Below are 134,613 nucleotides of genomic sequence, written 5' to 3'. Positions count from 1 at the left end.
CCAGCTAGCAGCCTGACTTAAACAAAGCCTTGAGCAGTTTCTAGTAAGACAGCCGTGTCCAGCTTCAAAACGACCAGCCCAGCAGGCCCCCGAGGGCGGAAGGGGCCAAGGAGACTGTGCGCCTAGCAAGGGTGAGGCAGACGGACAAGCGGTGGTGTGTGCTGACTCTCCCCGGGAACAGATCCCTGGCTCGAAGAGCATGATCCAAAGAAGCTGCTGTATTCGCTCCGTAACCTGTAGCCAAGTCACAAACCGTGAGCAGGCGCCTTGCCACTAGAGGGGGATGCTCCGTAGGAGTCAGTGCGTGTGAAACGTTAGCACGGTGTAGGCATGTCCCAGACCTGTTGATAAGTCAGGGAATTTTCAATGAGACTTTTCCCATCCAAAAAATTTGATTAATCGAAAACCAGAACTGTTTGCAGGGCCGGGTCGATTCTGGGGAATTTCTTGACTTGAAAAGGTGGAAAAAAGTTTATAAAATTGTCAAAATGTCCCATCTTGCTGTCGTCTGAGCGGCACATTGCAGTTTCCTGGCTTGAAAGGCCTTTTCCGGCAGCGATTGAGGCTAATTGTCGTTTCAACCGAAATGAAGAAAGTTCAAAAACGAAACGTTTCCAGCGACCTGAACCCAAACCAACGTTGACTGTTCATGTCCCGAAGGTTTTCGAGATTTGGACTCTCCATCTCCGTTCGAGATGGGGAAATTTCCCAGAACCTTGACTATTTTCCTGGGACGGGAACACCATCACCGGTCCCTAGTCCATCGCGGGAGGGGGTGTACATTCACACTGGAGCTGGGAGGAGCAGACATACACAAGCTCTGCTTGAGTTAGGGCGCTAAAAATAGCAGGTTGGCCACTGCGGCGGGAGTGGGAGCTGCTGGAGTACACAGCTAGCATCTCGGCCAGGATTGTACTTGCCTATCCCACCACCCGGGAAGCCACGACAACACCATGGGGTTTTTTAGCAGGCCAGCTTGCTCAGTACGCCTCCTCCAGCCAGAAATTACACCTGCGACTCACAGACATGCCCTGTGAACCTTTCAGGGCATGGAACCGTGTTTTCATTCTGGGCCTATGCAGCGCCCAGCGCGACAGGGCCCGATGCGACCCTGGTCTGGGGCCCACTGATCTCCCCTAGCTCACGTCAATAACAACCCGGGGGCCACTGACACCACCTGAAACCGATTTCATAGCCAGGCAAACCCTGCAGCTCCCCACACTTCCATCCCCTCGCGTCCCGGTGGATCCAAATCTTTCCTGTGTCTTGGACCTGACAGAGTTTGCTCATGAATCTGACGTGTGTGTGGTGAGGGGGAATCCACTAGTGGGTCCCATGGGTGAGTAGAAAGGACAAGGCTCAGGATCCTGGTCTTTATTCATCAGCTGGGCACTCACCCTGCAGTCTGTATGGCCCAGAGTGCCGCGAGCAGCATCTCAGCGCCAGCATACACAGCTGAGGCAGTCCCGTCGGCCAGCGTTCCAGGGCCCGCTGTAAAGACGCCTGGATTGTCAGCCTGATCCAGGAACCGAGTCCGAAAAGCTGGCGACAAATGGGCAGATCCGGGTTGGATCGTTGAAGTTAAAAGATGTGTGGCTAAGGGGGCTGCAGGGCCCCTGGGAATGTCAGGGGTCGGCATGGCAACGGGCTGAAAGAGTCTAGAAATGGGAGGAAATGTCTGAAGTCACCAGGATGCGCGTCAGTTGGCCAGAGAGATTTGCCAACCTGGCGCAGAGCGTGTTTATATCACAGCTGCCACCTCCACCATGTCCTGGGCACCACTGGGCCTTTCTTACCTTGGTCCTGGCAGGCCTCCTGAACAGACCTGGCCAGAGAGAGGACCCCGGATGATTTTGCCATTTTGCGGATGATGGTTGTCTGTCCTGCTGCGGCTCCAGTTGGGAGACTGCCCCAGACCCTCCCTCCTCTCCTGAGAAAAACCAGCCTGAGCTGATCAGTTTCTCCCCATTTGGTGCCAACATTCTCCTTAGTTTCACTAGCTTTTCTCCCTCCCCAGGGACACCCCGCCCTGGCAATCGGACCCCCCCCCCCGCAACCTGGGGTTTAGACGAAACAAGCCCCGCTCTGTCAGACTCCTCTGATGAGATCAGCACTTTGAGCCATGATGATCAGCCTAGCAGCCTTTCTCTGCACCTGCTCCAGTGTGAATTCATCATTCTCCAGCTGCTTTGGCCAAACCCGGCACACCAGGGGCGGGAGACTTGCTCCCTGCTGCCCCCCACCACCACCCATGTGTCAGTTTCCTTGCCCTCTTTCCTCCTCCCTCCTTTTGCCAGCTGTCTAATCAGCATCCGGCTCCACCACCCAATGCAACTCCAGCTTTTGCAAGCCTGCGACCAAAGAGGCCACTGAAAGCAGGGCCCTAAACAGCCCCAACGCTGCTACAAAGTTGCCAGGTCTCGGAGCAGCTGATCAGCCCATGGGCTGGGCCTGTGTTTCTCCAGCAAGGAAGCTGCAGGAGAGAGATGGCACCAGCGACAGACTTTGCGTTTCCTATCTTGGTTGTTCTTTTCCCTCCCCTTTAATGTGTGTTTGTCTCAAAGGAGGCAGAATCGGACTCCCCCAGCGGCTTCAGACCATCAGAAATCCCTTGTATTTCCCGCCCCCCAAATAAGAATAGTTCATCCCACTTTTCATGCTATTTAATAGACTGTCAAACAGAGGAAATTACCCATAACAACCTTCTATTGCTACAGGCGCTGACACCTCGTTAAAAGAGAAGCCTCCTTTAGGACTTGGACTGTTTTCCCGTCTTTTTCAGGGTCCTTGTAAGAAAAGGTTTAAAGGATGTTCATCAGTGGTTGTTGCAGTGAAAGTCACCTACAAAACTTGATGTCCAGCCCCAGACCACACTTTAGTGTTGGGACAGTGAACGAGGGATTGTTACCCATTTATCCCTTGCTGGGGGGAGATGCCCTCTTCTCAACATCATGGGCCCCTCAATTTAAGCCCCCGATGAGATGGGCTCCATCCCCGGCAGAGAGGATACCCCAGCCTAGCTGTTAGGGAATCATATCCTCCTGTACCCGCCCTGTCTTTATTGCCCCTCGTTGCTCCTGCTAAATAATCCTTTGCCCTCTTTGGAGCACCTCCTGTCCTGTACCCTGTTCTCGGCAGAGTTCTCAGTTCTTCGCTCCCCACAAACCCCACGCAGTGCCTGGGATCCCAGCGACAGAGCGACCCCTCGGCCGCTGAGCGCAAGCTCCCAGGCAGGGCTGTCCCCTTCCCACAATGCCCCCGTCTATGCAGCCTCATTGGCAAGCTACCTAATCCACCCCCTTAGCCATTGCTGGGCCCCAGACCCCACCCCTCCAGTCTTTGGCATCCGCCCATGGATCCAGCTGCGTCTCTTGGTGCCATCGGGCATGGCGCTGCAGGCTTTCTCCCATGGGCGAGGCCGATGTTCCTAAGCACGTCGCTCCCCCTTCTGGTGCCATCGGACATCCCCGATCCAGTTTCCCTCGGTCGGTGCCATGCCAGCTCCGGTCACAAGGCCAGAGAGGTGATTGTTCCGGGTGCCGGGGCACGCGCCACGCAGCCGAACACCTTCCGTAGGTCCCCCTTGATGCTGTCGCTCACCAGGGCGTAGAGGACGGGGTCCAGGGCGCTGTTGAGGCTGGACAGGGCCAGGGCCAGGGAGAAGGGCAGGTGGAGCTGCTGCTCGAAGGAGCAGAGGGAGCAGCCATCTAGCACTGCGGAGGCTACTGTCCGCACCAGCAGCAGCAGGTGGTAGGGGGCAAAGCAGAGCAGGAAGATGGCAATGACGCCCATCGAGAGACGCTTCACCTTGGCCTTCTGCCAGTCCAGCAGGGTGTTGCTGGCCCGCACCCCCTGGAAGATCTTGAGGTAGGAGACCCCCAGGACCAGCAAGGGCAGCGCGAAGCCGCCAGCCACCCGGAAGTAGTTGAACCTGGCCACGCCGGGCTGCAGTGGGTAGCTGTCGTAGCAGGAGGCGTTGGCCGGCTCCGGGGAGCGCAGGGCGATGCCCATGTGGAAGGTGAAAACCAGCAGGGCCACCACGGCGCTGGCGACGGCGGCCGAGCGGCGGCTCCGCAGCCCCAGGGAGCGGAGCGGGTGCGCCACGGCCAGGTAGCGCTCCAGGGAGATGAGGCAGAGGAGCAGGACGCTGACGTACATGTTGGAGTAGAAGACGAAGCCGGCGGCGTGGCAGGCCAGGCTGCTCAGGGTCCACCGGTGCCCGCGCCACACGTAAAGCATCCACAGCGGCAGGGTGAGCAGGTAGAGCACGTCGGAGGCGGCCAGGCCCAGCAGGTAGACGGCCAGCACGTTGCCCAGCCGCACCTGCTGCACGATGGGCCACAGGGTCAGCGCGTTGGTGGCCAGGCCCAGCAGGAAGACGGCACCGTAGAGAGAGACCACCAGCTCCTGGCCAGCCTGGAAATCCACCCCGCAGCGCGAGGCGTTGGACGGGCAGGGGGCGCTGGCATTCAGCATGGTGCTGCGGGGGGCGCTGCGAAGAGAGAGCGGGGCTGAGTAGCAGTGAGGAACTTCCCCAACCCCCCGCATCAACTGTGTCTTCAGAGCACACGCGCCCCCTACACACGGAGCAGGGCTCGTCCCCCCAGCAGGGGGCAGCACACACACACACGCACACACACACACACGGAGCAGGGCTCGTCCTCGCCAGCAGGGGGGCAGCACACACACACACGCACACACACACGGAGCAGGGCTCGTCCCCGCCAGCAGGGGGCAGCACACACACACACACACACACACACACACACGGAGCAGGGCTCGTCCCCGCCAGCAGGGGGCAGCACACACACACACATGCACACACACGCACAGAGCAGGACTTGTCCCCGCAGCACACGTGCACACACACACACACACACACACACACACACACGGAGCAGGGCTCGTCCCCCCAGCAGGGGGCAGCACACACACACACACACACACACACGCACACACACACAGAGCAGGGCTCGTCCCCCCAGCAGGGGGCAGCACACACACACACACACACACACACACGGAGCAGGGCTTGTCCCTGCAGCACACGCGCGCGCACACACACACACACGGAGCAGGGCTCGTCCCCCCAGCAGGGGGCAGCACACACACACACACACAGAGCAGGGCTTGTCCCTGCAGCACACGCGCGCGCACACACACACACACACACACACGGAGCAGGGCTCGTCCCCCCAGCAGGGGGCAGCACACACACACACACACACGCACGCACGCACGCACAGAGCAGGGCTTGTCCCTGCAGCACACGCGTACGCACGCACGCACACACACACGGAGCAGGGCTCGTCCCCCCAGCAGGGGGCAGCACACACACACACACACACACACACACACACAGAGCAGGGCTTGTCCCTGCAGCACACGCGCACACACACACACACACACACAGCAGGGCTCGTCCCTGCCAGCAGGGGGCAGCACACACACACACACACACGCACACGGAGCAGAGCTCGTCTCCGCCAGCAGGGGGCAGCACACACACACACACACGCACACACGGAGCAGGGCTCGTCCCCCCAGCAGGGGGCAGCACACACACACACACACACACGCACACGGAGCAGAGCTCATCCCCGCCAGCAGGGGGCAGCACACACACACACACACACACACACACGCACACGGAGCAGGGCTCGTCCCCGCCAGCAGGGGGCAGCACACACACACACACAGAGCAGGGCTCGTCCCTGCAGCACACACGCACACACACACACACGCACACGGAGCAGGGCTCGTCCCCCCAGCAGGGGGCAGCACACACACACACACACACACACACAGAGCAGGGCTCGTCCCTGCAGCACACACGCACACACACACACACACACGCACACGGAGCAGGGCTCGTCCCGCCAGCAGGGGGCAGCACACACACACACACACGCACGCACAGAGCAGGGCTTGTCCCTGCAGCACACGCGTACGCACGCACGCACGCACACACACACGGAGCAGGGCTCGTCCCCCCAGCAGGGGGCAGCACACACGCACACACACACACGGAGCAGGGCTTGTCCCTGCAGCACACGCGCACACACACACACACACACACACACACAGCAGGGCTCGTCCCCGCCAGCAGGGGGCAGCACACACACACACACACGGAGCAGGGCTTGTCCCTGCAGCACACGCGCACACACACACACACACACAGCAGGGCTCGTCCCCGCCAGCAGGGGGCAGCACACACACACACACACGGAGCAGGGCTCGTCCCCCCAGCAGGGGGCAGCACACACACAAGCTGACTGGCTGTCCTTTCCCACTTGCTTCACCTCCTTGGGGGGAGAGCAGCCAATCAGAGTTGCAGAAGGCCGGCAGAGGCTCCTCCCCTCCCCCCCTCCCCCCGGCACATAGCCTACGGGATTTTGGGGGGAGGGGAGGGAGGAGAGGAGTCTGTGGGTGGCCCCGCTCCCTCCTTCCCCTGCCATCTCTGCAGTAAGGTGGCCCTGCTGGAGCTGCCCTTCCCCACAGGCCCGGGGCGGGGAAGAGCATCCGCAGTTGTAGAAGGAGCAGAGGTGCGGCTGGGTACAGATGTGGGGCTGGAGGGGCAGAACTGACATGGGTCTGGGGGGCAGAATTGAGGTGGGTCTTGGGGCAAGGGGAAGATGTGGGGCTAGGGGGCAGAGTTGACATGGGCCTGGGGACAAGGGGCAGAAGTGGGGTTGGGGACAGAATTGACATGGGTCTGAGGGGCAAGGGGCAGAAGTGGGGTTGGGGACAGAATTGACATGGGTCTGAGGGGCGAGGGGCAGATGTGGGGCGAGGGGGCAGAATTGACATGGGTCTGGGGGACAAGGGACAGATGTGGGGCTGGGAGGAAGAACTGAGGTGGGCTGGGGCAGAAGTAAGGGCTGGGAACAGAAAATTAACTGATGTGGGGCAGGCGGGTACAGAAGCGACGCCACCTCCCTAGGGAACCCATTCCAGTGCTTCACCACCCTCCTAGTGAAATAGTGTTTCCTAATATCCAACCTAGACCTCCCCCCCTGCAACTTGAGACCATTACTCCTTGTTCTGTCGTCTGCCACCACTGAGAACAGCTGAGCTCCATCCTCTTTGGAGCCCCCCTTCAGGTAGTTGAAAGCAGCTATCAAATCCCCCCTCACTCTTCTCTTCTGCAGACTAAATAACCCCAGTTCCCTCAGCCTCTCCTCATAAGTCATGTGGTCCAGTCCCCTAATCATTTTTGCTGCCCTCCGCTGGACTCTTTCCAATTTTTCCACATCCTTCTTGTAGTGTGGGGCCCAAAACTGGACACAGTACTCCAGATGAGGCCTCACCAATGTCGAATAGAGGGGAACAATCATGTCCCTCGATCTGCTGGCAATGCCTCTACTTATACATCCCAAAATGCCATTAGCCTTCTTGGCAACAAGGGCACACTGGTGACTCATATCCAGCTTCTCGTCCACTGTAACCCCTAGATCGGGGCGGGCAAACTTTTTGGCCTGAGGGCCACCTCGGGTTTCCAAAATTGTATGGAGGGACCATTAGGGAAGGCTGCGTCTCCCCAAACAGTCAGGCGTGGCCTGGCCCCCACCTCCTATACAACCCCCTCACTTCTTGCCCCCTGACAGCTCCCCCGGGACTTCTGCACCATCCAACCCCCCTGTTCCCTGCCCCGCAAGACTCCTACCCTATCCACCACTCCCTGCTCCCTGTCCCTGGACCTCCCACCCCTGACTGCCCCCTGCCGCCCCATCCAACCCCCCCCTCTCATTCCTGACTGCCCCCCAGGGACCCCTGCCCCATCCACCCTGTTCCCTGCCCTCTGACCACCCTGACCCCATCCACACCCCTGACCACACCCCCGAACTCCCCTGCCCTCTATCCAACCCTCCCGCCCCCTTACCGCGCTGCCTGGCGCACCGATGGCTGGCGGCGGTACATCCGCGCCACCCAGAGCACCGGGTCAGGCCGCGGCTCTGCAACTGCCCTGCCCGGCCGCCCAGAGCATTGGGCCAGCGGTGCAGTGCATTGAGGCCGTGCGGGAGGGGGAACACCGGGGAGGGGCTGGGGGCTAGCCTCCCGGGCCAGGAGCTCAGGGGCCGGGCAGGAGGGTCCCGCGGGCCGGATGTGGCCCACGGGCCGTAGTTTGCCCACCTCTGCTCTTGGTCCTTTTCTGCAGAACTGCTGCCTAGCCATTTGGTCCCTAGTCTGTAGCGGTGCATGGGATTCTTCCCTCCTAAGTGCAGGACTCTGCAGTTGTCCTTGTTGAATCTCATCAGATTTCTTTTGGCCCAATCCTCTCATTTGTCTAGGTCCCTCTGTATCCTATCCCTACCCTCCAGCGTATCTACCACTCCTGGCAGGACATATGCGGGATGCACACGCACATGCACTGAGTCCGCGTTCTTCACGATTCATGAGAGGGAGCTGGCCTCACAGTCATTCTCACACATGGTGGGGGGAACCAACGAGCAGACAGGTGAGAAAACACAAGATCATTGTTCTCTGCTTGTACAGCGCCTGGCACACTGCAGCCCCTGGGCGCTACTGTAATACACCTAAGAGCAGTACAAATTACGGCACCTAGTGACATGGGGGGGGGGCCTAGCGCATGACCAGGGCATCTACGCGCTACCGTAATGCACCTAATAGCAATACGAATGTACAGCTCCCAGTGCCATGGGGTGGGGGGGCCTAGCGGATGACTGGGGCTTCTAAGCACTACTGTCATATACCTAATAGCAATACAAATGTACAGCTCCTAGTGCCATGGGGGCCTGGGCCATGACTGGGGTGTCTAAGCGCTACCGTAATACACCTAATAGCAATACAAATGTACAGCTCCTAGCGCCATGGAGGCCTGGGCCGTGACTGGGGCTTGTAGGTGCTACTGTGATACAAATACGTAACTATCTTTTTTTAAAAGCTCTCCCAGGGTTTCGCCCATTGGCTGTCGTGGGACGAGCCCATCGGCCGACACTGAACACAACAAAGCCTGGCCCAGGACCTCAACAGCCCACGTTCCCAAGGCCTCCCACTTCAGCATGCCCGTGCATGTCACCAACGGGCCACTGCACAACCTCGCCCCCACCCCGCACACACCCGGCTTCCAGCACGCAGGCCCTGGCTCTTTAAGGGTGGCCGAGGCAGGCTGCGGTGCAACCATTTCCTTTCCCAGCCCATGACACTTCCCTGGGGCCCGGCTTTCTGCCTGGCAGCCCGAGCACGGAACACGTGCCCCACGCGGTGAACGGCGCACGTGGCAGCTGGCCGTGCGGCTGTGGGGGAGGGAGCCCCATCCTGCCGCACAGCGAGTGGGGAATCACCCTCAGCGGGAGCAGAACTGTGGCTGGTGGCCTCTGGGGGGCGCTGTGTGCACTAGGGGGCACTGTCCCCAATGGGGGGCCAGGGTGGCACATGCAGCTGGCAGGTTTTATGGGGACCGGGGGGTATCTGTGTGAAGCAGGGCGGTCCAGTAGACAATGCACTGGCCTGGGAGCCAGGTATCCTGGATTCTAGCCTCAGCTCTGGGAGGGGAGTGGGGTCTAGGGGTTAGAGCAGGGGGGCTGGGGAATCAGGACTCCTGGGTTCTGTTCCTGGCTCAGGGAGGGGACTAGGGTTGGGGGAGGAATTGTGAATCAGGATTCCTGGGTTCTGTCCTCAGCTCCTGGAGGGAATTGGGGTCTAGAGGTCAGAGCGGGGGTGGTGGTGGGAGCTGGGTTCTGTTCCTGGGAAGGGTAAATGTTTGCCGTGGGGGGGTTATGAGTCAGATTGCCTGGGTTCCATTCCTGGCTTTGCCGCTGCCCTTAGCCAAGTCACTTCCCCTCTCGGTGCCTCAGTTTCCCCATCCGTAGCACAGGGGATAATGGTACCAACCTACCCTTGTCCAGTGGTTGGGGATCTCTGGCTGAGCAGCCTCCCCAGTGCGTGTGGCAGGGTTGCGTGGCTGTGGGTGTTTGAGCTGCACGGGAACTGGGTGTGAAACGTGGTGTGTCTGTCACAGGGGATGGCGTGTGACAATGATGTGGGGGAGGGAGCCTGTGTACTGTGGGGGACGCATGTGCTGTGAGGGTTGTGCGTGTAAAGGGCATGTTGGCGTGTGGAAAGGGGCTGGGGATGGAACCCTGGGCCCTGCACATTGGCAGGGCCCTGGGAGGAGGATGGGGTGGGCTTGGTGCCGGCTCTGGGAGAAGTTGGGGGGCAAACAGCTGCCTCGGCTCAGCCTCTCCCCCCTATGTCCGTGTGAGTTGGGGAACCACCTCTGTGGCCCCAAGACAGCTGGGGGGGGGGGGTGAATGTAGCAACCCCTACCTCTATTTACCCTCCCATCCCCCACCCCCGGTATAACACATGTGCCCTCATCTCCCACTCAGACCCCCCCTCCCCAATTTGCACCCCCTGCAGTTTATTTACTTGTGGGGCCCTGGGGGAGGGGGCATTTGGCAGGGAGGGGTTCACTGTTCACCGCCCCCCCCACTCCCTCCCCTGCTCCACCAGGCAGTCCCCCATGTCTGCCCCACCCAGACCCCTGCCCCTTAGGCAGCATGCACGGTTTGGGGCGGCGGGAAGGGGTCCTGTACAGCCACCTGCCCCAGCCTTTCCCTTCCCCTCCCCGGGAACTGATCTCAAGAGCAGGGGGAAGTGGGGGACAGCAACATACCAAGCCGCCAGGGAAGGTCTCTGGAGAGCTGAGTGGAAGCCCCCAGCCTGGGGGGATGATGGCACCGGCGCAGCTCAGGGGCACAGATGCATCCTCAGATCTTGGCTCCTTTGCATCTTCAAAGGCTTCCCCCACGCCCGCCGCCCCCGCTACCTCAGCTGGCGTATGAATGGCTGGCAGCTCTGCCTGCTGCACTGCCATTCGCCAGCCAGCGCCCTTGCCCGCCCCGACCCCTGCACTACCCATTTCTAAGAAGCACGGGCCGGGATTTCGCACACACACTGGAAAGGGGGTTTCCAAGGGCTGGCTGGGGGGTGGCCCAGCCCTGGGCCCGTCTGCCCCTGGGGCAGGCGGAAGTCTGAGGTCCCTGCGGGGGGCGATCAGGGCTGACAGGCAAGCACTGCCCAGCCCACCTGTTCTTGGCAAGAGGGAAACATTGCTGACGTTCCCAGACGCAGCACACGGGGCTGGCGCTGCCATCGCCAACGGCTCAGTGCCCCCGTTCCCACACTATGCCAGCACGGGCCGTGCACACACACACACACACACACACACACACACAACTGCCGCTCGCACTCGCCTATCGTCACACAGAGCCGCTGTGCCCACTCGCCCAATGCCACGCACGGCCACCTCGCACCGTGCACGGCCATTGGGCCCAGGCACTCAACACCATGCACGACCACCGCACAGCTGCCTTGCACGGCTGCTGCACACAGTCCCCTAATGCCACGCACCCATGGGGGATTTGGCCACTTCACCTTCTCTTCTGGGTGTAAATGAGGGCCCTGTCACAGTGCGGTGAAATGGTGTCCCAGTTGCAGGATGGACGGATGGGTGGGGGTGGCTAAATGGATAGGGGCATGGCTGAATGAGTGGCAGGGGGTAGATGGCTGGCTGGATCCATCAATGGGAGATACGTGGGTGGGTGGAAAGATGTTGGGTAGATGGACAGTGGGTGGTAGGTGGATGGATGGTGGATGGATGGACGGGGTGGTAGGTGGATGGACAGTGGCTGGTAGGTGGATGGATGGTGGATGGATGGATGGGGTGGTAGGTGGATGGACAATGGCTGGTAGGTGGATGGATGGTGGGTAGCTGGACAGTGGGTGGTAGGTGGATGGATGGTAGGTGGGTGGATGGACAGGGTGGTAGGTGAATGGATGGTGGGGAATGGACAGTGGATGGACGGTGGGTGGATGGACGGGGTGGTAGGTGTATGGACAGTGGATGGTAGGTGAATGGATGGTGGGTGGATAGACAGTGGGTGGTAGGTGGGTGGATGGTGGGTGGATAGACAGTGGGTGGTAGGTGGGTGGATGGTGGGTGGATGGAGAGTGGGTGGTAGGTGGATTGATGGACAGTGGGTGGTAGGTGGGTGGATGGTGAGTGGATGGACAGTGGGTGGTAGGTGGATGGATGGTGGATGGGTGGTAGGTGGTTGTGCAGGGGGGGTCATAATTCAAAGGCCCAAAACATCTTTCCCCTGCCCAGGGACAAGCAGGGGCATTGCCTGGGGTTGGGATCTCTAATTCTTGTATATCAGAAAGGCGGCCAGGGGGGGTGGGGGAGGAGGGCAGGGGAAGAAGGGGCCAGGCCATGGAGCATTGTGGAGGGTGGGGGGAGAACTGGGGAGGGGAGGGCAGGGCCAGGCTGTGGAGAGCCCAGACCAAGCTGCCAAAAATGTGAAGGCAAATAAAGCAAAAGCACTTGAAGGCCGTGAGTGGCTCGGGGCCCGGGAAGTACCTGGCCTGGTTCCCTACACCTGGGAGCGGACGCTGAGCACAGCCCCCTCGGGAGCAATCGGTGCCCCCCAAGTCAGAGTGGTGGAGGGCATGGGGGGGGCAGGCGGTATTGCGGGAGTTGGGCCAGGGTTCGGCCTGATACCCCCAGGAAAAGGGCCCGGGTGGGGACCTATGCTAGGACAGCACTTCCTGTAGCACGGCACCCCCTGCCGAGCCCCCTGCCCGACCCCTGCAGCACGGCACCCCCTACCAAGCCCCCCACCCCACTCCCGGCAGCACTGAGGGCGCCCTGTAGCACCACACTGGGGTATGGGGTCAGTACTGCCTCCGAGAGAATAAGGTCCCCCCCAGCACTCAGACCAGACTGAAGCAAATGGAGGGGGATGGGAGCTGGGTGGGGGAGGAGCTACAGGGAAAAGCGAGGGGCTGTTGGTGAGCGGAGTTTTGGGAGGGGAGGGGATGGGAGGGGAGGATTTGTGGTCCTTGGGTTGGGGCAGGAGAGACAGCGCCCCAAATGGCTGCGTTTGCCGTCCGCGCCCCATCCCAGCCCAGAAGTGGCTGCAATTCAGCCATGGCTGCAGCCCCTCCATGGATCGCCTGCACCGGGCGCTGGGCTCCTGCCGGCTGAGAGGTGCTGGATAAATACAAGCCCAGGGTTAGTACCCCTGTACCATTCATGTACTAAACTAGCCGCCCTCAGCAGCCCCAGACGGACAGGCCAGATAGTGCGTGGAGGGGCGGCCGGAGGATGCCCTGAAAGCCATGAGCTGCTAGAAACCCCCCAAACTGACGGTTCACCAAGGGCAAGTCATGCCTGACTAACCTAATTGCCTTCTATGACGAGATAACGGGCTCTGTGGATGAGAGGAAAGCAGTAGATTTGTTATTGCTTGACTTTAGCAAAGCTTTTGACATGGTCTCCCACAGGATTCTTGACAGCAAGTTAAAAAAGTATGGGCTGGATGAATGGACTATAAGGTGGATAGAAAGCTGGCTAGATTGTCGGGCTCAACGGGTAGTGATCAATGGCTCCATGTCTAGCTGGCAGCCGGTATCAAGCAGAGTGCCCCAAGGGCCGGTTTTGTTCAATATCTTCATTAATGATCTGGAGGATGGCGTGGATTGCACCCTCAGCAAGTTTGCAGATGACACTAAACGGGGAGCAGTGGTAGATACGCTGGAGGGTAGGGATAGGATACAGAGGGACCTAGACAAATTAGAGCAGGGGTCCGCAACGCGGTGCCCGTGGGCGCAATTGTCGCTTCTCGGCAGTGAAATGTCTGGCGCCCGCCACAGTCTTCTGGGAATAGGAATATGCTATTCCCACAGAAAGGTTGTGGGCCACTGAATTAGAGGATTGGGCCGAAAGAAATCTGATGAGGTTCAACAAGGACAAGTGCAGAGTCCTGCACTTAGGACGGAAGAATCCCATGCACCGCTACAGACTAGGGACCGAATGGCTCGGCAGCAGTTCTGCAGAAAAGGACCTAGGGGTTACAGTGGACGAGAAGCTGGATATGAATCAACAGTGTGCCCTTGTTGCCAAGAAGGCCAATGGCATTTTGGGGTGTATAAGTAGGGGCATTGCCAGCAGATTGAGGGACGTGATCGTTCCCCTCTATTCAACATTGGTGAGGCTGCATCTGGAGTACTGTGTCCAGTTTTGGGCCCCACACTACAAGAAGGATGTGGAAACATTGGAGGGCCTGGAGCACATGACTTATGAGGAGAGGCTGAGGGAACTGGGATTATTTAGTCTGCAGAAGAGAAGAATGAGGGGGGATTTGATAGCTGCTTTCAGCTATCTGAAAGAGGGTTCCAAAGTGGATGAGTCTAGACTGTTCTCAGTGGTGGCAGATGACAGAACGAGGAGCAATAGTCTCAAGTTGCAGTGGGGGAGGTTTAGGTTGGATATTAGGAAAAAACTATTTCACGAGGAGGGTGGTGATGCACTGGAATGGGTTACCTAGGGAGGTGGTGGAATCTCCTTCCTTAGAGGTTTTTAAGGTCAGGCTTGACAAAGCCCTGGCTGGGATGATTTAATTGGGGTTGGCCCTGCTTTGAGGAGGAGGTTGGACTAGATACCTCCTGAGGTCTTTTCTAACCCTGACATGCTATGATTCTATGATTCACATGTCAGCCAGGAGTGAGTCATACCGGGCATGCAGCCAGGAACCAGCCCAGTCTGTGCACCCCCAGTGACCGTCTGCCACCCACTGGTCACAACTGCAGGCCTGGGAACGCCGTGCTCCCCTGCACTGATCTCTGGCAGGGTCCCTGGGGGCTACGCTGGCCTGGTGCCAGGGCGCGCTGGCTCCCGGGTGTACCAAAGCCCCCACCCAGACAGTTGCTCTCAGTGGTTTCCTGTTTACGTTGGCAGCCACTGGGGATTCACAGCAGCAGAGAACTGAGAAATGGCTCCAGGTGCAGGGGACGGCCCACGGCCCCCAACGCTGTCTCCTGGCATCATGCAGACAGGCCCGGCAATTCCAGTGCGGCTCCTGGCATGACGCAGAGTCATTTGGTCCCCTGCACTGCCGAGAGCCGGAGTTTCTCAGAACCAACCGATGGCTCAGAACCAGGAGTGACGGTTATTTAGCACTGGGTTTTCACCGGGTGACCATTTGTCCCCCCAGCACACCATGCTCAGGTTCAGGGGTGGGTTTGGCCTTTGTGGAAAAGATTTCCCAACCAACTCTGTAGCTGCCAGATGCAGGGGTGTCTCACTCTCTCGCCTCAGATTCTATGGATGGGGAAACTGAGGCACGGGGCAGGGATGAAATTTGCTTCAGCTCACACAATGAGTTGGTGGAGGAGCTGGGGAATAGAAGCCTCCCTACCTCTCCTTTGCTTAACCACATGAACCTATTCCCCACCCAGTGCTCTGAATAGAACCCAGGAGTCCTGGCTCCCCCTTGCTCTAACCCACTAGATCCCCTACTCCCCACCCAGATGCAGGGGTGGGGGCAAGTGGGAGTCAAGACACCTTCTGGCGTTGTGGAGGGTCACATATTTCACCTCGTCTCCCTAAACCTGAAGCCTAGTGGCCGGGGGACGGGATGGCCCTTTAAGGGAGATGGGCTTAAAGCTACCTTTGACTAGTTGCCTCCTGGTCCTTAGATACAAGGTCAACCAACACCTCAACTGGGAAAGCCACCAGCTTGGGACTGGGACCAGCACATCTCTGACCTCAGAGCGACCCTCACCCCCCCGCCCCCTAGCTCCAACCCATGGGAGCGTTAGAGCTGCACAAAGAAAGGGGGGCCAGAAGTTTTCACCCAGGGCAAGTGACAAGTCATTCTCCCGCACCTCAATCTCACAGTTGGCTCAGACGTCTTGGGTGCAATTCCCCACCCCCCACCCAAAAGGACTGAACCTACAGCAGACGCCCAGCGTGAGCCGTTCCAGGCCAAACCAGCTAGCGCCTGGGAAAGGCCAAGGGACTGCCAACGGGGGGCTTGTAATGGGTGGGCACCCTTCAGGCCAGGCCGTGCTCCCAGCTCCACCTGGAAGGAAGAACTTGCATGGGCACAGCGGGGTCCGTCTAACCGCAGCTCCTAACTAGCCGGGCCCTGCTACCTAGCCACACGGCTACTCGGGGAAAACCTGGAACACAGTGAGCACTTCTAGAGGGCTCACCAACTATTTAAAGGGTTACCACTATTTCACTACATAGTATCCTAAGAGACGGGACCTGGCGTTCAGGTTAGGGAAACCAGAGCTCTGGAGACAGCAAAGTTAGGCTCTGTCTAGGGACAGCAGAAGTGCCTGGGGACAAACCCACAGATTGATTTTTTGGAGCCAGGCACCACCCTCAGCTGACAGCCTGGGGATTGAACCGGGGCCCTCCTGAGCTAAAAGCGGGATCCGGTGCAGCTTGAGCTAAAGAGCCAACCCACCTCTGGGCGGGCTGTAACTGACTCAGATCCTCTGCAGAGCGGCCTAGCGGGGCTCACGCGGCATTTGCTTTGCCTTCCTGTCACTGCGCTTGTTTAGCTTTGGACCAGGGTCAATCCAGGGCCCTCCAGCAAAGCAGCTCTGCGTGGTGCTTTCACGCGGCTTTTTCGTGTGGCTGAGCAGATTGGGCAGCGCTGGGGTCTGCCACAGGCACGACCCGTCCCCTCACACTGCCTCAGTTGTCGCAGCCATAAAATGGGACTAAGACCCCCCTCCTTTCAAAAGCGCCAGGGATTATTACTATTTGAGAGCCCCAGTAGCCTGCCCTCCATGGTCACAAACTCTACCTCTTCTCTGGCTGTAACACGGAGAGATCCGAATAGGGGAAAAAATCGACACCTGTGGGCTAATCCCAGCCATGCTTCCCAAAACAGCCACCGGCCCCGGCTTCACGGGCACGACCCTGGGCTCCAAGCGCTTCCAAACGGACCTCCCTTCGCCTCAGCTACCCGGGCAGCCGAGCACCAACAACTCCTGCGTGGGGCATGTTTAATGCCCCGGAGCCCCAGTCGCCCCAAAGGCGGGACTGGATACCCACTGAGACTGGCTCTACACACCGATTTTCTCCTGGCCCAAGTGCCTGTGTCAGGGGTGCGAACGGGAGACCCTTGGCGGACACGAGGCTGTGCTCACTCTTCCACCTGGATGCCTTAAAAGCACTTTAAACCTGGTATCTATCAACTGAGCTGCAGCCGGTCAATTTACAGGTGCAAGCCAACTTTCAAGTGATGCAACGAGCATCCACGCTAGAGAGCGGCTCAGGTCTGGTTTTAGGCCACAAGCAAACACTACGCAAGTGTGCCCGGAGCAGGGCATGGAGCTGCCACCACGCCAGCCCCCCGGGCGGGAGCAGAGCTGACCCAACCCGCAAGGATCCAGTTGTTTTCCCGCCCGACCCGTGTAGTCGGGTTGTAGAGCTTCAGTGCCCACCCCAAACTGGCACTGCTTTAAAAAAAACCCCACACGAGATAACAAACCACCACCCGTAACTCGGATCAAGGCCTTTCCCGCTGGAGCACTCAGAGCACTTTGCCAAGCTGGGTCCGTGCCATTATCCCCATTGTACAGCTGGGGAAACCGAGGCACAGAGCAGGGAAGGGGCTTGCCCGCAGCCAGCGGTAGAAGCAGGATTAGAACCATGGCTCCTGAGCACAACTTCGGAGCGTGGCTAAATCTGAAACTTTCGGAGGTGCTTCCTCAGCAAGAATGACCCCCAGCCCTGCACCAGGCAGCACCTTGTGCCCTACAGTGGGGCAGGGTCACCCCAAGCAATACCTGGGGCTTTTAGCTCTAGTGCGGAGCAATCACCCCCACCCCGTCCGTTCCAGCTGGGGGGGGGGAGCGTGACTCAACTTCACCCCGCACAGGGGGGTCGCGTACATTTCAGTTCAAAGGCAGGCTGGGTGGGTTCTGTTCATGATTTATTTATACACACACGTCCTCAAATGAGCATCGACCGGAGGGCAGCGTAGATCAGCCCCATCTCGATCGGCCTCGTCAGTTACTCGCCCTTCCCCTGGCCCCGCCGTGAACACGTGTGTGCCCAGGCCAGGATGCACATGGCCATGCCGGCCACATGTGGAGCAGGGCACCAAGATCCATCAGGGCTCGGCCTAGGGTGGCTTCAGTCTGGCCAAGACGACTTGGAGCCAGCAGGGGTTGGGGGCGGGGGGAGGTTTGAGGACAGACGCTTCTCCCCTCTACCCCGCTGAAGACTGGAGGGGGAGCTCAGCTCCCTCTGTGCTCCCCAAAATGGAGACATCGCCTTTTGCCCCCAGAGTCATGCACCAGGGAAAGTGGGTGCAGGGAGGGGCCCCTATTCCCCCCAAAACCTTCATAGCTCAGGCCCCTAACACCAACCCCACACCCTTGGGACCCCCCCCACTTCATAACCATGGGAGCCTAGCACATCCTGCACCCTCCCCCAACCCCCTAACTACCTCGCTGGGACCCCTCAGCCACCCCTAGGCCCCCGACATGCACCTGGAACTCCACCCCCTCATGCCCTCAGCCCCTGATCACGGCGCCAGGCCCCCACCCACATCCCCAGGAGCCTGGGCCCACCTGCCAGGCCCCCTCCCTGAGGCTGCTGACCTCTTCTATTCCATTCTTCCACTGGCCTGGGCACCATGGGATCCGAGGGCCGTCCAGACGGGCACCAAGCGACCTCAGCGGCTGTGCCGGGCGTCACTCCCTGCCAAGGCCCCTCACCATGTCCTGGGGCCCCCAGCCCATCTCCGGGCCCCCACCTGCCTCGCCTCAGCCCTGGGGCCGCCTGCCCACGGCCCCCAGGGTGGCCCCCGTGGGCAGGGGAGGGCGCAGGTAGGCAGGCGGGGGTGTTCTTCACAATGCACCAGCCGGGGCAAGGGAGCCGTCCTGTCTGCTCTGGCGCCAGCAGGGGGAGCCGCGTCCCCACAGCACAAAGCGGGGGCAGGGGTGTCCTTCACCCCCATCCCCAGGGGTCCGACTTGTCCCTCCACCGGAGCAGGGGGAGGGGTCTTCTCTCTGCCACGGGGTGGGGGGCCAGGCTCACAGAATGCTGACCCGCTCTGTCAGCCCCTGCAGCTCCCCTTCCCCCTCCTCCTCCTCGGGGGGCGGCCCCCGGGGGGCCCGCAGGTGGGCGGGGTAGGGCAGGGTGTGGTCGGCGGCGAACTGCTCCCAGCGGGCGTCGTCGCTCTCGTGGGTGATGTAGCGCTCGGCCATCTTGGTCTCTAGCTCCCGCAGGTCCAGCCACGTCTGGTAATCCTGCAGGGGCAGTAAGGGGTTAACAGGGACCAGGTACGTCACTGCTGCCCCCTGCTGGACAGCACCAGAACTGCCTTTCACTGGGCCAGCTGGGATGTGTTGGTACCGCCCCCCAGTGGACAGCACCAGAACTGCCTTTCACTGGGCCAGCTGGGATGTGTTGGTACCGCCCCCCAGTGGACAGCACCAGAACTGCCTTTCACTGGGCCAGCTGGGGCATGTGCCCGTGCTGCCCCCCAGTGGACAACACCAGAACTGCACTGGGCCAGCTGGGGCATTTGCCAGTGCTGTCCCCCGGTGGACAACACCAGAACCACCACCTCCAGCTTGCTCCGTCATCCCTTCTGCTGCTGCAACCAAGGGCAGGGGCTGCAGGACCATACTGGGCACAGGGGCAACAGCAGCAGGCTTGTGAGCTGTGTAAGAGGGCAGTGGGGTCTAGTGGTTAGAGCAGGGGGGGCTGGGCGCCAGGACTCCTGGGTTCCATTCCCAAGTTTTGGGCAAGTCCCAGCCCCTCTCTGTGCCTCAGTTTCCCCACCTCTCCACAGCGATAGCGACACTCCTCCTGAGCGTTCCCCTAGGTGATGGCTCGGGACACGGGCAGGGCTGGGGGATGCTGCCGGGTCTGGGGGCAGGCTGCTGGGCCGTGGCTGGGCCACCCCTACATACCTGGAGCCAGGGGTGGCTCAGGGACTTGTCCACGCTGTAGCGCTTCCTCATCTTCACCTGGAGCAAGTTATTGATCAGGTCGATGGCTGGAGGGGGAGAGAGCGTGGGGGAGTCATGGAGCAGCCTGCGGGGGCAGGGAGGGCCCGAGTCTGCCCTGGGGAAAGCCACGGGGCGTGGGGATAGCGGGTACGGCGCCCCGGCAACACAGGCCTGCCTGCTGGCGGTGCTGTGCTGCAGGGATGGGGGGTGTCAGTTGGGGGTTTTGCCCCCTCACAGGGGGTCTGGGCCCCCCCCGCTATTAGAGCTTGAGGTGCAAACCCCATAGCTGGGAGTCCTCAGCCAGCTGTTGTGGTGGCTGGGTCCTGCCACTAGGAGGCAACAGACACCCCCCACACAACTAGAACACACACTGGGGGCAGGTCATAGAAATCATCGAATATCAGGGTCGGAAGGGACCTCAGGAGGTATCTAGTCCAACCCCCTGCTCGAAGCAGGACCAAGCCCCCAATTTTGCCCCAGATCCCTAAAGGCCCCCTCAAGGATTGAACTCACAACCCTGGGTTTAGCAGGCCAAAGCTCAAACCACTGAGCTATCCCTCCCCTCAGCAAGAGCCCCCCTCCACCTCCCAGGGCAGGTCCCTCCGGCTGAATTCCCCCCTCCCCCCAAGGCAGGTACCTCCGGCGGAGATCTGGCGCCAGGGGTGGGGCGGGTACATGAAGGCAGCGTTCTGGATCTGGTCGTTGATGTCCTCGTCCTCGTTGAAGGGGAAGGTGCCGCTCAGGCTGACGTACATGATGACGCCCACCGACCACATGTCCAGCGAGCGATTGTAGCCCTGGTTCAGCAGCACCTCGGGGGCCAGGTAGGCCGGGGTGCCCACCACCGAGCGCCGGAACGACTTCTCGCCGATGATGCGGGCAAAGCCGAAGTCACACAGCTTAACCTGGGCGGGGGGGAATGGGGGAGCCGGGGGAGGGTTCTCAGCAGGGGGCGCTCTTCCCTGGTGGGCAGGGCTGGCCCCAATGCCCCAGTGAGGTGCTAGGGGGCGCTGTGCTGCAGGGAGCGGCGTGAGGGGCTCTCTCCCCAATGCCCCAGGAGTGGTGGGGGATAAGGGGTCTCCACAGTGTGAGATGGGGGTGTCACAAACAGCAGAGGGGAAGAGGGAGTGTGGGAAGGGGTCCCTATAGAGGGTGGTGGGGGGGGTCTCACATGTGGGAAGGGAGTCCTTGAGGGGGGCTCTCATCTGGGGGAAGGGGGTCCCTGTGGAGGGATGTGGGGGAGGGGGGTCTCACCTACGGGAGGGGATCCTCGAGGGGGGGTGGGAGGGGCCTCATCTGGGGAAAGGGGTCTCCGAGGGAGGGGTCTCATCTGGGGGAGGGGGGGTCCCGGCACACAGGGGTGGGACAGTCACACCTGGTCCCTGTGGAGGGTGGTAGGGCAATCCAACCTGGGGGAGGGGTCTACCTGGGGGAGGGGTCTCACCTGGGGGAAGGGCTCCGCGGAGGCCAGAAGCACGTTCTCGGGTTTCAGGTCACAGTGGACGATGTTCTTGAAGTGGAGGTGCCGCAGGGCCACCAGGATCTGCCGGGATGGGGCAAGTCAGACATCGCGCACGGGGGGCCAGGGCTGCCCCAAGAGCTTACAGGGGCCCTTTCCCCTCGTCCGCCCAGCAGAGGGGTCTCCCCCAGGGGCTGGCGGGGGTGTAGGGGGGAGAGAGCAGCCTGGGGGGGGAGGTCTGCCCCTGCCAGCTGGAGGGGAGGGAGGGGGCGCTGCCTGTTCCCCCTGTACCCCACCCCAGGGAGGAGCTGAGGGACCAGGCTGGGCTGGGCCACCCCAGAGGGCAACAGGGACATACCCCGAGCAGAGCTCAGCCCCGCCAGCCAGATGGACACGCAGCGCAGGGCCGGTCCCTGCCAGCCAGACGGACACGCAGCGCAGGGCCGGTCCCCTCCAGACAGACGGACACGCAGCGCAGGGCCGGTCCCCGCCAGCCAGACGGACACGCAGCGCAGGGCCGGTCCCCTCCAGACAGACGGACACGCAGCGCAGGGCCGGTCCCCTCCAGACAGACGGACACGCAGCGCAGGGCCGGTCCCCTCCAGACAGACGGACACGCAGCGCAGGGCCGGTCCCCGCCAGCCAGACGGACACGCAGCGTAGGGCCGGTCCCCGCCAGCCAGACGGACACGCAGCGTAGGGCCGGTCCCCGCCAGCCAGACGGACACGCAGCGCAGGGCCGGTCCCCTCCAGCCAGGACAGACAGCCACATGCCCCCGGCCTGTCCTGGTGAACTCCCCCATCCAGCGGCCCCAGGGACAAGCCGCGGTGCTGGGGCAGCTCGGGGTGGGGGCGTGGGGGGGAGGGTCTCACCTGGGTGATGAGGAATTTGGTGAGCCTCTCGGGCAGCCGGCCCTTCTCCGAGGACAGGATCATCTCCAGCATGTCCCCGTGGAGCTTCTCCATCACCACAAACACCTTTTCGGGCGTCTCGAACATGCACTCCAGGTTCACTATGCCTGCGTGGCGGAGGCTCTGGGGGCCGGGGAGAGGAGAGATAAAAGCGGGGCTGGAGGCAGGGAATCCACCTGCCCGCCAGCCCCACCCCCCTTTGGATCTGGTGACCCCCATGAGCCACCCAGCTCCAGGCAAACCCCAGCCCCATGTGCTGCCTCGGTTGGCTCAACCGGTGTTTCCCTGCCCTGCTGGGACCTGAGCTGAGACCTATGCAACTCGCTGCAGCGAGCAGCAACCTCAGGACCAGCTCTCAAAAGTGCCCCTAAGCCAGCCAAGCCCGGGGCCCCTGAGGCAGGCCCCACGGGGGGGAGGGTGTGCTCTCTCCAGGGCGGGGGAGCGAGGAGCCGAGCGGCGTCGCTGTCTGTTTGTCCGTCCCCCTCTCACCTGCAGGATGGCCACCTCGTTGCGCAGCTGGCTCTCCTGCTTCGTGGGGAAACGTAGCTTGTCGATCACCTTCACTGCCACGTCCCGGCCCGATTTACGGTGCTTCCCTGGCGGGGGCCAGAACACAGGCATTAGGGTCCTCGTCCCAGGGGAGCCAACACCCCCTGGAGGGGAGAGGCCCTGTGTCCCATTGCCCACCCCCTGACCCTGCCAGTCCCCCACCCTGGGGGTAGACTGGACCCAGCGCCCCCTAGAGGTGAAAGGTCCCATGTCCCATTCCCCATCCCCGAAGCCAGCTAGTCTCCCCTACCCAAAATAGGGTTGGACACGGGATTTTTCTTCCATTTTCCTTCTGAACTGGTCTGCAGCATCCCTGTGCAGCCATTAATCAGCCCCCGCCCGCGCTCCACCCCAGAAGCAGCTGCATCTCAGTGCACTGCCGGGTGAGCAATCCCTGTACAAACACCCACCGCACTCCACCCCAGAGGTTCTCAGTGGCAGGCCCTGCATCCCGCCCTCCCCCCGAACCCACCTCCATAGACAACTCCAAACTGCCCTGTACAAACACCCACCGCACCCCACCCCAGAGGTTCTCAGTGGCAGGCCCTGCATCCCGCCCTCCCCCTGAACCCACCTCCATAGACAACTCCAAACTGCCCTGAGCCCAGGACTTCGTCCGGGAAGATCTGGTAAACTGTGGCTATGTCCTGCAAAGGCACAAGGAAAAGGGTCATGTCGGCCCATCCGGGGTGGGGGGGGGCAGGGTGTCCATCACATGCAGGGGGGAGCATAGAGACAGGCGAGGTCCCAGATTGAGGTGTCAATAGATTTGGTTTCAGAACAAACTGATACATTAAACAGTAATAAGTCACCAGGACCAAGAGTTTTGAAGGGACTCAAATATGAAACTGAAGAACTATGGTAGGTAACCTATCGCTTAAATCAGCCTCTCCAGATGACTGGCAGAGAGCTAATGGGACGCCGATCTTTTAAGAAGGCTGCAGAGGAAATTACAAGCCAGTTAAGTCTAACTTCAGGACCAGGCAAATTGGTTGAAACTAGAGTAAAAAGCAGAATTATCAGACATACAGATGAACACGATATGTTGGGGAAGAGTCAACATGGCTTTTGTAAAGGGAAATCACGCCTCACCAATCTATTAGAATTTTTTGAGGGGGTCAACAAGCATGTGGACAAGAATGATTCGGTGGATATAGTGTACTTGGACTTTCACAAAGCCTTTGACGTGCTCCAGGAGTTCTCGAAGATAATTGTCAACAGTTCCGAGATTTTGCTTCAGCTAGCTCCTTAAGTACTCTCAGGTGAGTTTCATCTGATGGCTCGAATAGATCTACCTTATTTAACCTGTTTTTTTCCCCTATTTTGGCTTGCACTCCTTCCCTTTTGTCATTACCATTAATTGTGTTACATACCGGGTCACAAATTAACCCTTTTCAGAGGCCACTGAAGCAGAAGAGGCATAAGCACCTCCACCTTCCTGAGGTCGCCCGTTATTAGCTCTCCTTCCCTGCTAAGCAGAGGACCTCCACTTTCCTTCACCTTTCTCTTGCTCCTGAGCTAACCATACAACCTCTTCTTATTGCCTTTTATGTCGCTTGCTAAATGTAGCTCATTTTGTGCCTTAGCCTTTCTGGTTTTGTCCCTACATGCTCATGCTATTCCTTTGTGCTCCTCCTTAGCCGTTGGTTCATGTTTCCACTCTTTATATACAGACAGAGAGCTGAGGGGCGAGGGTTGTGGAACCCCTACTCACCACGTTCTCTTGGGTCTGGACAAACACAGAGAAGGGGCAGGGCAGAAAGAGAGGGGCGGGGCCTCTACTCACCACATTCTCCTGGATCTGGCTGTTGGACACAGAGATCCGGAGCGACGCCTGCCCTGGGAAGGGAAAAGGGGCCTTTGATTAGGAGCTGGCACCAGACAGGCCTGGCCTGAGCCAAATTAGGATTCCCCTCCCCACCGCATATTGTGTCCAGGGCACGAAATCCTACATGGGGAAAGGCGTGTCAAGTCCCCGCCCCCGTCCCTAACCCTAGCTGCAGCATCTGAGGACTGAGCTCCTCCCAGCCATGCGGACGCTAAGCTCCATCCCCAGGACCATCTGGGTGTCCCCCCGGTGAGATCGGCCTCACCCCCTGCAGGACAATCACCTCCCCCACTTGGGATGCTGCCTGGCTAGGCCCAGCAGGGTCTGACAGGATGCTGGTGGTTTGGGCTGGACTCCCGGCCGATCCAAACAGGGACCAGCGTGCGCTCGGATGGCAGACACCTAGAGCGCTGCAGGGAGAGGGTTAGGCACTAGGAAGCGCTGTGCTGCAGGATCAGGGTGTGGGCTCGGTAGGGGGCGCTCTCCCCTCACAGTCAGCGCTGGCCCCAGTGACCCACCCCGGTGCTAGGGGGTGCTGTGCTGCAGGGAGCGGGGTAGAGGGCACTCTCCCCGCTGCCCCAGAGCCCATTCCAGGCCCCGGGGCTCTCACTCACTGTGGGGAGCCTGTCCCTGAGGATTGGGAGCATCCTGCAGGATGACAGGCATGAGGGCCTGGCGGATGGCACTCTCCCAGGCCATGGCCACTTCCAGCCCGACCCCGCTCTGCTGCTGGCTGGCGGTGGATGGGGTGGGGGCGCAGTCCTCCCCCACGCAGTACGTGGCGTTGGCCGTGACGATCTCGAAGCAGTGCGGGTTGCCGCCCGGCGGCACCAGGGCGGAGGTCTGGGCTGGCTCCACCGCCAGGATCTCAGACAGCGGGATTTCCTGCAAGGGGAACCCACTCACAGGCTCAGGGGCAAAATGCAGAGTAGCTCGGCCCAGCCTGGCTTCTGAGCCCTTTGATTTCCCTCCAAACTTTCAGGGTTCCCCCCCATTTATTTCCCTCATTTTCTCTCTCTCTCTCTCTCTCACACACACACACACACACGCTATTTTTTTAAAACAAAAAACAGAGTTCTTTCCTTTTTTTTCCCCCACAGTGGGAAATAAGGGAAATATTTTCTTCAAAAGTTTAAAAAATTGAGAGAAATTCAGACTTTTGAAATATTTTCCCCAAAAACTTTTCAAGTGGAAAGCAGGAAAAGAGTGGACTCCCCCCTCCCACCCCCAGCCTCCCCATCCCCCGCCCCCAGCACACACTTTCACGTCCGACCAACTTTTCCCAAGAGGAAGAAAACGAAGGGGCAGGGGAACTCAAGAGGCAGCGGGAATTCGACCTCACTCCAACAACAGAAGAAAGCGGGTGTCTTTTTGCAGAGAATTTCCAATAAAAAAAAAAAAATCCTCAATAATTAAACTTTTTTTTTTTTTGGTGCCAAAAATGTCTTTTGATGGAAAAAGGGCTTTTTTGTCCAAAGATTTTTGAGCAGCCTGAGTCATCAGTGTGGGGCCTCTGACACAAAGGGTGTGGTGGCAACACACACGGACGGTTCGCCGGGATTGACAGCGTGAAACTCTCAGTGGAGGAGCCGGAGAACCTGATCAGCCAGGCTGAGGAAACATCTCCCCAAGGGAAGGGCTGGGGACACTGAAACCTACAAACCCTGGGGTACAGTCCGACAGGGACAATTCCCTCACCTCTCTAGGAGGAACAGACAGTAGGGGATGACTCTGCCTTGGGTGGGGTTGGCTCAGTGGGCCCTGAGGGGGGGTGGGGGGGAACAGGCTGTAGGGGACGGGCTAGGTAGGCTCTGATGGGTTGCTCTTCCCCTGTGACTCCCATACCAGGCAGGTCCCGCAGAGGCCAAGCCCCATGCAGGGCAAAGAGCGCTTACCTTGTAGTAACGGCTGGAGGTGTTGTTCTGGAAGAGCGTGATGCACTTGCAGTCCAGCCGCCAGTAATGACGCTTCCTCTGGGGAGGGGAAAGAAACGAACTTAGTTCCCACGGGGGTGTCTACTGCATGGGGCTGGCAGCTCTGCCCTGGGCAGATGGTCACAGCCCAGCTCGGGGGGAGGGGGAGGAGTTGGGCCCCCCTCAGTCCACCTCTACCCCAGGCCGGCATCATGGTCCTGAACCAGCCAAGATTCGCTTAACTACAGTACGTTACACACAGCTGGTTGCTCAACAGTCTAATATGGTTTAACACCCCATTCCAACTCCCTTCCTACCACGTACACTATTCACACCGTCACCCTGTCTGTGCCGTCCACGGCAGCTCAGTCTGTCACATCTCTCTGAACCCTGCTGGTTTTCTAGTTACACGACCCGAACGCGGAACGACTCGGCCACCTGCCTGGCCGGCCGTCGCAATGACGGACCGTGGTCGATTTGGAAACCTCGAGGAGTCGTCTTCTTGTCCTGCAGCCGCCATCGGCAGAGTTTGCTCTTGCTGAGGAACAAACTATCGATGTCGATGGTTTCTGCTGACGCCTCCACTGTCGGTCTCGATCACGTATGACCTGGGCGCTGAATTCTTTTTCTTTATGGCAGCTGGAGACGTCCATCCTTCTTCTCTACCCAACTGGACATGAACACGCTCACCAGGTTCTAGAGCGGGCAGTTCTCTAACTCAGTGACGTCTGTTATAAAAGTGTTTGTGAGCTCTTTTAGCCTTTTTATGCGATTTGGCTACTCTCCTCATGACGGGGCACTTCGGAGATTGTGCGTATGTGCGTATTTTCCAAAGTCGGAACAGTAGCTCTGAGTTGTCTTCCCATCAGGAGTTGTGCTGGACTGGATCCAGTAGCCGCTGTTGGTGTTGATCTGTAACGCAGAAGAGCGAGGAATGGATCGTCCTGCAGTAGGATTTCCTTGGCTGTCTGTCCAGCTCTCTCAGCCTCTCCATCGCTTGTGGGTAATGCGGGCTGCTGGGAATATGATCAAAACCATATTTTGTGCGGAATAACTTAAATTCTGCTGGGGTGCTTTGTGGTTCGTTGTCCATCGCTGGTTGTTCTGAACGCCAAAGGGAGCGAACGGGCACGTCGGTTTCTTGATAACAATGCAACATGTTCCGTCTTTCAAGTACGTTATCTCTCTATACCTGGAAAAACAGCCCACAACAACCACAAAATGCTATCCTCTGAATTTACATAAATCTGCAGCTAATCTCTTCCCTGCTCTGTCTGGTAGAGGTGTCTATACGCTGTATGGCTCAGCATTGTCTCTTACATTGATTTGTACTGGATCGCCTTTCAAAAGGCCAGTACAGTAACTCCTCGCTTAACGTTGTAGTTATGTTCCTGAAAAACGTGACTTTAAGCAAAATGATGTTAAGCAAATCCAATTTCCCCAAAAGAATTAATGTAAATAGGGGGGTTTAGGTTCCAGGGAAATTTTGTTCACCAGACAAAAGACTACATTATATAAACACACACACGCATACAAACACAGCATAAGTTTTAAACAAACAATTTAATACTGTACACAGCAATGATGATTGTGAAGCTTGGTTGAGGTGGTGAAGCCAGAGGGTGGAAGAGGGTGGGATATTTCCCAGGGAATGCCTTACTCCTAAATGATGAACTAGCACTCGGCTGAGCCCTCCAGGGTTAACACATTGTTTTTAATGTAGCCTCACACTCTACAAGGCAGCACAAACGGAGGGAGGGGAGACAGCACGGCAGACAGAGACAGAGACACACCCTGTGTGAGAGAGAGAGAGAGAGAGAGAGAGATGCGCATTGCCCCTTTAAGTACACTGACCCCACCCTAAGTGCATTGCATTTTTAAGTAGATCAGCAAGTTGAGACAGCAGCTGCTGCCAGCAAGCTCCCTCCGTCCTGAGCCCTGTCGTGTCCCCCCCGCCCCCAGCTCTATGGAGATGGGGAAAGTGGGGGACAGGAGCAGGGGGGAGGGGACACCCGGACATTAGGCCCCTCTTATCCCCCCACACCTGCACAGCAACAGAAGGCTCGGGAAGCAGCTCCAAGGCAGAGGGCAGGAGCAGCACATGGCAGTCGGGGGAGTGACAGCTGAACTGCAGGCAATTGATAGCACGGGGAACTTAGGGGAGCGGTGAGCTGATGGGGGGCTGCCGGCCCACCCTGGTTCCAAGCCCCCACCAGCTCGCTGCAACGGGCTGCTCTTCCTGCAAGCAGTGGACAAAGCAGGCGGCTGCCAAACAACGTTATAAGGGAGCACTGCACAACTTTAAACGAGCCTGTTCCCTAATTGATCAGCCACGTAACAACAAAACAACATTAACCAGGACGACTTTAAGTGTATCATCAAATCCTCTGTTGAGTTCTTCCACCCTCCTCGCTAGGCCCATCATGGCTGCCACGCTGCGACTGGGTCTTTGATCCCACTCTGAAGGCAAAGCTTTTGTCTCTGTAAGTTGTTTCTGTGGTGAACTGGCCCCTGCAGTTCAGATCCCTCCAGGGCTAGTCAGAGCTGCGTCAGGTGACTTCAGCTCTTGGAGAAGTCGAAGGTGATTGTAAGTCCCTTCTGAGATGACTGTGACGTCAGATCCTGAGTCAATTTAAAGTTAATAGTCTTGCCATGAGTATTTAATTTCACTCTCCAGGCAGGCTCTACGTCATCAACAGTGATAGATCCCAGAAGCCACGTTTCTTGATTGTCTGTAATACAAGTCAACTCCCTGACTGCTTTGGTGCAGCAAACAGCTGCAAAATGTCCATATTTGGTGCAATTATTACACCATGCACCTCTAGCTGGATATGACTTTTTCCACATGTTGGGCACGGCAGCTGGAATTTGTCCCTCTTAGCCTAGTTCTCTCTCCTTGCCTCAGGGGTTTATGATAATGACATTTAACTCTCAAGTGTCTGTTTATAGCTTCGAAGGGCAGGTCTATTCTTAAAACGCTGCAGTGTAGCACTTCAGTGAACCCACTACTACACTACGTCAGTGTAGTTAATCCATGTTCACGAGGGCCATAGCTATGTCGACGGGAGAAGCCCTCTTGTCAACATAGCGCTGTCTATACCAGGGGTTAGTTGGTATAACTGCGTCGGGCGGGGTGTGGATTTTCCACACCCCTGAGCAACACAGATTTACTGACATATGTTGGTAGTGTAAACCAAGCCAAAGCTACTTTTAGGTTTTTCAAGTTGCTCCTGCCTTTTGTTCTGATGTGTGACTAATTCTGACTGTTCTGCTCTCTGGATATCTGTGGCTAGGGTTAAATCTCTCCTCAATCGTAGCTGCTGTGAAAGATTATTATCTGTTAACCCAACAACAAGCCTGTCTTTGATATTTTCATGTTTTGCATTCCCAGAAACACAGTTTTCAGCCAATGCATGCAGAGTTCTTAAACTTTCAACATTTCCCCCTGGTTCTTGAATTCTCCGGTGGAAACATGCTCTTTCTTTGCGGTATAAAGTATGCATCAAACACAGCCAGAACCTTTTCATCGTCATCTCTCTGACTGGCAGCAATGCGAGATCTTGCAAAAATCTTGTTTCCAGTCTGTCCAGTGTGAAGGTTTGTCAAAAATAAAGTTCTGTGGGGCGCTGAAGAGGGGCATGTTGATGAGATCCTGCAACTTTTGTTCTTTCTGTCTGCAACCGTGGCTGCTGTTTCTTCTGTTTCTGTTCTTAGTCCCACTCCTGGCACCTCCTCACGCTCCTGTTCCAGAACTGGCCTGGCGCTGGAGCTCACTCACCCACCCTGGCTGCGTCCATCAGGTACCGCCGAGGTTAGCTTAAATAGGGTATTTTACACACAGCACCACCTACTGACGGTGCCGTATAATACAATTTTGTGTCCCATTACAGCCAGCTCTTGAGCCTGGCTTCCCCAGAGGAACCGGCCCCCGCTCACCAGGGTGTCTTTGCTGCTATAGTGAACCACCCAGCCTTCCTTCAGCGCTGTGCTGGATCTTCGGGTTGTGTGCCGCACCGACTGCACCACCCGCATCAGCGGGATGTAGCCCATGGAGCTGAGGGGACAGCAACCGGACAAGTGAGCTGCGGGGGGTGGGGGAGTGGGGGCAGGGAACCTCAGGGCTGAGATAACGGGGATGGGGAGGGCTGCGGGTCAGCACAGAGGGGCATCACCAGATCTGTGGGTGGGGGAACCCGGAACTGGGATAGCTGGGAGGGGGCTGCGGGCTGAGACTGAGGAGCATCGGTAGAGCTGTGGGAACCAGGGGGAGGCCAGGGCTGGGGTAGGTGGGGGCTGTGGGTCAGGACTGAGGGTCATCAGAGCTGGAGGGGGGACAGGAAATCCCAGGGAAGGTCCCCCAGACCCAGAGGTGAAGCAGTCGGGGGATATTTGCTCCCCGTACCGGGAAACGCAGCTGCTAGCTGGTGGTAGCCTGAAGCCAGGGGGCTGGGGAGGGAGGGGCAGGGCAGGGGAGATTTTGGGGGCAGGGCTGTACCCCTGGGATTTGCTGGCGTCGTCATCGGGGTCGTCCCCTCCGTGGAGCTCATTCTCCGAGTGGGAGCCGGGGATGATGCCCGAGTCGTCCGATTCGTCCATCAGCGAGTTCTTGTCAGCATCGCTGAGGTCGCTGGCATCTTCCATGGGCACATCTGGGGGACAGCACCAGAGCCCGTGGGATCAGCACCAGGGAGGGGGGCCCTGCCAGTGCCAGGGTGTGAAACCGGGGTGCCCAGAACTGACCCACAGGACCCTGCCATTCTGGGAGCTCAGGCGGGCCAGCCCACCTGCCCCATCCTCTCTGCACCCGCACCCAGCCCCTGAGCGGGCAGGGGCCGAGGGAGACTCATCGTCCAGACCACAGGCTGTATGAGCCAGGGCTAGGGCTGGATCCCCAGTCCCGTCCCCCTCGCCACCCCCCTGGGCAGTAGTGCCAAGACAGCGTCCCACCATCCCCTCCACCCGCGCACGGCTGCCACTCACCCCCGCCGTTGAAGAGCGTCTCGCCCAGACAGTCATTGGGCACCCGGGTGGCGCAGCGTTTGTGGCAGTTAAACTTGCAGTCTGAAAGAGGGGAGAGCGTCAGGGGGGTGCCAGCTTGGGGGTCTCCAGCCCCGTCTCTCAACCATCCTGACCCCCTTCCCAAAGTGCAGACACCCCACCCCCCGCTGACACCCTGCACCAGCCAGGCTGCGAGCCCCAGGGCCCCAGCCAAACGCCACCAGCCGTATCCATTCCTGCCCCTCCTGCAGCTGAGGGCTTCTCCTCCACTTCCCATCCCCGCACTGTTGTATGCTGTTGCTGTTCTCTGTCAGACAGCTGCCACGTCCCACCCCAGAAGTAGCTGCCTGTACAGTGCCTGTCGCAAGGGGGTCCTGGTCTATGACGGGAGCCCCTTGGCACTACCGTAATACACCTAATAAATAAGAATAATTTCAGAGCTGGGTGAAGCCATTTCTGTTATATAGCCCAGTATCCCGCCCCCTCCCTGTCACCCCAGATCAGACCCAGGGGCCCATCTAGCCTGGTGCCCCACCTCTCAGCAGCAGCCAATTAAGAAAGCTTCAAAGGAAAGCGCATTCACTCCTCCCTTTTAGGGGTGGGTGTGGAGCAGGTGGGGAGAATCTCTTTCCTGTCCCCTCTGACACTCATCCCAGGCCCTGAAGTGTGAGAGTGGAAGCCCTTTCCCATAGAAATACCCAGCCCCTTCTTACATCCAGCTGGACCCTCCAGTGGCAGGGAGTTCCACCGGCCATGTGCACCCAGTGCTCCCCTCTCATTTCCCTACCTTGGCCCTTCTTGGAGAATGAGTCCCACCTGACCCCCCCCACCTCTCTCCCTCCCCCGGTCACCTTTGCACTGCAGGCCCTGGCGGAAGAGCCCCTTGAGCAACTTCTTGCAGAACTGGCAGACGGTGGGGCGGGTGTACGAGTGGATGAGGAAGGTGTGGGGCACCTTGACCTTGGACAGGAACAGCTTGTCCAGCTCGATGGGGCGCCCGATGTAGGAGGTGCTGGTGAGCCGGCGGGGCAAGGTCTCCATGGAGCTCCGGCTCTGCAGGGGAGGGGGGTACGGGACATGGCGGGAATGAGGTGGGGGAGGGGGGGTCACGTTCCATGGCCAACCCAGTGCTGCAGCAGCCACAGAGGGGGCCAGTTAGCGCTGCCATGGGGCGGGGGTGGGGCAGTTAGCTCCCTCAGGGATGGGGGGGTGGGACTTCCAGCTGGGGACCCAGTACATTGAGAGCTGGGTCGAAACCTGAACTTGTGACACCCAGGGGCTGCCCATCCACCCCCACCCCCACTCTTCTGGGGCACGATCCTTGGTCACGGCTAGCCAGAGCTCTAAACTACCCAGCAGTAGGGAGGATGGACGCCAGACCGCTCCCTTCCCCAGCACCCAGACCCTGCCCCTCCAGCCTGAGAAGAATCTCCCTGAGCCGGGCAGTATAGGGGGCAAGACACACAGCTCAGGTGGCCACGACGCACGGCCAGCGCCATATCAGGGGTTGGCCCGCGATGCAGGGCCGGGCGGTCCTCGCCCCTACCCAGCGGGGGCCCTTACCAGCTCGTCGGGGGCGCAGGGCAGCGACTCGGAGGTGGCGAGACGCAGGGACTGCGAGGTGGCCAGCGAGGTGGCCGAGAGGCGGCGCTTGCGGGCCCCGCTGCAGTTGTTGGGGATGTTGAAGGCGCAGCGTTTGTGGTAATTCAGGCCACAACCTGCAACACGGAGGAGCCGCCTGCGTCACATTTCCGACCGGACGGGCGGCAGGAGGGCCCGGGGGCAGGGGAGGCCCAGTATGGGATCAGGGCCCCACGGCGGGATCGGGGCCCCATGGCGCTGTCCGAAGACCAAGGCAGTCCTCCCCCACAGAGCCTATGATCTAAGTGTAAGACAGACAGACGGACGGGAGGCGGCGGCAGGGGGGCACGGCTCTGGGCAGCGGTCCCAGCCCAAGGAGTGGGGCAGGCCCCAGCGCGGATCCGTCTGGGACGCTGGTTTAACAGGACAGCTCAGAGCCTGAGTTAAGCATTAAATCGGTTAATTTCCTACACGCTAAGTGACTCCGTCTCTGGCTGTGTCCTAGGGCTCGGACAGGGCACGTGGCAAGGGGGTCACAGCCACGCGCCGGAGCCACCAAGGTCAAAAGCAGAATGTCCCCAGCACCAGGCACCCCGACCCCAACCCCCCAGGCCAGGCAGAGGAGACCTGGGGGGGTGGAAGAGCGATGCCAGCCCCCATCCTAGAGAGATCTCCCCCCGGGGGCATCTGTGGGGCTTTGTGGGTTGTTTCTCACCGGCTGGTTTGTGCAGTGGGACCCCCTTCAAACTGGGCTGAGACCCCCCCTCAACTCATTACACACAAGGGTCACCGAACAGCCACTCCCAACCCCCCCCCACGCCAGCCAGTCCCCAGTCCTGAGGCCAGATCAGAGCCGGCATCGCCTACAGGGGAAAGGCCCCGTGTCTCATTCCCCACCCCTCCACTCCTGAGTCGCCAGCCCCCTGGGCTCAGATGGGGAGACACCCCCACACCCTCCCCCTGGGCTCCATACCGTCACACTTGAGGCCCTGGCGCACCAGGCCAAAGAGCATTTCCCCGCAGTGGTCGCAGAAGGCTGGGGCGCGGTACGAATGCACGTTCAGGGCGTGCGGACGTATCCGGAAATCCTCAAAGGTGGCCGAGGCTGGTGGACAAGAGGGAGGGAGCTCAGGGCACGGCACGGCCCAGTCCAGACCTGCTGGCTGCCCCTGGGAGAGTGAGGGCCTGGCTGGACCCACCTCCCTGCACCCACATCCCCGTAACGATCCATAGCCAACACCCCACTTTCGGCAGTGGCCAGACCCCCCGTTGGTGCCAGGGGCGCCCCCTGCTGGTGAGACCCCCGACACCGGGGATTCTCTAGCACAGGGGCCTCTGGCACAGATTGGGCGGACGCGGGGCAGGATTTCCTGCGGGTTGAGGGGGGGGAACGTCACTGCCGTGGGCCCCGGAGCTGCAGCGCCCCTGCCCTTCCCCCCACCAGGTCTCGTGCCAGGGAGCCGGCCCCCAAACCACTTCCTGCCGGGGCGCGCGCAGGCAGCCCTGACTCAAAACAGCACCTGGGCACCGGCGGGAGTGAAAGCAGCCGTGGGCGGGCAGCAGCGGAGGAGAGCGATGGCGCCAGGGAGCCAGGGGCCCGGGCGCAGCCCACAGCCATGCGTGGGGAAGCTCCCCACCCACCCACAGCCCCGGAGTGACTACACCATCATCAGTACCCAGGCACCAGGCGCTATATCCCAGCCTCTGCCCAGGGACCCCTGGCACCGAGACACGTCCTGTCCCCCCGCCATCGCCCAGCCCCGAGCCCCCCCGTGGCACTGTGTCCCGTCCTCTCCTGCACCCCGAACCAGGCCCTGCCAGTCGTGTGGCAATGTGCCAAGGGGCAGCGTCGTGCCGGTGTAGCACCTGCTTCACCAGCCCTGTGGGCGGCCCCATTCTGCCCTGCCCAGCCCTCAGCGCCCCATCGGTCCGCCCAGCCTTCTGCCGACACAAGGCAAGCAAAGCAGCCACCGCCACCGAGCCGGGATCGGCTGCCACGGGCTGGGGAACACGCTGGCAATGCCCTCACAGCGCCACCCGGCCGGGATCAGCAGCTGGACAGCCTAGGGCGCGGGCAGGTGCAAGCCAGTGCGGAGCGGGTCGCGTGGGAAGAGCTCGGATGGGCTAGCGAGCGTCTGGGAAAGGAGGGCAAGTGTGTTGTGGTGTCACACACACAGAGCAGGGCCCATCCCCTCCAGCAGGGGGCAGCAAGGTGTCACACACACACACACACACACACACACACAGAGCAGGGCCCATCCCCTCCAGCAGGGGGCAGCAGGGACACACACACGCATGCAGACGCACCACACACACACAGCAGGGCTCATCCCCTCCAGCAGGGACACACACACACACACACACGCACACAGCAGGGCTCATTCCCTCCAGCAGGGACACACACACACGCACACAGCAGGGCTCATTCCCTCCAGCAGGGACACACACACACGCACACACAGAGCAGGACCCATCCCCTCCAGCAGGGGGCAGAAGGCATGTAGACACCCACACAGCCCTTTTTCTCTCTCTCCCCCTCATCCACACACACGCGTGTGTTACCTGAGAGCACCACCTCCACCAAGTCCCCCTCCTGGATGTCTCCGGCCACGCGCACCAGCTGCAGGATGTTGGCGGACGACAGGTCATGTTTGAAGAGCAGGATCTTGTCATAGAGCCCGTAGAAGCCGCACTCTGGGAACTGTGAGGACAGACAGACAGACAGACATGGGACGGGGAGGCCATGGCTGAGTGCTGGGGGACACAGCCGAGCCATGCAGTAAATACCCTGCTGAGGCAATTCTTAATTTAGCCCTACGTGGTGCACAGGATCCGGTCCAAGAGGCACATACAGCTCAACCACATGGCAATTAAATTTAACATCAGTGTAGGGAGGGAAACACCTAAGAAACCCACCACAGCAGTATTTAACTACAAAAAGGGGGAACTACACTAAAATGACGAGGCTAATTAAATGGACATTAAAAGGAACAGTCACAAGGGTGAAATGCCTGCAAGCTGCATGGAAACTTTTTGAAAACACCAGAATAGAGGCTCAAACTAAATTTATACACACACACACACAACAGTAAAAGGACCAAAAAAATGCTATCATGGCTAAACAGCAGAATAAAGTAGGCAGCCCAGAGACAAAAAGACATCTTTTAAAAACTGGAAGTCAAATCCAACTGAGGAAACAGAAAGGAGCATAAACTCTGGCAAGTCAAGTGTAAAAGTCTAATTAGGCCGGCCAAGACAGAATTTGAAGAGCAACTATCAAAAGACACAAAAACTAGCGCAAAACTGTTTATAAGTACATCAGAAGCAGGAAGTGGGCCGAATAATCAGTGGGGCCACTGGATAATCGAGGTGCTAAAGGAGCACTCAAGGAAGACAAAGGCATTGCAGAGAAGAAGCTAGGTGAATTCTTTGCATCTGTCTTCACTACAGAGGATATGAGGGAGATTCCCACATGTGAGCCATTCTTCTTCAGTGACAATTCTGAGGAGCGGTCCCAGATGGAGATGTCAGTAGAGGAGGTTTCAGAACAAACTGATAAATTAAACAGTAATAAGTCACCAAGACCAAGAGTTTTGAAGGGACTCAAATATGAAATTGCAGAACTACTAACTAGGGTAGGTAACCTACCGCTTAAAGCAGCCTCTGAACCAGACGACTGGCAGAGAGCTAATGTGACATCCAGTTTTTAAGAAGGCTGCAGAGGCAATGACAGGCCGGTTAAGTCTAACTTCAGGACCAGGCAAATTGGTTGACCCTATAGTAAAGAACAGAATTATCAGACACACAGATGAACAGGATATGTTGGGAAGAGTCAACACGGCCTTTGTAACGGGAAATCACGCCTCACCAATCTGTTAGAATTTTTTGAGGGTGTCAGCAAACATGTGGACAAGAATGATTCGGTGGATATAATCTACTTAGACTTTCACAAAGCCTTTGACTAGGTCCCCTCACCAAAGGCTCTTAAGCAGTCATGGGATAAGCGGGAAGAGCCACTCATGAATCAGTAACTGGCTAAAAGACAGGAAATAAAGGGTAGGAATAAACAGTCAGTTCTCACAATGGAGAGAGGTAAATAGCAGGGTCCCGCTAGGATCTGTACTGGGCTGTGCTGTTCAACATATTCCTAAATGATCTGGTAAAAGGGGTGATCAGTGAGGTGGCAAAGTTTCCAGACAGTACAAAATTACTCAAGATAGCTAAGTCCATAGCAGACCGCAAAGAGGTACAGAGGGATCTCACCAAACTGGGTGACCGGGCAAGAAAATGGCAGATGAAATTCAATGTTGATAAATGCAAATTAATGCATATAATGCACATAATCCCAACTTTACATACAAAATGAGGGGGTCTAAATCAGCTGTTACCACTCAAGAAAGAGATCTTGGAGTCATCATGGATAGTTCTCTGAAAAGACCAGCTTAACAAGCAGGACAGTCCAAGAAAGCGAACAGAATGTTAGGAACCATTAGGAAAGGGATGGATAATAAGGCAGAGAACATTATAACTGCCCGATAGAAAGCCATGGTACGCCCACTCCTTGAATACTACATGCGGTTCTGGTCGTCCCATCTCAAAAAAGAGAGATGATTGGAAAAGGTACAGAGATGGGCAACAAAAATGATTAAGTGTATGGAGCAGTTTCCACATGAGGAGAGATTAATAAGGCTGGGACTGGTCAGCTTGGGAAAGAGACGACTAAGGGGGATATGACCGAAGTCTATAAAATAATGAATGGCGTGAAGAAAATGACTAGGGACGTGTTATTTACCACTTCAGGGAACAAGAACCAGGGAGGGGTCACCCGATGAAATCAATAGGCAGCAGGTTTCAAACAAAGAAAAGGAAGTGCTTCGTCACACAACGCACCGTCAACCTGTGGAACTCCTTGCAGGGGATGTTGTGAAGGCCAAAAGTATAACAGGGTTCAAAAAGAATTAGATCAGTTCCTGAAGGACAGGTCCCTCCATGGCTATTAGCCAAGAGGGTCCAGGATGCAACTCCATGCTCTGGGTGTCCCTAAATCTAATAGAAGCTGGAACTGGATGACAAGGGACGGATCACTTGATGATGACCTGTTCTGTTCGTTCCCTCTGAGACACCTGGCATTGGCCACTGTCGGAAGACAGGATACCAGGCTAGATGGACCTTTGGTCTGACCCAGGATGGCCATTCTTATGTACTTCTGATCCCCTCCCACAGCTTACCAGACCTAATATCCAGCAGAAGACGGCTCCCTGTTGGCTGGCAGGGAACACCCCGAGCAGGTGCGCCTCTGCATGGGGGCATATACAGCCCACCCCATCCCACCCACTACTGAGCCAGAGAGGGGCAGGGCCAGGGAGCAGCCAGGCCTGCATTCAACAGCCAAAGCACAGAGGTGGCAAGTGACTCACTCAAGACCAAACAGTGAATCAATGACAGAGCTCAGAATAGAACCCAGCCCTGACTCCCAGCCCTGCCCCCCATCCAACCCTTGGACCCCACTCCCCTCCCAGAGCTGGGACAGAACCCAGGAGTCCTGGTTCCCACTCCCCTCCCAGAGCTGGGGACAGAACCCAGGAGTCCTGGCTCCCAGTCCCCCTGCTCTAACCACTAGATCCCACTCCCCTCCCAGAGCTGGGGACAGAACCTAGGAGTCCTGGTTCCCAGCGCTGCCCCCCATCCCCTCACTCTAAGCCCAATCTCACAGAAGTTGCGGTGGCTGGTGGGGAGCAGTGGTTGCATTGTTGCGAACTTCTAGCTGCCCTCAGTACCTTCCATGGCTGCTGAGCCCAGCCTGGACTTTGGGGGCCCCACCCATGGGGAGGAGCTGGGGAGGAAAGACAGGGCCCGGTGACCCATTAGTGCATCCCCTCCTCTGCTCTGAGAGCTCCCCACCAGATCCATCCCCAAGGCAGTGCTGGTGCCAGGAGACGGGGCTGGCACATGGGGTGTTTAAGGCTCTCTGGCAGCTCGGGCTCCCTGGGGGAGACAGAAAAGATCCCGGGCCAAAGGGCCCACAGCTGCCCCGATGGCTTCCTCCAGCCAGGAGGGGATGAGGGTCTGATGCATGGGTGCCTGGGGCCGCCTACTAGGTGGGGGCGTGTTATCCCATCAGTGGCCAGCAGGGCCCTGCTCTGCTGCAGACAGACTCCCTGGGCAACTCTCTTCAGTTCCCCCGTGCCTCAGTTTCCCCACCAGTACAGTGGAACTGGGTGCTCTGGCTCCCCCACTGTCAGCTGGAAGGGCGCCCCCCCCTCACATCTGATGGCAGAGCCCACAAAGGGCAGCCTGGACACAGGGGCTGCCGCGCTCTCCCTCCAGCTGCTTATGCAAATCCGTGGGGTTATTTTTGGCTCTGAGCTGGCCCCAGCGAGGAGCGATCTGGTTCCAGTTGATCTCCGGCCTCTTCCTTCCTTCCTCCTGCCCAAGCAGGGCCCAGCCTGTTCCACTCCACCAGCGCCAGGAGGAGGAGTCACCTCACACACCCACAGATGCACCCTGATCAGCCAGCTTGCAAGCTCAGCTCAGGGGAGCCATCTCCCCCCCCCCCCCCGCCACAACCGCCCATCTTGTTCTCAGGAAGAGCCAAGGGACAATAAAACCCCTCACTCAGGGCCTAGAGAGCGGCTAGCAGGGGAGCTGTCCGGAGAGCTCAGCACACATCCCCAAGGCTGGCACGGTCAGAACCGGGCCTGCTGCAGCGACAAGCAAGTCAGGAAAGCGGGTTCCTCTCTTTGAGACCAGGAGGCTGAGAGACAGACCGATCTGGGCTGAGATAGCCAGCCCCAGCGTGGGTGGATGGGCAGAGAGGGAGATTGAAGGGCAGAGAGGAGGATAAAATGGAGAGACAGACAGCGGATGGGTGGAAGGATGGATTGAAGAACAGATGGACAGACAGACACAGTGGATGGAAGGAGGAATAGAAGGACAGCTAGGATATTGCGGGCAGCTGGATGGATGGGCAGACAGTAGCTGGAAGGATGGATAGAACAACAGATGGTTAGATAAGAGAGTGAATGGATCAAAGGACAGATGGAGGCTGGATGGGAGGACAGATGGACAGAGACAGTGGACGGAAGGATGGAGAGGAGGACAAATGGACAGACAAGCAGTGGACAGAAGGAGGGACAGGAGGACAGATGGACAGAAGGATGGACACGGGGACAGCCACAGTACTGCGGATGGAAGGAGGGAAGGGAGACAGACAACCCTTCCCTCAACGTCTTACCCTCCCAGACAACCTCAGGATGAGGCCAGGTGCCCAGGTGTGGGCAAGTGGGGGCAGGGTATTGTCGAGCAGGACACGGGGACTCTTGGGACGTGAAGGAGGGGCCACAGGGCTGGGATGGGGCGGGGGTAACCGTGATGTGCCCTGGGCTTGGGGGGTGGCATGACTAAAGACACAAAGGGCCAGGTGGGGATGGAGCTGGGCAGCGACTCAAGAGACCAGGGTTCAGTTCCCAGCTCTGCAACAGGCTCCTCTGTGCAACCTTGGACAAGTCACTTAGCTCCTATGTGCCTCAGTTTCCCCATCTATAACGGGGGGGTCAGGGGGGAGAACAGCACCACCCTGCCTTACAGGCAGGGCTTATGAGGATAAATACACCAAAGAGTGTGAAGTGCACAGATACCACTGGGCTGGGGACCACCAAAGACAGGAAGGGAAGGCCGCCCCAGAGAGCTGGAGCCAAGCAGGGGGAGGGGCTGGGGTCAGGGCTGGGGAAGCTGCAGCTCAAGCTGGGTTGAACAGGGCCACGGCCTGGTCGGTTCTGGGCAGGGGGGAGGCAGCGGGGAGGTGGGGAGCCCACGAGGGACCTCTGGGAAAGGGCTCGTGCCGCAGCTCTGCGGCTGCAGCCGGCTGCCTGTTGTCAGGACGTGGTTAGAAGCAGGGCTCTTGGCCCGGGGCCCAGAGAGTTCAGTGAAGGGCTGGCGCAGGTGCCGACACTGCACTCCCCGCCCCCCCCATTCCCCCTCTGAGGAGCCAGGCTCCTCCAGCAGCCACGGTGCAGCAACAGGCTGTGTGGAGCTGTCACACAGGAGGAAACTGAGGCCCAGTAGAGGCCAAGTCCCTCATCCAAGGATGCTGAGTGAGTCAGAAGCAGAGCAGGGAAAAGAACCCAGGAGTCCCAGCCCCCCCCTGCTCTAACCACTGAATCCCGCTCCCCTGCCAGAACTGGGATAAAACCCAGGAGTCCCAGCCCCCCTGCTCTAACCACTGAACCCCGCTCCCTTGCCAGAGCTGGGGATAGAACCCAGGAATCCTGGCTCCCAGAGCCCTTTTGCCTACTCAGGGTAACTCCCACCGAACAGGATGCCAAGTTCAAAGTGTGCCCCTGGGGCCTAGCTTTCCTTTCCAGGCCTGTTGTGCAAGAAGACCCCAGCTCTGGCACTGCCACGTATCATTGGATCCCAACACCAGGGCTGCCCTTCTCGATTCTCACACAGGAGATTAACCCTGTGGATGGGTGTTTTGGAGCACACGGGCCAAGGGGAGCAGCTGCTTCCCTGGTGCAGGGAGAGAGGGAGGCAGCCGCTGCAGGGGGGCTAATTACAGCGCCTCCCCCACCCACTCCGCCCAGCTGTGGCGCCAGCCGTGGGGTGGGACGTGACCCGGCCACAACCACAGGGTCAGTGGTGCAAGCTGCAGCTTTGCTCCGTGCAGCCATGGGCTGCCCAAAGATCCCAGGTTGCAGGGAGCGGCTGGTGGCTCGGTAGGAGGCCTCAGTGAATCGGGTGAGTTGAACAGCTGAACGCCCCATAAACCAATTGTCCCACCCACTTGTGACTGTCAAAGAGACCGAGAGCCGGACTGGGCTCCTAATCTGCTGTGGGGCCGGGACAATTGTCCAGCCTGACTCCTCCCTGTAGCAGTAAGGGAGTTCTTCACTTCCCCACCCCACACGACTGGGCAGCGTCTCCATGGCACTCAGAGAGCTGCATTCCTTCCACCCCAGAAGCAGAGGTATTTACAGAAATACATGCATTAAATATTTGCGAGGAGTGCAGTACTGTGGTAACGAGGGCCGGATTAGGACAGAGGGATGGATACAAAATAGGGGTGGGGGGTGTTTGCATGTAGATAGATAGATAAATAGATAGATAGAGCATAGGGATAAAGTGTCCTATATACACACTGTATAAAAGAGAGGCCCCAAGAATCATGAGGTTTTTTTTTAAATAATAGATTTGAGGTTATTTATTTGCCTTCTAGTATCATAGAATCTCAGGGCCCATATTTTCAAGCTTTTGTCCACAACCACAAGAACTTACATTTTAAAAACAAAAAAAAATGTAAGCGGAGATCCGAAGGTCATAACCTGACTCCTGCAGCTGGGGACTTGTGGGGGGAGGGAAACAAACTCAAAGTCTCACAAGGTTTGCAATAAATTTACGATTCTCGCCATTGTATTTGGAATCATTTCTGGGTGAAGTGTGGGCAAAAGAGAAGATAATGAGCAGCTCTACTAATTATTTAGGTACATTAATACTATAGTAAGCACTTAGAAGCTATATTAATTAGGTCTCACCCTGCTAGTCGGTCGAGTCTTTTACACTGCAAGCTCTCCAGGGCAGAGACTTGCTGGTTTTGCCATGTTTGTACAGCACCTGCCACAATGGAGAGAAACTAGACATCTCTATGGGCTACCACATTCTCTTCAATAATAATAATTTACTATTCCTGGGGACACTTGGCTTCTTTTGAGACCTAAAATCTACGGTTTGATATTTGTCCAAACAGGATTTAAAAAAAAAAAAGAAAAAAGAAAAGGGAGAGAAATGGTTTTGAGTGTTACTGTTTTAAAAAGACACTTCACCTAGATCTGGATTTTTAGATCATATTTTCCAGCACAAAAGGGTTAAAATCTAGCAGCCTGAAAGACCCTCCAGCCCTCACCTGTGATGACACTTCACTCCCATTCCTGCTGTCTCACGTAACGTACAAAACCCGTAGCCTCCCAAGACTTTGGCCGCCGAACCTCACGACAGCGGCAAGGACAGAACCCAGGCCTCTTTCCCGGAAAGCCCAGCACCACCGGAGAATCTCCATGAGCAGCGAGGCTATGACACACGACTGAGCGGTTCTGACACTGCCCAGCGGAGGGCAGCCATGCACAGGCACGCTGGGCCACAGCATTTTCCATGGGCAGGGCCCAGTCCCTGATAACATCCCAGGAATTCAAAGTCCACCGCAGTTAGCTACAGATTCAAAGCTGGAGATGAGGCCAGTGGGGCCTTACTCCCCACAAGGTGTCTGGTCCCTTGGAGGCCCACAGGAGCTCTTCTTTCTACCCTGGTTCAGTACTCCCTGCCCCCGTGGGACGCAGCCTGTGGTAGATCAGCCAATTCCCAGGTGATCCTAATTATTAGGTGTGTTATGGCAGCACCCAGTCACACACTAGGACCCAATTGTGAGAGTGGCTGTATTACTCTGTATTGTATTATATAACTATTAGGTGTATTACGGTAGTACCTAGGCACCCCACTCCTGGACCAGGACCTCATTGCGCCAGGCGCTGTACGTTTTTATTGCTATTAGTGTTTATTGCGGTCGTGCCTAGGAGCCCGGCCACAGCCCTGGCCCTCACTGTGTCTGTGCAGCGCTTGGCACAGAACAGAAAGACAGTCCCTGCTCCAAAATGCGGACAACTGATCGGGGAGGGGGGATGACACGGTATGTGTGCACAGTTCGTGCCTTGTCCCTACCAAGCTACGGGGGCTGCTCCTCCAAGCACCGAAATGCAGCCCCCTCTGGGGTGGAGCGTGGCAGCGCCATAAGAGACAAAAGCAGCTGCAGGCCGGTGAATCCGCTCTCCACCTCCCCTCAGGGCCTTCCCCGGGTTGCAGGGGGTGGATCCCAGCCCCGCTACAATACCACATCCCAGTGCAGGCCTGGGGGAGCAGCCTGTCTCCCTCCTTCGCTCCTCTGTCTCTGGAGGCAGGGAACGGATATCCAGCTAGGGAGGCAGGTCTTTGGGGCAAGAGGTGTCTCCTGGGAGGGGGGAGTGACTCTGATGCCCCGTTCTGCTCCCCTTGTAGACCCACCAGAAGAGAAGACTTGGGGGGGGGGGGAAGCATTGAGGCAGCGTGAGCCCACAACAGGGGAAGTGGGAATAATCACACACACCCCAGTTACGAGGCCAGCTGGCTCGTTCTAGGGCATCCCCAAAGAGCCGGGATGGTCAAACCCGGCCTTTTTCTCCTCCTCCTGGACTGGCCAGCTAAGGGTTAATCCCGGAGTCACGCTTTCCCTTCTCCCAGCTGCTGCCAAAACTGTTACTGATCTGCAGGAAGCAGGCACATAACAGCAGGCAATAAACCCGAAGGGAGGGAGCTCCTCTCCCAGCCAGCACAGGCATCAGGGACCGGCCCCTCTATTCAAGGCTAGATCAAGATCAGGGCAAGGCCTACTAATCAGCAGGCTCATATTTCTACGGGGCCTTGGAGGATCCACAAAGCACCGAGCAAAATCTAAACACTGGGCACTGAAATGCAGCCACCTCTGGGGTGAGGCGCAGCAGCTCTTTAACAGCCAGACAAACTTTCTACGGTTCAGAACGGAGGAAGTGAAGCATGAGCCAACCTGAAACTACAGACAGGAATTTAAGGAAGTGGAAGACAATTACCAAATACCCAGACTGGAATTTAGCCAGGAGACCTGAGCTAAGAGGCCTTCCCTTGTGAAAAGCAGCGGTGGGAGCTTTAGTAACCACAAGCAATCATGGCCTTTTGCATTTCCTATAGCGGCCAGCACCTCCAACAGCACCCTACCCCTAGCACCAGGCTGGGGCTGATCCCTGCCTGGGGCCTCCAGGCAATGCCCCAATACTGCATCCAAGGGGAAGAGTACCCCCTACGGATAGTAAGACAACTCTTCAGTGGCACTGCACGTCCACGGATCTCAACGCCCAGTAGAGTACAAGGAGAGCGGAGAGAGAGGACATGACTTGCCCAAGGCCTTACAGTCTCCTGTGCTGAATGCAAGGCCACATTAAACCTCAGAGCTGGGGGGCAGAACCCAGGAGTCCTGACATCCAGGCCCCGCCCAACCACTAGCCTCCACTCCCCTCCCACAGCTGGGGCTAGAACGCAGGAGTCCTGGCTCCCAATCCTGTGCCCTTTCCACTTGACCACAATGTCTCTGCCTGCAGCATCTCTGAGGTCTCTCATCCAAGAGCGGCCCCTGTTTACCCTTTGGCCTGCTCCCCCACATGGCCCCTACAGTTAGCGCCTTCCCCTCCTTGCATGCCTCACATCCACAACGCCCTTCCTGTCCACCCCGCCACAATGAATGCACTACACCCCCAGAGGGACACCTCCCTAAGCCCCACAAAAGGGCTCCCTGACGCTGTGGCATCATCTGTTCCCACCCCCCCCGGCCAGAAACTACTGTGTCCAAGGCCTCGGGGATTAACCAATCTGGGCCAAGCTCGAGGGCTAGTGATCTGGATCGGTTCTGACTCATGGCGTCCGAGCCAGCTGCAAAGTCGCTCCTTGCCCAGGCTCTGAAGATCAGGCTCTCCTTGCTCAGGCTCTCCAGCTAGGAGATCCAGCAGAGGGAGATGGGGCCCTTTCCCCAGCCAGCGGGGGGGGGGGTGTGTCACATCCCCAGCCATTGGGGTCACCCCTGCTTCCCAGCCCTGGCGGCTCCTGTGCAGGGACTGCAGATCCAACTGGAAAGGTAGGCCCAACAGCACGGAGTTTGGACTGGGGCAGGGGGGCATGAAACAGGTTTGTGATGCATCCCTCTGCTCCCCTTCCCTTTAGGTCTCCATAGCCTGTGCCCCAAGACCCCAGGAGAAGGACACCAGCGTGGGGGGGGGGATATATGGGGGGAGGTCAGTCCTGGAGCTCGTTACTGGGAATCAAGTGATCAAGGGAGTCCCTGAAACACACACTGCAGAATCTTCATCACCCAGACCCAAGCTCCCAGCACGGATACCCAGCCCTGAACTCCCAGACCTCCCAGCACCCAGACCAGACCCTGGCCCCACAACTCCTTCCCTGTCATGCCCCAGAACAAGGATGGAGGGGTCCCCTCTGATCTGCCCCATCCCATGGGCCTCCGTGAACCCAGCTGGGCCTCTGGGAGCTGGAAAACCTCACCCCTTTCCCGTCAGGCAAGGAGCCACGGGTAGAGTTTCCACTCGTTGGTGGAAGTCCTGCTGTTTCGGGGAGCGGGGGCAGAAGAACCCCTTTACCTGGGGGAGGATGAGGAGCACCAGACTCGGAGCTTAAACCGCAAAAGTTGCAGTTTCCAACCAAATGAAATCCCCGCCCCCATGGGGGGAGTTGGGCAGAGATGGGACCCAGCCCCCAACCCCAACCCAGAGTCTGGCCCCAGCTGGCTGCCTCCCAGACCCTCCGCCTGGCTTCATTACCCTATCTACCCCCACACGGCTTCTGCACCCCACTTCTTTCCCCATCGACCCCCGTCCCAGGCCTGCCTCTCCCTCCACCATGCACAGTATAGCATCAAAACACCACAACTGCAGTTAAACCTTCCCACCCCACGCAGCTGATACAGGCAGCCCAGCTCGCAGGCTCCCAGACACACACCCATGTGGACACACGCAATTCCAGGCACACACATTAAGTCTTGATGCACAGACACAGTCATGCAAACACTCTTGCCACATGCACCACAATCATACACACAACACGGAATCGCACAGTCACACACACACACACCACAATCATACACACGACACGGAATCGCACAGTCACACACACACACCACAATCATACACACAATGTGCAGTTGCAGTCACACACTCATAACAGTACAGATACACAATCACAATCACACAGTCACACACTCACAATACAGATACACAATCATACAACACACAATCGTCGTCACACACACCCCCACATACACACGACATGCAATCACAGTCACACACCACAATCATACACACAATACGCAATCACAGTCACACACTCACAACAGTACAGATACACAATCATACAACACACAGTCACACACCACAATCATACACACAACATACAATCGCACATGGTCTCTCACACACGCCAATTTAGATACACAAACACACACACAGGACGATCTAGACACAATTACACACAGACAGACAGAGACAGAGCCTCTCTCGCTTCTTGGGCCCGGAGTTATCTGGTCCCTCCGGGCAGCGCCTGACCCCCAGACCGCCCCACACCCGCCCCATCCCCCCTTTACCTTCTGGTCCACGATGGAGCAGGCCAGCTGCTTGACATGAGCCAGGTCCGAGGCCGCGGGGAGCAGGACGAACTCCCGGGTCAGCCCGATCTGGAGGTGGAAAGAGACCCCCTGGCAAGCGGCGCAGGATCCAGGCGCCATCGGCGCGGGCTCCGGGGCTGCCAGGCAGCCTCCCGGGGTCCCGGGGGAAGAGGGGAGGGCCGGGGGACCGGCGCAGGCGGGTGGGGAGGCCATGGAGGCCCCCGGAGAGACGCACAGACTCCCCCGCCCCTGCACCCCGAACCCAGGCGTCCGGGTCTGGCTGTCACATCCGAAGCGGGCAGCGCATCCCGGAGGGGCGCGGCGCACGAGAGCCGGCCAGGGGGGGCGCACGGCCGGGGCGCACGGGTCCTGGCACGGCCGGGGGCGCACGGCCGGGGCGCACGGGTCCTGGCACGGCCGGGGGCGCACGGGGACCCGGCCGGCGCCTCTCGCTCTCCTCCGCTGCTGCTTTCTTTTTCTTCCCCCCAAACTTTACGGACGGCCGGGACTGAGGAGGAAGTGCTGTGAGTGACGGGCCGCGGGGCCAATGGCGAGCTCCGGGGATGAAGTCAGACGACTCTTCCCCCCCCCTCCAACCCCCCCCCCGCCAGCTCTCTCCACACCCCGCCCCGGGAGAGCGCGGCAGGGCGCCCCAGCCCCCCCGGCCCCCCCCACTTCTCCTGCTGTCCCGCACTGGAAGCAGATGGGGGGCAGCCCGCCCCCGCCCCGTCTGTCTACATGGGTGGCTGGAGTCCCCCCCCACTAAACAAGGCGCTGGGGGAGCAGCGGACCATTCCCTCTCCTGTGTTCCCCCTTCTGCTGGGTTTTCCCCCCACATCCCACCCCGTTGGTGCCCCAGAGAGAGCAGGGACCACCCGCCACTCAGCCTTGGGACCCCTCTCTCCCCTCTGCAATCATTCCCCCCCACACACACGCTGGGGAGAGCGCCCCCTGCTGGCACCAGGGAGCCTGATCCCTCTACCCGTGGTTTGGGGTCCTGCCGGCACCCTTCTGCCACTCCCGGGCATCCCTGGAACGGGGGGGAGGGCTGCAGCCAAGCGAGTCCAGGGAGGCTCTTGCAGGGGGTAGGGGCTGCAGAGGAGAAGGCTCCCAGGCCGTCACGTCAGTGGGGGCACAAGGCAGCGGCCAGTGCTGGGTGTGAGAATGAGAGAGACAAGAGGCCAGATTCTCTGATCTGCTCCAGTCCACGTGTGATATCTCAGCTTGCTTGCAAGTGTGTGTTGGCCCATGCAGGCCTGCGGAGCGGCAAGTCTGCATGGGAGATGCCGGCAGAGTTGCCCATTGGCAGCTGCATGGGTGCCCCTGCGTGTTTGTTTGTGCATGCATGCAATGATGTTTGCACGTGTGCATTTGCTCGTGCGCATTTGCTCGTGCATGCATGCAGAGTGGCAAGTTTGCCCAGGTGTGTTTGCATATGGAGGGGTGCCGGGCTTGTTTGCAGATGTGTTTGCTCCTGTCTGTGTGCAGTGTGTGTTTGTACACATGTTGGCACATGCATGCGCAGGGGCACGTTTGCACGAACATGTAGAGTCTTGGGGTTGCACATTGTACATGGCACTTGTCAACACATCCAGGACCCTGGAAGAAGTTCTAACGTGACCACTTTGGGAGCAAGCTTCCCCATCGGGGACCTTTGTCTGTGGGTCCCCATGCCCCCTCCCCCTTTCCCCAGGAAGGTGGCAGGGAGAGGAAGGGAGGTGGACACAGAATCTCTACTCCCCCCTCCAGGGCTCAGAAGAGCCACTCGCTGCTGCTGTCTTCTCCGCATGGCCTGCCTTAGACAAACATCCTGCCACCGGTGCCGGAGGGGCTGGGAGCTCCCCCACCCACAGAGACCTGGGGGCAGGAGCCGTGACTGCCTAGGCCTGGGAGGGGACAGAGCAGAGAAGCCTGGGAGATGTTCCCAGCCTGAGCCCTGCTGAGCTAGAAGCCTAAGGGGAAGGAAGTGGGGATTAGCCCAAAGGCCCATCTACCCCGGTATCCTGTCTCCTTCAGTGCCCTGGCACCAGCTGTTGCAGAGGAAGGTGCCCCCTGGTGGGCAATGAATGAATAATCTGCCTAGCAGGGAAGTTACCTCTTCACCCCATCCCGGAGACTTTGGCTCAGGCTCCGCAACAGGAGGATTTTCATAGATCCCAAGGCCAGAGAACATCCCCACAATAATTCCTAGAGCAGATGTGTCTGAAAACCACCAGATTCAAACATTGCCAGAGGTGGAGCAGGCCGGCCACTGGACATGAGCTGGATCTGAGGCCACGGAGAGGAGGACGAACTCCCGGGTCAGCCCAATCCGCATGTGGACCGACACCTCTTTCAGTCTTCCTGGTCTTTACTCAGCTCTGGCCCCTGCTGTGTGTCGGCTCCCCTTTGGGGCGAACAGAAGCAAATCTGCTATTCCAGTCTAGGGCAGCCAAATATTAGCAGGGACGGATAGCTCAGTGGCCTGCTAAACGCAGGGTTGTGAGTTCAATCCTTGAGGGGGCCAATTAGGGATCTGGGCCAAAAATTGGGGCTTGGTCCTCCTTTGAGCAGGGGATTGGACTAGATGACCTCCTGAAGTCCCTTCTAACCCTGATATTCTATTCTATGATTTGCAGAATGAATGGCATTGGCACAAAGCTGCCCACAACCTGTCACTCCCTGGCTCTTCTGTAGCACTTGCCAGCCAGCCATCTCAAAGCCAGGTGTCAGCATCATTATCCCTATTTTACAGATGGAGAAACTGAGGCACAGAGCAGGGAAGTGACTCACCCAGCAGGGCAGGGGCAGAGCTGGGGACAGAACCCAGGTTGCCTGAGTCCCAGCTCACTAGACCATGCCCCAGGAACCCGTCATGCTGGGGCTGTCCATTCTTACTGCTTTTAGCTTTATTCAAGTATCGGTAGGAGCGCCAGCAAAGCCGGTTCCTGCCCCGAAGAGCTGCCCATCTAAGTACAGAAGAGTCAGACCAGAAAGGGCTGATTTGTCCCTATCCGCTCCTGAGTATGGCACTGGGAAGGCGGGGGAGGAGTAGAACTCACTCCTTAATTGTGCCCTGGGGATTATTAGCTAATGTCACTGGAAGCAGGAAGGAGGGGAGGGGTACGGGAAGGGGCCCTAAGGAGAGGGCTCCCAGCCAGTGCTAAGAGGAGTAATGGAGACTTGGCCATGCAGAGCCGGAGCACCAGCTGCCCCTGGGCAAGGGGAAGCTGAGCACACAGTCATCTTCCTGCCCTGGCCCTGCACCACCCTCCCTGCCCTGGGGGGAAGGAGCCCAACAGGTTGGGCAGCATTCTGACCCAGCCATCCCGGCATCCTGCTGCAGGCCCCAGCGGGCGGGGGCGCTGCCCCAGCTCATGTCCCTGCGTGTGGGTACGCATGTGCGGGCACCCCATCCTGCTGGCGTACATGGCGGGGGCGTGCATGCAGTCAAGCATGTACAGATGTGCACAGGCTGCCCTGCATTGGCGGACACGACGGTTTGTGGGGTGCACACAAGTGCCTGGGTGTGCAGAGATGTGTGTGTGCGTGTGTTCTCAAACGTGCACGGTTCTGCACAATGGTATGCACAGTGCATGTGCCTCTGTGTACGGGGCATGTGGGTGCAATGCATGTTTGTGCGTGTGCAAGGTGTGGAAAGCATGTTCGTGTGGGTGCAGTGTGTGTCCACGCGCATGCAATGCATGTACAAAGCATGTTCATGGGTGTGCAAAGCGTGTTCATGCGTGTGCAACGTGTGGTTCTTGAGCAGATGGCTTGCAGAGTGGCTGGGAGTTCTGCCAGGGGCTCTCGGAGCCTTACAGCCCCAGCCCCGCCCTGTTTACATCGGGAAGAGCAGACCCGGCCGCACCCTCTTGGGAGCCTCAAAGTGGATTGAGGACAGGCTGGGCCTTCCTGCCCTGTATGCAGCCAGGCCTAGGCCGGTTTGAGTGCGGGATGAGAGGGGCTTTGTTCTGGGCAGGTTCTGCAGGTGCTTCCCCTGGCAGCCCCACCCCCAGCCACCGCCAACGCAAACAGCCGCGGGAAGAGGCCCCAGGCTGCAGTCACAAAGCAGCTGGCCTCCAACAGCCCATGCCCGCCACAGGGCAGCTCTACCAGTGCCCCTCAATCCCAACCCGCAGCCCCCTGGCCTCCTCCTGCCCAGCTCTATTGCTGCTCCTCTATCCCCCTGCCAGTCCAGCCCTGATCTCTCCCCACGCAGGTCTGCTGATGCCTCTCAAGTCTTGCCCCACAGGCCCCTCTGTTGTTCCCTGATCCTTACCCGACTTGGGGAGCACTCCCATATTTAGAAAAAGGATCATCCCAATTAAATAAACATTAGGAGGAACATAACAGGAATCGGGGCATCTTTGCTGGGGACTTAGGGGGCGGGAGTGTTTCCGTTAGTCCCAGCCTCTGCCCCCAGGTTGGCTGGTTCAAAACCAGTTCCTCCTCTTTTCCGAGGAAGTTTTGCTTCTTGGAAATAAATACGAGACATGGGTGGGTGTACTTGTGTACCGTCCGGGAAGTTTCCTGGCAGCCGCTGCTGAAAGCAACATTCAACCTACTTAAAAACAATCAAACAATCCATCCATATAAATAAACCTTACAGAGCTCCTCAGCCCAGCATGGGGGGAGGGAAACTTTGGCCCAGTGAGCCTGCAGCTCCTATTAGCTTTGGGGGGCTCGGCCCCTCTGGAAATCAGGGCCTTAAGAGACACCTGCCCCTGAGCTCTAGGCACAGCCAAGCCTTTAGGAAGTTCACATCTTCCCCACCCTCCCAGCCAATCCCAGGGGAAACAGTCTTGTGCATGGACTGAAGGCACAAGCACCAAGTTAGCTCCCCATTATTATTAGGTGTATTACGGTAGCACCTCATGGACCAGGACCCCATTGTGCTAAGGAAGGGGTGGGCAAACTTTTTGGCCTGAGGGCCACATCTGGGAATAGAAATTGTATGGAGGGCCATGAATGCTCACAGAATTGGGGTTGAGGTGTGGGAGGGGGTGAGGGCTCTGGTTGGGGGTGCAGGCTCTGGAATGGGACCAAGAGGTTCGGAGGGCAGGAGGGGGATCAGGGCTGGGGCAGGGGGTTGGGGAGAGGCTCAGGGGTGCAGGGTCTGAGCAGCGCCTATCTCAAGCATCTCCCGGAAGCAGTGGCATGTCCCTTCTCCGGCTCCTAAGTGGAGGCACAGCCAGGCGGCTCTGCATGCTGCCCCATCTGCAGGCACTGCCCCTGCAGCTCCCATTGGAGTGCCGAAGGGGGCCATTGGAGTGCATAGGAGCTGGAGGGGAGCTATGATGCAGCTTCTGGGAGCCACGTGGGGAAACTCCAAACCCAGCACCCCAGCTGGAACACCAGAGCATGGCCGAGCCGTGTGGTGCGCCCCCCGCCCCAGCTGGAGTGCCGAAGCAGGGCCGAGACGCATGGTGCGGCCTCCCCTCCCCCTGACCCAGCGCCCCGGCTGGAGTGGGGCTAAGTAGTGCACGCCCCCCCAAGACCCAGTGCCCCAGCTGGAGCACTGGAGCTGGCCAAGCCGTGTGATGCGGGCCCCCCCCGAACCCAGCACCCTTGGTGGAGCGCTGGAGTGAGGCAAGCTTAAAGCAGCTCACAGGCCAGATCCGGCCCATGGGCCATAGATTGCCCACCCCTGTGCTAAGGGCGAGAGATTTTTTCACTGCTATTTGGTGTATTACAGTAATGGCCAGGCACTCCAGACGTACATCAGGACCCTTTTGTGCTAGGGGGCTGTACATTTTTATTGCTATTAGGTGTATTATGGTAGTGCCTAGGAGCCCCAGTCCTGGACTGTGCCCCATTGTGCTAGGGGCTGTACAAACACAGAACAGAGACTGCCCCTGCCGCAAACAGCCGAGAACCCCCCCCGCCCCGAGAACCTCCCTCCCAGACACACACATCTAGGGGCCATCGCCTCAAGGGGCCCAGCAGATCTCAGCCCCTACGTGACAACATGAGAGTCCATGTCCGACACCCAAGGCCAAATTAAGGCAGTTGAGGGCCCTTGGGACACTGCCACCAGAGCCCTCCACCACCCCTGACCCCGGGCCCACACCCACCTCCACAAGAGCTGTCTGCTGGAGATCCATTCCCACTCTTCTTTGGGAAGGCTGGGCCCCCCACTGCTCCCTACCTTTGTGGTGGGGTGGGAGGCAGGGGTCTCAGCACCTACCTGCTCCTCCTGGTGCGTGAGGGCACCGTGCTGGCACCAGCTGAGTAGAGTCACAATAGGGCAAAGAGATTCCCCCCCACGCACACATCCCCTTCTCCTTTCGAGAGACTGTGCCCATGCCAATGTCTCTCCCAACAGCTGCCCCTGCAACCCCTTTCACCCCACCCCCTCCCCCTTCCACAATGGAGCTCTGCTCAGGGCCACAGAAGGGCTCAACCAGGCTCATCCTCGCTCTCCACTGCAACGCTGGAAGCCCTGGCAGGGGCTAACATCAGCCACTTGCGGGCTATCCGGATCCAGAGGCAGGTGAAAGCCCATTCATTACCGTCCAGCTCCACACCCCCAGGTCAGGATTGGGTCCTGTTATACAGCTCCCACCCATCAGCCCACGCTAGTTTCAAACAAGCCCTGGCACTGGGGACCAGGCTCCGGTCCCAGCTGGGGGTGGGTGCACGGCAGGGACACAGGGACAGGGGAACATCGGCCAGGGGAGATAGATGCAGACCAAGCTGCTCCTATTGCAGTGGGCTCCTGGAAGCTGCTAATGGTGCGGTCTCTGGGGCAGGTTTGGAGGAGGGGGGTGCTGATGTTATCACTGCTCACCCACCCCTAGGGGGAAGCTTCTCTGCACCGCGAATGGCATCCCGCTGAGCTGATCCTGTGCCTGCGCTGGGGAGCATCAGCTGGGCTCTCGCTTTGCCAACCATGCAAACCCCAGCGAGTCGCTCTTGGGCCTGGAAGCCAAGTCGTGGGGGCCTCTCCAAGGCCGCAGGAAGGCAAATATTAGATCTCCAGGGAAGAGGGGGGGCTCTGACAGGGGGGCCCATGCGGAGGAGCGAGCAGCGCAGAGGGATCTGTCACATACGTTTTAATATTGCAAATCTTGGATGGCCAGTATCTCCCCCCTCCCCACCAGCTCAGATCATCAGGCTCATCTAGACAGATGGCCCATCTTTCACACCCCAGGCGTCTGCCTGGGCTCCCCTTCGCCCTGCTGCAGATCACCACAAAGGGCTCATCTAGACCAGTCCCTTCCCATCCTCCCTGCAGCTCTGGATCAGGCTCCTCTAGGCCAGTTTCCTGGCTCCAGGCAAAGCAAATCCCCGCTGTTAGCAAATGACCCTTCCAGAGCTTGACCCCTTTGGAAGCAGGCACAGAATGCTTTCCCTGGGAAAGGCTCGCATGTGTGAAATGCCTACATGAGCAGAGCCACACACAGGAGGCAAACCACATGCTATGCAGGTGGCCTGCAGCAGCTGCCCTGCACCAGGGCCTGAGCAGGGTCCGGGCTTGGTTGGGAGGAGTCCAGGAAACCTTAGGAAGTGGTGCATTGGGCACTAGGGCGTGCTGCACTGCTGGAGGCACAGGCAGGCAGGCAGACAGACCTAAACCCAAGACCTTGCGCTCGCTGAAGTTCCCAGGGCACGTCCCGTTCCCTACCACCACCCACCCAAGAGTCAGTATCAAATCTGAGATGTGGGGCAGAGTCCAGCTTGGATGATTCCAACTGCAGTTTCAATAAGATAACAGATTCTCCTTCACTTCCTATCCTAAACTGATCCTGTCCTACTCTGTGCGATGTCACTACACGCTGCGCCCCAGAGGCAGCTGCATTTCAGCAGGGGAGTGAGAGTGCGCCCTCATCTGTACAAACAATGGCTGCATAGACCTGGCTCAATGCAGTGACAAGGAGGGGGAAGAACCTGCTTCTTATTCCAAAGGGGGTTTATCGAGGCAGATTTTTTCACATACGATTCAGTCTTGTGATTAAACAGGACAAAAAAAACAAAAACAACCCAAAGAGGTCAAATAAATATACAATAAAAAGTTAAACGGCATTAAAAAGGCGAGTGCTCTCAGTTTGGATAAATACAGCACACCAATACATACAGTATATTGGGGACGTCGGGCGAGGTTTTCAAGAGCGGCTAGCGATTTGATTTCTTGGGGAGCTCCCCTGCCTCGCCATGGCCTAATGTGGCCTGATTGCCAGAGGGCAGCTAGCTCAGCAATGCCCCCCTTTAGAGCTGGCACCCCACAATCGCTAGTCGGTTTGAAAAGACTATCGGTAGAGACTATCACACAGTGATAACATGGTTTGTGGTCACTTTAGCTTCAGCCCTTTAGGTGTCTCTGGGTTCGGTTTCAATCAGATTTCATTTGTACAGAATATACAAGGAGTTTTTCTTTGTTACAGGCGATAAGATGAAACGAAGAAGAGATGGCAGGGGATGCCAACCAGGGGGCAGGGATCTGCACCCCTCCGGCCAGGGTGGAATCAGTCCCCGCCCCCAGTAGAGAGGTTTGAGAGAGCCCTGCGATCAAAGCTAACATTCCCCTTTTCGTTCCCCCCTCGTCGGTCTGGTTCCTGGTGTCGTCATGGGATTCTGCCTGAAGCAGCGACATGGCACAGGCTGCAGGGGGCACCCCACGGAGTGATGGGTTAGTGTCCAAGCCAAAGCAGGGAAGCCGCCCCTGCTGAGATGGGGGAGATGGTTCCTGATGTGGCGAGGGTAACACTCAGCCGCTCAACGGCACCATGCACTTTGCAAACAGGGGGCAGGGAGGAAGAATTACTGTCCCCCTTGAAGGTAAGGAAAGGGCAATGCTGGGAGGGGAAGGGACTGCCCCAAGGAGTAGGAACAGAACCCAGGAGTCCTGACTCCCAGCAGGCCTTCTGCCCTAACCATTAGGCCCCAGTGCCTCTCAAGCAGGGTTGCAGTATCAGTGACATTAGCAGAGCTGGGGGGGGGGGGGGAGAGGCATGTGCCCACAGGCAGAGCCTAGGTCACTGTCTGAGGGTGGGGGGCAGGTAGGGAAGGCATTGTAGCCCCGGGTATATGGACTTTATTGCTGGGGTGATGGCAAGGGCGACTCTTCCCCAAACCGACTCTTAGCGCCGTGGGATCCATCAGGCTCCGTGATGGCCGTGTCCAACCCTTGCCAGGGGAATGCCCGGCCTGCTGGCACTGGCTTGCTTGGGGGAGCGGGTAGGGGGTGTTTGGCCAGTGCACCCACCCTAGGTAAACACTGCTCATGTCCAGTCCTGGCAAGGGTGGCCTTGCCCCCTGGGAACAGCATGGGGGTTTAGTGTTCTGGAAGGAGCACTCCAGGTGCCAGGCTCTGCCTGGACTGCGCTGGGGGTGGGCCGAGAACCAGGCTGCAGTCGGAGGGCAGGAGAACTGTTCGTGGATGAATGGAGCTCCTCTCACAGGGCAGGCAGGCAACCCTGGGCTAAGGGAGCAGTAGTGTCACACAGGAACTGCCTGCTCGGAGACCCCCCTCCTCTGGCAGGAAGGGATTATTGCTACAATAAGGTAGGAAGCCAAGGAGGCCGAGAGCTGCCCCCCAGGACCTGATGGGGCCAGGATCCAGGGCAGCGCCAAGCAGGCCAGGGGCAGGAGAAGGAGATCTGACATGGGAGGCTGGCTGGCCTGCAAACTGAAGGGCTAATAGGGCAGCGTGGTTTGCACAGCTGGGCCGAGGGCAGCAGCAGCCTTGGAGACCAAACACTCCAAATCAGGCCCGGTGGCGCTGCCCCCTGCAGGGGTGAGAGGGGAGGGCAGCACCCATCGGCCCCTCCACTGTCAACGCTGTAAACCCTGGTCCTGAGTCCCGTCCCCCTGTCCCAGTCACTCGCCTGGGCTGGCAGCAGCCTGGAAACTGCCTTGCTATCCCCACACTGCTCCCCGCAGGAAGGAACCTTCCTGGCCTGACCCAACGCACTGGAGCCTCTTATCCCAGGTGAACCTGAGCAACCTCCCAGCTGGCCCCCTCTTAAAATCAGTGCCCCTCCCTCCCTGGCTCTCCAGCCCCCCTTGTGATCACTAAGTCTGCCCCCAAACCCCTCCTGCTGACGGGCCTGGTGTCAGCCGACAAGGGTAGCTCGGCTGGAAGCCGGCTGCAAGGGGCCGGCAGGGAACAGCTCAGGGAGCAAAGGAAGAGGCCAGGAGACAGTTCTGGAGGGTTTGTGAATCCTAAAGGTCCAGGGGTTACTTTGTGGTCTGGCAGTGCCTTGCCCAGGGAAGTTAGGGGCAGCAAGGGCTGCCCTGGTGCTGGGGAGGGGACGAGTGCCCAACGTCATGGAACAGCTGTGCCCAGCCCCTCCCCGCCATTATCCGTGCCTGGCCCTGAACACTTTCCACTCGCTCGCTGGGAAATAAAACCAGGCGACCTTGAAACAAGCAGAAAAAACATTCCAGAATCTGGCTGCTGGGCCCTGAGGGCACGGAGAGGGCTGGTCACGGGGCTGTCATCCTCCCCTGCCTGCCCTCCCCAGCCACACACGTCCGTGCCACTCCACTGGGTGAGAAGAGCTGCCCCTTGGCAGTAGGTCCTGAGCTGTGGGGAGGTGGGGGGGGATATGCTCATCGCCAGACGGGGTTAGCACCTCTGGAGAGTCCCGGGGACCCACCTGTTGGGGGAGACAAGAGAAGCAGGCCAGTAGCAGGCAAGGGAGCGGGGCGGGGGGCCCTCTGGCCTCCCACTCCAGCGCTGCCCTGTCCCGCAGCCCCAGCTCACCTGCAGAATCCTCTGCCGCTCATACAAAGACCTTGGCAAGGGCGTCGGCCCCGGCACTGGCGATCAGGGCCTTGCTGGGGTGGAAGGCCACAGCGTGGATGGCCTCCTCGTGCTTCTTGCGGTGGGCCGTGATCTCCTGCACGCACGTCTTGTTGTCCAGGTTCCAGAGGCGCAGAGAGCAGTCATGGCCTGGGAGAGCCATCGGAGAAGGGTCACCCGTGGTCAGGGGAGAAGATACTCACCCACGGAGTCGGGAATAGAACTCAGGAGTCCTGGCTCCCAGCCCCCCTCGCTCTAACCACTAGACCCCACTGCCCTGCCAGTCCTGGCTCCCATTTCCCTGCTCTTCCCTCAAAGCTCAGCCAGCAAAGCCCAGAGCTCCCCCGCACAACACTCTGAGTCGCTTGTTTACTGCACTTAGTGCTGGATTCTGGATTTACTTCCCACTGAACACACCCAGCATGGGCAGTACCAAGCCAAATGCCCCTGCATTGCTCCCTGCACTGGAGAGACACCTCCCGCTAGGGGTGGGACAGGCGAGCCCAGCCCCCATGACCCATTCGGTCCTCGGCCCCTCTGACGCAGTCCAGAGGGCAGGTCTAGCCATGCCAGCGGCGATGGCAGGTGCCCTGCTCGGAAGCTGCTGAGATCCAGCAAACTCATTTCACTCCGGGGCCACGCGGGCGGGAACGATTTTTGGTCCCCGCTGGATTTGAACACCCGGATCACTGCCCATCCTCCCCCCCGCAGGTGACTCTCAAAGCCGAAAGCAGGCAAGATGCATGGAGCTGGGGGGCAGGTTGGAGCAGAAAGACACTTACTTCCAGACATGAGGAAGACCCCGTTGGGGTCCACGGCGAGGCAGGTGACAGCGTCCAAGTGAGCGACCATGGAGTGGATGGCTTTCCCTTGGCACGGAGAGCAGAAAGGGTTAATAGGGCAGCTCCCACTCATGCCTGGGGCCTGCTCTAACCACTAGGTGTTCTCCTCACAACCCATGGGGTGGGGTAGCTTACAGTGCTGGATTCCCCATGAGCATGGGAAAGGTGGCTCCCTCTACTGGGGGGGGGTCTTGGAGCAGCATGCTTAGGGGAGGACACTGAGGGGCCGCCAGGGTGGCAAGAGGGGATGGGACCCTCCTGGGGAAGGGGGAGACAGTGACACCCCCAGGTGGGTGAGTGGGGTGGGCTGGGAGCCATCAGATCTGTAGACACGGTCTGTTCAAGGCAGGTGAGGGGAGCTGGAGGGCAGACTGGTCCTTGGGAGGGACATGGGCCTTGCGAGGGAGCTGATTCCATCGCATCATGGGTGAGTCTCCCTGTGAAGGGCGCACGGGAAGGCTCGCACGTGCGCCCTGGGGAGATGGCAGGCGGCACAGCAGGGGCTGGGCCCTGCATGCACAGATTTCACCCCATAACTGCCACCTACCTCTCTTCCCACCCGCAGCAGATGGGGGATGCCCAAGGCAGGACCCCAAAGCACAGTGATGTCAGAGCCTCCCTCAAGAGCCTCAAGGCTGTGGGAGAGATGGCCCCAGGAGGTGGAGCTCTGGGAAACAGCAAGGCCCTTCGCCCCTAGGAGATTGGGCTGGCTGCCTTCCTGCCAGGGGGTGGGGCTGAGAAGGGGGCAGCAGGTCTGTCCCAGCCGCCAGCAGACGGCTGCCCTACCTGTCCGGTTGTCCAAGAAGCGGATTCCTCGATCATCGTGCGCTGTGATGGTGACGGGCTGCGTCGGATGGCTCACCACGTGATTGATTTGACTGAATCCTGGGTCAGAACATGGGAGAGGGAGCAGGTTACCACCGAACCATCCATGCCCCCTCATCCCCCCACCCTGGCCTGACCCCTCCTGTGCTCATCCCTCTACCGCCCCCTGCTGGAGAAGTGCCTCCCAGGCAAGGATTTCAAAGCACAAACTAAACTGCTGGGCCTCACCGCCACCTGGGAGATGGACACCTCACGGCGGGGAGGGAGGGAATCGGGGAGAGGCAGTGACTTGCCTACCATCACACAGCAAATCAATAAGAGCTGTGAACAGAACGCAGGAGTCCTGACTCCCAGCCTCCCCCACCCTCCCGTGCTCTAACCACTAGACCCCACTCCCCTCCCACAGCTGGGACTAGAACGCAGGAGTCACCCCAGCTCACCAGTGGTGGCTCTGGATTCCAGCGTCAGGATGGGCTGGGAGGTCTCCAGGTCGTACAGCACCGTGTTGCCTGTTCGGAAGGCGGCCACAACATGGGCAGGGTCCATGCTGGCGAACACGACAGAGGTAGGAATTCCGTACTCTGCAGGAGGGGCGGGGACACAGGGAGAACAATGAAGGCCGCCTTACGGGACCAACCATCACGCGTCAGTGCCAAGACCACCCCTGCTGTGGCGCCAGACAGAGCAAAGCATTCCAACCGCACTAACTCACAAGCCTCAACCCAACCACTCCCAAAATGCAGCCATCTCTGGGGTGGAGTATGTCACATGCACACAGCAACGGCACAAAGTTTACAACGGGAAGTGAAGTGCCTCCCTGTATCCCATTGAAACTAGAGGTCTGTTAGAGAGGCAGAACGGCATTCCCTGAGTTGGAATTTGACCAGGGCATCAGGCAGCATCGTGACTTTTTGGGAAGTTACCAAGGGATCTTCAATGCCAAGAAAGAATGGCCCTCGTTTTAGATGGCACCTATCTAAGGTACATATGTTCCCCCCACATCTCTGTAGTATCTGAGAGTCTCACAATCTTTAATGGATTTATCCTCACAATGCCCATGAGGCAGGGCAGGCCTATAATCCCCATTACACAGATGGGGAAACCGAGGCACAGAGAGACTAAGTGACTTGCCCAAGATCACAAATGTCTGTGGAGGAGCAGGGACTTGAACCCAAGTCTTCCAAGTCCTAGGCTAGGGCCCTAACTAATGGGCCATCCTCCCACCTATTGAAGCACAGCACTCCCTAGTACCGTGCTAGGGCACTGGGGTCAAAACTGACCCAAAAAGAGAGAGATCCCCATGCTGTTCCTAACCCCCCCCAAAACCTTAATCTGGTAGGAAACACCCTCTCCAAGGGGCCCCCATTTCCCAGCCAGGCTCTGTTATCCCAGGGTAGGGTTTGCTCACCACGCTCCGTGTTGTAAGTGCTGAGGCAGGATGGGTTCTCGCTAGGGTCCCATATCCTGACCGTGCCATCTGCTGAACACGAAGCCAGGCGGTTCTTGGAAGGGCTGAATGCCAGGCCCCAGATCGCATCCGTGTGGCCTTCCAGGACGTTGCTGAGGACTCCTGGATCTGGGCCAGAAACAACGTCGGGGTCAAGGAGGAGTCACGCCACATCCTGGCTCCCAGCTGGGGAGCGTCACCCGACTTTGCCCCAGGGCCCTCCTCCAGCTGAGAGTTCCCAGCATACAGTGCTCCACCTCCACTGGAGTGGCCAGGCCGCAGTGCATACTGGGAACTGTAGTCTCCACAGGTCAAGTCAAAGGCCACTGTGCCCTGGTGAGTTTTCTACACATCAGGTACAGCCCGTCAGCTCCTGAAGAGATTCCAGCACAGCCCTCTGTTGGGTATTGGCACGCCCACTCCCCAGCACTGCCACCCTGCCCTCCCCTCCCCGGAAAACTCCCAGCAACCCCAAGGAGACAAAACCACCCTGAAAAATCACCCAAAATCTCACATTTGGGCCTCACTCCACCCTCCTCCCAGCTGTCAGGAGACAGGCTGGATACTCTGGGGTCTGCTCAGTGCGTAGGGACTGCCAAGGGAGAGGACGGACAGACAGCTGCCTGCACCCACCATAACTGTCGTAAGGATCCATGCTCAAATCCGGGACCCTCCAGAAGCGGATCTTGGTGTCCGTTCCTCCGCTGTAGCAATATTCGCTGTTACAGCCCATGGCAATGGAGAGCACTGGACCCCTGCAGAAACGGGACGGCCACAGAAATGAAGGGCAGGGCGAAGGAAATGGGGCAGAGAAAGAATGGGGGAGGGGGACTTCCAAAGCTGTAGGATGGGGCTTCCCCTCTCTGCCCCACACTCACAAGGACTCTCCCAAGGAGCAAGCGTGGGTGCAAACCACACAGGATGAGCCAACCACAGCCACCCACTAGGGGAAAGGCGCAGCCACGTGGAGCCCATCTCAGCCCTGGGCTTTGGGAAGGCATTCGGGGGGTCAGAGCACCCTCTAGTGGCAAAGTCTCTCGTTTGGCACTCCAGACAGCACCTGCCTGGACTGAACCACTCGTCCCTCGTAGACCGACGGAGTCGTTTAATGAACTTGCAAGACACCGGAGCTGCACTAACTGCACTTGTGGGTAGGCTGGGGGTTCAGAATTAGCCCTGACCCTCTCGCCCCAACCTCCTGCGGGTTTAAGCCTCACCCCTTCATTAAATCACAGACTGCCGAGACCAGGGTTCCAACATCTGATCCCAAAGGCTGTACTGAGGCCCAGGATCCAGACTCTAGGGTCATGGGCTTGACTCTCTGGGACCACAGAGTACATTAGGGAGATGCTCCGGCCACAGTCACTCATGGATTTTGGACCCTGGGATCAATACACGGGTGGGGAGATGCCCCTTAGGGCAGAGGTACCAGGCATCAGCCTCACACCCCAGGACTCACCTGTGTGCCCGGAAAGCGTAGACCGGCTCCACATCCAGTGCGGCGTTCCTGCAGCAGGAGAGGAAAGGGCAGAGATTAGCGGGGGGGGGACCCCCAGCTGATAGGGCTGGATGCTTTATACTCTACCGCCCAGCAGGACTGGCTCAGGGACAGGGCCGGACCCCACAGTGGAAAGGCCCAGGGTTCAATGTGTGACCTTCCCTCAGCATCAGGGGAGAAGGGGAGGGGATGTTGCTGGGATTTTAACCCTTTTGCGCCCACGTGAAACTGAACAAATCAGGTTAACAGCTGGCAGTGCTCCCCTTCCCCACCTCCCCATCCCAAAATAACCAGCCCCACATGCAGCATGATGTGGAATGCCGGGGGGAACCTTGAGGGGCTGCTGGCTAACAGATGCCTTAGACACGTGGGTGTATTTATGTTCTCCCTTCCCTAGATTTGGTTTTTACAGGGTGTGGTTAACGCATCTGCCTGGCAATCCCTCCCCACCCCTCCCCCATGCAGCGCCTCCTGCTGGCCCTGCTGAGCCTGGCATGCTCCCCAAGCGACAGCCGAGGCTCACTTCTTGGCAGCAACCGTCTTCTGGAGGTTCCACAGCTTCAGCGTGCCATCCTCAGAGGCTGTGACTAGCGCAGACTCTGTGTGGTGGAAAACCAGGGCCCGGATCCCGTCGTAGTGACTCCGGAGGGTGAACTTGGGATTCCAGGTCTTCTTAAAGGCGTCCTTGCCGTCTGACAGCTGGAAACACAAAACAAGGCCGCGTGATCACAGCTACGCTCTCCTCCTCCTCTGAGCTGGGCCAAGCCATCTCTGTCCATTTTCAATTAAAGCCCCCGACAGGGACCAGCAGCCAGGCTGCTCCTGCACATCCTCTGCCGTTCTCTGAAAACATCCACTCAATGTGCAGCAGCAGTCCAAAAAGCGAACAGAATGCTGGGAATCATTAAGAAAGGGAAAAACAGAAAATATCATATTGCCTCTACATAAATACATGGTACGCCCACATCTTAGATACTGTGTGTAGATGTGGTCGCCCCATCTCAAAAAAGATATATTGGAATTGGAAAAGGTTCAGAAAAGGGCAACAAAAATGATCAGGTTATGGAACAGTTGCCAGATGAGGAGAGATTAATAAACTGGGACTTTTCAGCTTGGAAAAGAGACGACTAAGGGGGGATATGATTGAGGTCTATGAAATCATGACTGGTGTTGAGAAAGTAAATAAGGAAGTGTTATTTACTCCTTCTCATAACACAAGAACTAGGGGCCACCAAATGAAATTAATAGGCAGCAGGTTTAAAACAAACAAAAGGAAGTATTTTTTTCACACAATGCACAGTCAACCTGTGGAACTCCTTGCCAGAGGATACTGTGGAGGCCAAGACTATAACTGGGTTCAAAAAAGAACTAGATAAGTTCATGGAGGATAGGTCCCTCAATGGCTATTAGCCAGGATGGGCAGGGATGGTGTCCTTAGCCTCTGTTTACCAGAAGCTGGGAATGGGCGATGGGATGGATCACTTGATGATGACCTGTTCTGTTCATTCCCTCTGGGGCACCTGGCATTGGCCACTGTCGGAAGACAGGACACCAGGCTAGATGGACCTTTGGTCTGACCCAATATGGCCGTTCTTATGGTCTGCTTGTGGGTTATTATCCCAAGCATCTGCCTGCCTGCTGGCTCAGTACCACACCTGTCTTAACTACATTAGGTCCTTATATGGCCTCCATCACTATGGTATCAGAGCACCTCCTCTCAACACCTTGTGAGGCAGGGCAGAGCAGGGGTATTATTATTATTATTATTAGTCTCTTTTCGCACAGCACCTAGCACAATGGGGCCCTGGGCCATGACTAGGGCTCCTATGCGCTAACGTAATACACCTAATAAATAATAATTTCACTGATGGGAAACTGAGGCACAGTGACTCACCCAAGGTCACAGAGGCATCGTGTGGCAAAGGAGAGACTTGAATCAGGTCTCCCAAGTCCCAGGCAAGAGTCATAACTACTCCTCTCATCCCCAACAGGCTCAGTTACAAACTTTTGCTGATGCCAACAGCAACATGGCTTTTCATGGAATTATGGAGCTACAGGGCTGGAAGGGACCCCAAGAGATCCTCTAGTCCACCCCTCTGCACTGCGGCAGGGCTGAGGCTACCTCTCGTCTGGCCCTGGGAGCCATGCGCTCAGGTCTGGCGCTGGGAACGCTCAGGACAGAGCAGGGGTGGATTAGAACAAAACTCTTCTCAGAAGAGCTAAGAGAGGCAGGAAAAAAATCCAAACTGGCCTCGTACTCCTTCCTGCACTGGAAAATGGCTGCATACTTAAAAGGGAAACTAGCAATCCAGTAGAGACTGGTCATACTGGTATGTTCACTGGCTATGCAGGAGGGTGTTCTGGTGGTCCCATAGGAATCAGAGTTTGCTCCATATGTCCCAGACCCAAGCCAAGAAGGCCCCACCTCTAGCCCCCACTAGAGTTCCCATCTGGGGACTACTAGTAGACATGTCCTGCTGGATGCCAACTGTCTGCCTGGTGCCCATGGAGCAAGACAGCATCTGTATCAGACAGGACCCAATCATGTGGTCTGTCCATCTGCTCCACACCCAGATAAGCTGGTAGCTAGCGCAGCCCCCAAAGCACAGGGGTCCCTGCAGCTCCCTGCATGGAACTCCCCCCCAACCCCAGCACGCAGGCAGCTGGCTTCTGCACCAGCTGAGATTCTCAGGTTACTTCCTGCAGAGGGCATTAAAATACAGTCCAAGCTGAGGGAGACAGCAGCTAGGTCTGTGGAGAGAAATGACTGCTAAACTCCAACCAGGGGGTGAATGGGAGGAGATGTTCCTGGATGCTGCTGTGCCCAGGGACCTCAGGTGCCAGAAAGATCCTCAGGCTGTGGGGCTCATTAGACTCATCTTGATGGGCAGATGTCGGTGCAAAGGACAGCTGGGTATTAGAGCCCACGGAATAGGATGTACGGGGTGTACGGAGCGGTGCTGTGCCACGGATACCTGGCCCCACAGGCGGCACTGACTAACGCTCAAGGAGCCTGGGCTAAGGGCCAGCTCGGAAAGCTGGGGCGAGGAGATGACGCCGGCTACTCACATCACAACTGAGCTCGTTGTCGTTGGTGACGGTCAGGTCCGCCAGGTCCCCCAGACTTACTTCCCCTCCGCCGATGGTGTCCATGATAAACACGTCCGAGGAGAAGCCAAGCGACCCTGCTGCAAGGGGAGAAGGGGCAAAGCTCAGGGCTAACTGGAGAGGTGCCAGGTGGGAGCAGGTTTACAACTGGAGGAAAGGCAGCGGTATTCCAAGCTTGAGAAGGGTATGCTGGGAGCACCCGTGGGTGAGAGGTGGTCTGTAGGGCCTCTGTAACTGGGGATTTGCTGAAGAGGTCCAGAGGAACATGACAGCTTGAGCGTGATGGACCCCCCCCCCGCAACTTCTCCCCTCCATAACACAATCCCCACCCCACAGCCTCAACAGGAGGGGAACAAAGGGACTAGGTGTTACCTTCATGAGACCGGGGGTGACTGGAGATGGCAGATGGAACGGATGGTTTAGGAGGCAGCCCATCAACGTCCCGGAGATCGGCAAGCATGCCTTGAAGCTTAACTCTCCGGCTCTCTGCAGAGGAAAGAAAGATGAAGAAGGTTAAAATCCAGGCCCTGGCAGCATGGTAAGAGACAGGTAGCTTCTTTGGGAACAGGACAAGACCCCTGAAATATGGGTTTGCCCTCAGCATTTGTTAGTTTCACTGCTTCCCCTGTTCTTGGTGGAAGTCTTTCATCCAGCCACATGGGAAAGAGAAACATGCAAGAAGAGGAATTCAGTGAAGCCCTATGGCCTGTGCTATGCAGGGGGTCAGACTAGCTGCTCACAATGGTCCCTTCTGGCCTGGGAATTTATGAAGAGGAAAAGAACCAAAGGAACAGGCCTGGGACCTATTTTGTTCTATAAGGGTTCTTATCTCGCCCTCATCATCAGGGCGCCTTTCAGACATGCAGTAACTGACACAATAACCACCTCTCCCCTGTGGTTCGTTCTATCCCACAAGGGCGGGGATTGTGGCGGGGAGGGAGGGGGGTTTTGGTAAAGTTTTGCTGTTGATTAAAATGTCCACACCACTCTGTGTTTCTGTTAGAGGAGCCTGGTCGGAGCAGTGCTCCCAGCACTGGGAGCAAAGGGTGGGCGGATATCGGATAGTCCTTAGCTCCTGGGGGAGTTTGTTCCGCAGTCTGGGACTGGCCCCTGAGGACAATCCTTCTCCTGTGCAGACAGGCGTTACGCTGATGGTAACAAAGTTCCATGGTGCTGGAGGAGCAGCGTCATCAACCATGCTCCCCACCCTGGAGCCTCTTTTAGATCTAGCCTGGGCCCGGGCTACGGGGGGCCTTGAAGATAAGGACTGAGACTGCGAACTAGATTCAGTTTCTGCAGGTTGCCAGTGTAGAGGGCAGAGAATAGGTGTGACATGCACACAGCAGCCAGCGCTGCTGACCCAAAACTGCCTTCGACTCATGGTTTGAAACTGATGATGCTCCTTTAAAAAGAAAGCTTTCCTTCCAGGCTGGGACACTGCATGGCCCATTGCAGCCCGGAGGAAATGTGGAGTGTTAAATTCCTGAGAACACAAGGTTGTAGCAGCTCTAGAGGGCGCTCACGTCATATGGAGTCCAGGCCCAGGGGCTAGGACCAGCTTCACTGCCAGGAACTGGAGCTGCCAGGAGCCAGGCTGGAATCACTGATGGGGGGGCAGCGGGGAATGGACTACTGTACGAGTGTATGTGGGAACAGGGGAAGGAACGCTTCATGCCATCCAAGCCTGCAGAGGAAGCGCAACCGCCCGGTGCTTTCCTGCTGAAGGCTGGTTGAGGGCAGCCCTGAGGGGAAAGCAGGATCATCCCGACCGGACATGGGAACAGCAGCTGCCGCTAGCAATGTGCTCCTCAGGAAGTCTGCATTTCCTCTCTGAAAGCTCAGAGCACTGCTGGGGGAGGAAGGAGCCAGGGAACCCCACATCCCTGCAGCGGAGATGGGGAGTCAGTGGCTCTTTCACCTTGCTAGAAACCTTTCCTGGTTTGGGAAGTTTGCAGTGTGACCCAGCAGTAAAGCGCACAACAGATCCCAGGGAAGGGAGGGGGCAGATCCTCTTTACAGGGCTCTTGGGATTTACATGCAGTTCTAGGCACCATGGTCCCTGGAGGATATGAATGAACCAGGGGGAGCTTGACAAACAGAAATGATCCAGGAGGGGGCTGAGAGTAAAGGTATTCTTCTTCCTGATTCCTAGCCTTCCTGCTCTAATCACCAGACCCCCCACACCCCTCCCAGTCGACTCCCGATAGAACCTGAATCCCAGCCCCCCTGGGCCAGCCATTATACCCCAGTCCTTTCCCATAGCCAGAGGCAGAACCCAGAAATCCTGGCTCCCAGCAGTCACGTGCTCTATGCAAAGCTTGGCTAAGCTATGAGGAAGCTGTAGCGGGGACAAGTCGCTGGCTGCATACATGAAGGATGTCACCCCAAAGGTGGGTGGGGAATTCATTTGGCTGACACATGGATGTAAGTTGCAGCAATGGAGGGTTAATGTGGGCTGTAAGGAGCTCGGGAATGATCTCCCCCAGGGACGTGCAGAAAAGTGGGGAAGGCCCATCGCATGGAGAGACAGAACCAGACTGGAGGGTTTGGTCCTGTGGGGATGGCTGCTGGGAGCTCTAGGATCCTATCCACACACTCCCATTACCAAGCTCGTTCCCGTCCCCGGTGCGCCGGGCGTCCCCGGAGCCCTCGCCGTTCTCCCCAGAGCCCAAGAAGTCAAACTCGTTCAAGGCATCCTCAGAGTCTTCATCATCCTCCTCATCCTCCACCTCGGGCATCAGGGGCTTTGTGGCAAGCTGGTAACACAGACTGGAGAGAGTTAGCCTAGGGCAGGGGGGCTCCAAGCTTAGCCTGCTCCCCGCAGCCTGTGGACACAATGCGGAGACACCAGCCCACAGGATTGACAGACCCAGACCTGGGATGGGACCCAGGTAGATTCTGTTCAACACAGGAGGGCTGGGAGAGGAAGATCAGAGACCATGGCCAAGGAAAGCCTGGGCTACTGATTAGCTAGGGTGGGGCACATCTGCACACGTGGGAAGGACGCTGCCATTCTCCAGGCAGAGTGCTTAGGGGGAGCTGTGTGCACATAGGGCTGCAGCCACTAAAAGGGTTAACCGTTCTATACAAGGCCAATAGCCGCTCATACACACAAGCACAGCGCAGGGCTCTGCACATGCATGTTAGGACACGCGTGTGCACCAACATTAACACGACTTAGGGCTTCCCTGTCCCATTACCATGCCCCCAGATTGAGCGCTGGGGCGGCAGGTCCCTCTCACCACAGGGCAGGCTGGAGTTGGGAAGGTGAAGTCGTTTCAGGCATCCGTGTGTTATGGCAGTGGGGTCAGACCACCCCTCTGCGATCTCTGCCACGCAGCTGCTGCTGCAGCATGGATCTCGTTAGAAGCCAGAGACACTTAATGGGTAGAAACGGGACAAGGGAACCCTGCAGAAGAAACCACCACTCCCCCATCAGCAAGGGAAAGGGAACCAAGAAAAAGAGGGTGTATGGGGCAATGTTTAGAGCACAGGGGCAGCCAGGAGTCCTAGGTTCTATCCCCACCTCTGGGAGGAGAGTGTGTCTAGTGGTTAGAGCGGAGGGGCTGCTGGGAATCAGGACTCCTGGGTTCTATCCCCAGCTCTGTCACTGACTCACCATGTGACTGGGCATGTCACTTCCCTGCTCGCTCTGTGCTTCACATCTCCCATCTGTAAAATGGGCACAATGCTGGTGCACCCCACAGGACAGAGTGTGAGGATTAATTAAAGCACTTTGAGATCCTTGGAGGAAAATGCCAGAGGAAGGCCAGGAATTATCGTTGCTAGAAGTTGCCCCCTACTGTGGGTGGTGGGAGCTGAAGGTGAAAACTTCCTATCCGGCCGCCAAGGCAAACGCAGGAGCATCTGATTATTATGTTACTTGTCCATTTATAGCACTCTTCTGCAGAGGCTTATCAAGCACTTTATAAAGGCGGATGTGTATTAACCTTGTTATACAGCTGGGAAACAGAGGCACACGGAGAGGACTGGCCCACGGCCATGCAGTGAGACAGTAATAAAGCTGAGAACAGAACCCAAGAGTCCTGACTCCCAGTGAATCCTTGTTCTAACCAATCCACTACACTCTCCTCTCAGAGGAGCCAGGAGTTCTGATGCCCAGTCCCTGCCATCAGAAACCTATCGGGAGTGCTTGTTAGAGTGGCCCAGGACATGTTAATTGTCTCCTGTCCTTGTAAGACCTGCCTTTACTCGCTGTTTCTTGTGCTGCCGCTGGGTCTCGAGAGGAAGGCCTTCCAGATCTTCCTCTTCATCGCTGTCCTCGTCCTCGCAGTTCTGGAGGAAGGGGATTTTCTCCATCACCGAGCTGCTGATTCGGTCCTTTGTCTCCTTCCCAGCGTTCCTGCCAGAGGCAGAGGTGATACCAGGCCAGCGTTAGGGAATGAGGCTGCACTGCGGCCCCCCAACCCAGTGTAGCCCACTGGGCAGAGAGAATGGAGAGCAGCTGCATTGTGGAAGTCGGGGAGAAGGGATAGAAACCTCCCTGGTTCAGGGCACTAGCTGAGTTCTAACTGCCTGGGGTTGGGAAGTAATGCCATAGGGGTCTCCTGTCACATCTTCCTCTGAAGCAGCTGGGGCCAGCCACTGAGGATCCTGCTCTGCTTCCTATGCTAGAAGAGCTCCACGGCCCAGAGGTCCCCCCCATGGCACCCTGCAGCTGGATATCAACACTTTTGCAGTGAACACATGCACATCCCATTGGGGATGAGACACCATGCAGCAAAACCCCTCGGTGGGGGGCAGCTCCCCCCATACCATGCTGACTCCAGGCAAAGCGCCATCTAGGCAGCATGCCCCCTTTTTACCAAGCAGAATCAGGGCCTATCCCCCTCAGCACAGTGCATCACCCGTCTCCCGCACCAGCCAGACTCTCTTCTGGATGCATTCAACCCAGACATCCCCCCCAGCTTCCCCCACCAGCCAGAACCCCCCTCATCCAGCAGAAACCTACCCTGCCCCATGAGACACCCCAGGCTGGAACCCCCCTCCCCTGCCAGCAGGATCCCCATCCATCCATCTTGCAGAGCACCCCCTCCCATAGCAGCAAAACCCCATCCATGCAGCAGCCTGTGAGAACCCCCAGCAAAGAGAAGCACGCAGCCCCCGATATAACTCAAGAGGAGGCATAGAACAGCGATGCCCCCTACAGGAGGGGGGCAAGATGTATGGACAGGACAGAGGGCTGCCCCCTCACCTTTTAATCTGTTCCTCGATCTGTTTGACAAGCAACGACTCGCCCCCGTTCAGCCCAGGGGGCCCCGGAGCAGGACCCAGCCCCAAGTCGCTGGGCTCAACGGTGCCGTTCAGCTCCACAGAGCAGCGGCCCAGCAGGGAGCGCACTCGCTTGGAACGCATGTCCAGGATGGTGTCTGTGTAGCCCACTTCTTCCAGGTACCTGCGATGAGGGAGAAAGGCGAGTTGAGAGCTAGGGTCCAGGGCAGGACAGCATAACGCTCTCCGTCTGTGGATCTCCACACACTTTAGAGACATGGCGGGTCAGCAATCTCTCCAGAGCTGGCATGGGAAAGGGACTACTCCAAGTCAGCAAAGCAGACCTGAGAACTTCCCCCTTGCAGTCCTGTGTGCTCCCTCATTTCATCCGTGACGTCAAGAAGGCTGCACAGACTTAGGGGGAAAATGAGGGAGGCCTAGGCAGATCCCCAAGGAGTCCCTCTCTGGAGGAGGGTGCAGCATGAGACAGCCCTCCACGCTGCCAGCGGCATTTGATCCTCAGAGGGTGGTGGCTCTCCCAGCCACAGGGCAGGTGCCACAATAAAGGGAACATAGCTGCAGAGAGGAAGCGTGGGCCTGTGGGTAAGGCACAGGGCTGGGAGTCAAGAGAACTGGGTTCTATCCCCTTAGCGCGGCCACAGGCTTGCTGGGTGACCTCGGGCAAGTCACTTGCATTCTCAGCATCTCGGTTCCCACCCGGTACACATGGGGTTAATGTTACTAAGCTGATGGCTGGAGGACTGGGACACTAGTGCACGGGGTCCACATGGCGCCCGAACTTACCACCCAAGCTACATACGGAGCAATGACAAATTCCTCACCTGCAAAGGGAGTGTTTGTTGCACTGTCAGGACAGATCCACCCTGCACCAACGCCCTAAACTGGGAAGTTTTGACTGTTGAGGGGCTTGGGCTAGAGCTCTGGTTTAGTCCAGGTGAGGTCATATAAAGAGGGGTCCTCCCCCCATGCTTTACTGCAGGGTATTTTCAGCTTGCTGTGTAATTGTGCCCCATGCCCTGGCAGCTGCAAAGGGAGCACCCAAAAGCCTTCAGAGTTGATAAGGACATGTAGTATTTAGGTTCTATGCTTTGTCAGGAGCGCTAGGGAGCCCAAAGTCTGGGCAGGGCATTTTGCATCCTTGTGTATTTCAGAGAGCAAAAATAAAACAAAACTGTAACCTGAGTGGCGCCAATTCCTAGAGAACCAAACTTAAACCAATCGCCCTGCACAGCCCTCTAAGCTATTATTTCTGGCTATTGGTAATCTATAGGAATTGCTCCTCATGGATCAGCACCTGCCAACGCTGTTCTAAGAGCTGGTTGTGACAACCCAGCTCCTTTAGCCGATGAGCAAGATCAATGCTATCTCAAGTAACAATAGCAGTGACGTCACAGCAGCATGGGCAGCTGCGTGGGCTAGCCCTGCCCGCCTGGGTACATACTCTAGTGGCCGCTGCCTGTCCTGGGGCGGCTTCACTGCTGTTGTTACTCGAACTAGCCCGGGTAAGTCTACACCTGCTATAGTCACACCTCCGAACTGCAGTGTAGACAGACCCTAGGGGCTAGAGCAATAGAAATGTCACATAACACCAACTAGGGCAGAGATGAGAATACTCCCATTTGCTGCTTCGACAGCAGGGGTGGGCGGGGGGCAGGGCACACCTCTTATCAATCTCACCTGGAATAGTTAGAGGTTAAGTCTATGGGGCCCCGACGATCAGGGCTTTGCAAACGGTGCACAGCGTAGGCATATTCCAAAAGGCATGGACATGTACTGACAATATTCAAAGGAAAATCCCCTCCCCCTGAAATGCAATTGCCTCTGGGCTGGAGTACAGCAGGTGTTTAACAGCACATGCCAATGCTGTCACACCCAACTGAAACAAACAGGGGAAATTCAAAGAGGCAGAGTGGAATTGTCCAGTAGGGAACAGGCCAGGACACTGGGATTCATGCTCCTGTGGTAAGTTCTTCTAAGAGCTACAATCAAAGTAAATCTCACCTGGAGAATCATCCTAGGGGCTCATCCAACTCCTCCTTCCCCTGTCCCATCACACAGCTCCCCATTCTCCCACTTTCCCCTGGGGGCTCAGCTCCTGAGCTTTGGCCCCTCCCAGGAGGCTCTACATACTCACTGCCGGAGCAGCTGGCGCCCTTCCTTCCACACCAGTGGGTTGCTTTCCAGTGAAGTTGTTTCCGCTGGGCCATTGGAAACTGAGAGGACAGTAAAGAAAGTGTGTCAGTGACGCATACCCGCCATGGGGAACCCATTCTGGCTTCAGCTCCAGCTTTTCAGTAAGCCACCCACAGCCCTGGACCAGCCTCAAACTCAAGCCCTCACCTGTCAGTGCTAGGCTAACCCTTGGGAAGAATCTATCCCTGAAGTCACAAGCCCATAGTATCCCACATCCCAGCTATATGCAATCACAGAAATCACATCGGTATCCATGAGCAGGGGACTGGGCAGAACATATAGGACACTGTGGGTATGAGTGCACTCGCATGGTACAATACCTGGTTCTGACAGGTCCGCTCTCTTCTCCCCTTGGTTCGGTTCGGTTCCAAACTTCAGCTTGTGGTATTTTGACCTTGAACGAACATGGAAAAGCGAAGTTTGATGTGAACCTAAAGCAACTGAGGCAACGCACGATTCCCATATTATAGAAGGGGAAACTGAGGCACAGAGAAGTGCAGCAATGTGCCTATGGTCGTACAGTGAGTCTGCTCCACCCACTCCTCAGAATGGAGAGCAGGAGGTCCTGACTCCCTGTATACCCCTGCTCTAAACACCTGGCAATCCTTCCCCTTGGAGCTTGGAATTGAACCCAGGAATCATAACTCAACATGTTTCTCCGCTCTCATCTAGTCTAACCACTAGACCAGCACATCCTTCCAGACCAGAGTCAGACACTGACCATAGTCTGGCCCCTTGATGATTCCCTAGGCTCTACCCAAGAGCCAGTAACACCCCAGCATGATATGAGTTGGGGGAGGGTGGCAGGAGGATAGGGGGATGGCCATGCACCCATCACCGTTCAGAAACCCTTTCAGGTGGACTCAGGAGACGGCAGTAGATTTCAAGGGATCACAACTAATGGCTGAGACTTTCATGTCCAAACCCAGGTGACCTAACAGACTACAGGACCCTCTCCGAGAGCGAAGAGCCCCGCACCTGTTCTGCTGCTGGAGAAAATGAAGCTGGGGGAGTCTGCCTGGGAAGGGGAGTTTCCAAAGATCCCCCGAAATGTGGGGAGTGACAAGCAGGCCAGCCCAGTCCTCGATGCCACAGCCTTCCCGGGCGTTCCCACCTCCTCTAGCTGCCACATTTCTTACCTCTCTTGCTTTAAGGCATACTCCAACATCTTTATCCTGCGCACCAGGTCTGTCTTGAGGTTCTCTTGGCCCTTCCTCTCTCCCTGCAGAAATGCCACTTGGGCCTGTAGGAACAAGAACCAAGCCCGAGGTCAGTCAGGTCCCATAAGGGCTTGGAGCGCAGGTTGTTGGCTCACACCCATGCTACCCTCACCCCCTGCCTGCCCTACCATGCTTGGAGAGCCCCATACAGGAAGTGCTAGAAATGATTATTTTTTACTTATTCCGGCAGAACCCAAAAACAGTGCCAGTTATACCAGCCCAGTTGCTTGTGTACATTGCTAACATTCCCAATCAGTGCAGGGCGTAGGCACTAATTTATTCAGCCACTTTTATCTGAGGATCTGAAAGCAAATCACCTCCCAGTAACACAGGGTGCCTCACAGCTCCCTGGGGAGAGTCAGAGCCATTATTCTCCATTTTACAGATTTACCAAGAGGTGCAGTGACCTGCCCAGAATCCCACAGATAGAAAAGCAGGAGCAGAGTCTCAAATTGAAAACAAGAGTCCTCATTCCCAGCTCCCCTGCCCCTCTAACCACTAGCCCCCACTCTGGTCTATTCCATAGAAAATTTTAACCACGCTTATCACCATAGTATCTGAGAGCCTTCCAGCAGTGCACCATGACTACACATCTGTCATGTGCTGGTCTCTCCTCCTCTCCTCAGAGGGAGAAGCGCCGTGCCGTGGCCTGTCTGGTTTTGATAGGGGTGTCTTTTTTTCTTTTAATATACAGGTACTTGTTGCTATATTTTTACAGAAGGCAGGTCAAAGAAATGTCCCTTGCAGTTGGAGTGGAAGGTGGTGAGGTTTACGATAGTCCTTAGTTCCTGCGGGAGTTCGGTCTACAGTCTCAGAGCACCCCCAGAGACGGCTCTGTCTTCCGCATGGACTAGCTTTACTCTGATTGTTGAGAGTCCATTGGGCCAGAGGAGCAGAGCTGTCGACCACACTCTTTCCCGGAGCTTTAGATGACCTTTTAGATATGTTGGGCCCAGGCCATGCAGCGTTTTGAAGATAAGGACCAAGACTTTGAACTTGATTCAATATTCTATGAGAAGCCAGTATAGAGAGCAGAGGACAGATCTGATGTGCTCCAGCAGCCTGTGTTGCTGAGGAGACATGCCAGGGTGTTTTCTACTAGTCGGAGTTGCCTAAATGCTGAAGTGGGAGTAGAACCCAGGAATCCCAACTCTCAGCCCCACTTCTCTAACCCACCAGACCCCACTCCCCATCCAGAGGGGGGCACAGAACCCAGATATCCTGACTCTCAACCCCACTCCCCTCCCAAAGGCAGGAACAGAACCCAGGAGTCCTGACTTCCAGCTCCCTTGCCCTAACCACAAAACTATCCCTCCCCTCCGATGCCATTGCCAAAACTCTGATAAAAACAGGCCAATTTTCCTGCAGGTGCATCTCGGACTTCAGTGGCATTAGGCAGCTAATTCTGGAGCAGACTCAGCCCAAGGCACTGCAAGGCATCCACAACACCACCCTCCTCTCTCTCTTTCACACAGCAGCGATCTAGCTAAGTGCAGACCTGCCCGCAAGGAGCTCACTCCCCTCCTCATGCTCCATTGCGTTTGAGAGACTGCTCCACTCTGGACTGAGCTAGTGTGTGTATTTTCTCACCCTTCTACAGGCAATTTAAGCCAATCACAAAACATTTCTATCACTTAATGACCGTCTGTTGGCTTAAGCCGCGGGAATCTGCACCATATGCCAAACTGCCTGCCAGCTCCTAAGGCGAGATTGCGAGCTGGCTCCACCATCCGCCAGCTGACACCTTCTTAAACCCCCCACCCCCAACCACCAGTCTATTAACACAGATTTTCTGCTTATTAGCCAGATTTCCGGTCCGACATGCTCCCGTCAGTCAAACCCTGTCCCAGCAAACAGTGATGCTAAGCACCCCTTACAGATTCATTTCCAATCATTTGACTCATGGCACACGCCCAGCTTTCTGAGCTTCTAAACACTCTAGGATAGCAGAGTGGAACCCCAAAGGAGCACTGTTGTCATCTTTGTAGGGATCATTCCCATCTCCTCCACAACCCCTCTTTCCTGCGGGCTATGTACCTGCTCAGATGAACCTGGAGCCCTCTCTGGCTACAAGAATTGATCTAGCCCAACTCAGCCTGCCTTCGCATACCAGATCACTGTGCAAGGATCAAGACTAGAATTCCCTTTGCAAACCTAACTTACCTTTGAGTACCACAATCTAGTGCAGTGTTTCTCAAAGCCACAAGCCCCAGGAGGGGGAAATGGGGAGGATCGTGATGCGTTGAAATTTTTATTATGCTCTAAAGCGAAAAAGATCTCGCTACCCCACTTCCCACATCCTCTGGCCCTTCAAGGTCATGTGTTCTCGGCCAAGCTCTTGACACACACACACACACACACATATATTAATTACTTGGGCTTAGTACCAATATCTTCTTTTACTCTTACTTTTATAGTAAGCGGAAGGGGGTGGCAAAAAATTTTAACTTCAAATAAGGGATTGCCAGCTTGCGAAAGCTGATAAACTCTGGTCGAGTGGAAACGAACACAGGACTAGGAGTCGAGGAATCTGAAGTTCTCCTCCTGGCTCTGCCACTGACTCACAGGGACTTCAGCAAGGCCCTTCCCATTTCGGTGCCTCAGTTTCCCGCTCTGTACAGTGTGGATAATGATACCGACCAACCTCACTAGAGGTGGGGGGTGGGGAAAGAGGACTTTGCAGATGGAAAAGGACTGTGCTAACCACTGCTCAGAGACTGGATCAAGGAACACCGTCCATGTGTGCCAGCACACTCATTCCTAAAGAGCTTCCACTTCTCACAGCAACTCCTAGGGAACCTAACCTAACACTATAACTTCTGGGCCTGCTTAACCCTATCTGGGCTCTGGGGAAGCATAAAAGTCACAGAGTTTGCTGGATCGAGACAAGGATTCTTGGCCCATCACACTCGACCCCACAAACCATCCTGCAGGTTAATGCAATCACTCCCAAGGAGCCTGTGACCCCCAGGGACTGCTTAAAATACTTCACAGATCTTACTGGGTTGAAAGATTTCACAGAGGCAAAACGTTCAGATTCTCAGATTCCTACAAAGACTTCTTGGAGTCCACAGGCACAGAGGACAGCTTAAACCATTTTTTTAAAAGGCTGAAGCTTTGAAGAAACAGCAGTACAGTTCTAACGAAGATGACATCAAGGTATGCTAAACATCATGCAGGTAACCAAGGCTACAGTGTACTTTGAGTGCCTGGTGTAGAATACATAATTCCATGTAGGAAGGGGATCAGTACTTTACTTGTCAGATTAAAATAAGGAAGTTCCCTGGTTAAGAAAGAAAAAAAAAAGTTGATAAAATGGAGTTAAGGAAAAAAGTGAAGAACACTATAGTTTTACCTAGCCCTATAGAAAGCCAAGGAATTGCAAGGTGAAGTCTAAACTCAATCAACTGATAATTTCCATACAGGCCTTTCAATTAAGATCCCAAACAGCCTAACCCCTGTTCACCTGTATGTCCCATTTTGTGTGTCTGCTATGAAAGGTTTAAGTGGAGATAAAAGTACAGCAGTGTCACAAGCTAACTGCTCTCTCTGACAACACACACCTTGGAATTTCCACCAGGAATGTGGGAAACTAGACAGGCAGAAAGCAATGGGCCTTTTGGAAGGGCTTTTAGTATGCAATCTTTGAATCAGAACATCTTAAGCCATGCCCGCCTCTTACACTGCCGAAGCCATGGGTTTATGTTCTGCAATATGTCCTTTCCTAGGAGCAGCAGGGCCAACGTAAACATAGAGCATTAAAATGGGTGCCTTTAGTGGGGCAATAGAAAATTGCGCTGAAGCATGGATAGGCCTGTGCTACAGTTAGCAAATGAGGTCTGCAGGAAGGCCGGAAGTTGCAACCTTCCTTGGGCAACAATCCAGAAGCTCTATTATGCAAAGGTTTCTTTGCAAATGCAGCCACATATACAATTGAGTGGCCAATTCACGCACCAGCTACACTGGTGCATGAAAACGCAGGTGAAACCCAATGAATGATCACTAGCTAAATCTGTCTCCTCAAGGATGCATAAGCAAGGCACAAGCTGAAGTGATGCAGTTAATATTGTTTGAGGGACTTTTCATGTGAATTGCCATGCTATTTTGAATATTTATCTGGCCCGCATCACCATACTATCTGAGTGCCACACAGTCTTTACCTTTGAGGTAGGGCAGTGCTATTAGGCCCATTTTACAGATGTGGAACTGAAACACAGAGAAGCAAAGTGACATGCCTAGATTCACACAGGATGTTTGGGGTGACACAGAAATTGAACCCAGGTCTCCCACAGCCCTGGCTAGTGCTCTAGCCATTGGACCATCCTTGCAGCTACTTTCATATACCCTCTTCCACTGCTCCTCATCATGCTCTTCCTGGCTCCTTCCTTCTCCCCTGGAGTCCAAGTTGCCACAAGGATGCTCCCATGATGCTTACAGATACAGAGGCCGAACTCTGATGGCACTTTTAAGTGCTCCTCTGCCACAGCGCTCCCTACCCACAGTTATGAAATGTGGGTGGGCAAGAGGATTTGTGGTGGGGTTTCTCTCCTCCACTTTGCTTTTCAGCCACATCCCCGCTCCCTTCAACAGCAATGCACATTTGCTGCGGTTGGTTAACTTCAGTATCACTGGCTGGCTTCAGAATGCATTGCTTGCTTCCTAGCCTCATGGTAATTCTCTCTCTCCCTCCCAAACAGGAAAGGCTGAGGTCAGAGCTGGCTGGACGAATCCGAAATCTAAGCAGCTGCAGGGAAGTTAGAGTATCAGCATATTAAACCAGCTAATATCTCCCAAAGACTATCCCAAAGCATTCTCCCCAACACATGCCCTTGTTACCTCCAAGAGAAGTCTCCCAATCTTCTTTCCATCATTCTTCAGCCATTAACCACTCTCCTGGGTAAATGTTATCATCAGCTCCCTCAGACAGCAAATCCCTCCTCATCCCTAACACTGATATCCATGGAATTACTGAGACCAAGCAATGCTCCCCTGGCCTTTTCTTGCTTGAGAATGAGATAGGGTCAAGTGGTCTCCGCACAGGACTGGGAGCCAGAAAATCCCAATTTCTAATCATAGCTCTGACAGCACCCACAAGTACAGAGGAGTCAAGTCACTTCCCATCTCCGTGCCTCAGTTTCCCAATCAGAGAACATTGGCACAGTCTCATGGGGAAGTTACAAGGTTTAATGAGTTAATGTTTACAAAGACAGCACCAGAGAAGTGTCAAGCATAGGCAGCCTACCCCCAGGGTACCTCCTCCTTGAGAGTCTCATTGTTTGGGCTATGGAGCTGGCATCAGAGTCACAGCCAAGACTTCATCCTAATTATCTTCTGAAAGCCCCGCCCCGCCTTCCTCTTCCAGCTTCCTCTTCTTGATCAGTTTCTCTTCCTCCATACTGCTGCTGCTGACTCACATGATTCTCTTCCCTCCCACCAAGGCCTCATCCAATCTGCTACACTCCCACCTGTGCCGCTAGACACACCCTTGATTTTATAAGCAATTCTCTGTGGCCTTTTTCCTGTTCCACTCATAACCCCTCCTACACAACACTCCTCAGCCTCACCCTGCAGACTAAAGCTATCTCACTGTTCCCCTAGCACCTCGATCTCATTAAACTCTCCAGCCAGATTCAGTCTCTCAATCCCTGCATATTCCCTTGCCTGGATACCTGCAACTCTGTCCCATCCATTGCCTTTCACCAACCTGCTCACATCAAACCTTGCTGCTTGGCCCACTTTAATTCCCCTTGTTACACAGACCAGCTATAAGTCATCATATATACAAGCACACACACCAGAAAGCAGTTTATGCCTCATGTCCACTCCAGCTATGAGGATCTGGAAATCTGAGATACTTTCTAGGGATGCCTTACATCCTGCAGCATCCAGCACATGTGCTAGAGGCTGGCATCAAGGCCTTCTGGCCTGGCATGTGATAAGCTACTGCTCTTCACCTGTTCTCCATGTGCGAGCAGAGCAACAAAGTGAAGTCAATGAGAACTGGTCTATTTTGTTTGTCTCTCTCCTGTGACCTATAAACCCATAAACGTTCAAGGGGATAGTAACTCTCTCACCCAGGCGCTGATGAGTCACTCAGACACCCTTTGCCAAGGATCTCAAGGTCCTCAGCTCACCCCCCTTCTGCACTGGTATTCGGGAAGGAGAATTCTCTATACCTGAGCTGCTGTTTGGGACAGGGCATTCCCTTGACATCTTCAGCACCTATTTCCATCCCAACCAATTCATCCCTCCAACTCTGTGGAAGTGAGTTCACCCAAATTACTAACCCCAGATCCGCTGGCTGTGGCTATTCAGAGAAGTTAATGCACGTAACAGCCCTAGTCACTACTCAGAGCAATTTCCATCCCTGGGCACTGTCAGCATTGTTGTTCTGAGAGGTTCCCATCTCCTCCCATCCCAATTCCAGCCCTAGAGCTACTCAGGGAGAACAGCCCTGCAGGTCTTCATGCCGTATTAAGGGAGATCACTGTCCCCTGCTCCTTAAACAATACCTCAGGAAAGCGACATTCCCTTTGCTCCAAACACCAACAACCGGGGAGCTGCTCCTCTTGACCAGACCCATGGAGGCTATTCAGAGAAGTGACCATCTCCATGGTCTCTATTAGGTGTCCCACCTCAATTCTCTCCTCTCCCACTACTGGACTGGATGTTGGCTGTGCCCCCGCCAACAACTCCCTCCCTAGTTGCTATGGGGTTGACAGATGCATGTCTCCCCACATGCCCTCACCCCAATTCCTTCCCTGGTCCCTATTGGAAGGCGATAGCTACATTTCCCCCCTCGTCACCTCAACTCCCTCTTGAGCAGCAGCAGACATTTCCTGGCCCCTGCCCCAAGTTTCACCCCAACTCTATTGGGAGTTGCTACAGGGTTGACAACTGCATTTCCTCCCCCCAAAAGCTCATCCCAACTCCTTCACTGGTCACTATGGCGGGAACGACAGCTGTGTTCCTCCCCCATGGTCCCCTCAACTTCCTATTGGAGGGGGACGGCTGCATTTGCCCCAAGTCATTCACTCCTTCCCCTGGTGCTACGGGGAGGCGACAGCCACGTACTCCACCCCTCACGCTCACCCCAAGCCTCTTCAAGCCTTCTTGGACAGCAACAGCCACCACCCCGAGTCGCAAATAGAGGGTCCCAAATTTTTTTTTGTGGGGGAGGGACCCCAATACCTCCCCCACTCACCACCCCCCCTCTAATCTCTCACCCCAATTTCTCCCCTCAACCCCCTGGTCTCTCCCAAGGTCTAAGCCCCCTGGGGGGGGGGGAATCCCCGACCCACGGGGGGTCCCCGATCCTGGGGGGAGGGTGAGGCTGACGCTCCCCCGCCCCGACCCACGGGGGGGTCCCGATCCTGGGGGGAGGGGGCTCTCTGACCCCCCCCCGGGGTCCCGTCGGCCATTTCCCTCCAAGATGGCGGCAGCGGCGGAGGCAGCGGTGGCCCCGGTAACCCCTCGCCCGCCCGCGGCTCCCCGCGCCCCGGCCCGGCCCCCCCCCGCCGCCGCCGCCGCCGCCGCCGCCCCCGGCACCTGCAGCTCGGCCCGCTCGGCCTCCCAGCGGCTCTTCTCGGCCTCGAAGCGGGCCCACTCGTGCTGGATGTAGTGCAGGATGCCGGGCAGGCTGAGCTCGCCGGGCCCGGCCCCCGCGGCCGCCCGGCCCGGGGCCTGCGGCGGGGGTGGTGGCGGCTCTGCCCCCGCCGGGCCCGGGGCCTGCTGGGCCCGCACCAGCACCCGCTCAGCCTCCATCATGGATCCCGGCGGCTGCCACATAGGGAGCCGTGCGGGGGGGGCACTTCCTGCCAGATAGTGCTCCGCCAGGAAATGGGGCCCGCGCCGCGGGACGGGGGCAGGGAGGGGTTCCCATGGCAACGGGCCCCTCCAGGTAGGCCTGCTGCTTCCCCCGAGCGGGGGGTTCCCATGGCAACGGGGCCCCCAGGGCCGGCCTGCTTCCCCCCTTGAGCGGGGGGTTCCCATGGCAACAGGCCCCCCCCCCGGGTAGGCCTGCTTCAGCCCCCTACTGTTCCCCCAGCAAGGAGAAGGATTCCCATGGTAACACCTGCTCCCTAAGGGCCTGCTTTATCCCCCCCAGAGCAGGGAGGGAGCAGTTCCCAGGGAACATCCCCCTCCCCCCCCAGGCCTGATTTCCCCCACCCCCCTCCACCCCCACACACATCCAGAAACCCAAAGCATCCAGGGAGGGGTTCCCATGGCAGACCTCACGCCCCCCCCCGACTTGCTTCACCCCCCCACTCAGAAGAGGCTGAGATGGATTCTCATTACACTGGGGACCCCAACCAAGTTCCCCCTAGAATAGGGTCTCTTCTCTCCCCTGTCCCGAGCAGACAGGGAGAGGTTCCCATTTCAATGAGGGTCTCGATCAGGCCCCCTCAGGACAGGCTTCTTATCCACCCAGAGCAAGCAGGTGGAGGTTCCCCTGGCAACAGGCTCCTCACCACGGCAAGCACAGTCCCACCTCCACCCAGGACTGCACAGGCCACCCCATTGACAGACCAGCTCCTTTCCAGATCAGTCCCCCCCCCCCCCCAAAGTACTCTTCTCTCTGCCCCCCCAGGGCAGATCCCTTCTTAGCACAGAGCTGAGACTCCAGTCTGGTTTGGATGAGGACAAATCAAAGCCTGCCTCGTGTCCCCAGCCATGATGCTGGAACATTTGGTCTGTCGCCTTAGCTCCATACCAGCCCCTATTCAGAGCAGTCACTGTCCCTTCCTCTCAACTATTCAGGGTGGTCACCATCTCCTTTCCCCGTCTACTTCCTTATCTAGGGCAATTGCCTGCCTTACCCCAAATCCACCACCGGTTGGTATTCAGGTTTATCAGTGTGCTTTACCTTTCTTACCTAGGAGGACTCACGGGGCTGCCTCTAGAAATCTCGAGATTTTTGGCTGTGGCAAAGGAGCCAAGTCCAGAAGCGCTGTGAAATTGGGGTGGAATAGACATAGAGGAAGCAGAGAGATGGGACTCTGTCCAGATATCCTTGGGCCCCACTCTTACACAAATTCACGTACATTCAAGCATCAGTCATTTCCCTGAGTTAAAAATCTATAATGTAATGTCAACTTTTTTCTTCTTCTCAAAAGCCAGAAACTAGGAGGAGGAAGATATAGGTGAGTGGAAAAGCTCAGGCATCTTGTTGACAGTCTAGAAAGATGCCCATTTTGGGGTAAAATAGAGACAGACCTTTCAAGACCATTGAAATCCAAGGCCCCAGGCATGTTGCTGGAAGGAACAGAACACTGACTCAGAAGCCTACAATCAATGGTTGTTGATTGAATCCCCCCCATGCTTTATGGCGTTGTGCATTGTGATATGTGTGGAACTCTTACTTGGGGCTTTTATCTCCTGGTAGAACCTAGGCAGGTGGAGAGGTTGTGGTCATAACTGTCGGGGAGCTGTTTGTAACAGCAGTCATAGAGTCTAATGGTTTTGCTTGACTCCTCTTGTATGACTGAGCAAGGGGCAGCAGAAATATTTTGACAAGGAGCTGGGAAAGGAGACTGGAGCCAGAAATACACATTCTGGAGTGCTCGTTGATGTCACACTTAGCTGCAAACTTTGCCTTATCGAGTACTTTTATTAAGATGATGTTAAAATTAAAAAAAATTGGTACAGAGTTTAAGCATAGAAGTTTCTGGTTATCCGGGAATAACGTGCAGATTATCAAGTGGTGTGAAGTTTGGTTTAGGATTGGGTGGCGTAAGGAATACATAATCTGCAGTATCCCCGTTTGGGAGTAAAAGGTTAATGGGTCAAAGTACAGACATTGAGATATGAGGCTATGTTGTTCATATAATGGCTATGTTCAGGTGTGGAGAATAATGAGTGGCTACTCATTTGGTGAGATTTAATGTTCAGTGAGTTTATGGTTTCAGTTCATATGGTCCAATGGAAAAAGTCTCTTGGTCCCTTTCTCGTAGTTGATGCACGATGTCATTCCGGCTCATGGTACTGTCGGTGGCTGGGGATGTGTTCGATGTAGATGTCCCTGGACAATTGGATGGTGTCCGAGACCATGAGGTGCCGCATGAGCCGTGCGTAGCATCAACGAATCCCACGGGTCCACAGCACATACTCGTTGCAGGGGTCCCAGGCGACAACAAAGGTTATTTTCCTGTCAATCATTTTATGCTTCTTTTACTTCTAGTACTGGTGAAAGGGGCCAGATTGACAACCCCGGAGACATCCCCATGAGTACAGCACAGGCAACTAGAGAACCAACTCCCTCAAAACGCACTACACTGGGTGCCTTCTCCCTTCCCTGGAGGGACCCAGTTTAGAGGTAAGACGGGGCTTGCTCAGGTCTCTGCTGCGGCTTCCCACCTGGCAGACAATTAGTGCCAATAGGGATGGATGATTGTTGATTTTTGAATGTGAACATACATCCACTAGGAGTTGGACTGAGCCCCCCAAACTCATTTCACACAGGCCAGCATTTAATGCTATATACTAATAAAATTCCAGCTGATTTCTTCTGGAAACTCTAAGGATTGGGATCCCTCTTGTCCAGTACCTTGTTTCCAAGAGTGGGCGGTACCAGCTGCTTTAGAGGAAAGGGCAAAACACTTTAGTAGACACTTGAGGAATAGCCTAACCATAGAGGAGAAATTTCTTCCTCACCCCCCCATCAGTGAAAGGTTCGTGTCTGCCCAGAAGCAATGCGGTTTATATCCTTTTTATATATATGAGATTATACATATAATATATAGAAGTAATACACTACATTATATCCCTTTTTAGCCTATCTAACATAACTATGAACATTCTTATTATCCATATAAAGTTTGGCTCCAGAAGGTAGGGAGGGTTGGGTCTGAGGTTCTGGTCCGGCCCAACTTTCTGTTTCTGTTCCACTTCCTGATTCCTTTGTCTGAAAGGAAACAGCATTAAAAAAAAAAAAAATCAGGGCTGGTGAAATACTTTCGAGGTCTTAATTCATCTGACCTGTTTGATTTCTCCTTTCAGGGTCCCCTTTCTCTGATGTCCTTGGAAGAGAAGGCAGGTAAATATGCCTCCCGTAAACCACGTTTCATCTGGACTCTGTCTAGCCTCTCACTCTCACCCTGTCTCTTCTTGGACCATTGTGGGGTAGGATGTTTTTAGAGGTGTCAGAGGTGTTCTGGAGTCTATAGGAGGGGACAGTGTCAGCTTGAGTGCACTGCTTTGAGATATCTTCTTAGAAGCTTGGGGAACAGGGACTAAAAAACAGGCCAGGGAGTCAGGACTCCTGGGTTCCACTATTCCCAACTCTGCTACTGACTCACACTGGCAAATCAGTTCCCATCTGTGTGCTGCCGTTTAAGTGGGGATAACAATGCCTCTCTCCCAGGCAGATTGCGGAGCTTAGTTCATTAACCGTCTTTTAAGAACCATGCATGGAAGGTGCTAGAGCAGGGCAAGGGATTATTAAGTACCTTTTAATATAGCTTTGTCCTTTTCAATTTTACATAGATTTCCCCCACACACACACACTGGGAATGGAGCAGAGATTAATACAATCGCTTTTTAACAACTTCAAGCTTATCTAAACCCATCTTCTTAAATGCTGCTTGACATAGGGTCCCTTTCAATCCCACAGAGCAGCAGGGGAGGAGACTAAGGTCTGTGGTGCTTATAAACAAGTGATTAAAAAAACTAAACCCATGCTGACAAGATTGCAAGCGACAAAACAGCTACAGACGAAACAGCTACAGAGCCCTGGCTTAACAATGCAAGAAGCCTGCTAGTGGAAAAGCTTTCCTGAGACCAGGCTTCCTTTGCATGCGGAGAAAACTCAGCTTCAGCCTCCTTGGGGAAGCTTAGGCTTTGTCTACACTGCCAAGTGAACAAACTTTTGTCATTCACAGGTGCTTCAAAAAGCTCCCCCCACCCCAAGACAAAAGTTTTTCCATGGCAAGTGGCAGTGTAAACAGCTTGTTGTCAGCAGGAGCACTCTCCTGTCAACACGGTGAATCCGGTGAATCCCGCTTGTAGGGAGTTGAAGTACTTTGTACCGACAAACAGCGTTTACACTGCCCGTGTTTCTAAAAGCTGTGTAGTGTAGACAAAGCCACAGAGATGCTTTTAATTCTGAGGGCAGTTCATCTTTCAAGTGACACTGCTGCCTCCTCTTTTAATTCTCGTCTGCAATTTACAGTTTTAACAGCTTAAAACTGGGCTGGTCACTGTGGCTAGGCCGTTGCAGTCCCAGGCAGAAAGGAGTCTGGTTTAGTACTAATGAATAATAGTTTGCTCTTTTCCAGCACCCTCTGCTTGAGGAACTCCAAGTGCTTTACACACTTCAACTAAGGCCAGATCTACACTGGAAAAGGTTTGCTGGCATAGCTAGAGGTCAGACTTGATGATCACAACGGTCCCTTCTGGCCTTTTCATCCATGGATGCATCTTATGCTGGTAAAAAAAGTGCTTTTGCTGGCACAGATTATGCCAGTTCCCTGAGCGAAATAAGCGATACCAGCATAACTGTGTCTACCTGAGGGCTTTTGCCAGCATGGAAATGTCATCAAAAAAATCACCCCCCAACCCACATTACTATACTGGCAAACGTTGCTAGTGCAGACCTCTCCTAGCTGAATCTCCCAAAAGAAGTGGGGAGATAAAGATACCTGCATTTCATAGCTGGGGAGACAGGTGCAGACAGCTCAGGTGTTATGTCTAAGGTCACACAGTGAATCAGTGGCAGAGGTGGGAATGGGATGCAGGAGGACACCCTGCTCTGACCACTTAGCCACACACCCAGTCCAGGACTGACTTCCAACTTCCCGGATGGAATCGCTGTGTGACATTGCCTCTTTCTAGGTTTGGTTCCTAAGTTCCTGCAGCTTGAGGTGGGAGCAGCGTTGAGGCAGCACAATGAGGCACTGCAGGGCTTGCTCTGTGACCTACGGGGGGGAGAGTAGCTTAGCTAAAGGAAAGTGAGTGCATTGTGGGCTCTTAAACTCCAAGGCAACAAAGCAAATCTGTCTGCTTGGCTTCCTTGTTTGAGCATCGTTATCACTAGGAACGTGCACAGCTCTGGGGGACAATGTTGATTACTTGGATGCTGCAGCTCAGCAGAGGGAGCCAGCCAGCAGAGGGAGCACAGAACACTGTTTCCTCAAAAGTCCCACAAAAATAGTGATTTCTGATGTAGAATCTGGAGGATGTTTCCACCCCAGGCTCTATCTGTCACAGTGGGTCGCATTCAGAGCTTTAACTGCTTGACTCTGTATCTTGTCCAATGGGATCGGAGAAGAGCAGCTGCCACGAGCCATTTGCTGAGAGCATCGTGTTAGATTAGACTTGAGCTCAGACCAGAACCACCGAATGAGACACTTCCAAACTTTAGGAGAGTTCAGATCTGGGTCTTAGCTTCGGGGGTTTTCTCTTGCGACCTGGGAGGGAGATCCTGGTGATTAAAGGTGCACGGTATGGGGCTACAGTTGCATGAACAGAGCTCTCCTGGGATGCAGGGTGTGTTGCTGACAGACGGGCTCCTTACAGTGCTAAGCGGTATTCGCAGGGCTGGTGAGAGAGGGAGGGAAAGGGTGGACAGCTGTACCAGGGACTCAAGCTCAGGGGGATCCCCCCAAACATCTGTGTAAATAAAGTGACATGGGAGGAGGTGGGGCCCCAGCGAATATGATGTACGAGGTCCCCAAATTTCTTTCAGCAGGCCTGCCTGTAACAGTACCCCTAGGTTAGGAGGGCAGGTGGGTTTTCTTTTCCTAGATGACTGGGTTCTTGTTGTGCAGGGTGCCGTGCTCTGGGTTCCCCACCCCTTCCCCGTGAGGGGAAGGTGGGTTTGCAGAGAAATTAGTGCTTAAACAGAGGCCTTGATCCCTCTGGGGCAGTGGTTCCCAAACTGGGGTTTGCAGAACGTTACAGGGGGTTCACCAGAAAAATTTCACTCATGGCAGCCAGAGGACCCTGGGCATTGGAGGGAGCAGGTGGGACCTGGTTGCAGGGCAGACAGCCCGAGCCCCAGGGAGAGTGGGGCCGGGCAGTTGGGGCTGGCAGCCCGAGCCCTGTCCCCATCAGCAGGGCAGCCAGCAGTCCGAACCCCAGCGCTCCACGCGGGACTGGCAGCCCGAACCCCAGGGAGAGCAGGGCCAGGCAGTTGGGGCTGGCAGCCCGAGCCCTGCCCCTGTCAGCAAGGGAGCCAGCAGCCCGAACCCCAGCACTCCGCATGGGGCTGGCAGCCCAAGCGCCGGCAGTCAGCGGGACCTGCAGCCCAAGCTCAGTGGAGCTCAGTTGACCAGGGCAGTCAATGGGGTCCAGCAGCCGGAGCCCCGCGGAGTGCGGAGGAAATTTAAACTTAAATCCCTGTAAATATTCATTTTTAGGAGGGGGTTCACGAGATTTCACAATTTAGTGAAAGTGTTCGCGGGCTGTTAAAGTTTGGGAACCACTGCTCTGGGGCAATGAGCCAGCTTGATACAAACAAGATTAAATAAAGCAGCCCCCTCGTGATGGCGCATCTCTTGTTCTGGGAACTTTAGCAGTTAATGTAGGTTGAGAAGCCATGTGCACTAATTCAGAACTTTCAGATGTTCTCCTTGCTCCTGTTTTCCCAGCAAGACGGAAACCCCAGGTCCCTGAGGAGCAATCCCGAGCTCAGACATGCCTACAATACTGAGGTCTGTCCTCTCCACTGGCTGCAGCTCCTTTGGGAGTAGCAGTTCGGTCAGCCAGTTCCAACCTGCGCTGACTGGCTGGCTTTGCTCAGTGGTTGAGCTGTGCTGATAATCAGCCAGTAAACACAGACTTCAAACAGGCTGGGTGAGGGAGGCTCAGACTGGAATCTGAACGCCACTTTTGAGGGAGGAACTGAGAGACAGGACTCCTACAGCCTATTCCTGGTTCTGCTCCTGACTGGGGAAACTGAAGCACGGAGTGGCAGTCACTTGTCTAAGGCTGCACAGTGGTTCAGCGGCAGAGATGGGAACAGAATACAGGAGTTCTGAGTCCCTGGCCCCTTCTCTGCCCATTAGACCATGCTGTGTCAATGAGGGACAGTGGAGAGATTTAATTTAGGGGTGGCCTTCAGTGAACCTGAAGAATCAGGGGACTGTGTTTCTTATGGCAATCAGCTGGTGGGAGCATCTTTCTTTAATCGGACCATTTATTTTAAACTCTTTTTTCCATCTAGTATATCTGTCTAATAGCCCCTGCTCCAATTGTAGGATTGGGGAGACAGCCCCTGAGCCGTGGACGCAGGCTTTCCTCAGTCGCAAACATCCCTGGCATTCAAACTCCATCTGCATTTCTTTCCAGGGTGACCAGCAAGTCAGCTGAGTTGGGATGGATGAGCCCAGAGCCTCCTGGGGAAGCAAATGCCTCTGGCTGCCCCGTGCAGAGACCACAGCCACATAACATCGTTCCCCAGGTGAACAGACCCAGCTGCCTGGCAAGATGCGCATCACGTTCTGCCAGGGGGTCCTAGCGCTCGCCATTGTCATCAATCTGCTGATACTGTACTACGTCTCGAGGCTGCAGCAGCGGATGTTGCACAGACACAGAGACCACGTCCAGCTTAGCTCCCAGCTGCTGCCTGTCCCCCAGAAGCTCGGGGTGACAGTCATCATCAGGGAGTTCGAGGACTTTGAGAACTACGTCCCTGGTGTGGTGCAGTCCTTCCTGAAGCAGAAGCCGGAGCAGCCAGTCATGGTAGCAGCAGATACCTTACCGTACCCTCCGCTTGTATTACCGGATGCTCCCAACGTCCAGCTCGTGATCCTCAAGCCAGCCCCTGACCAGTCTGCCCATGTGTCCAGGCCTGAGATGTACGTGAAGACGGAGTATGTGGCCCTGGTGCCTGATGGGGTCAAGGTTGATTCCACAAGGCAGCTGGATCGTATGTTAGAAGAGTTCAAAGCCAACCAGGGCAGAGTTCAAATGGTGGCAGCGCCTGTGCAGTCCCTCGCTCCCCTCCATTGCTTGAACCTGAAGGTCAGCCTTAGAAAGTGGACTGCTGAATACAGTGTAGCACCTTCCACCAGGGTCTGCAAAGCCCTGAAGGGAGACGCCGTGATTCTGCTGCGCACAAAGGATCTCTTCAACCTTTCCACTCCCTTGGCCAAGCCCCTGCTGACCTCCCTCTTCATCCAGACATCACTGCGGGGCTGGACGGTCCGAATCCTTGATGTCTCCTTCTCCTCAGCCCACCAGCCTCTGCTCAGCTCCTCACACAACCAATGGAAGGCAGAGAACCGCGCCAAAGCCAACCGGCTGCAGCTCTTCCGAGACTTCGGCATCAAACGGGTTCTCCTGGAGGATGGGAAGCAGCAGTGGTTTGGGTGCAGCAAAGAGACGCCGCGTTGCTTCAGCACCGTCCATGATGATACGCCGGAATATCTCTATCAGAACCGCTGGACCCCGCCTTGCTGTCTACAGGCCCTGAGGGAGACGGCAAAGTACGTCATCAACATCTTGGAGACGTCTGGGGTTCGGTACTGGCTGGAAGGCGGGACGCTCCTAGGAGCTGCCCGACATCAGGACATCATCCCATGGGATTATGATGTGGATCTAGGGATATACCTGGAGGACATTCCCAACTGCGACCTCCTCAGGAACGTAGAGTCTGGCTCCATCGTGGATGAGAAGGGCTTTGTCTGGGAGAAGGCCATCGAGGGCGACTTCTACCGTGTGCAGTACAGCGAGCACAACCACCTGCACGTTGACCTCTGGCCCTTCTACCCCAAGAATGGGCTGATGACCAAGGACACGTGGATGGACCATCAGCAGGATGTGGAGTTCCCGGAGCACTTCCTCAAGCCCCTGTTACCCCTGCCATTTGCTGGCTTCACAGCTCTGGCACCCAACAACTACCGGAGTTTTTTGGAGCTGAAGTTCGGCGCAGGTGTGATCGAGAATCCAGAGTATCCAAACCCAGCACTGAAGAAGCTGGATAAGGGGAAATAAGCAAGGACTCTGGCTTCTGCCTCTGCATTGGGGCCCAAGAGAGCATCAGACTCTGAGGCCCAGGGAGCAGGGATCCCTCTCTCCTTCTGAACATATCCCTGATGCCAACAGAAGGGAGTCATTCTGGTATGAACCATGCTGCTGCTAGGGTAGCTGTCTGCCCACTGCTGCTGGTACGGCCCACTGAAGCCAGGAGAGTTTACCCTCACCTCTGGGGCTGGGGGGTTTGTCTGAAGGGCTTGTGGCTCTTCGGAGGTGAGACACTTTGAACACAAAGACAGGAGAATTAACAAAGCAACCCAGGAGAGGCCTCACAGAGATGCCGCCTCAGCGCATCTCCCGAACTCGCTGGGTCACTGGTGGGGCTCTCTGCTTTCTAGCAAAGGTCTGCAGTTCATGGATTGTTTGTGGACTGCTCTCTGAGAGGAAGCGCAAAGCCATAGCTGTTTTCAATCAGCGGGAAGAGTACAAACTTAATGCCTGTCCCCCTTGCCTCCTCATTTAGGGGCTGGAGATCTGTTACCCATCTGGGGCTTAAAGTGGGGGGACAGCTGTGGCATCATGCACAACTTCAGGCTACCTAGAAGGAAGCACTTGAACAGGGAGATTAATTAGTCAGTGAGGCTGTGCCCTGCTTTGGGAGGCTCTGAAGCTGCTGACACTAGAGAGAGACAGAAGCTTACAACCGATGACAGGCGGTGGCTGGGGATCTGCACCATAAGAGAGGGGGGAAGGGGACTAATCGATCCAATAGGTTCTGTCCAACCCTCTTATCCATCACTGTAACCTGTTTAGGTTGAACCGCAGCAGCGCTTGGGAATTTACTCACCCTGCCTGAGGCCTAGGCCTGGGAACAAGGCCTGGCAGGGAGGTGCAACTGTTTAGTATTGGTGATGCACTTTGAGACCCGTCCTGCTCTCACTGAAGGTCATGGGAGTTCAGAGATTGACTTCAGCAGGGCTCAGATTAGAGTCTCATCCTAAATTTGCAAAGTGTGGTCCTTATCATGGTGATTGGCTGTAAATGACCCCAGAAAATCAAGAGCCCAACATGGGATATTGCAGACATATTTATAACCACAGCTGGTTCTGTTTCATGCGTTTACAGCAAGGTCTTTTACTTGCTCCTTCAAAACGGTGCAGTCCCAAGGAATCGAGGCCCAGCAGGTAGGTTGTGGGAGGATCTGCAGCTCTAGAACGTGGGTCTGCTGGTCCCTGAGCCACTGCTGCATTCACACAGCCATGAGACAACTCTGGCTGAGCAGCAATCGACAGGCTGTGGGCCGTGTGGGCCCAAGCACCACAGGACATGCTGCCCACAGAATCTGACTGACAGTGCTCCCAGAGTCCCTGACTGGTCCAGGCATGCTACTTAAGCCTGGAGGGAACACCAGGAAGTTGTCTGTGAAAGTAGGCAAATCCCCAGCCGGCTTCTAGAACAGACCTCGCTCCTATCTGGTTCCCAGCCTTGCCCCAGCCCTGCCACAGCCCATTCCCTATCCTGGCATTTGACTCCCGCTCTGATCCTCCGCTCTGGTTGCTAGCGTCTGACTTTGACTCCACCCACTAGACCTAGCTGCCCATGCCCTGGCTGAGCCACGGCTCGGTTTTTTAAGAAAAAGGGAAAGGAAAAGGTGACGATCTGTACAGCCAGGAGTTGAAATGTTCTCATGTAAAGATTCAGTGGGATGCTTTGGTTTAGTTTAAGCCTTCCCTTTATAGCTCTGGGAACCCAAACAGGGCCGTGTGGGATTAATGTGGCAGAACGAGGAACCGAAACTGCCTCTAAACAAGAAGTGAAAATAACCAGCCACGTTTCGTTGTCCCAAGCTGAACAAAGGGTAGAAACGTAACTAAACTGCCTCCACGGTGTAAAGGAAATTGAGTTTATTAACCCTTTGTTTTACAATCATACATACAATATCAGGGTTGGAAGGGACCTCAGGAGGTCATCTAGTCCAACCCCTGCTCAAAGCAGGACCAATCTCCAATTTTTGCCCCAGATCCCCTAAATGGCCCCCTCAAGGATTGAACTCACAACCCTGGGTTTAGCAGGCCAATGCTCAAACTTTTACTCATAGAAGGCATCAGGAGTAACAGAAATGCAAGAATTTAATAACAAGAAAATCCCAGGCATTTGCCCCTTGGTCAGGGGAAGCATCCAACTGTGAGCCAGGAGATTTGAGTTCTATTCTCTAATGCCCTGTGTGACGTAGGACAGCTTACTTCCTCTCACCTGCAGACTGGAGTTAATTATACTTCCCTCCCTCTCCCATGGGGACGCATGAAGCTTGCTTCGTGTGTGGAAAGCTGGGGATCTTCAACTGAAAGGCAAAGTTCTTCATATAATTTGAATATGTTTACAGAAAATCTGGTCCAGCAGTCAGTAGCGCCAGCCCCGTGTGCTTAAAAATCACGAGAGTGGCGTAAGACTCATGAGATTTTAAAGAATAGTAAATGTTGGGGTCTGCTTTCTGGTTATTAAGCCTTTAGGGGGCCCTTGGATCAGGTTTTCAAGCTTTTGTGTGTAAGCATGTGGATAGACACTTTTTCTTTTTCAGTGAAACCTGAGATTTTCACCAGTCACAGTTCCTGGACCTGTGGCTTCAGTATCTAAATGCTACAAGACACAAGAGTTGGCAACACTGATTAGTGCAGACAGTGCAGTAGAAATGCCGTCAAAACCCCTCCTAGTTGCTCTACCTATAACAATATCTTCTGCTACTGAAAAGGAGCCACAGTAGTCTTTGCCCTAAAAGATCACAATTAGAAATGTATCAGAGTAACAGCCGTGTTAGTCTGTATTCGCAAAAAGAAAAGGAGTACTTGTGGCACCTTAGAGACTAACCAATGTATTTGAGCATAAGCTTTCATGAGCTACAGCTCACTTCATCGGATGCATACTTAGAAATGTAGTGAGAGGAGCAGATTAATTTGACTCTTGCTCCGTTCCCCGTACCCACACAGGCTGAAGTCAATGGAAGTTTTGCCTCAGGAAAGACTGTTGACGTAGTCCCTTCATTTGTGGAGTTCAGGACAAAGTCCTGACAAGGGGGTTATTTTAAATAATCATTAAAACTCAAAAGTGATTTTCCCATCTGATTTTCTTGGCATCTCCTGCCAATCTGTTTCAGACTTTGTTTTGATCACATATGGGGCTGTGAACAATGTCAGAGTTTAAGCCACCATATCTTGACCTCCTTAAATCCAGATCCTCAAAATATTTAAGCACCTAACTCATTAATTTCAGTAGAAGTTAGGAATCTAAATACCTTTCAATGATAATACCTTTCATTAAGTCTTGGAGCACGGGGGAAGTTCCAGAAGACTGGAAGAAAACTAATATTGTACCAATATTTTAAGAAGGTAAATGCGATGACCCAGATAGTTATAGATCTGTCAGTCTGATATCAATCCTGTGGCTGACGTGGGAGGGTAATATGATTAATGCCAATCAACACGGGTTTATGGAAAATAGATCCTGTCAACCTAACTTGATCTCTTTTTCTGATGAGATCACAAGTTTGGCTGATAAAGATAACAGTGTTGATGTAACAGACTTCTTATGAGGCTTTTGACTTCGTACCTTATGACATTTTGATTAAAAAACTAGAAAGATATAAAATTAACTTCGTGCACTTTAAATTAATTAAAAGCTGGCTCACTGATAGATGTCAACATGTAATTGTAATCTGGGAATCAGCATTGCACAGGTGTATTTCTAGGGGGTCCTACAGGGATCAGTTCTTGGCCCTACATTATTTAACATTTTTATTAGTGACCAGGAAGAAAACAGACGTTGCTGATAAAGTTTGCAGATGACACAAAAATTGGAGTGGCAAACAATGAAGAGGACAGGTCACTGATAGAGGGCGAACTGAATCACTTGGTAAGGTGGGTGCAAGCAGACAATAGGCATTCTGATATGGCTAAATGTAAATGTGTACATCTGGGAACAAAGAATGCAGGCCGTACTCCCAGGATGGGGGACTCTAGCCTGGGAAACAGTGACTCTGAAAAAGATTTTCGGTGGCGGGGGCAGATAATCAGCTGAACATGAGCTCCCAGAGCGATGGCTTGGTCACTAGGGCTAATGCGATCCTGGGATGCATCAACAGGGGAATCTCGAGTAGGAGCAGAGAGGTTATTTCTCCTCTGGATTTGGCATTTGGTGCAACTGCTGCTGGGATCCTGGGTCCGGTTCTGGTGCCCACAATTCAGGAAGGATGTTGATAAACTGGAGAGGGTTCAGAGAGCCACAAGAATGATTACGAGATTAGAAAACCTGCCTTACAATGACAGACTCCAGGAGCTCAAACTATTTAGCTTAACTGTTGCCTGACCTATTGCTTGTGTATTAATTATATTGATTACTTAAGAATTCCCCATTAACACTCTGAGGTTTGGTAGGTTCTTGTCTCCAGATCAGGCCCAATGTTATTAAAACGAAAGTTCAGTTGGGAACCCGGGTGTGGTCAGTTGCGACACTGGCTCTTAGGAAAACCCTTCTGAATTTGCAATCATTTTATTGACAGGACTGTTAAAATTGCAAACACACCAAGCCAGCAAAGTAGATCGAGATAATACAGTATGTGCATCTGAGCATCTATATACTCACACCATCCCTTGCAAAACAACCTGAAGTGTTAGTTATCTTCCTCGTCACCATCACCAGTGGTCATAACCTTGGCATCTCCCAGGAGTTACATCTCCTAAGGCACTCAGGCCAGGGGGATGTAACTTTTGTAGAGGGTTACACTGACACCACTATGCCTAATGTTCGGTAGGGGTTTCCCCACATTTCCTTGTTTGTATTTCCTCACCCTACTGTGATGGGGGGGGGCCTTCTCCCATAGGCTACTAGCTCGTTTACCTCATGCTTATTAGCATATATGTCAATTAGTTACCACGGCACCCTTGTGATCAGCCATCTGCTGATGTTCCTAACTTAAAATATCCCCCAACTGATAGAAACGAGCAGCTCGTGACTACCTGAGAGCTAAATTAGTCACAACAGTTTTCTGTTCTGTGAGATCTTCTCAGCTGGGGTTACTCCTAAGGTTAGCTGCTCATGCTAAGGTTTGGGGGGGGCCATACGCCTTGCTTAGTTTAGCTAAGCCATTGTGTTGGAGGCCTGCTGCTCACTGCATTACTGCCTTAACTCATACTCATGCCTGACCTAGCAAACACCTACAGGCTATGTGAAGAGAAGGTTAAGGGTGACTTGATCTCAGCCTACTTGGGAAACAAATAGTTAATGATGGGCCCTTCAATCTAGCAGGGAAACGCCTACCTCGACTCAAGGGCTGGAAGCTGAAGCTCGAGGGATTGAGGCTGGAAAGAAAGAGTACATTTTTAACAGTGAGTAATTAAGCTTATCGAGGGCCGTGGTGGATTCTCCGTCACTGACAGATTTTAAGTCCAGATGGGATGTTTTTTCTAAAAGCTCTGCTCTAGGAATTATTTGGAGGCAGTTCTCTGGCCTGTGCTATCCAGCAGGTCAGGTGAGGTGATCCCAATAGTCCCTTCTGGCCTTGGGAATCTGAACTGTTGAGGATCTGGTCCCATATGGGAACCAGTTTGATCTTTGTGATCAGATATCGCTTTGGAGCTCCATGGTAACCCCCAGGCTCAGCAATGCTGAGTTTAAAAATCTCCCCAACTGATAGCTGCCCCTGGGATCTGTCAGAAGACATCCCCGAGACACACCAGGGCAGTTCCTTCTCTCCATTCCTTGCTGTAAAGAAATCCACAATGTTGTAATGATGGAGCCCTAGTTAGAAATCTAGAATGAGAATAAATAAATGGAGGCTCATGGCACGGACAGGCGGCCTTTGGAAGAAATGGCTAGGCCCAGCTCCTCAAAGTTATTTAGGTATCTAACTCACAGGAAATTGAGGTGAGTTAGGTGCTTACAAGTGCCCACTTCTGCACAGATCTCCTGTATTTTAGCATGTTTCCTTCACCCGATCATCAGTTCTCGTCTATGCGTCCTTGGTTTTGTTGCACTCCTAGATGCAGTGTATATCCACTTTCCATTGATGAAGTGGTGAACCAATTAATAAACTTGCACTGTTTGTCTTGAGCAGTGCAAGACGGTATATTCCTGAGTTAAAGTGCCAGGAGCTGGGGGGATTGGGCTGGTGCCTTTCTCTGTGTGATTCATGAGTGACTTTAGGAGCATTCATACAATCTAGCCAGGTGTGGTTGTGCTGAGTGATCGCAGTGCCTGGAGGGGTTTGCTGCTTGTCACTAGCAAAACATTGTGAGAGACAGCCCCGGCTGTAGAGTTAAGGTGGCACAGGGGTTGCACGGTCCCAGGCAGCACCCCAGGGATCCCGTCACAGGGATATCGTCTCCCAAACAGTGTGAGTGGTAAAAGCAAATCCATCTAGCCATCAGGGAGATGCTGGCGGGAGAATAGGGCAGATACATCCGCTAGCTATAGCTCAGCTGGGGGAAGGGAAGCTGGGTTCTGTGCCCATTGCAGAGGAAATAAGCCAATCCACCACCAGAAAAGAGAAGCAGAAACGCCTCCCGCACAGACACGCAGCGTTGATAAGGAGGGAGCTAAGGAGTTGGGCTTTGTGCCCAAAGCAGGAGTCAAGGGGCTAGCTCGGTTCCAGTGAATGCAGCCTCATCCCAGGGCTGACTGTTACCACAGAGAATCAAGCTGTGTAGCCCTTCTGCAGGAGACCTGGGCCTGGCTTGTTTACCGCACAGCCTGCCAAACGCATGCGGTGTAGCCCACTTCGTGCCAGCAGAGGGCAGCACCGACCATCCACCATCATCTTCACATGCCATTGTTGGAGGCAGATCGAAAGCCGCCTCCAGTCTGAGCACTGGGGGCTGCCCCCCTGGCCTGAGCGGGCAGGGGCAGGGTTACAGGGAAGGCCGGTTCGAGCTCTCAGCAGCAGATCGCCCTGAAACCCCGCAAGAGGGGAGGCAGCAGTGGGGCAAGGCAATGGGCAAGTTAAGACGCCGACAGGTTTAGCCGATGCAGAGCAGCCATGGAACCTTGCTCTGCAGGCCAGGAAACCCTTTCATCTGGCCCAGTGTAGCTGGGTTGCCACCTCCAGGTGGCCTGCTGCCACCCTGCCTCAGTTTCCCTGGGAGGTTCCCAGAAATAATCCACCCACAGGCTGAGAACCTTTGTGACGGAGCCAATGGGGGGCCGGGAGGGTTGGAGAGAGGTACTGCTACATATGGGGCCCAGCCAGGGCTGCCTCCCATAGACCCAGAACCATACAGGGGAGACCCACCCCCTCTCTTTGGGGGAACTGGTGCTTCTCAGAGCCTCTGCCCTGAAGCCTTGGGGGAAAACTGCAGAAAGGAACTAGCTAGAGACTCCAGATGGGAGCAGCTGCAGCTGAAGCAGAGACCTCTAGCCCTTCAGAGAAAACTCTGCAGCGGACAGGACTTTCCTCCCACCCTCTTCCTCTCGGCTCCCCCTTCCCTTCTCACTGAGCTGATCCCCTCCCTTCCTAAACCCACCCAAATAAAATCATGGCATGAGCATGCCCTTTGATGCCATCGCATTGTTCACACTCTACCCTTGCCCTGTCTGGTCTTGTTCAATTGTCCACACAGGAGGGCTGACTGCTACCAGTTGTACAGCCCCTAGCACAATGCCATCCCCTATAATAAACATTAATAAAGGGAATATAGATCAACCCTTTAAATCTGACCCACAGTGGAAGAACAGCTTGGGCTATGCTTATGCCCTTGAGAGGTTACCAGTAGAAAGTCAGGTACTGCCTTGGCTACCATAGACAATGCTGTGGCCAACCGGAGAACCAGGAGGTGTAAGACAGACACTGGGAAGGGATAGTGTGTTGGAAAGGGCCTACTTCACCGCTGTCGTCCTAGAGGAGCTCCTCTTCCCACCCCCACAGATCAAGACTGGATCGGGCTGGTATTTAAAGGACAACAGCTCAGTTGGAAGCAGTGAGTGTGGAAAGAAAAGGAGACAAAGAAAACAATGTTTATTCATCTCTAAGTACACGAGGGCAGTGCTCCCTGCGCCCTTTGTCTCTGGTGCAGGCACCTGCTCGCCAACTTTCACCCGTACTCATCCAGGGTGCAGCCAGCAGTTTAATGATTGTCTTGCTCTGCTGTGCCAAAGCCCCTGCAAGCGAGTGGAGGCAGATTCCAGGCCCCTGCAGGCTGCCAGCCAAGGCAGGTGCCAGCTCTCGGAGACTTGCTTGCACTGGGTGCTTGTGCTGCTTGAATTTCCCTAGGATGGGGGAGAGCGAAGGCTCAGCGGCTGGCCCCAGGGGAGGCAGTCGCGGGGTGGGGGTAAAGCAGGCGGGACCAGGTGAGAGCTGTATGGCTCGGTCAACCTGACTCACCACAGACAGGAAGCAAAGCCCAACCGCGGCACAATCAGCAGCTGGTCCAATATCCAAGGGACTGCATGAACCAGTGTTCCCTGCTTCCTCCGCGTGCTAGGATCTGGCTCTTTACTCTGCTGTCTTTATTGACCCCCCCCCCATGTATGGTCTGTGATGCCCATCGTCTCTGGGTTAGCTCACTGCTCCCCCTCACCTCCAGTGCCAGCCTAAGGTAAGGGGGCCTGGCACAGGCCATATCAGGGCCCCCCCAGACCAGCCACAGCAGCAGAGCGCGCCTGTTCTCTCTAGGCCACGCTTAGAGGGTCACAGCATACAAAACACAAACACACCCACGGGACAGTCTGTTTTATTGTCTCCGCAGTAAGGAGTGAACATTTTAGTTACAGCCATTGCAGCATTGAGGACAGACGCCACCACCACCAAGCGCCCTTGAGAGTGGCACCGCCCCTGCAGGGCTCCTACCAGCAATTCCTTTGGCATTGTGTACTTTGGACGTGCACCTGCATCCACGTCCCCATCCCCATCCCCCTCAGGGGCAGTGAGGAGATCTCAGCCCGAGCACCAATATAGGGATTTGCTCATGCTTCCAAAAGGCTGGGGTTAACTGCTTGAAGCAGATTCAGACAGGCTTGTACCTAACCTTCCTGCACCCACAGGCACTGATCTCTGGGCCAGCCTTCTCTACTCCTCCTATGCACAGGTACCTTCTGCAGATGAAAATCCTAGGCTCCAGGGATAGGGGCCAGGACTGGCTTTCAAGCCAAACAGTTGATGAGACTTGCAGTCCCCCCCAGCAGAGTCTGCCTGAGAATCACAGAACTGCCACTGCAGTTACTACTCCTTCAAATTGTGCTTCCATCTCCCTGGGACTGGGACTGCAAAGACCCACTGAAATCCAGGGTGACTACTGACCCAAGACTGCAGATGGGGCTGTGCTTGAGGAGTGCTATATCACCATAGCAGCTACTGGGCCTAAGCAGAGCTCAGACTCCAGTGCGGGACGTCCCTCAAGTCACCACCCCCAGGATTCAGTTATCCCCCACATTGGGCCTTTTCTCACCCCACTGCTGGAACAAAGGGGATGGACTCTCTGCCCAGGTCACACTGGTGATAGGCAGCTGGCGCAGGCTAGCCCAGGTGGGAGCATGCCCCTGCAAAGCCCTACCTGCATTACTGCGGCCTGGATCCGACACGCATGTGTGGGCTGGGGGCATAGCCGCTGGTTCTTGGAACTGGGATGCCCTAGGATTATTTCTGAGGCAACTGCAGAAGAAGGGGTCTGTCCTTCTGGGGAATTGTGGGCAGGCCTTGGAGGACTATCAGCAGATACCCCCAGCTGTGCTAGCTGGCCCAGCCTTAAAGAAAACTGGGCCAGAGGGTTTTGTAGGTGGCTGGGCTAAAACCTAGGTTATCTGCACAGCCAAGGACAGCTGCCTCCCCCCCGGGAAGGAGACTGGCTGAAGGCCACCGTGAAGCTATGGCAGAGGTCAAGAGGCCCATGCTACAGCCCAGGGACAGTCTCACTACCGGCAGCATGGCAGCCGCTTGCTTGTGCCTCTGGAGCCGGCTCACCCAAGGCTCCGGTTTCTTCCCTCACCTGGAGTAACGGTCCTGTCTGCCCGCGGTTGGTTGCCATGGCGACAGCTGCCAGAGGAGCACTTGGCACAAGGCCACTTGAGGCCCCGAAGTGCCTGTTTTGTGCCAATGTCCCCAGCAGCGAGAGCAGCATTAACCCCCCCCCCAGCAAAGGGAGTTCACACAGGGATCGGCCAGGGCCTGTTCTCACCAGCGAGTGGCTCGGCACCGAGAGGCCTGGCTCGAGAGGGTGATCTAGAGAGGAGCTAGTCCGCAGCAGCTGCCCACGTTTGCCTGGCGGCAGGAGCGCCCTGGGTGGAAGCAAGGCTGCATGGGGCTGCTAACAGGAACCAGACCCTGGTGGATGGTGTGAGACTCCAGCACAGGCCGGGCCGCCTGATTAGCAGCTCAGATTTCTTCTTCAGAGAAGGAAGGCGGCCCAGAGGACGAGGCTCTCCCAACTAGGCAGCACCAGCCGAGGTTTAGCAGAGAACCACAGCCTGCAAGCAGACATGGCACACTAGGCAGCCCTGGCATCTCCCAGGAACGTCTCGGTTCTCCCAACACCCCCCATTGAACCCTGGACTCAGCCCTGAGTTGAGGGATCCTTAAGGGGCAAACAAAGGGCCTCCAAAAGCTCAAGTAAAACCAGCGTTAACGAGCCAGCCTGAGAAACAGACACACCCACTCCCTGGCCTAGGGAGGAATCAGCCAGAGACACTGGGTCGGTAACAGCACATGGAGCAGCAGAGCAAGCAATCACATCCAAGATCCGGCCTGGCCCCAAGCTGGCCAGTATTGCAAACACCCTCCCCTATCAGATCTTCAGAGGGGCCTGGTATCTTCTCCCTGCCTGCCCTCCATCTGTTTAAAACGGAATCGGACCTTGATGCCAAGAGCTAACCTATCCCCCCGCTTGCGATTCCTCACCCCAAAGCCTCTTTGGGGAAGATATGACAGAAATTCAAACGGACCAACCCACTGGACTGAGGCTGTGGCCGAGGGCAATAGCTTAGCTGCTACCAGGGCCCGACAGCCCCCAGAACGGCTTGCTCGGGGCCAGAACAGAACAAGCCATTCACCCCCGAGAACAGTCCCAGATCAGAGCCCCACATGGCTGGTCGTGGCACAGGCAAGAGCAGCAGGTTCCAGCTGGCATCGGAACAGCCCTGCTGGATTTGGGTCTACAAGGCTAAGGAGTGAATGGGGCCAGAGGAACCGCAGCCTGTCAGAGCTGAAAAGCCAGAGGGTTGACACATCAGCAGCGAGCTGTAACCCTTGGCTGGAGTGTCCAGCCCAAGAACCAGGGCTTGGAGTCAAATAATTAAGGCAATGCCTAGCTGGGGTGTTGACGTACAGGCTTCCCCATCAGTCCAGGATCTGTCCCATCCCCTTTTCATGGTAGATGCCACGTGCAGCCTCCAGTCCATTGGTGCTAAGGGTTCCCTCCTCTCTACTCTGGAGAGACCAACTAATTCGCATCATTTAAATAGCAAAATAAATTACATCAGCCTGGCTGGAGCTACCAGTTCTTAGGACACCAAGAGACCGTGGGACACAGACACATGACTCCACACCAACATCAGTGCTGGCTCCTCCGGGACCAGCGTGACAGACAGGACTGCACCACAGCCACACAGACAAAGGCACAAGCTGTTCCACCACCGAGTTGTAGCCACATGGAGAGAATGGGGCAGGGGGAGGGGAATCTCTTGCAGGGACCCCCAGCCGGAGCTCTGGCTGAGCTAGAATATCAAGTCTTTCAGGCAAGAAGGAGAGGGCAGAGGTCAGGAGCGGCCCGCGAGCCAGCTGGCCTCCACTTGAGCAGCTGAGCGCATGACAGAAAATGGTGTTACCAGTCGTTCAAGAAATGCCGGATGCTTCAGCACATTTAAAGCGCAAGGAGGCCAGTTTCGGTGCTTGCTTGGTCCAGAAAATTAACAGGAAAGGGGGCAGGGGTGGGAGGGCAGACAGCGGAGGCTCAGAGGCAAGGGGTGATTGAAGAGGCCCCAGTCCTGTCTGCAGCCAGCATCAGGAGAATGGGATCGACGTAGAAAAGGAATAAGGGGTGGGGCTGGGAACCAAGCCGAGATTCTGGCTCCCTGAACACAAGTCAGATCGGCAGGGGGTCACTCTAGAGGGGTGTCAGAATTGTATTGAGCTGATCAGCTCTGCCACAGAGACTGCTTCGCCCAGGGGGTTCAAGGCTTAAGAAAACCAGAAGTGGCCGTTTCTGCCCCAATTTACATGTCTTTAAAAAGGAGCCCTAAAAAAGGAAAAGTCTCCGACCAAGGCCACGCTCCGGGCGCTGATTACATCACAGACTCCTTCTCGCAGGAGCCAACGGCAACCAGCAGGACGGGCTCATCTCTCTTGATCAGTGGGGAGCCCTCCTCCTCGCCCGGAACCTTGTTGGGGCCCAGGGCCTCAGTCTTGATCTCCATCAGCTCCTCAGCTTCAGCCTTCCCCATCGTCCTCTCTGTGTACACCTGCAGGAGGCCAGCTCCGAAAGCATCTCCTTCCACGTTGAGGATGGTGCAGGTGCGGTCCCTGAATAAACACAGGAGGATTGGTGGGTGAGCAGACAGGTGACAGCAGGGAGTCAGAAACTGCTCCCCAGCACTGAACCAGGGGCAGGTGCTTCAGTGCCACCAGGAGATGGCAGCCCAGCGCTGCCACAAAACCCCTGCCCAGCAACCTGGAGCCCTTCCCGCAGCTCTTGACCACTTGTTGGGCTGGATGCTGACTTGGCATGACAGTGGCATCTGCCACCAGAGAATTTCTGGAGCAGGAGGAATCCTGCACCCCACAGGATACGCCCTCGTGCCCCAGGGCACGTCCCATTCAGAGCCTAGGATTTGCTCTGAGCTGGTCCCACTCAATCAGGCTTTTTAGCTGCTAGGCCTGGGGTGTTCAAACATGGGGAAGTAGCACCGAGCCCACTAACCAGGCCAACTAATTCCCTAGCTCACCTTGGAGACGAGTCAGCATCAGCCTCCTTGCGCTGATCATGCCCATGATTGAGACCCTCTCCCCCACCACCCTCCCTACTCCCCTCCCACGCCTGGTTACATACAAGAGCAACCTCGCAGGCATCTGCCCCAAAGGCTGCTCTCGTTGGCGATTAACCCACACACCCCCTTGCTTCAGCTGCCCACTGGCAAAGTGGCACTGCACTTTGGAAGCAGGGGAGGCTGCATGGCAGGCAAACACAACTGTATCCTTGCAGAAGCTGAGCTGCGGGCCAGCCAAAGGAACGGCCCCGTCCAAGTGGAGACTTAACCTATGGGGAGTGCAGCCTTGTGTCACTTTGCCCAGGGCTCTCCTCGTGCGAGACTGCTCTCAGCTGGTTTAACTTGCTCTGCTGAGGCTGCAGAAACATAGGGGGGCCCCAGGAAATGGATTTCCATAGACCCAGCCAGCCAGCCTGTTCCAGACAGGTGCACCCACAGAGCCCATCAGACAGCTGTCTGTTCTACCCTGTACAACCCGCGTCAGTGTCTTTGCCCCTCTGTCCTGCCCTTACACAAGCCAGTCCACAGCCAGGATGAGGGAGATGTCGCTGGTCGGCAGCCCAATGGCTTCCAGGATGATGGCGAGGGTGAGGACGCCGCCGGCAGGGATCCCCGCTGCCCCCACACTGGAGGCTGTAGCTGTGACACTGCAGAGCAGAGAGAGAGATCAGACATGTCACCAGTGCAGCAGGGGTGCTCTTACATAGCACTTTTCATTGGTGGATCTCAAAGCGCTTCCCAACCTAACTCACTTAACCACACAAACCCCCTGTGGGGCGGGACAGGGCTCTTATCCCCATTGTGCAGATGGGGAAACCGAGGCCACAGAGGGGCCAAGTGACTTGCCCAAGGTCTCACAGTCTGTGGCAGAGCTGGGACTTGAACCCAGGTCTCCCTAGTCCTTGGGTAGTGCCCTAACCACATGATCTTTGAGTTAAGGAGTACGTGGCAAACGGAGGTGTGTCAGCACACACACACGTCCATTCCTGTGCTGTCATGGCTGGAGCAGGGGCTTGGGTACTCATCCTGCCTCTGCCACCAATTCAGTTAACTCGGGCAAGTCACTTCCCCTTGTCCTCACCCATCTGTGAAAGGAGGACAGCCATCTCCCTTTCTAGTGCTCGTAGGCCATGATCCTTCCTAGGACTGAATGCAAGAAACACCTTGGAGTGGGACTGTCACAGTGAAGAAGAGCCTATATGTGTTCCCTGGGAACATGCAGGTAGATTTCAGTCTTGCTCCTTGCCTTTTCTCCAGCCCTGACAAATGCAAAGGCAAGATGTGGGGGGTCAGACCAGAGATCTCAGCTGTTCTTGGGGCAGAGAACCACCTTTGCAACCCCCTCAATTGCATCAACAGACGGTGATGATGCAAGCACAGCGTAGGACGCTATGAGGGGGCAGAGAGCGCACCCATTCCCGCCCAGGGGAGAGAGGAGAATTAGGAGCAGGCAGAGCTAGCAGCTTCCTAGTCATTCTTTCCACACGAAGGTGATGCTTCTGGACAGAGTCACATGGGATCAGCAGCAAGAGAAGTTACAGAAGAGCGGCAGCACAAAGGGGCCGTGGGGAAAGCAGTAAGCCGGAGAGCAGGAATTGCATTCACTTGCGCCAGGGCTCTGTATGGCAGATCCCCACAGGGACAGGAAGCCACTGTAAAGATCTGGGGGGCAAGTGACTGGGTATGGGTCGGCAGGGCTTCAGTGGTGCAGCGCTCCCCAGCCACGGTGCAGTGTGGCAGGGCCCAGCGGCAGCGGGTTCAGCCCCAGAGGACATTGCCGGGTTTGAGGAGAGCAGAGGTGCACGGTCAGATCAGAAATCGAGGGTCAAGGCAGGACCCCAGCAGGGGGCTTGGCAATAACCTGCCAGCACTGCTCAGAGAAGGGACCTCCCAGCAGCACGACCAGCCAGTGACAGGCCCCATGCCAGCCAGCAAAGCCAAGGGCAGAGCGAGCTCTTCCCCTTCCACCCACTGCTGGGGAGGAACGTGGGCAGCATCTCCCGACCAAGGAGGAAGCATCCGGCTCTAATGAGCCATGGGACAATCATGGGACCCTCTGATCACTGACCCTCTCATCACCTTGAGTGATCTGTACCGGATGGATCAGTGCAGCCCCGCACTCAGAGTCAACGACATATTCCAGTCCGACTCAGTGCCTACACTTGGGATGGGGGTGGGGGTGGGGTTGTTCAGGATTGGGGCAGCACAGCTGGGTGAAGTGAAAGATCCAAAGGCAACAGCTCATTTGTGCCCCAGCAGCGTCTGCACTGGGGAAACGCAGACACAACCCAGGCGTGAAGGCCACCTTTTAAGAGTGGGGTGGGGGGGGGCAAACCCCTGGACTGGCAAGACCTGGGAGTTCTGCTGAGGCAGGACATCCAGCCTTCAGTCCTGGCCTCTTAGCTACTAACCCTTGTAACTCGCACTGGTTAGTGCCAGGGCTCAGTTAGTCATCACTGCACTCAGTTATAAAACAGAAGCGGAGACGATGACCCACCCCAACCCTGCAACTTCCTGCCATGAGCCAGCGTCACATGAATCTCCCCGGTCCTGGCAGCAAGCTCATGACCACATTTTTCCTATGTGAGGCCGGCCAGGAGATTCCCAGTTTCCTGCAGAAAACCGCAAGAGGAAGGGGAACAGCCAGGCTGGGCCACACAATGGGGCCTAGCAGTTAGATCAAGAACCTGGGAGTCAAGGACTCTTGCCTCTGGACAGAAGCATGGTCTTGTGATTTGAGATGGAGACAGGACTCCTGGGTTCTATTCCAAGCCCCGCCACCGCTTGGCAAGTCCCATTACCTCGCTGTGCCTCAGGACCCCACTCGCCCCTTTGTAAGCCAGGGCTAATATCCAGCCCACCTCTCGGGGTGGGGCAGATTCTGTGGCTCAGTGTTTTATGCCAGAGGCTCCCTCACTCACAGGATGGTGATGACCTGGATGAAGTTGAGCGGGATGTTGTTCAGCTGGGCGATGAAGACAGCCGCCACACACTGGAAGAGGGCAGCCCCGTCCATGTTGACCGTGGCCCCGATGGGCAGGATGAAGCGACTGATGTGCTTGGAGACGCCATTGTTCTCCTCAACGCACTTCATCATCAGCGGCAGCGTGGCAGAGCTGCGGAGAGATCAGAGTGTGTATGGTGAGTACTCATGCGCCAGCCCAGCGAGGCCTCAAGACGGGTGTGTATGTAAGGGGAAGCAGCCCCCCCACCCCACCCCCCGCTCTGGGGACGGGCCAATGCAGAACTTTCTAATAGATCCATAAGCAACCTTCCCTGTGGGAAAAGGGCACCCACAGGCTATGCTAGAAATGGGAAACAGCCCCCACCAAGTTTGTTACCTCCTTGGTCTAAATGCAGCGGCCAAAGCCAGGTGCTTCACAGGAGAATGAATGCACTTCACTTAACAGAAGCAAATTTCTTCCTGATCCCAGTGAAGTGTTTATGCCCTGAAGCCCAAGGATGGAGAGCCCTACTTACTGCAGCCTCCCTAGGATATGATTCTACTACCCGGCAAAACCTGAGGCCTTTGCTTGACTCTTAAAGATACTAGACTTGTTAGTATCATGCAGCAGTGAGTTCCGCGGGTTAACACAAAACACTACAGCTGGCGGTTAGAGTTGCTGAGTGACCAAAAACCCAGCAGGGGTCAATGGGAGTAGCAACAGCCCAGGACTGCTGAAGAGGAGGTAGCATTTTCCTCGACTTTCAGCATAATCAAGCACAGTCTCTAGTTCTTATATCACACACATAGGTTGCTGGGTTCAGTGTGCGAGCAGCGGGGCGGAGTTGGGTTGGCGAGGTCAGACTGGATAAGCTGGTGGGCCCTTCTAGCCTTGGACTTTAACAACCCCAGTATTCTACCACTCTCTCTCCTTTCCAGGCTCAGCAGCCATCCCTGCTCTGATGGAAGCCTCCCTACGAGAGGTTTACTCAAGCCCCTAAGCGCCTGTGCCCACAGCTAACATCACAATACCTGGAGGAGGTGCCAAAGGCAGTGGCCAGCGCTGTGAAGATGCCCCAGAGGAACCTGTAGGGGTTCTTGCGTGTGAAGATGAAGTAGATAACCGGGAGGAGGATAAAGCCGTGGATGAAGTGCCCTAAGACACAGCAGCAGATGTACTTGCCCAGGCTAGTGAAGAGCACCACCACGTCCTCCATCTCCACAATCTTGCCAGCCACCAGGAACATGATACCAAGGGGAGCGTACCTAAGGGCAGGAGAGACCAGTGAAGACAGGGAAACCCCCCTCAGCCACTATGGCAGGACAATGGTGCCAGCCATTTGCAATCAACGGCCAATTAACACCTCCCAGAAGTTGGCAATTATCCTCATTTTGTAGATGGGAAAAGCCTGGTTAAGTGTCTTGCCCCAGATCTGCATGCAGTGGCCAAGCCAGGATGAGAACCCAGAAGTCCTGTCTCCCAGGCCCAGATCCTCAAAGGTATTCAAGCTCCTAACTTCCCCCAAAATCTGGGCCCAATCCCTTTTTTAGTTCATGCTACCTCTCATAGGTCAGGAGGAATCCCCATCTCCTGAAGGAAGTCTGCCCAGCACATGCTGCTTGGAAGAGGAGAGAAGGTTACATCAGAACGGCCATACTGGGTCAGACCAAGGGTCCATGTAGCCTAATATCCTGTCTTCTGACAGTGGCCAATGCCAAATGCTTCAGAGGGAATGAACAGAACAGGGCAATTATCGAGTGATCCATCCCATCATCCAGTCCCAGCTTCTGGCAGTCAGAGGTTTAGGGACACCCGGAGCACAGGGTTGTGCCCGTGACCATATTGGCTACTAGCCATCAATGGACCTATCCCCTGGCAATGAGTTCCACAGGTTGACTATACGTTGGGTGAAGAAGTACTTCCTTTTGCTTGTTTTAAACCTGCTGTCTATTAACATAATTGGGTGACCCCCTGATTCTTGTGTGGTGTGAAGAGGTAAATAATACTTCCTTATCCACTTTCTCCACACCAGTCATGATTTTACAGACCTCTCTCATATCCCCCTTTAGACGTCTCTTTTCCAAGCTGACCAGTCCCAGTCTTTCTAATCTCTCCTCGTATGGAAGCTGTTTCACCCCCCTAATCATTTTGGTTGCCCTTCTCTGCACCTTTTCCAATTCTAATATATCCTTTTTGAGATGAGGTGACCAGAACTGCAGGCAACAGTCAAGATGTGGGTGTACCATGGATTTATATAGTGGCAAGATGATATTTTCTGTCTGATTACCTATCCCCTTCCTAATGGTTCCCAAAATTCTGTTCTCTTTTTTGACTGCAGCTGCACTTTGACGTTTTCAGAGATCTACCTACGACTCCAAGATCTCTTTCTTGAGTGGCGACAGCTAATTTAGACCCATCATTCTGTATGTATAGTTGGGATTATGTTTTCCAACGTGCTCTACTTTGCATTTATCAACACTAAATTTCATCTGCTATTTTGCTGCCCAGTCACCCAGTTTTGTGAGATACTTTTGTAGCTCTTCGCAGTCTGCTTTGAACTTAACTGTCTTGAGTAATTTTGTATCATCTGCAAATTTTGCCACCTCACTGATCACCCCTTTTTCCAGATCATTTATGAATGTGTTGAACTGCACTAGTCCCAGTACCGACCGCTGGGGGACTCCGGTATTTACCGCTCTCCACTGTGAAAACTGACCATTTATTCCTACCCTTTTGTTTCCTGTCTTTTAACCAATTACCAATCTATGAGAGAACCTTCCCTCTTCTCCCATGACTGCTTACTTTGCTTAAGAACCTTTGGTGAGGGACCATGTCAAAGGCTTTCTGAAAGTCCAAATACAATAAGAGGACTCAGCAGGGCAGGATCCCAGGAGAGGTGGATAAGGAGTCCAGCCATAGCCAGGACTTTTGCTGATCCTTACTGTCCACTCCTCAAGCCCAGATAGAGGATTCTATTTATTGCCCTTTCCAGTCCAGACACGCGAGCGTCAGACCCTTCCAGAAGCAAAGAACCCCATGACCCACTAATGCTTCCCTCATTCAGCTAGGGAAAAAACTCTCATGATCCTTCCACTCCCATCTCACACTACACCATGGCATTTCCAATACAGCAAGTCATTTACCCATCTTCCAACAGCGGAGAAATAACAGGTACGTCCAGCTGCTAAGGAGGCGGCAGAACTGGGTGTAAGCACCAATGCATAGCCACCGCTACACCCGGCATATTGGCACACTGGGAAAGAAAGTGCCAACAACCATGTCCAAGAGCATCTGCTGTATAATATTACGCCCCCGGCGTGTGTCTGATTGGAGGCCAGCAGAGCAGGGCCAGGTTCTATTTGTGGCTCTGCAGATGACTGTGCCACCTTGGACGAGTCACTTGACATCTCCCTTTCTGTAGTCAGGCTCACATCCAGTTCTCGAAGGGCCTAAGAGCAAGGCACTAACTGTACGTACTGGAGAGTGAGTCCAGCTCTTCCAGAGTGAGGATGTTAACGAATTAGCACTGAGCCTAGTGGAATAGTTTCCATGTTAATGAATTAGCACTGAGCCAAGTGGAATGGTCTCCATTACAGCACAGAATCGCCACACAGCTGTATCTGAGCAGCTTGATAGATTCCCCTCATTGGCTCATCTAGCCCCATAATTATCCCCACAGGCCTTTGCATTGACCCCCAACAGCTCTGGCTATCTGCCCAGGGCGACGCACTACAGGAGACAGCCTTATCGCCAAGTTACCAGTCACTCCCCCCCCCCCACACTGAATCACCCCCCCTTCTCCCGCAATGGGTGCAACTAGCTGCCCTTTCATACCACATGATCCAGGCGACCAGCACCATGGTGGCTTCATTGAAGGAGTTGAAGAACTTTATCAGGTTCTCCCCTTCGGGCCCAAGCTTCCGCAGAGCGATCCCAAAGACGATGGCAAAAACCACCAGACCCAGGATGTTCATCCCTTCCACCTCATCTCCCAGGGGAACCTGAGCAAAGAGGTCAACATTTGTCGCCGGAGAAACAAGGTAGCTCAGAGAAGACAACAGGCCAGGGAACAGAGAAAGGCTCTAGCTATTTGCGGAGGCTTGACAGGCATGAGTTTGGCAAGAAACGAGAGCCTTGTAGAACTTTAGCCATCAGTACTTTAAGGTCCAAGAAGGCTGGAGAACCTGGAGAGGTGACCTCCCTGCATTTGCGAGACACAGACACACGTATTGCCTGGGTCTTGTCTTTGCGATCCTCTGCCCAGCACTCACACTACTGAACAGATATCTGTACAGCCATGAGCCTCCATGGCAGACCATGCTGGGTGGCATCTCTAGGAATAAGGGAGATGGTCTGGATAGCATTTGTGAAGGCTGGCGTCATAAATAAAGAGTCCTTCCACGACCACTTGACCAAGGACAAAGGGGAGCAGTGAGAATGGCCTGTTCTCGGATTCATGTTCTTAGAACGTGCCTATCAGTCACCATCCAATTTTTAAAAATACGGGGCTTCATCTTTGGGAGATAGCATCTTGTCTGTACTAAGGAGGCCTGTCTAGCTCTGCCAGGGGTTCCTTGGACACGGCTGGGAAGGGAATGTAGCGGAATGCAAAGCCTCTAGTTCTGGGAGACTGCTACGTCCAGGCCATGAAGAAGCTCCCTGCAATTATGTCCTATTCCTGAGCAATGGGGAAGAGGCCGATGGAGAAGGCACCAGCAGTGTCCTAGTCACAGACAAGGAGGGATTAGGGTGGGGCTGCAGAGTTCCCATCTGGACAGGACTCTTAGCCCCAAGTCCCCTCCAATCCAAACAAAGACAACAGTTTAGCGGATTTAGATGGTCCCAACCCAACTGGGCCTCACCACTAACTGATCCCGTATGGCCAGCCTAGACTCGGGCTCTGCTGTAAAGCAGAGGCCTCCGTGTGCAGCTTCTGACAGGGGGTTGGGATGACAGCAATTTCACCTGCTCCCTGTGTTCTTAGCAGCAGGGATCAGACCAGAGCGACTTGTAGCAGCACTGTTCCCCAAGATGAGGTTCTTACCTTCTCCTCTGTGACCGTTTCATTAAAAACTCCCAGCTCATCGGTGACGTTCTTCCTGATCACCACCAGCTTGTAGTGGGTAGCATACTGGAGAGACGAAAGGGGAGATAAACTGTTTCACCCATGTCTTGTGATTAACTCCACATGGTTTGGGGGCCTACAAGATAGGCTGAGATGGAAAAACCCACCCAATGTTGTTTAATGGCCAACAGGGTCGGGGAGTGTGCCTGCTTGGTAGGAAGTTATAAATCACACAGTACAGTGTAGTGACCAGTTACACTTTAGTTACACTGCAATTACAACTATAACTGCAGCGTAATTGCCACAGATGAATAACCCAAAGGTTAGCGCTGTGACAGATTTGCTTATGATCCCCTTGTTCCATTAGCAATAACTGCACCTGCCAAACTACATTGTATGTAAACCCTGCAATTACTGCAATGCTTACACGGAGGCCTTCACCTGCTACCCAAATCCTTTAATCAGGTGCTTAGCCACAGAGCTTGCCAATTCTCAGGTGTATTTTTAGAATCCAGGTGCATTAAATGCACTGCACTGCAAGCAGGCAGAGTTCCCACACAATGGAGAAGGGGCGAATTTACATCCCCATCTGGGATTTGCCTTCATTGTTAACATAATTCTCAGCCTGAATTCCCCCCACCACCCCACCCACCTGAGCTTAGCTCTCCTTTAAGGGCTCTCTCCCACTCTAAAGGGCACACACTGATTTTAATCTCAGGAGGCCGTCAGATACCATGGCAGACCCATTACAAGAACCTAGAGAGACTGAGTGCCACTTGGATCTACCTGATCCTAATTTAGAGTGACAGCAAAACCACCACTGTATCTCTAGAGCAGGCATTATGCACCCAACATCAGTTTCATCGTTTATTCTTTTCCCAGAGGCCCCACTGGGCTAGGCACTTCTGAGGGCACTTCTTGCCCATGCTAAGCCTATGGAAGGCAGTTCTTGAGAGGCAGTGCCAGGGAGCTGGCTGTCACCAACATGCACAAAACAGGGTACCATCCGTAGTATGAAAACAGGGGAACACGCTAGGTTCCATCTACACTACCAAACTGTAAAGGGACAGTTCTGTCCCCAACCCTGAGGTTATCTGCAGTGCAGGTGACACTAAGACGGTGTCCTACACTCAGACAAACAGCCCAACGACAGTTTCTAGAATGGTTATTAAGGGGAGACCTGCGGGACAAAGCACAGCGCGTGGGATGATGCAGCGAGTCACTTACCGAACGGAAAGTCGCCGACACCAGGTTGGAAGGGAAGATGTTCCTGTGGAGAAGGAAACAGTTTAGCCAGCAAAGCTTCAGAAAAATACAAGGTCACTAAATTGGCCCCCTTCGCATTAGAGATCTCCGAGCAAAGGCTTGTCTATACAAGAAAGTGACACCGATCTAGTATGTTCACTCTAAGTACCCAGAATTAACTGTATAGAACTGAAGTATGCAGCACGGAGCTGTTATGTCGCCTTAAGGCACAACCCTTGTTAATTACTGCAGCCACACAGCTCTGCAGTTGTTCAAATGAAGCAGGTAGCATTCTGGTGCCAAGTTCTGCCGCTCAACTCAATGCTCTAGAATTTTTCTCATGGTGCATTGGGGGAAGCCTCCCAGAACCTAGAGGAATTCTGGGATTTGGAGAAGGAGATCTGAGAAACACCCATGATTCCTCTCCTAACATCCCGTAATTCATCTGTATTTTGCCAGTGCCATTTTCAAACTGCTAATCAGGCTGCCCTGGGGACACACGGAGCACCGTGGTCATGACAGGATGAGGCATGTGTATTGGCAGTCACTTAGCTGACAGGTTTGGATGCCGCAGCGATACAGCCATTGAGGGGGAGAAGAGGAAATCCAGCAGTTACTTCAGCAGGGCATTTAACCGTAGCAGCCTTACTGAGTGCAGCACTGTTTTTGGGCTTGGTCAACTAGCACAGATAGAGGAGAACAGGATAGTGCTGCTGAACGGGGCTGACTAGCAGTAGCTGCAGCAGGCTAGAGATCTCTGCAGAGCTCACCCCGGAGCAGCAGAACCCCCATGAGAATTCCCCTCCGCGCAGAGAAGTATGTAGCCATTTGGAACCCCCCCCATGCTACTGGTCAACACTAAGTGGTCTGGAGTTTTTTTGGGGGGGAGGGGAAGAGAAATCAACTGCTTGGGCTGGTCTTGTGGAGGTGTGCAAGGCTATTAAGAGGATGCTATTGCCCCAGGTCAAAGTTTGGCAATGCCTTTGCACGGATGGGGGACTGCATGGTACAGGGGCGATTGCTAAGCGATCAGTGCCTTTCCTTTGCACCACCCACACACCCCAGGCCAGAAACTTTGACCAAAATGGTGCTGCAAGGCCTGGCTGATCACTGGGCAAAGTTCATCAATATTAACGGGGGCTGCGGAGCAGCTGCAAAATGACAGCAGCACATGTGTTTGGAAGAGCGAAGGGAAAGCAGCCATGGTACCTAGTAATGCTGGCTATTTCTCCTCATTCTATGCCTTGTGCAGAACATAGCAAACGCCCATCAAAAAACATCCATGAGCCAGGGAAGAGAGCCTAGACAGGTGGTGGAGAGAATTTCTGAACATTATAGACAACCTCTGAGAAAACATGTCCCAAGAGTTCACGGAAACAGGAGCAATGATGCAACTGTGCTCCTACACTGAGGCCAAGGGATAGTTCGGGGGTAATGAGTATGCTGCAACTAAAACAGAGACGTGTGTTTGTGCACTGGTTTTATTAGGAACTCAGAGGATGGAGGGATGTTATGTAAGTGATGTAATCGAATGTTCCAGCCAGGTTGGGTGAAAGGAGCCATTGAGTTAACAAGTAACACCCACCCCAAAAACACTTCTACTTTTATTACAGAAACCCAGACCGTTAACCAAGAACACAGGCCAACAGAACTGTGGCACACCCAGCCTGTGGGGGGCTCACAAGCTCCTGGAGGTGGGGCACTCAGGCCTATCCTTCTGTGGGGAGTTGAGTGAGGTCTTTCCCACACCACCATGGTCCCAATGTGGCATGTTCCACAGAGTTGGCAGGGCAAGACGTAGGGGCAGTGCTTGGCCTCTGCTACAAAAAAAAAAAAAAAGCTGTTCGCACGTCCATCACGTCCCTTTCCAGGGCCACACACGCTCCTGGGAGCCTAGGAAGCCATCCCTCCACCCTTCTGCCCTCCTAGGCTGCAGGCACTGGTTCCCTGAATGTTTCCTCGTGTCTCTGCCTCATCTTTGGCAATTTGAGGTCATTTTATTGGTGCCAGGCCCCTGTATGCACAAGCCCTGGGACCCAGCTGCTGAGAGCCATCAGAATGATCACATTTATTCTCCCAGTGCTAGTCCCCATACCAACAGTGAGAAAACACTGCTTCTGCCCTTGATTTTGGCATGCCCTTGTAGCAGTGCTGGGTAGGGGGCAGGTTAGTAAGAGCCTGCAGAGGTGCTTATCCAATCCTTATGTTGGAGAACTGGCTTCAGGCCATTTTGTTCTAGAAGGCAATGGGCAAACCTAAGAGATATGCAGCACTGCTATTCCTGAGGATGGGGTCTGCCCAGCTGCTGCAGGAATAGAAGTGAACACTAGCTCTACAGGGTGTACACAGCCATGAAGCGTGTGTGCTAAAGCACAGCGTTCCCTGTGCCTTCATTTTTTTAAAAAAGTGCCCTGCAAAAAAATAAACCTTTACAGCAACTAAATACAAAGGTTAACAGCCCATAGGAAGCGACTGAAGACACCCTGCAATTCTGGAGGGGCTCCATACGCTGATTTTGGCCATTTACCTCATCCAGTTTAACTGTACCTTCAATTGAAGAGCATCGGGACAACCTGGGACCCAGAGCAGAGTTCCTGCTGGAGCTGCTGCTACAAGCAGCATAAAAACTGTGTACAGAGTAACCCCCACCAGGGCAACTGGCTGTGGTATTTGCTATTTTATAGCTTTAAGTCACTGGCTGTGGTATTTGCTATTTTATAGCTTTTGAGGATGGGGATGATAACTTCTCACTGCCAGTTGGTCTTCTGGCTCTGCTCAGCTTGGCAGAGGACAGCTGGTACCCAGCAGAGAGCAGTTTAAACCCCACCCCATGCATTTCTTTTTAACAGCACATAAAACAGGTACACCTCCCACCCATAGCATCATGAGGCTGGCTACTGGTAGAGCTCTCCTCCATGGCGGCTTCAGTCAGGCTGCACACATACAGTTCTTCTGTGATCTCTGCATGTGCTGTGTCCCAGTTCTTGTCTGCCCAGGAAGACCTCCTCTGGATTAGACCATGTGGTGTGGAAAGGACCCTAAACATCTTGGGTGTGTGTCATGCTGTCTTGGATGCTTTGCAGAAAATGGCCCTTAAGAATATCGTCACTGGAGTCCAGTTGCTCCCATTACCTGCCCATGTGATGAGCATTACTGGAAACCCTGTTCTTGTCCATTGCCTTCAGGTACCTCTGACAGAGCCCCTTTGCTTTGGCTGGGCACTGGGACCAGGCCTGGCAGCGCCCCTGCATCTCAGTGTCTTGTAGCTGTCTGCAGTCCAGTGCCTGACATCGCTCTTGCTGGAGAGCTGCAATCAAACCTAGGTGGTCTCCAGGAGTCCATGTGGAAATGTGGGGCATGAATTCACCCCTACCTGGTACTGGTATGCATCCGATGAAGTGAGCTGTAGCTCACGAAAGCTTATGCTCAAATAAATTGGTTAGTCTCTAAGGTGCCACAAAGTACTCCTTTTCTTTTTGCGAATACAGACTAACACGGCTGTTACTGTGTCACCCCTACCTGGTACTGAAGAGGGGCAGAGCTGGCTGCATGCCTGCACTTAGAGTATGCATCCAGTCAAGATGAGCCCAGAGCAGAAAGCACAGACAGGCCAATCCAGCTGTGAAGCAATGCAGTGTAGGTAGCAACAGGATGAATGCATCCATGTGAACCTTAAGCAGACAAACTGCCAAGTGGAGTTACTCCTGTTCTATACAGGATTCATTAGAACAGCCTGATATACCAAAATAATTCACTTTTAAAAGCCTAGGTAGAGGCAAGGCACTTTAACATTAGCTTGTTTGTGTTAATCTTATGCAAGATCCCTGTTTAGGCAAGCCCCCACTCTCACAACCATTGGGAGCTTCTAGCCATTTTACAAAAGCACAGAGATCAAGTGCTTCTAAGGTTGCAGAGTCAGCACTGGGGATAGATCCCAGAAGTACTGACATGAAGGCTTCAGACCTGACCTGCTTGCATGGCTTTCCACGTTGCTTGCTAGCAGTGTGATGCCCAGTTAGAAAGAGAGCAGGAGCCTGCAAAGTCCTCCGTGCTCAGTGATGTCCTTACGAGTTAGGGTAGGAGAGTGGGGGGTGCACTCTGAGATGTACTCGCACTGGAGATGGCACCATGGAACCTCACATTTGTACGGTCTCCCCTATCCCAGTGGACTCACTTTACAAGTATTACAGTAGCACAGAGGCCTCAACTGTCTTAGGGAGTCCCACTGTGTTGCGAGCAGTACCTGTGTCAAGGTTCTTTCCCCACTCTGAACTCTAGGGTACAGATGTGGGGACCTGCATGAAAACCTGCTAAGCTTATTTTTAGCAGCTTAGGTTAAAACTTCCCCAAGGTAGAAACTATTTTACCTTTTGCCCTTGGACTTTATTGCTGCCACCACCAAGCATCTAACGAATATATAGCAGGGAAAGAGCCCGCTTGGAAACGTCTTTCCCCCCAAAATCCTCCCTAAACCCCACACCCCCTTTCCTGGGGAAGGCTTGATAAAAATCCTCACCAATTTGCATAGGTGAACACAGACCCAAACCCTTGGATCTTAAGAACAATGAAAAAGCAATCAGGTTCTTAAAGGAAGAATTTTAATTGAAGAAAAAACTAAAAGAATCACCTCTGTAAAATCAGGATGGTAAATACCTTACAGGGTAATCAGATTCAAAACAGAATCCCTCTAGGCAAAACCTTAAGTTACAAAAAGACAAAAAAAAAAAAAAAAAACAGGAATCTACATTCCATTCAGCACATCTTATTTTATCAGACATTTAAACAAAACACAATCTAACACATATCTAGCTAGCTTACTTACTAAGGGTAAGTCTATACTATGAAATTAGGTTGAATTTATAGAAGTCGGGTTTTTAGAAATCAGTTTTATATATTCGAGTGTGTGTTTCCCACAGAAAATGCTCTAAGTGCATTAACTCGGCGGAGTGCTTCCACAGCACCGAGGCAAGCGTCGACTTCCAGAGTGTTGCACTGTGGGTAGCTATCCCACAGTTCCTGCAGTCTCTGCTGCCCATTGGAATTCTGGGTTGAGATCCCAATGCCTGATGGGGCTAAAACATTGTCACGGGTGGTTCTGGGTACATATTGTCAGGCCCCCGTTCCCTCCCTCCCTCCGTGAAAGCAGCAGCAGACAATCGTTTTGCGCCTTTTTTCTTGAGTTACCTGTGCAGATGCCATACAACGGCAAGCATGGAGCCCGATCAGGTAACCGTCACCGTACGTCTCCTAGGTGATCGCAGACGTGGTACTGCATTGCTACACAGCAGCAGCAACCCATTGCCTTGTGGCAGCAAATGGTACAGTATGACTGGTAGCCATCATCGTCATGTCCGAGGTGCTCCTGGCCACGTCAGCCAGGAGCTCCTGGGCAGACATGGGTGCAGGGACTACATTAGAAGTGACTTGACCAGGTCATTCTCTTTAGTCCTGCAGTCAGTCCTATTGAACCATCCTATGGTGAACAGGCAGGCGATACGGATTGCTAGCAGTCCTATTGTACCATCTTCTGCCGGGCAGCCATGAGATGTGGATGGCTTGCAGTCCTTCTGCACCCAGCCAAAGATGTAAAAGATAGATGGAGTGGATCAAAACAAGAAATAGACCAGCTTTGTTTTGTACTCATTTGCTTTCTCCCCCTCCCCCGTCTAGGGGACTCCTTCCTCTAGGTCACACTGCAGTCACTCACAGAGAAGGTGCAGCAAGGTAAATCTAGCCATGTATCAATCAGAGGCCAGACCAACCTGCTTGTTCCAATAAGAACAATTACTTAGGTGCACTATTTCTTATTGGAACCCTCCGTGAAGTCCTGCCTGAAATACTCCTTGATGTAAAGCCACCCCCTTTGTTGATTTTAATTCCCTGTAAGCCAAGTCGTCAGTCACCCCTCCCTCTGTCAGAGCAACAGCAGACAATCGTTCCGTGCCTTTTTTCTGTGCGGACATCATACCAAGGCAAGCATGGAGGCCGCTCAGCTCACTTTGGCAATTAGGAGCACGTTAAACACCACACGCATTATCCAGCAGTATATGCAGCACCAGAACCTGGCAGAGCGATACCGGGCAAGGAGGCGACGTCAGCGCGGTCACGTGAGTGATCAGGACATGGACACAGATTTCTGACAGCATGGGCCCTGCCAATGCATGCATCATGGTGCTAATGGGGCAGGTTCATGCCATGGAACGCTGATTCTGGGCTCGGGAAACAGACTGGTGGGACCACATAGTGTTGCGGGTCTGGGATGATTCCCAGTGGCTGCAAAACTTTTGCATGCGTAAGGGCACTTTCATGGAACTTTGTGTCTTGCTTTCCCCTGCCCTGAAGCGCATGAATACCAAGATGAGAGCAGCCCTCACAGTTGAGAAGCGAGTGGCGATAGCCCTGTGGAAGCTTGCAATGCCAGACAGCTACCAGTCAGTTGGGAATCAATTTGGAGTGGGCAAATCTACTGTGGGGGCTGCTGTGATGCAAGTAGCCCACGCAATCAAAGATCTGCCGATATCAAGGGTAGTGACCCTGGGAAATGTGCAGGTCATAGTGGATGGCTTTGCTGCAATAGGATTCCCTAACTGTGGTGGGGTCATAGACGGAACCCATATCCCTATCTTGGCACCGGAGCACCAAGCCAGCGAGTACATAAACCGCAAGGGGTACTTTTCAATAGTGCTGCAAGCTCTGGTGGATCACAAGGGACGTTTCGCCAACATCAACGTGGGATGTTCGGGAAAGGTACATGACGCTCGCATCTTCAGGAACTCTGGTCTGTTTCAAAAGCTGCAGGAAGGGACTTTATTCCCAGACCAGAAAATAACTGTTGGGGATGTTGAAATGCCTATAGTTCTCCTTGGGGACCCAGCCTACCCCTTAATGCCATGGCTCATGACACCGTACACAGGCACCCTGGACAGTAGTCAGGAGCTGTTCAACTATAGGCTGAGCATTTGGATGTTTAAAGGTGCAGTTTACTGACTCGCTTAGACCTCAGCAAAACCAATATTCCCACTGTTATTACTGCTTGCTGTGCGCTCCACAATATCTGTGAGAGTAAGGGGGAGATGTTTATGGCGGGGTGGGAGGTTGAGGCAAATCGCCTGGCTGCTGGTCACATGCAGCCAGACACCAGGGCGGTTAGAAGAGCACAGGAGGGCGCGGTATGCATCAGAGAAGTGTTGAAAACCAGTTTCATGACTGGCCAGGCTACAGTGTGAAAGTTCTGTTTGTTTCTCCTTGATGAAACCCCCCGCCCCTTGGTTCACTCTACTTCCCTGTAAGCTAACCACCCTCCCCTCCTCCCTTTGATCACCGCTTGCAGAGGCAATAAAGTCATTGTTGCTTCACATTCATCACACAAATAGGGGGATGACTACCAAGGTTGCCCAGGAGGGGTGGTGGAGAAGGGAAGAACAAAGCCACACAGCACTTTAAAAGTTTACAACTTTAAAATTTATTGAATGCCAGGCTTCTGTTTTTTGGGCAATCCTCTGTGGTGGAGTGGCTGGTTGGCCGGAGGCCCCCCCCACCACCACCACATTCTTGGGCGTCTGGGTGAGGAAGCTATGGAACTTGGGGAGGAGGGCGGTTGGTTACACAGGGGCTGTAGTGGCAGTCTGTGCTCCAGCTGCCTTTGCTGCAGCTCAACTGTACACTGGAGCATACTGGTTTGATCCTCCAGCAGCCTCAGCATTGAATCCTGCCTCCTCTCATCACGCTGCCGCCACATTTGAGCTTCAGCCCTGTCATCAGCCCGCCACTTACTCTCTTCAGCCTGCCACGTCTCCTCCTGGTCATTTTGTGCTTTCCTGCAGTCTGACATTTGCCTCCAAGCATTCGTCTGTGCTCTGTCAGTGTGGGAGGACAGCATGAGCTCAGAGAGCATTTCATCATGTGTGTTTTTTTTTTTTCTTTCTAATCTTCACTAGCCTCTGGGAAGGAGACGATCCTGTGATCATTGAAACACATGCAGCTGGTGGAGAAAAAAGGGACAGTGGTATTTAAAGAGACATTTTATAAAACAGTGGCTACACTCTTTCAGGGTAAACCTTGCTGTTAACATTACATACATAGCACATGTGCTTTTGTTACAAGGTTGCATTTTGCCTCCCCCACTGCATGGCTACCCCCTCAACCCTCCCCCCTCCCCGTGGCTAACAGTGGGGAACATTTCTGTTCAGCCACAGGCAAACAGCCCAGCAGGAACGGGCACCTCTGAGTGTCCCCTGAAGGAAAGCACCCTATTTCAACCAGGTGACCATGAATGATCTCACTGAGGATAACAGAGAGAGATAAAGAATGGATGTTGTTTGAACGCCAGCAAACATACACTGCAATGCTTTGTTGTACAATGATTCCCGAGTATGTGTTACTGGCCTGGAGTGGTAAAGTGTCCTACCATGGAGGATGCAATAAGGCTGCCCTCCCCAGAAACCTTTTGCAAAGGCTTTGGGAGTACATCCAGGAGAGCTGTGAATGCCAGGGCAAATTAATCCTTTCACATGCTTGCTTTTAAACAATGTATAGTATTTTAAAAAGGTACACTCACCGGAGGTCCCCTCTCTGCCTGCTGGGTCCAGGAGGCAGCCTTAGGTGGGTTCGGGGGGTACTGGCTCCAGGTTCAGGTGAGAAACAGTTCCTGGCTGTCGGGAAAACTGGTTTCTCCGCTTGCTTGCTGTGAGCTTTCTTCATCCCCAAAACCTGCTTCCGTGTTGCCTCCATCTCCATTGAAGGATGGAAACACAGTTGGGGTAGTGGTGGCTGAACCCCCTAAAATGGCATGCAGCTCATCATAGACTCAGCATGTTTGGGGCTCTGACCTGGAGCAGCCATTCGCCTCTCTGGTTTTCTGGTAGGCTTGCCTCAGCTCCTTAAGTTTCATGTGGCACTGCTTCAGGTCCCTGTTATGGCCTGTCCTTCATGCCCTGGGAGATTCTGACATAGGTTTTGGCATTTCGAAAACTGGAATGGAGTCCTGATAGCATGGATTCCTCTCCCCATACAGCAATCAGATCCCGTACCTCCTGTTCAGTCCATACTGAAGCTCTTTTGTGATTCTGGGACTCCATCATGGTCACCTCTGCTGATGAGCTCTGCATGGTCACCTGCAGCTTGACACGCTGGCCAAACAGGAAATGAGATTCAAAAGTTCGTGGTTCTTTTCCTGTCTACCTGGCCAGTGCATCTGAGTTGAGAGTGCTGTCCAGAGCAGTCACAATGGAGCACTCTGGTATAGCTCTCGGAGGCCAATACTGTCGAATTGTGTCCACAGTACCCCAAATTCAACCCAGCAAGGCCGATTTAAGCACTAATCCACTTGTTGGGGTGGAGTAAGGAAATCGATTTTAAGAGTCCTTTAAGTCGAAATAAAGGGCTTCATCCTGTGGACGGGTGCAGGTTTACATCGATTTAATGCTGCGAAATTCGACCTAAAGTCCTAGTAGAGACCAGGGCTAAGACTCCATTCCTTTTTGTTCCCAGCAAAAGCATCACACAGAAACAGAGAACCTTTGTTTCTCCCCCCCAGCACTGAAAGTATCTTGTCTCCTCATTGGTCATGTGCCAGTGAGGTTATCCTAGCTTCTTAACCCTTTACAGGTGAAAGGGTTTTTCCCTCTGGCCAGGAGGGATTTTAAAAGGTGTTTACCCTTCCCTTTATATTTTGACAACCTGCATCTAGCAAGAGGGGAAACTGAGGCACAGCAGGAGGGAGGAGTGACTTGCCCAAGGTCACCCAGAAAGTCAGTGGCAGAGAGGAGAATTGAATCCTGGAGTCCTGATACCCAAAGCTGCACCTCAGCCACACAGCAGAGCTTTCCTCCCCTGGGCAACATAACACTAACGGCTACTTCCAGAGATTTTACATGATATCAGGGAGAGCCAGCAGGCCCTTTAACAATTCCCAAGGCTGAAAGCAGACCGGAATGATCTGTGCCTCCAATGCAGAGGTACTCTGCCCTGCATTCACATCACAGTCCAAACCCAGCTTCCCCCAGCCTGCATGAACAAGCTTGGCTGAGACACTCCATTACAGGCCAGCACATCCATTTGGGGCAGCAGGGAGATGTCTGCATCCTCTCCACCAGCAGCTGGCCCTAAAACACCAATCCAAACAGCAGTCACATGGGGCCGCCACAATCAAACCCCAGTGACTGCCACATTCCAACACAGGACTGGCACTAAAGAGAGACTGCATTTTGCCGACAAGAGAACTATCCTGATCCAAACCAAACATGGCACAAGCCCAGATCAGCCCTAGCTGGGAGGGGGTGTGTGTAGGGGACTGTATATCCCACCCCACATTGGAAGGGGCTTACCCACTGCAGAAGTAAAGGGAGTATTCAGGCAGGCTCTGGAAGGGGGAAGTATATGGCTGCCATGTTTGTGATTCTCTTAAGGACACAACACCCCATCCTCAAGTTACCCAAGGATAGGAGCCAGCTTTCCTCTCAAAGTGCAGCCAGTAAGTACCAAAAGCAACAAAGCTCTGCAGACTCAGCTGTCATGTGCCTCCAGCTAATCCTGCACAACAGGGCTAGTGTAAGCCTTCCTGCCCCATTCCCAGAGTGCTGCCACGGACTGCATTAGGTGTCCGGTTCCCAGTCACCCTCCTTTATGCGGCTCCTCACCCAGCATAAGGGGAAGTGTGACCACCAGGACTGAAGTGTTCTGCACATGTACAAAGCTCTACTCTAGCACTGTGGTCTCCCACAGCAGCTTCCATCCTCCCCATGGGATTGACAGAGGCAGGAAAGGCACATTCATGACAGAGCTCTGTACTTCACTGATTGACAGTCTGAATTCATACCCTGGATTCACAGCAATCATTCCCATCTGCAAAGAGTCAAACCCCTCTACATAGACACACCAATTGAACTGGCATTTGAGCAGCCTGAACTGGTCCCATCCACCACAAAATAGGACTGGTTTATGCTAGCTGGAAAGGACTACAGAGGGAAAACTCATAGGGCCCAAATCTGTTGCTTCTGTGATCAGCATGGTGGCATGTCACTATATGCACTGATGTAACTGTACAAGATCCCACAAGCAAGTGAATCAGGCCCCACATGTCTGAAGTGGTTCTGTTTTTTCCATTCAAACCAAGGAGTGGCTTTCCAGCCTATTCTCTTCCTCTTATAGCCTCTATAGGCCCAACCCCAATCCCACCACCTGCAGCCAAAGTCTGTATTTTATCAGACTTCCTGTGTCAACTTGGCCAAGTCACTCAGCATCCCTGTGCCTTCGTTTCCACATCTGTACAATGGAGTTAATAGCCCTGCCCTGCCTCCCCAGAGGAGGGGAAGGTATTGACAACTGTGAGCACCCATGCTCTAACCTAAGCCAAAAAGATTAGATCAGCCCCTGCTCCAGCTCTAGGTAGGTCTCCTAGCTCTGATGTTGGTGTGAGAATTCTCACACCAACGGAGTCCAGCTGGCTTTTACAATTACGGGCTGCTCTACACTGCTGCTTAAGTCTACATAACTCATGTTGCTATGGGGCTGAAAGACACACACCTCCCTGAGCATCGTAAATGACATCTACCTAAGTGCTTTCCACACCAGCACTATATCTCCTACCAACATAGCTTCTGCCTCTCGGAGGTGGAGTAATTATGCTGACGGGAGAGGATGTGCTTCAGCTGCATGGGTGCAGTTGTGCTGTGGTAGCACTCCAGTGTGGACTTGCCCTTAGGCTCAGCAAGGCAGTAGATCCACAAACATGCCAGAGCACCACAGGCCAGGATCTCCTCCTCACATCCCCCAGGATCAATAAGCCAAGGTTTCCTTCTGTTTCCACCCAAGTTGTTAGGAAGGCTGCTCTGAGCACAAGCCAGTCTGTGCAGCAGATTCAGATGAGTGCTGGTTAGAGACAGTGAACAGAGGAGATCGCTGGTGTCTGATGGGAGAAAATTTAACTGGTTAAGATGGATCCTACACAGTTCTGAAACCTCTAGTCCCTTGGCAGAAACAATGGGAGCAATCCCCTTGCTCCAGACAAGCAGAAGCCCAGCAGGAACATGTCTCTGGCTCTCCCAGGGCGTTGCCTATGTCAGAGCTTCCAGCAGCAGGGATAAGGTCTTTGATCTTTTATAACCAAGTGCACACTGATGCTTAGATACACCACACATCTCAGTGCAGGAAGCCTGGCAAGTAGGGACAGAACTGAACATCCTCAAGCTTCTCTGATTTAATCTCTCAAAATAAAGTGCTATCTTGCCAGCTCCAGAGACTGGAGAGCTACTTCTCTCCCCAGGGCAGGTATAGCACAGGCAAAGGCAGGATGACCATGCACCCAGGCATGCCTCAGCCAGCAGCACTAATTGTGTTGTAATACCTATGGTATACAGCAGTGCTTATCAATAGATCTCAATGCACTTTACAAAGGAGGTCAGTACCATTCACCCCTATTTTATAGAGGGGGAAACTGAGGCACAGAGAGAGGAAGTGGCTTGGGCAAGGTAATCCAGCAAGCCAATGAGAGAGTGAACAGAACACAGCTCTACAGAGCACCAGTGCAGTGCTCTAACCACTAGGCAACATTGTCAGAGTGGAGGACCCTTCTGGGAGGCAGCTGCTCACTCGCACTCCCTCCTCTTCTGATCAGGATAGCAGAGCCTAGAGGCAAGGAGAATGCAAACACTGTAGGGAATCACCCATTTTCCTGGGAGCAAGAGCGAGGAAGCAGTTTATTCAGATGTGCCCAGATACCCTTGGATGGGCATTTTGACCTGTTCAGTTTTGACTGTGTACACAGTTCTCCTTTCAAAGAGGCTTCAGCACAGCTTCCAATGGGGGAGGGAAAGCGCTGGATTAGGGGTCATGAACAGAACTAATAACGCCAGCAGTGATTGTTGGCTATAGATACCTGCCTTCTAGAACTGAGAAGAGACCACACTTATTTCATACAGGCCGCTGAGCTGCCATAAGAGGGCAAAGAGATGTTCAACCCATGTCAGATTCAAACCAAAGATTCCAGATCCTGACCGCTGCTGGTTGTTCTAACCCCTCCGGATAAACATGTTTACGATGTCACTGGAGCATGCTAAACCCTCCCTAGTGCCAAGACACATGGAGCAAAGCCCTGGTTAAAAAAACAGGATCACTGAAGATTAGTGAAGTGCCAGGAAATTCCAATGTAAAGCCAATGACGCTGTCCTCAATTCCCCCTTGCTGCGAAGGGATGAGACGGCGCCTATTAACGACAAAAGATCTGCCTTAAGTCTAGAGCTGCAGTTTTAGACGCAGCCTTATCTGAGATCTCTTTTCCACTTCCAACGGATGTCTCAAGTGAGCAGCAGTCTTGCATGAGCAGAACCTCTGACATCTAAGTGTCAGCTGGGTGGCAGCACAGACTTCGATAGTTAAAAGGGACACAGTCCCTTCACCAATCACACTGGCTCAAATCCCACCCCTCCACCATCCTACTCTTGCTACAGACACCAAAGATCGCTATTGTTAGAACAAGTTTTGCCTCTTTTGGATGTCTCATTCCTCTCTGAAGTTTCACTGTTGCACCTGTGAGCTATTCCCAGCTGTATGTGAATCAGACAAATCTCTTTAAAGACTGTAATGCCCAAAAATTGGCTGGGAGGGAAGAGCAGTGAGAAGAGATTCAGGACAGTTACAGAACTCAAAATAACCTTTCTAAACTTGGTCTAATCAATTTAAACGCTCCTTTTGACCTGGGTCCTGTGGACAACTAGGCACATGAGCCAGCCACTTCAGGAAAAGTGGTCCATTGGTTACAACATGAAAGCTGGCACTCCAAGTCCCAGCCCGACTCCGTGTCACCTCAGACAAGTCACTTAGCCTCTCTGTGCTTCATCCCCCCCCCCCCCCCATATCTATATAATGGGGATAATAGCCCTGCCCTACAGGGAGATTCTGGGGATAAATACATTAGACCATGAAGCACTTTGAGAGCTGATGAGAAGTGCTATGTAAGGAATTGTCCGTTCATGCAGAGTGCACAGGCCCTTCGTGACAGAGCACAGTGGCTAAATGGGACTGTTGGGTTCTGCCACGTAGGTCTGTATTTGTTTTGGAAAACAAATTTAATGATGGCTTTTTTAAAAGACAAATCTGCCACATGTCTCTTATGAAAACTACAGAGTAGATTCCAGCTGCTGCAGAATGCACATTGTAATCACAGACAGCCACTCCAAACCCCTTTACAACCGTGCTTGAAGAGTTTGGACAGTTACAGCAGTTTATATTAGTTTAAGCTACAATCCCACAGCAGCCTCTGGGACCTGCCTAGTGTCAGCCAGCTGCAGTATTCATTTACACACAACCTAAAAAAATAGATCAATGCAGATTTGACCTGAGAGACAGAGCAAGACAGCAGCAGAGCCGGGAATAAAATCCAGGAGCCCAACATCTACTCACCTCCAAATCTGGCAGTAAATTTAGGAGAGAAAGCATACAAACCCTATTAAGCATCAGAGATGATCCCTTTCTCTAGGCTGTGTGTGGTTTTCTCAGCATTTGATTTGCCCAGAGGTTTTGGTTTAAGGTAGTCCGCTTTGGCCCAAGTAGAACAGGTACTATCCTGGGCAAGGAGGTAAGTGTCCCTGACAAGTAGCAACTGGGTAAAGCAGAGAGATCATTTGAAATAAGGGTGTGTCTACACAGCCTAGCTATCACCAAATAAGCTATTCTAGAACAGCTCTGTGTGGACGCTATTCCAGAATAGTTACTCTGCTTTCTTGGCCCTGCAGATGGGGGAGTGAGCACCGAGATCTAGTTTTTACTCTACTTTGCCACTAGAGAAGGCCTGAAGCAGAAAACCCAGCTGGGCTCTTTAGATTCTCCTTAGCATGTTCATCATCTTTTGGCTTTTTAAAACCAATGTTGTTTGATCTGGAATCAGCAAGTTTAAGACAGACCACACCACCAATTAGTCATTTTTCTGCTGAACACTTCACTGGAAAGGCTCCAAATGGGGGTGTCTTAGAGGAGACTGACTAACTAGAGTTAATGATCAGAGTTGCCCCTCTGGCCTGACCAACTGGCCAATATCCAGGGCCCAGCAAGGTCATTTCTATTAGGAGGAAAAATAGAGGAGTCAGTGTTCTTGGTGTTACCTTGTTTATTCAAAGACACCCACAGGGTCCTGTCTCCCAGGAGGCAGTTTCTTTGCTCCAAAATTTCTAAGCCTGCCATTCCAGCACACTCTATGCCCAAGAAGCTTCCTCTGAGGGTCATGCTCACAATTCCTTGTCCTAGCTCGCTGCATCCAACACCAACTTCCAGCTCCTTTGTTGGCAACTCAGTACACTCAGCTTTACTCTGACCTACTATGCATCCTAGTGCTTTGGTGGTAGTCCCCCATTATCTGCAGCTGTTTTTACTACACAGAGGGGCTTAATTGCTTCTGAGTCTGAGTCTTCATGGACAAAAAGTGCATTTTTACCATGAGCCAAACACCCATGTTATCTATCCTGCTATACAATCCTGGTGATAAGGCCCTGTCATTTTACTGCAAGGTAAACTAAGTGAGGTCAACCATACGCAGAGGGAAGAGATTTGCAATGAGGTAGCTGGGTGAGGTCTGTACACAAACAGCTTTCCTGCTGTAAACAAAATAAAGACCTACCCACTTTTTTTGGGGGGGGGGGGGGGCAGGGGATAGTGAAGATGTAGTTCAAGGACTTGTCTATACAGAGTTATTCAGGGATAGCTATTGAGCTTTGAATTCACAACATACTTGAATCTGAATTAACTTTCAAATGCAGACATGCTCCAGGAATACCTGGCAAACCCACAGACTTTTAACAAGGGTTGTGATTGTCTTTGGATCCCAGCCACACCCGCTGGCACCCAGGAGCACCTTTCAACGTAATAGCAATAGAGGTTATAATTTTGCCTATTTGAACTCAGACAAAAGGCAATAATACTCATTGGCAATAGGCAGTTAGAGATTTCTCCTCTTTTGTAAGACATTTGCCTCCCTGACCCAGACGAAGCCAAGCAACTCAAGCATTGGCTGCCCTTAACTCTCCCTTGCGAAAGGCAAGGAAACAAACCAGTTCACAAAAAAACATGCAACAACCCCACCAGGAAGAGAACACTTCGGCTGCTATTTCTTATTTTACAAGATGGTCTTGCCTATTTTGTATGGGTTAATTAACCCTCTCACCTTTCCACCCTACTATTCTAGTGGTGCTCCCCAAAGACCACTGACTTCTTGTGCTGCCCTTGGGGTACAGATAAAGCTACACATGTGCTCCTAGGAGGTAAAGACACCCAAAGAACTATTTTTAGCCTTTTTTCTAGACTTGAGGCAGACAGCTTCATTTTAGCAGTTAACCCTTGACAGTTCAAAGCTCTGCTTTACCATCCCCCAACCCAGCCTCCACATGGCTAGGCTGGAACGCCTGCCCAGAGCAGTGGTTTCAGTCCCACCCCAGCAGCACTTCTTTGCCTGGCAGCAGGCTCAACATACAGTCAACATTGCATCAGACAGACAGGGCTCCACCTACATCGAGGGTGACAAGATGTCTCAATTTTATAGGGACAGTCCTGATTTTGGGTCTCTTCTTATATAGGCTCCTATTACCTCCCACCCTCATATCGATTTTTCCACATTTGCTCTCTGGTCACCCTACCTACATCACACTCCCCCGCCCCAAACCACTTCCTAAAGACAGACGGTGATCAGATAGCAAGTGTGAAAAATCAGGACGGGGCAGGGGTAATAGGAGCCTATATAAGAAAAAGCCCCCCAAAATCAGGGCTGTCCTTATAAGATCTGGACATCTGGTCACCGTACAAAGACAGGACAGTAGTGACCCCCCCTCCCCACCTAATTTGGTCCCTAAAAAAAAAACAGGGCATCTAATGCAAGCTACATTTTCATTCCGCTGAAGTGAGGGAGTTTCAGCACAAGACACTGGCTTACATGGAAGCTAACCACTGGCAGAGCACTATGTTGGAACCCTTGGGCAAGAGATGGCTGTTCAGTAGCTAGGTTGCTAGCCCCAAGCCACATAAGCCCATAAAAAAACCCCAAAGACTGGAATTTGTTTCCTGCACAACTATTCAAATGTCAGTTCTGGTGACTCATTTCACATGATTCATGCATAAGATGTTGAGATTTTACCAGGAACAGGGGAAATGCTGACAGGCTGTTCCAATGAATGGAGATTCAGGCTGTTCGGGACACAGCAGCACCTCAGCCAAGAAGTCAACAAGAACAGACGTCAGGTTTCAGAGTAACAGCTGTGTTAGTCTGTATTCGCAAAAAGAAAAGGAGTACTTGTGGCACCTTAGAGACTAACCAATTTATTTGAGCATGAGCTTTTGTGAGCTACAGTTCGCTAAGCTGTAGCTCACGAAAGCTCATGCTCAAATAAATTGGTTAGTCTCTAAGGTGCCACAAGTACTCCTTTTCTTTTTGCGAATACAGACAGTTCGGAGCAGGTGTCCAAAACACAGCTAACGAGTTCTCCGGCCAATAGGCATTACCCTCTTAAGTGTGGGGCTAGCACATAAGTCATCTATGCAGGGATGTTGGGGGTTAGCTGACAGAAAACTCCTACAACAAGAAATTTCTGTTCATCCATCAAAACAGGAGCAGGGACACAAACAGGGCATCAGATTTAAGCATGTAAATAGACACAAATGAAGCACAGGAGCTTGCTGCTATTGTGAAACTTGGGTGTCTCTGCAGTACAGTGATCAGAGATACTGCGCTAGCCAAGACAGATATCAGCTCTCAGACACAGAGCAAGCAGCCTGTTGCCACAACAGGCTCTCTCCATCAGCTACAAGCCCAACTCCTTCACCCTTGTGTCCAAATGCCAGTCCAGGCTAGCAGCTCAACCAATCCCAACTCCCACCAGGCAGACTCACAATGTCACCAGCACAACGTGGTCCTCAACCCCAGATCACAATTGATGAACACAAAGGCTCTGGGAATGGATTGGTTTGAAATCTGGGGTTATCTGTCCTCCCAGAAGTCAGCTCCAGGGGGCATGAAGCTAGTATGAAAGATGCTATAAGAGGCTGGTCTTTGTGGTTCTAATCCCCTCTCTGCCACAGTCTGCATGACTGTGGGCAAGTCACAACACAGGGATAATGCCTACCTCACATCCCTGCTCCACCCAGACTGGGAACTAGTTATTTGTATAATTCAGAAACAAAGAACGTTTGATGGTTCAGGATCTCAGTCAGCTTTGCCTGCGCTAGCTCTGGCCTTGGAGTAGGCTAAGGCTATACTCATTCAGCAGCAAGTTACAGGTGTTGTGACAATTCTCTTCCTTATGGGCTGCATGCCACTTCTCTAATCCCCATCTACCAAGGAGAGACACCTGAATTCAGTTGCCACTCACTGTGACTCAGCAGTTGCCTGGAACAGAGCAGATTCAGGGGGAGATTCCATCAAAAATAGACTCCGCCTACTAAACTTTTTGTTAAAAAAGCTATGACCAAAAAAACCCTGCACTTTACCCTAGGAGAGAGACTGAGAGATGCCATCAGGTTCCATAACATGATGCGGTCTCCTTCCCTTTCTCAGGGTGGCAGGCTGCTATGTAGCAGTATCCAATCAGATCGGAAATATCTACGGCAAATGGACCATATTTACTGTAAATAGTAAAGCCTGAAAAAAGTAAAACCTCGGTAGAGTGTCAGCATCTGACGCTGCCCAGAGGGATCTCTCCCTTTTATACTTTGGCAACACTTGTATAGCTTGACATGCCAACTAAGCATTAATGAATTAGCAGCCTAGAGGCCCAGGCTGCCTCTGCATATACACATGAGGAAGAGGTGGTCTAACGGACATGTAACGTTTATGTCTGACAGGAAATTAGATGCGCAGGCCCTGTGGAGTCAGAAGTGTTGGACTACCACATTCCTCTGTTCTCCTGTTGGATCTCCCACCATTCTGGACATACTTCAAGCCATGAAGTGCCAATCAGGTCTTTACAAGCTTCCCATAGGATCCTGTTTGCTGGACTCAATTAGCAAAAAGACACTTTCCACAGCAAGCATTTAACATGCCTTCAGCCAGGAGGGGCGGGCAGAAGGAGAATGGAGTTGGGAGCAGGACACAGGACTATAAGTCAGTGGATCCAAGTTCCATGCCCAGCTCTGCCATAAACTCACTTGGTGACTTGCCCAAGATACCTACACTGTATCCTGCTTTCCCCAACCGTACTGGGAAAGGAGGCTGGGAGACTAAAGTCATTCTTGGGATCTCTGGATGTGGGGAGTGCTGTGCAGGTGGCAAGTCACATTCTCATCCAACATTTCTTGCTTATCTTTCATCCCAGCATGTTACAAACTCTCAACCAACCAGACACTCAAGGGACCCACAGAGCTTTAGTTACCAGTGGAAAAGAGTCTGAAGGTAGAACAAGATTAGTAGAAAGCCTTTGAGGTTACTTCAGAGGGGCAGTTTAAGACAGTTGCCTTAGAGCAGATTCTACCATGTATATCTAGGGCAGTACCTAACATGGGGCTTTAATGTGCGGGAAGGGACGAGGACAGGACGACACTGCATACAACTCAGGAACCTGTTCAGAAAAGAGTAAGAAGCTAAGTGGATGGACCCAGCCACAGCAGTGATGCCAGGGAGACCAGATATTACACCAAATGGAGACAACACAGCCAGTACAGAGGGGTCACTACGGGATGACTTTTTATCTCCCCAAACCAGCCATCAACCAGAATAGGATACAAGGGGATGAGCACGATTCCCCTCTCCACCACCTGCAACCAGAGCCCCCAGCTGTCCTGTCCAGGCCTTGGAGCAGCCACCATCACGGCGCTAGGAGGGGAGGAAGCTCCCCCGCCCCCACCCAAGTCCACCTGAAGGGCGACTCAGGCGAAGGAGAGGACCTGCAGCCTCCCAGGTACGGAGCTGGAGCCGGGATGGAATCAGCAAGGCCAGCCGGAACTTGGGTCTCCCCTAGATCCGGGTGAGGGACGGGAACGACACGTGTCCGTTTCCCCTTCACTGCCGGATCAAGTCCTGCCTCAGACGCGGGCCTCAACACGCTCCCCAGGCACCAGCGCCGTGCCCCCCCACACGCTCCAGAGGATGGGGAAACTGCAACCCCGCTTCCCCCGCCATGCATCTGCCCCTGGGGACACGTGGCTCCCCCCCCCCCGGCTTCTGCCCCCTCCCCAGCGCCTCACCTGATGAGATCCAGGAAGGAGTCCGCCACCTCCTTGGCCTCCGGCACGGCTCCGTCCCCCTCGCCCCCTAGGCTGGGCGGCGCGGCCCCCTGGCCGGGCCGGATGATGAAGGCCAGGCTGACGCCGACGGCCGAGGCCAGCAGCGTGGTGAGCAGGAAGAAGAGCATGGCCCAGCCGCCCAGGCGGCCCAGGGCGGCGGGGTCCAGGCTGGCGGCGCCGGAGACCAGGCTGCAGACCACCAGCGGCAGGATGATCATCTTCAGCAGGCGCAGCAGCAGCTCGCCGGGGAAGGAGAAGGCGAGGATCCCGGCGCGGCTCAGCCCGCCCGGCACCTGCCGCACGCCGAGCCCCACCGCCACCCCGGCCAGCACCCCGGCCACGGTCAGCAGCACCAGCAGGTTGGCGCGCAGGCAGCCCCGCACGCGGGCGGCCTTGGACGGGGAGCCCGGCGCGGGGCCGAGAGACCCGTGGCCGGCGTCCTGCGGGCCGATCTCCCCGTTGGAGGCGCCCTTCTCCCCGGCGCCCTGGAGGCGGACGCGGTCCCTGCACGCGGCCATGGCCCCCCACGGAGCGTCGGGTCCCGGCGGGCGGGCGCGTGGAGGAGCCTAGGGACGGCGCGAGCTGCCGGCGTGCGAGAGGAGAGAGGCATGGAGGCAGTGCTTTTGCTGGGCGGTGACGGGGGCGGGGCCCGGGCGGCGATTGGCGGAGGCGGTCTGAGGGTCAGGCGGTGATGGCGTGTGAATGAGAGGCGAAGCGGGGCGGGGCCAGAGGTTGCCGCGGACAGGGACTGGGCAACTGGGCGGGGCTCAGCCCGAAGTGAGGGAGGGCGGGGCAAGGAGGAAGGGGAGAATGCGCGGGAAGAAGTTTCCCGCGCAAATGTCGGCTGTGTGTGGTGGGGGGGAAAGTCGTTGTTGTCCCTCCCACGTGTATTACCTCAGTAGGAAAGTTGTG

General features: G+C 54.9%; 5 protein-coding genes across 7 annotated transcripts; 1 reads left to right on the top strand and 4 right to left on the bottom strand.

Moving 5' to 3' along the window:
* Positions 1-3,429: 3,429 nt before the first annotated feature.
* LOC141976565 (putative G-protein coupled receptor 132) lies at positions 3,430-10,762 on the bottom strand. The gene is made up of 2 exons (XM_074937587.1): positions 10,643-10,762; positions 3,430-4,492 (listed from the first exon to the last, which is right to left on the bottom strand). The coding sequence occupies exon 2, from the start codon at positions 4,474-4,476 to the stop codon at positions 3,508-3,510; it is 969 nt and encodes a 322-aa protein (XP_074793688.1). The 5' UTR covers positions 4,477-4,492; positions 10,643-10,762; the 3' UTR covers positions 3,430-3,507.
* A 7,676-nt stretch (positions 10,763-18,438) lies between these two features.
* On the bottom strand, positions 18,439-47,376 carry PRKD2 (protein kinase D2). Its single transcript, XM_074937887.1, has 18 exons — positions 47,241-47,376; positions 35,600-35,738; positions 34,011-34,142; positions 33,020-33,174; positions 32,308-32,509; positions 31,439-31,519; positions 30,954-31,107; positions 30,395-30,512; positions 26,441-26,518; positions 25,160-25,430; positions 24,504-24,556; positions 23,292-23,364; positions 22,658-22,764; positions 22,130-22,291; positions 21,242-21,340; positions 20,435-20,702; positions 19,759-19,844; positions 18,439-19,089 (listed from the first exon to the last, which is right to left on the bottom strand). The coding sequence occupies exons 3-18, from the start codon at positions 34,048-34,050 to the stop codon at positions 18,874-18,876; spliced, it is 2,163 nt and encodes a 720-aa protein (XP_074793988.1). The 5' UTR covers positions 34,051-34,142; positions 35,600-35,738; positions 47,241-47,376; the 3' UTR covers positions 18,439-18,873.
* A 9,885-nt stretch (positions 47,377-57,261) lies between these two features.
* STRN4 (striatin 4) lies at positions 57,262-82,164 on the bottom strand. Of its 2 annotated transcripts, none has more exons than XM_074937755.1 (18): positions 81,925-82,164; positions 74,296-74,399; positions 73,477-73,550; positions 73,098-73,176; positions 70,926-71,126; positions 69,917-70,073; positions 68,316-68,466; positions 66,083-66,196; positions 65,672-65,787; positions 63,126-63,301; positions 62,564-62,611; positions 61,738-61,859; positions 61,066-61,233; positions 60,098-60,238; positions 59,619-59,717; positions 58,773-58,859; positions 57,952-58,140; positions 57,262-57,844 (listed from the first exon to the last, which is right to left on the bottom strand). In XM_074937755.1, exons 1-17 carry the CDS (start codon positions 82,162-82,164, stop codon positions 57,971-57,973), a joined length of 2,247 nt encoding a protein of 748 aa, XP_074793856.1. In that variant the 3' UTR covers positions 57,262-57,844; positions 57,952-57,970. The 2 variants fall into 2 exon arrangements, with proteins under 2 accessions (XP_074793856.1, XP_074793857.1); XM_074937756.1 differs by having other exon boundaries at positions 57,263-57,844; positions 65,672-65,790; positions 81,925-82,056.
* FKRP (fukutin related protein) lies at positions 81,800-96,666 on the top strand. Of its 2 annotated transcripts, none has more exons than XM_074937757.1 (4): positions 81,800-81,841; positions 84,557-84,691; positions 85,375-85,411; positions 89,665-96,666. In XM_074937757.1, the coding sequence occupies exon 4, from the start codon at positions 89,803-89,805 to the stop codon at positions 91,309-91,311; it is 1,509 nt and encodes a 502-aa protein (XP_074793858.1). In that variant the 5' UTR covers positions 81,800-81,841; positions 84,557-84,691; positions 85,375-85,411; positions 89,665-89,802; the 3' UTR covers positions 91,312-96,666. The 2 variants fall into 2 exon arrangements, with proteins under 2 accessions (XP_074793858.1, XP_074793859.1); XM_074937758.1 differs by lacking the exon at positions 81,800-81,841 and adding an exon at positions 82,143-82,276.
* A 2,676-nt stretch (positions 96,667-99,342) lies between these two features.
* Positions 99,343-134,303, bottom strand: SLC1A5 (solute carrier family 1 member 5). The gene is made up of 8 exons (XM_074937750.1): positions 133,663-134,303; positions 113,491-113,533; positions 112,243-112,329; positions 111,033-111,199; positions 108,230-108,463; positions 107,175-107,369; positions 104,766-104,900; positions 99,343-103,789 (listed from the first exon to the last, which is right to left on the bottom strand). Exons 1-8 carry the CDS (start codon positions 134,217-134,219, stop codon positions 103,552-103,554), a joined length of 1,656 nt encoding a protein of 551 aa, XP_074793851.1. The 5' UTR covers positions 134,220-134,303; the 3' UTR covers positions 99,343-103,551.
* Between the last annotated feature and the right edge of the window lie 310 nt (positions 134,304-134,613).

Source organism: Natator depressus, chromosome 23 (assembly GCF_965152275.1).
Source record: "Natator depressus isolate rNatDep1 chromosome 23, rNatDep2.hap1, whole genome shotgun sequence".
In the NCBI taxonomy this organism is placed as follows: Eukaryota; Metazoa; Chordata; order Testudines; family Cheloniidae; genus Natator; species Natator depressus.
Note: the sequence above shows the minus strand (reverse complement) of the source record. Positions and strands in the feature narration are given on the sequence as shown.

Bases quoted from the DNA above. Each gene is read 5' to 3' on its own strand.
- LOC141976565 (XM_074937587.1), bottom strand. From the start codon at position 4,476: ATGCTGAATGCCAGCGCCCCCTGCCCGTCCAACGCCTCGCGCTGCGGG.
- PRKD2 (XM_074937887.1), bottom strand. From the start codon at position 34,050: ATGCTCTTTGGCCTGGTGCGCCAGGGCCTCAAGTGTGACG. The intron at 30,513-30,953 runs GTACAGCCCTGC...CTGTCCCCTCAG, and splicing joins GACGCCAGCAAATCCCAGGG to CTCCATGGGCTACATCCCGC. The intron at 22,292-22,657 runs GTGAGAGGGGGA...CCCGGCCCCCAG, and splicing joins ACGAGGTGGCCATCCTGCAG to AGCCTCCGCCACGCAGGCAT.
- STRN4 (XM_074937755.1), bottom strand. From the start codon at position 82,164: ATGTGGCAGCCGCCGGGATCCATGATGGAGGCTGAGCGGGTGCTGGTG. The intron at 74,400-81,924 runs GTGCCGGGGGCG...TTGTTCCTACAG, and splicing joins CCGAGCGGGCCGAGCTGCAG to GCCCAAGTGGCATTTCTGCA. The intron at 60,239-61,065 runs GTGAGCAAACCC...CCCCTCCTGCAG, and splicing joins CACTTACAACACGGAGCGTG to AGTACGGAATTCCTACCTCT.
- FKRP (XM_074937757.1), top strand. From the start codon at position 89,803: ATGCGCATCACGTTCTGCCAGGGGGTCCTAGCGCTCGCCATTGTCATC.
- SLC1A5 (XM_074937750.1), bottom strand. From the start codon at position 134,219: ATGGCCGCGTGCAGGGACCGCGTCCGCCTCCAGGGCGCCGGGGAGAAG. The intron at 113,534-133,662 runs GTGAGGCGCTGG...CCTTCTCCACAG, and splicing joins TCCTTCCTGGATCTCATCAG to GAACATCTTCCCTTCCAACC. The intron at 104,901-107,174 runs GTGAGTGAGGGA...TCTGCTCTGCAG, and splicing joins ATCCAGGTCATCACCATCCT to TGTCACAGCTACAGCCTCCA.